We start from the raw sequence: 144,179 nt of genomic DNA, 5'->3' as shown, positions 1-144,179 counted from the left end.
AGGCACCGCTCTGTGGCATGTATGCCAAGCCTGTGGGTTTCCGTCTTCCCCCTTGTTCCCTGGTCCATCCCCTGCACACATCTTGAGCACCTGCTCTGAGCCAGCATTGATGATCAGAGCAGTTACAGACAGTGACTGACCCATGGCCACAGGGAGCATGAGTTTTAGCCCCAGCGTCTGCAAACTGCAGCCCAGAGGCCAGACCCAGCCCCTCCCTGCCAGTTTTTGTATGGCTTATCGGCTAAGAAATGATTTTATATATATTTTTTAATGATTGAAAAATTTCCCAAAGTGAACCACATTTGGTAACATGTGAGAATGACATGACATTCCAATCTAGTGTCCATCAGAAAGGCCTTATTGGAGCAGAGCTCACCTGTCTTCTCTGGCTCCTTCCAACAAGACACCATGTGGCCCACAGGGCCTAAGCTCGTTGCTGTCTGACCCTCACAGAAAACATTTACTAACCTTGGTTTGAATCGATGAGAAAAATAAATGGCAAAATAACTTTATTTAAATGGAGACTGACTCTAAATCCATTCTCTTTATGTCACGTATAAGGTGATCTTCTTCTGATCTGTTAAGACCTACGTGTTCACATGACTTTTTACCTATGCAGACCAAGCAGCAGATGATATTGGCTGTTAGCCATGTAACATGGGGAGGTACCTTTGCACACTGCTGTGGTCCTCTGACATGGAAACCATGAGACTTCTCTTACAGTTCCCCTGGCGGCAGCAGAGGGTGGACAGAGGCAATGGGGGTGAGTGGAGGCGATGGGGGTGATTGGAGGTGGTGGGGGCGAGTGGGGCCGGGGGTGGGGGGGAGGGTGAGTGAAGACAGCAGGCACCAGGTCTGGGCTCTTTCACTGCCACAGAAAACGGATCCTCAACAACTGGACGAGGATAAAGATGAAAGCCCCCCATCCACCCTCCAAATCTCTATTATTTTCCTTCTAAACAATATATCTTGCCTAACATGAAAGGTCACTGTGATGGCGAACTTTTTTCACATTTATTTGCTATCCATTCCTTACAGGATTTAAGGTCGTTTTAAGCCAAAAGACATGTATATTCTCAAATTGTTACAATAGCTAGTTGTTGTTCAGTCGCCAAGTCATGTCTGACTCTTTGCCACCCCATGACTGCAGCATGCCAGGCTTCCCTGTCCCTCACCATCTCTTGGAGTTTTCCCAAGTTCATGTCCATTGAGTCAGTGATGCCATCCAACTATCTCATCCTCTGTCGCCCTCTTCTCCTTCTGCCTTCAATCTTTCCAATCTGCCTTCACTAGCTAAAGAATTATTTAAAACCCCAAATCCCCAAATTCTGAGGCTTTTGTCTGTTTTTAACCATAATTGAGCAATTTCTGATAATGTTTTTACCAGTGTGAAGCAATTTTTCTGTAATTTACCGCATAAGATCCTTAGATGATTCCTCCTCTTGGATAAACACTGACATATTATCCTCAGGATTATATTTCTGTGTTCTTGGTCCTTCTGTGTCCTTCCAAGCCTGAGACTCACTGGGTAGGTGCCGTAGGACTTTAAGTCTCCAAGGATGTGTAAGCTAGCTTCCCCGGAGGAGAACTTTGTTTAAAATGTGGAAAATATCTTATTTTGCTCTACCTCACAATTTAAAAACTCTTCATTTAGGCTCAAATTAACCTATGTCTTGATAAAGCCAAATGTTCTCCCATTTTTTGTCTTTGCTAATTGTTCTGTGTATATCAGAGTCACTGAATCATGACCTTGAGCCTTGAGAGTTTTGATTTCTGTGGCTGATTAATCCCAGTGCAACCTCCTGTGAGTGTTCTGATCTTTGCACGGCTGTCAGTGGAGCTGTGGGTTTGATCACTGAGTCCTGGTAGAACCTGACAGTCTGGCTTATCTGAGCCCAGGGCTGTGGGCTGAGGAAGCATCCGCAGTATCTGCTGATTTCATTCATTTTCTTTGGGGACATGCATCGGTGGGCACCCTCCTCCATGTCAAATCATTGTTATTACAGCCTGCCTTACTGACCCTACAGTCAGCTGTCCCGAGTTCAAAGCCATTAGTACCTGGAGCAAATATTTAATCTTTTTAAAGCTTCAGTCGCCTCATCTGTTTACCCAGGTGATCACAGCATTAAATGTATAACGGATGCAGAAGTGGTGGTTTATCTTCAGAAAGGATGAACCTGCATGCCATGCTGGTCGTCAACAACATCTTTCTCATCATTCTCATTCTCAAAAGAGCAATAAGTGACACCCTCACCCTGATCTTCCAGGGCATTCCACCCAGTTGGTCACATAACTTGGTATGCCTCTCTTTCTAAAATGTATCCTGCTTATTACATTTTTATCTTTCATTCATAGTGGAAAGCAATGTGTCTTTAAATAAAATACTGCCCCTCATCTTCTGTCTCTATTCCCTGCTCTGGGATTCCTATTACATGTTGTTGGACCGATTGGTTCTACTTTCCATGTCACCAAATCTTAACATATTTTCTGTCTGCTTTTCTCTCTGTGCTGACTTCTGGGTAATTTCTTCGTCTCCATCACTAGCCTGTTCATTTTTCCAGATATTTATCTGCTCTCTAACTCATTCACTGATTGGATTCCTAGGATGAATAAATAAATGAAAAGACCAGACATCCCAGGTGTTTCTGTATGAGAACATTCTGTCCCCGTTTGATTGTTCAGTATCACCACCCATCCCTGTATTCAGGCTGTCCACAGGCCCCCCTCCCCAACGTGGAACTTTTGCTCTGTTCTTTCTTCCAGTCCATGAATCTTAAAGACTTGAGCCTCCAAAAGCTCCTCCTCCCCGCCCCACTCACTCAGTCCCACCTCCCCTTCTTCCTTCTTTCCTGAGTCCAACCATACTGGCCAAGGAATCCCTTCCACCTTTGTAAAGTGCTGTTGTTATTGATCATTTCTGTAGCCTGGGGGTAAACAGGCTCTGAAGTCAGAGTGCCCCGTTTCCTTTCTTAGCTTCACCTTTTACCTGAACATGCGACCTTAGCCTTTCCACCTCCAAGCCCTTGCAGCACCATCTCATGGTGCTTCTTGAGGACCAAGTGGCCCCTGGAGAACACCCGGCACCGTGCACCTAACAAACATCCAAAAGCCCAGCTATTATTTTATTTCCTGGTTCTTTCTTCTCTCCCCGACCAGCCTGTAAAATCTGTGTCTCCTAAGCACCCTCCATATGACCCAGCATAAAAATCTATACACGTATTTGTGTGGGTTCTCTCTGTTAAAAACATCAAACATCACACAAAAGAGAATTCCCCTTACATCACAGCTTGGTCTGATCCGTATCCCCATCACTGCTGGTGATTCAGAGGTGTCCTTCCAGACCTTTTCCCACCTGTTTGTACAATAGACCTGTACTTACAGTGGTAGAGAGTCTTCGGTGCGTATTAAACATTGGTGGGATTATGCTAAAAATACAGTTCTGCTTCTCAGGGATTAGATCTCAGGACCCTTCCTGTGTCAGTATGTAGAGTTGGCTTAGTCGTGCTAACAGCTGCTTTGTATTCCATAGTGTAAAAACACAACTATGAGGACAATTGAATTCTCAGCCAATAATCCACTGTTAGTTTGCTGCGGTATAGTTCCATTATAAGCAATGTTGCAAAGAATATCCCTGAAACTGAGAAGCATTCTTCTTGACCAGACTTTAGTCAGGCTCCCCCAAACCGTCTTCCCAGCACAGCCCATCCCCCTACCTCCTTGTGAGATCCAGACTTGCTGAAATCCTGCTGAGGCAATGCATGGAGAACCTCCACACTTATATCTGATCACCCCCAACCCCACTGTCGCCCAGGTGCTGTCTGATCACCCTGGCCTGCCTTCAGCAGGGATCCTATTAGGTAGGTTCACCGAGAATCCCTCTTCCACTTGCTGTGTTCTTTTAGTCACTCCCCCCCACCCCATCCATGTCCGCATCCCCACAGCTTGCTCCTTGGCTATAAATCCCCTCTCCTTCAGGTTGTATTATGAGAATCGAAGCTGGTTCTATGCTGGAGTCTCTTCCCCCATTGCAGGAATCATAGGAATTAAAAACTCCCTTCACTGCTTTAACTTCTGTCTGCTTCTGGTTCCCCTTAACTACACATATACACACATATATATACACAAAGACACACATATATGTAACATCATATAAATTATGTTATATACATTGTATGTACATATTATGTACAAGGCATACACATGGTATAAATTGTACATTATATATAAATTATATATTTATACTTTCTCTGTGTCAATGACTAGATCTTTTTTTAATCTGTCTATAAATGCATCCAAGAGCTTCCCAGGTGGCCCTAGTAGGAAAGAACCCGCCTACCAATGCAGGAGACAAAAAAGACTCAGCTTTGATCCCTGAGTTGGTGAAATTCCCTGGAAGAGACATGGGAACCCATTTCAGTTCTTGCCCAGAGAATCCTGTGGACAGAGGAGCCTACCAGGTTACAGTCCATGGGTGGCAAGAGTCAGACACGACTGAAGTGACTTAGTGCACAAATGAATCCGATCTTCGAAGCAGCCCTTGCACATGGTAGAGTCTCATCTCCTGTGCATTTCTGGCAGATCCAGATTCCACAGGCATTGGCTGAACACTCACTCCACAAGCCTTGTGTCTGGCAGGCTCATCTCTGCTGTGTGCCGACAGTTCTCTGAACACAGCAGCTCTCTGGATTCAGATCTTCCCCTGGGGAGTGGAAGAGGTGATTTCATTTCAGTCCGTGGGTACTTGTCCCTCTGGTGTCCACCCCACTGCTCCTTTCTCACGACTCCCTTTCAAGTCTAGCACCGACACTCTGTCTCTCGGTTCACATTACGCTTCAATTTTTCTTCTGTTCCCTTCCAGCTTCATTTCTTTCTGTGAAAGTAGATTAAAGACATGATCATCTACATATGCATTGTGTTTGCTTCACGTCCCTCAGCCTAATGACTAAACAGGCTTAAGGCGAAACTCTTTCTTGCCAGTGCCACGCCTCCTCACTTGAGCAATTGAGGTTACTTCCTATCACATTAGAGTGGGGTGTGTTTTACAAAGGACCCCGAGATGGAACACACACACACACATGCATGCACACACACACGTGAGGTCTGAAGGCACATGGGTGCACACCCTCCCTTGTGAACACAATAGCAGCAGAAAGGCATTGATCCCCACAGAGATTGAAAGAGCTACCTGGATAGCTAATCTATAAGTGACTAGGTGCTCCTGAGCCCTGTTCCCCATGGCCCTGCCTCCCTCCTCCCCTTCTCCTGTCACCCTTTCCTGCCCAGGGGTCACGCTCGGTGCCTTGTAGAGGCCTACATGACCATGCAGTTACTGAGGGAAAGAGCAGAATGGCATCACAATGAATGCCCATGAATTAACTTACAACCTGAGAAATGCCTTGAATCCATCAGTGCAAAAGCGAAAAAGAGCAATGGAGATAGCTGGCAGTAAATGTGTTCCTACTGGGCTGTGTTTTCCTTAGTTCTTTTGTGTGAGTATGTGTGTCTGGGGGTAGAGCTGGAAAACAGGGTAAGTCCATGATATAAAAATATATCAGAGAAAAAGCTATAAAGAGATTCATCTTTGTTAGTTCAGATCAGAATGCGTTGTGTCTCAATCCAGAACCATTCTTACCAACTTAGTGCAATTCTTCAGATGTATGTAGATTTTTGTATCTCTCCATTTTGTATTTAGCTATCATGGTTGAATACAGTGGTCTGTATTTTGCAACTTGGTTTTGGCAGTTAAACCGTATTTGGAGATTGTTTTATACCAACACACATGGAATTACCTCGTTTTTCCAAGGTTATAGAATATTGCATTGTGCGCATGCACTTTGATTTATTTAAATGGATCCATATTAAACTGCTTTTGATTGTTAGTTATAGTAAACAATGCTGTAAAAATATAGAAACAACAGCTTCCACATGTATCTTTATTTCATGTAAGTATATCTATAGGACAGATTCTAAGAAGTGGAATTCTGGGCTACAGGATATGTGCATTTTTAAAGGAGGATTTTTATTGGAGCATAACAATCATTATAGAAAATGTGTAAATCAGAAGTGTAGGGATCCATGGATTTTCACAAACAGAGGAGCACACTCAGGTAACTGACACCCAGACCAAGAAAAGAATATGACTCACCAGGAGGCCTGGTGCCCCACCCATACACAATGCCCTTCTCTCAGGAGTTCCCACCATCCACTTCCATCCTCAAAGCTGAGTTTCCCTCTCTGTGAACACTCAGCAATGGAAGCCCTCGGTAGTTGATCTTTTTACATTATGTTTGTGACATCTGTTCCCTTACTGTGCGTTTCACAATAATTTGCACATTCTTATTGCTGTGTACTACCTTAAAATGTACATAGAACTGCAGTCTACTTATTCCACTACTGATGGCTATTTGGGTTGTTTTCATGGTTTGTCTGTTGCAAATAACACTGCTATAAGCATGGACACATTTTTAGGGCATATACTTCTGTTGAGTGACTCCCTAAGAGGTGGGTTGTTTGGGCATAGATTATCTGCATGTTCGGGACCCTCACAGAGAGATTTGCAAAGTGTTTGTAATATTTAATCTCCCACCAACAGTGCAAGAGATTTCAAGTTTGCTCCACATGCTCGCCAGGGTTTGGTATTTTCTGTTTAAAATACCCACTCTGGTTAGGTACTTAGCGATGTCATGTTTGGTGTTGAATTTGTGTTTCTATAATTGACATTGCCGATGACCTTGTCATAAGTGGAATGGCCATTTGATTCTTCTTTCCCCCTGCTGGGATGTCTGTCTTTTTCTTACTGACTTGTGAGAGCTCTTCATTATATACTGGGTCAAAGGCCTTTGTGGGCACACACACACACATCTTCTTCCTCATTGTGTCTTGACTGTGCACTATCTTCAGACATCTTCTGTCAATTATAAGGATAAATAATTAATCATTCTTCCTGTGTAGTTAGTGCTACAGGTGTCCTGCTTAAACATATCTGCTACTCCAAGGTAATAAGGTACTCTGTGCGTTCTTCTAAAACAACGACTGGTTTGGCCTTCACTTGTCGACTGCAGTTTTTCTGGCTTTGGTGTCTGTGTGTGGTGTGTGTCAGGGTACAGGTTTTCCCGGGTGGGTATTTGAGTGGCTCTGTGCTCTGTACTGACAGGCTATCCTCCCTCTCTGCACTGTGGTCACCTGCGTGGTGACTCCGGGGATGACATCTGCCTCATTGGTCCAGGTGCTCACCTGAGCTGCAGTGAGTTCTGCCCTCCCCCCAGGGGCCCCATAGGAGAACAGGTGTTTGCCCATGCCCCTTTTTCTTGGCAGCATCTGCACGCATGTGATTTTTCTCCTCTTAGCCCTGGAGATGGCTGAAAGCCCCAGCCTTCTTTTCTATTCTCCTTGTGGCTTACTGGCATTGCCTTGGACAGTTCAATGGCAAGAGTATAGAAAATCAGGTTCAACTCTTAATCCTTCTCTTTTTCCAAAGGGTCTTGGCCCTTCACCTCCGGGAGCCCCACACTTCAGTTTTCATCTTCTCCAGAGATGCGATGGCAGGAAAGTATGCTGGCTGAAGACTCCACCTCGTGACAGATGCTGCTGCCTGCCCCCCACCTCCTCGCTCTCCCCTCCCCTCTGTGAACTGGGAAGAGACCCCAAAGACTCCCAGAATGGGGGCTGGGGCTGGGCTCCACTGGCTGCGGTGCTTTCACGGAGATGTTGGTTGGATTGTTTTCTCCATTTTTCTGCCCTTTCTGTTCTCAGTGGCATTGTTGTCAGCTATAAGCCACTCACTATAGCTCCCAACAGAAACCCAGGTATGGGTATTATACATTTTGAAAAATGTAAGAATATCTCTAATTGCCTTTCAAACAGGCTACCCAATTCATACAGTATATAGGTAGGCCTTAGCTGAAACTTTAAGAAGCTGATATTTAAATCAAAATACAGGGTGATCCCAAGTTGGGGATTGGTACATCTCCAGCTATGCCTTTTGGGTCCATTTATAACGTTTAATCTACCATCATTCTCAGGAAATACACTTACAGCCCACATCAAAGGAACACAAATAAGCCTTTGATGGTTTAATAGGAGCCGGCAGGATAAAGACAGGTGGCCTGACCATCCTTGTGATTTCAAATATGCCGCAAACTTTGTTAATTTTACTCACCTTCAAGTTTCCTTTGAAGCATGATTCTTGGCCTCGGCTGGGAAATGTGACCTGAGGGCTCACCCACAGGGGAGCTGGGCAAGGCTTAGCCTGGGAGCCAAGCTGCAGCTACTGGCAATTTCAGGACCAAGGCGAGCAAGAAAAGTGTTCCATTCCCCCTTCCCCTCCCCCTGCTCAGGTAGGGGAGGGAGGGTATGGGGAAAAGTCTAATCAGTTGAAACTAGAGACATCTGTTACATATGAGTCACATATCCCTGGAGTTCAGCAAGTGAACAGAAGCCTGTTCTCGAGGTGGGCACGTGACGGGCATATCCCAACCCTGCTCTCCACATGGTGATGTGGGTGAAGAGCCCACAGCCACACCTGCTGGCTCTGCCTGCAAACCAGGGGCAGCCTCCGCATCGCTGGGTTTACTCTCCACACAGAAGTTCATGAGGGGGTGAGCAAGACTAGAAAGAAACCTCTGGAGCTGGAGGAGGATTATCAGTGATGAAACAGAAATGACACCTTCTCCAAGGCAACATGATCTCACCCAGCTTCATGCTTTCCTTCTGTCCTTTCTCCACTGACATGTTCTCCGGTCTTCCCTTCCTATGGCATCATCCTCCCAGCTTCTGGGGATTGTCTGGGATTGACACGCAGCATAAGTACATCTCAGAACCTGTGTTCAGTCCCACGTGAGAAGAACTTGATTCTAAACAGGACCTGGCTCAGGTGTGACTGTCTGTACAGAAACACTCATTCAACTACAGTCCACTGACCAGATAAGACCTTCTCAACTCTGGTTGCTAATTAGAAGCAAGTTAAAGTGTGAGTCACTCAGTCGTGTCTGACTCTGCACAATCCCGCGAACTGTAGCCCGCTAGGCTCCTCCGTCCATGGTATTCTCCAAGCAAGAATACTGGAGTGGGTTGTCATTTCCTCCTACTTCTTCGTCATTATCTTTATTTCATTGTCTGTCCCCCTCTTCATTTTTCTTTCTTTTACTCGGCAATACAATGCACTGAGTCTAAGCTACAGTTTGATGAGTTTTGACAAATGCATATAGCTGGGTCACCATTGCCACACTGTTGATGTAGAATATTTCTGTTACCTTAAAAAGTGCTCCTTCGCTCTTTGCAGTTAATCCCTCTGTCAGCCCCCGGCCCTTGCCCACCAGGGATCTGCTCTTATCACTGTAGTTTGACTGTTAGGAGAACTTCAGATAAGTAGAATCAAACGCTATGTCATCTTTTATGGCTGCTTTCACTTAATCTAACATTTTTCAGATTCATCCATGATGCTGTGACCTTAGAAGTTCAGTTTCTTTGTATCACTGAGGAGTATTCACTTGCGAGCTTCCCCGGTGGCTCGGTGGTAAGGAATCCACCTGCCAATGCAGGAGATGAGAGTTCGATCCCTGGGTCGGGAAGATCCCCTGGAGGAGGAAATGGCAACCCAGTCCAGTATTCTTGTCTGGGAAGTCCAGTGGACAGAAGAGCCTGGTGGGCTACAGTCCATGGGGTCACAAACAGCCAGACAGGACAGGATTTGGCAACTCAACAACAACAAGCATTCACTTGTATGGTGGTACCGCAGGGTGTTAATTTGTCCACCAGGATGGACAGCTAGGCTACTACAGACACCGGCTAGAATAAGAAAAGTTCTCTGAATGTTTGGATTCAGGACTTTCTGCCCATGTGTGCTTTCTTTCTTTTAAATACATAATTAGAAGTAGAATGGCTGGGTCATGTGGGTGGTTGTTTATAAGAAACAGTCACAGTGTTTCCCAAGGTGGTTCTACCATTTCACTTCACACTGGCAGCATCTGAGGGTCCCTGTTCCTCCACAGTCCTGCCAACATTCTTCATCTGAGTTCTTCCGGTGGGTGTGCAGGGAGAGCTCATTGTGGTTTTCACTTGCAGTTCCCTAATGATTAATGATGTTACATTTTTTTTCCATATGCTCATTTGCCACCCACATGTTGTCTTCATTGAACTGCATGGTTACATCTCGCCCATTAAAGAAAGTGATTTGCCATCTTACTATTGAAGCGTAAGTGTTTTTTATTAGGGATGTCCCAGGTGGCACTACTGGTAAACAACAACAACAACAAAACACCTGCCAGCGCAGGAGACCACGAGTCACAGGTTCTGTCTGGTTCAGGAAGATGCCCTGGAGGAGGGCGTGGGCATCCACTCCAGTGTTCTTGCCTGGAGACTCCCATGAACAGAGGAGCCTGGATCCTCAGGCTGCATAGAGTTGCAAAGAGTCAGACGCAACTGAAGCACTGTAGCACACGTGGGCACAATTTTTTTTATTAGAGGACTTAATTTCAGAATATATAAAGAATATACAAATATATATATATATATATATATATATATATATATATATATAATTTTTAGTCTCTGGCTTGCATTTTGACTTTCTTCACAATGGCTTTTAAAAACCAAAAGTTTCAAATTTTGTTGAGGTCCAACTTATCAGATGTTTCTTTTAAAATGTGAGTTTGGTATGTGTGTGGCTAATTGAAGATCTTTGCATAAGCTGAGAAAATCCTTATACAAGTAAGAAATCTTTGCATAAGCTATGTTTTCTTTTTCTTTTAAAAGTTTTATAGTTGGAGCTCATCTATTTCAGCCTGTAATCTACTTTGAGTTAATTTTTATATATACTGTGAAGTCAAGTTTAAGATTGTGTTCTTTTTTTAAACCCATGGATCTCCAGTTCTTCCAGCATTATTTGTTAAAAAAAAAAAAAATCATCAATTTTACATTCCATTTTCCTCTTTTCCTGACTTGTTTTGTTTCAACTGAATATTTCTATAATTCAACTTTATCTTCTTAATTAGCTTATGCACTATACCTCCTTTTTAACTATGGTTTCTCTGGGTACTTCTTTACTAATGTACCATAGTCTATGTTTAAATATTATACCATTTCACATACTTATAATGACATCATCATGGTGTGCATCCATTACCACCTTGTCAGCCTTTGTACAATTGTTGTCACCTATTTTCTTTTATAGATATTTTACATCCTATATTATGTTGTTGTTATTTTCAATTAATGAATTATCTTTTCAAGAAAGTAAATGGCATAAGAAGTCTGTTATATTTGCTCACATGTTTACTACCTGAGGAGTGATCCTTTGTGTAGATCAAAATTTCCATCTAGTCTCATTTTACTTCCGCTTGAGAGTTTCTTTAACATTTCTTGTAATGCTGGTATCTGTGCATTGCATTTTCCTACTTCTTACTTGAAAAAGTCTGTTTCATCTTCAATTTTGAATGTTTTTTAATGGTATAGAATTTCTGAGATAAAAGGTTCCCTGCCTCCCTTTTGAATACTTTTAACAATGATGCTCATTTGTCTACTGGATCTGATGGGAAGTCTGTGCTCATTCTTAGTTTTTGTTCTTTGTGTTTTCTTTGTGAATTTTACTTCTTACCTCTGGTTTATGATATGACTCAGTGTGGCTTTCTTCACGTTTCTTCTCCTTGGGGGTCATTCAACTTCTGTGATCTCCATTTTATAGTTTTTATTAAATTTTGCAACATTCTGACCACTATTTCTTCAGGTTAGGAATATATAAAGTTGTATATATATTTCTATGCCTGCCCTTCAGGACTCCATTTATACATAAATTAGGCTGCTTCAAATTTCTGTAACTCACTGGTGTTTGATTTATTGTTCCACCTTTTTTTTTTACTCCTTTTTAAACTCTTGGTTTTAATTTTGGATAGCATCTGTTACTATGACATCAAGTTCACTAATCTTTACTTTCTCACTGTCTAATCTGCTATAATTCCAAGTTATTTTTGTTTAATTCAAATATCTGAATTTTTTAAAAATAGCTTTTATTTTTCTCCTCATCAAGCTTACGCTTTCCTCCAAGTCAATGCAAACATTACAATTCTGTTTACAAGAGTTCTTTAACATCTTTATTGACTAATCCTAACTTTTCTGTCCTTTCAAAATTCATTTCTATTGACACATTTTTTCCCCCTGTTTTCCGTTTTTTTCTTTTTATTGATGGGGTGTGTTTTCTTCCTCTTTAGATGCCTGATAATTTTTTTTTTTTTTTTTATCAAATACCAGATTTTGTGAATTTTACTTTCTTTCTGGTGAAACAGTTTTGTATTTCTTTAAATATTATTGGACTTTGATTTGGCATATAGTTAAGTGGCTTGGGATCAATTTGATCCTTTTGAGGCTTGTTTTAGGTGTTGTTAGGGTGAGTCTAAAACAGCCTGAAGTCTGGGGATAATTCATGCCACTGCTCAAGCAGTATTTTCTAAACACACATGCCAATGTCTCCTGTTATAGATTTCTCCATTCTGTGTGATAAGATCACAGAGTATTTTTGGCCATCAGTAGGCTTCCAGGATTGTCTCACCTGCTGCTTTCTGGTGCTTCTTTCCCTGGAATTGGTAGTTTTCTCACATTTATGCACTGTGCAGCCAAGTCTCCAGGGGTTATCTCTGAAAATCTCAGACTGTGTTCTTGCTCGCTCTCTCTCATACTCCATTCCCTCACTTTCCAGAACTCTGCCATCCTTTTGATCTCTGAAAACTCTGAGATCAGTCTCCTGAATTTAATGAGACCACCAGGCTCTGTCTGGGTGTTCCTTCCCTATGCTATGGCCTGGAACATCTCCCCAGGCAGGGAGGTGGGGCACTCACAAAATTGCATTTGTTTATTCTTCTTCCTGGGAGCTGCTATTCTGCACTTCCTAGTGTACAGGTATGATAAACATTGTCTCATATATCTTATCTTATTTTCTAATTTTTTAAGAAGGAAAGCTAAATCTAGTCCATTTTATTCTGTCATAATCACATGAGAATGTCCTTCCCTTTTTGGTTTTTAAAACTAGAAAAGATTTTTCTATTTCTCTGGAGGCTACCATCTACTTTTGCCCTGATTTTCTAGAAGCATACTGTTGCTTTGGCAAATAACAAAGGGTGAGATTGTTCATCAAGAAAATAATAATTTGTAAATTAGTGAATCAAGTTATACTTTTTTTAATACAGCAACCTTTTCATTTTTTAGTCAAAAATTTTTGTGTTTATGGATTTCATGTCTTCCAAATAAGTTGTCTTTCTGTGAATATGTTGACTGAGCATGAATCTTTGCACTGAAATGTGAGTTAAATTGAATAAATGGATATAGATATACACATGCATATGCATATATAAACACATGCACACACATATATTTCTAGGTTAGCAGGCAGCACTTACAAAACAATTTACTGAAATGTGTACAGTCAATTGGATATATGCAGTTTAAATTATCCCTAAAACACACAATAATTTATTACAATATTAAAATAGAATTGCCCAAGGAAAAGGTACTTTTAAATTTCTAAATAAAAAAGGAACTCTTTTTGAAAAAGCATTCTGTTTTCTGAGACTCTGAAATACAATTATTTTTATGGATTATATGAACTCTCTTTCACTTCAATATTAATTTTTCCCCCAGGATGAGAATTATGAATATAGGTTCAGAATTTCCCTGGTAAAATTTTACAATTAACGATGCCTGTCCTCATTCACCTAGTATATTTGGTTTCCAGATTCCTAACATTAATTTTTTTTCCTATAAATCATATAGTCACTAACTAAAAAGAATTGATCAGCAATTCTAAAGTAAATGTATTAGTGTTCATTTTTATGAGATAGGCTGGAATTTAAAAGGCTAATACAATACCAAAACAAGTAAACTAGACTTTTGACCATTCAACGAATAGCACTTGATAATCTCTTACTTTTCCATTTCTTTCAGTTATCCAGAAGTAAGCCATGAGGAAAACTGTATCTTTAATTTGGAAATATAATTCTCAGGGCAAAAGCAATTCCCCAACAGAGTGAGGAAATGCTACTTACAATTGCTCTCTGTAAATAGTTGAGGTAGAAGAAGGAGTCAGTTGTTGGAGAGTTCCTCCATTTGAAGCAGGTAACTCTTATCTGGCATTTTAAATCCACAGAATAAATGGAGCAAGGTTTGCCAACTTATTTTCTGTCCTGGAAGCAGCTAACACATCCCAGTGGCTCTTGGCTCTGACTGGCACTGCACGCTAAAAGTCATGATTAATATGTTTTCAAATAGATGTAAGCTCCCATTTCTTAGAGAATTTAACTGAAAAGTTTGACTCTGCATTGAGGCACACAAAATGTTGTCATTAAAACAACCAAGACCACTCCTAGCCAGAAGTGTTCTCATCAGCTTTAAGTCACTCTAGAGGTTCTGACCTGCCCAGATACACTTCAGGAACCCAGAGCCGCTCCCTGACCCCCAGCACTGCCTGCCCACTTCTGTTTCAATTGGGCTGTGTATTCCATCCTAAAGGAGATCAGTCCTGGGTGTTCATTGGAAGGACTGATGCTGAAGCTGAAACTCCAATACTTTGGCCACCTCATGTGAAGAGTTGACTCATTGGAAAAGACCCTGATGCTGGGAGTGCTTGGGGGCAGGAGGAGAAGGGGACGACAGAGGATGAGATAGCTGGATGGCATCACCGACTCGATGGACATGAGTTTGGGTAAACTCCGGGAGTTGGTGATGGGCAGGGAGGCCTGGCGTGCTGTGATTCATGGGGTCGCAGCACTCAGTGACTGAACTGAACTGAACTGGGCCAAGAATCTGAGGTTTAACAGATATTCCAGGGTAACCACGAGCATGTTGGAGATCACCATCTTCGGGAGCCACTCCATGGGCAGGAAGCTCATGGAGATTCCGCCTGCCTCCAGGAATATGCAAATGAGCAATCCAGAAGACACCTCAGCCCTTCTGTCAGCAGTTAGGACAATCTCGACTCTAGGCTCAGGGACCTTCTAGATTAACAGGTATTTCTCACTGGACCAAAGCCTACATTTATTGGGAAAAGCAATTTTTATTTTAGCTCTTGTCCTGAATGGATGCTCTGTTCCAAGTCACTAGGCTTAAATATGCTCCCTGAAGGTTAGCTTTTTTCCCGATCAGCCAGTGTGAGTGAGTATCCCCATCTCTGGAGCTGTCGGTTCCTTTTCATTGTGTGATAAGCAGATCTGAAGAGAGAACTGGTTACTCAGGACCTGCAGGGGGTCTGCAGAGGCGTCTGTTTGCTGGAAGGGTCCTCATCGAGAGAGGAAATGTCACATGATTACCATAGCAGTAATCCATTTTCTCTCCCTAACAAGACTTTGGTGGTGGAATATTTTGACTTTACCCCTTGGAAGTTTAGTCAATTTCTTTAGAGGGACACACAATGCAAGAACAGATTAAGAAACATTTTCATGCACTGTAGGTATCACAAGAAAAAGACAAATGAATATTTAGAAAAAGGAGAAAAACTTGCAAAGATTCATTGGTGGAGAGACAAGATTTACTGCTAATAAATAAAAAGTAAATGAGAATTATCAGAGTATCAATTTCCTATTCTGCTCAGAACCCAGCTCAAGGACACAAGAAGACGCCCAAAAATGAGTTTTAATAACTATCTTTTCCTTGTGTTAGTCCGCAGGCAAAATTTTGTAGTTTTAATAATCATCTCCGACAGTAGTAAGTCCCTCCAGTGTTTATACCTTCCTAACAATACATGGCTATAATTACTGCAGCAGGGAATTTAATAAGTCACAGAAAGAAGAATAAATATGACACTGTGTTTTCTGAAAAATATTAATCCCCTTCTCTTTGTGTTTCTATAATTTGAGTTTTCTGATCAGGGATGTTTTTCTCCAGGGAGTTATGTTAGTGTCTCTTTACCACTCGTGACATTTCTGCTGTTTTAGTTCTTCTTTCAATGAAGTTGTTCACTGGCCTCATGGCCCAGAGTCCTCCCAGAGATCATCAGACTAATCTCATGATGCCTCATAACTTGGCATATTGTGCTAAGTAAAATGCATGATTCAAATTAACTTTGCTCTTTTCTTAGTCAGGTCTAGAAGCTAAGGGTCTTCCCTGGTGGCTCAGATGGTAAGGAAACAGCCTGCAATGCAGGAGACCTAGGTTCAAATCCCTGGGTCTGCAAGATCCCCTGGAGAAGGGAACGGCAACCTACTCCAGGATTCTTGCCCGGATAATCCCATGCACAAAGGATCCTGGCAGGCTGAAGCTAAAGCCCCTCTCCTCAGGTTCATATCACCCCTTCCCCTACACGCCATCTACTCTGCACCAGTCCTCCTACTCTTTCATCCATCCTGCCTCACTGGAATCTCTTTCCAACTCCATTATTGGCTTTTTCTCCTCTGTCCAAACTGAAATCACTAAATCAGGGGGAAATGTTTCCCCAGAGGAAATCCAGAGAGGTCTGGGATATTTGGGGGGTTGGCTGTCACACAGTGGAGTGGAGGATGGGGGAGGTGACCGGCGTCTAGTGGGTGGAGGCTGGGGATGGTGCTGAACCATCTGGATACACTGGATGGCCCCGTCACCCTCCAATGCTCAGCCCAAACTTGGCTTACTTAATAGGTACTCTCAATTACCCCACACGGTCTTCTCTTGTGGCCTTGCCATCTGTCACCTTGTTTTCTGCATGCGTGGTCTCAAGCCGTCTATGGGAATGCAGACTTCTTCACTGCTGTGTCTTTAAGAGTCACTGGCATGATAGTCTGCACTTAAAACATTGGTTTATGAAGCCTCTTCCTTGTTAAATTGTACCTGAGTCCTGAAGTTTCAGCAAATCTAGAATTTTTTCAGATAGATGTCTGCCTTAGAATATTTTACACCATCAAGCCTTTCATAACCACGAGTCTGTCTTTTTCCTGATTCTCTCCTCCTCAGGTCTTACTGGCTGTCTCTCCTAACCTGCTTAGCAGTGTCCCAGCTGACCCACTGGGCTGCTGCAGGCTCATCCCTTGCCTCCTGGGATCCTGTTGGTTTGAGCCAGTGTGGGCAATGGGGGTGGGGACTAGCAAGCCAGAGGGTGGGAGGAGGGCTAGGGCATCCATGCCTCTGGTTCTCTGTAGTCCAGGCCCTGGCAGGGCCTATCTTTCTCTGTGAAAGAACAGAGCTCCCAATGGACATTTCTCTCCTCCATCTACCCCTCTTTCTTGGTTCTGGGAGGTGTGCCCTCCGTTTGCAAACTTCAGGATTTTTGGCGGAAATGCCTGCGTCTGCTGCCTCGCCATCCCATGAGGCTTCCCCTTAACTTGCCACATCTCTCTAATTAGTCTCTTCATCAGCTCTCTTCAGCTATGCCCCTTGAGTGTCTGTCACAGCTGGTGTCTCGAGCGATGCTGTCTTCTAGTCTTGTTCCTTTTTCTTCAGTAACCCTTGAAGGTTGACTTTTCCCAGTGTTTCATCTTCTGTCTTTCATACTCCACAGAGTCTCACAAATTGTGACTCTTTCTCTTCCAAAGTTACAGTTACCATGGCTAAGCTGATGAGTTTCAAATGTTTATCCTCAATTCTAAACTCCCTTCTGTCATCTGGTCTCTCATATATAACTGCCAGTTAGAGAGGCTTCCCGGGTGGTTCAGAAGAATCCACCTGCAATGCAGGAGGCCTGGGTCCCACCCCTGTGTCAGGACGATCCCCTGGAGAAGGAAATGGCAACCCACTCCAGTAGTCTTGCCTGCCAGGCTCCTCTGTCCATGGGATTCTCCAGGCAAGAATACTGGGAAGCCCTAAGTCATTGTAAATAGATTGTTAGTGTAAGAGAATTCCTTGGACAGAGGAGACTGGTGGTCTATAGTCCATGGAGTCACAAAGAGTTGGACACAGCTGAGTGACTAACTCACCACTAGAGAGGCTCGCTTATTTAAAGCCTCTTAAAGGCTGGAAACTATAGGATGACAGACATTCTCCCCAAGTAAGGAAGGGATTTCTCATAGAGAGATCTAAAAGTCTAATAGTCTGTCTCAGGAGACAGTGGGCTTCCTATTAAAGAAATAACTCAGGATGCTGGGAAGGATTGAGGGCAGGAGGAGAAGAGGGTGGTGGAGAATGAGATGGTTGGATGGCACCACTGAGTCAATGGATATGAATTAGAGCAAACTCCAGGAGATAGTGAAGGACAGGGAGGCCTGGTGTGCTGCAGTGCATGGGGTCGCAGAGAGTCTGACACAACTGAGCGAATGAACAACACTAGCACTCAGGATCAAATGCAAGAGATGAGGTGACCTCAAAGAGGTCACATGACATCACCTTCTAGATCACACGACAAAAACTTGGAAATATTTATTGGGGAAATTTTCTGGAGAACACATGCTACTGTCAGAAGAATTGGTGTGAGTGTGCGTGTGTGTATTTGTGGAAGTGTATTTAGATGTATCTGGAAGAGTGTAGTACACATATAAATAGAGGGATTATTAATATATACATATTTGACATCTTCCTTAATGCCTGCAACGCAAATAAAAATAAGCTCCATGCAGAATGAACGAGCTGCCGGCAAGTTGTTGGGTTATGTGTCTGGAGCACACACAGGAATTTATTACAAGCAGTAGCCAGGATTTTCTTTGGACATGGGACCATATTTTATTCTGTTTTATTCTGTGAAAGTTAAAAGCTAAAGAATGCCATTTGCAGACCTTCAGCAACTGCTAGCTTGGCTTTAGAGATTCACTGCGAAAGATGGAGAACTTTGATACAGTGTTGCACATCAGCCCCCTGATCTTAATTTCTAAATTGATCCTTCAACTCAGTTCCCCACTCAGCCTGCAGGAACGACAGAAAGAACACCCCAAAGTAGGTTTCAACTCACAGAAGTAGCTGAGAGATGTCAGCTGCAGAAAAAAGTGCACGAACCCCACATTCCACGTACATCATTTATTATAAAGCCACTCCCATCATTTTTTTTTTAGCACGAATCTTCTGCTCTGACAAAAAAATTCACATCAAAAAGAGCATATTTCAAATTAATCTGACTGTTGAGAAATCCCACAGCAGCTTGAAATACTCTGGCAAGGTAAATTCACTAAGATTCCAGGGGCTAGGTCTAACATTTGCGCCATTCATCAGGCAGGAAAAGCCAAGCAAGAGAAGTCTTCCTGAAGAGGTCAGTGGGAGCATCAGTTAGCATAGATGGTAGGGACAGGAAGAGTCAAGAGCACAGTCATACCCTTGGCTGGAGAGAGGAGACTTCTGCACCACCCCAGACTCTCCATGGCAGAACTGATGGGATTCCTAAAGGGGATGCTGGGACAGAGGGACAGAGCTGTGCATCCCCAGGAAGAACACTCACCTCCTGAACCTCCTGGGAGCAGAAGGCATGTCTGAATTGGCTGGAGCTTTGGGGAAAGGACATCAGGGACACCTAAATACCCACAAAGGGAGTGGCTCTTTTGTTAGAGGAGGGAGAGAAGGCAAGTGCTGGGGTTAGTCTAGTGAAAGTATTATTTGCTCATTCATGTCTGACTCATTGCAACCCTATAGATTGCAGCCCTCCAGGCTCTGTCCATGGGATTCTCCAGGAAAGAATGGGTTGCCATGTCCTCCTCTAGGAGATCTTCCCAACCCAGGGACTGAACCCTAGTCTCTTAGGTCTCCTGCATTGGCAGATGGGTTCTTTATCACTAGTGCCACCTGGGAAGCCCTATGGTGGTGGTTTAGCCACTAAGTCATGTCTGACTCTTGCGACCCCATGGATGATAGCCTGCCAGGCTCCTCGTCCATGGGATTCTCCAGGCAAGAATACTGGGAAGCCCTAAGTCATTGTAAATAGATTGTTAATGTAAGCGGGGCCTTACAGGTGCTGCTGATGCAGGCTCGGGAGAAATTGAGCAGCACGTGTCACTGGAGAGCAAAGAGAAGGATGCTGGGGGGACAAGTTCAGGAAACCACCTGGAGATGCAGGGCCTTGAGGGGAGCCTGAGCCAGTGCAGGGCTGTGGCAGCAACCTGCCTGCACTTGAAACAGCTCCTCCCCAGCCTCCTGGGATAGCCTAGCCCCACCTGGATTTACGTCACACAAGACTCTGAGTGGAAATCCCCTCCCCCAGCCACGTAGTGCCCCGACTCTGGATGCTCAGAAGCTGTGTGATGATTAAGGGCTCCTGTTTAAGGAGTTAGGCTTGTGGTGATTTGTTCCTGACTTGGGTTATTGCTCTTGTTGTTCACTCAGTCATGTCTGACTCTTTGCAACCCCATGGACTGCAGCCTACCAGGCTTCCCTGTCCTTCACCATCTCCCCAAGTTTGCTCAAACTCATGTCCATTGAGTCAGTGATGCCATCCAACCATCTCATTCTCTGTCGTCCGCATCTCCTCCTGCCCTCAATCTTTCCCAGGATCAGGGTCTTTTCCAATAAGTTGACTTTGCGTCAGGCAGCCAAAGTATTGGAGCTTCAGCATCGGTCCTTCCAATGAATATTCAGGCTTGATTTCCTTTAGAATTCACTTTTTTGATCTCCTTGCTGTCACTGGGGTTAGGTTATAAGTGAGCTCCAGAATCTCCCGGGAGCCCATTCCTGGGCCTGCTGCCCTCTGCTGGTCACTCAGCTCTGGGGCCTCTGTCCTCTTCTGTGAAAGGGGACATTGTGACAGGTGTTGTTAACAAGACTATAGCTAAGAGCCTGGCACAGATGGAGCCTGAAGCAAATGTGAGCTCTTACCCAGCTAAACTAATGCCAGTCCTTATTTTTTTCTCTCCCCACGGAAGATCAGCCATGAGAGAGTCTACTCTAGATGCTGGTTAATTAAAACTACGTGGCATGTAAGCAAAAACCAAAGGCCACACTTGCTCTGAGGAAGCCCAGCCTGGGCTGTGATGTTTATTACCAAACGATCGCTGTCATTATCATAGTGATTACAGGGCCACAGAATGGATTCCCACATGAAGAATTTTATATTGATTCATTTCCTGTCTTTTTTACTAGACTCAATTTCATGATGTTTCTGTAACTTTCAATCACAGAACCCTAAGGCAAGACTGAAATTCAAATGCAGTAAATTCAGATGAACGATTGACCTAATAACCATCCTTGTAATGTCAACTCTCTTGGGAATATGAGTCTTAGTGTTGCAATTGCCCTGGCCCATTTGAGAAGGGAGATGAGCCTTATCATAGTTGGGTCTATTTCTTACTTCTTCCTTTACAAAAGATTGCTTCTAAGCCTTACACAGGATTGCTTCTACCTCTTGTCCTAACTCCATTTTCCCAGCTTTTAGCAAATCTGCATCACCATCTTCTTCTCCACCCACCTGGCATGTACTTAGGGCGAGTCATCCTGTCCACAGAAAATGCAAGTCCTGGCGTGAGATACTTGAGATGCAAGCTGTCCATTGAATTTTCTGGAGTACTTAGCAGGAGACCCTTTGTTTTGATTCCCCACCCCCTGGAAGTCTAATTACTCCATATGGTTTTTCATATTTTGTCTAATCTACAATTGTATTTCTCATTATCATTTTGTGGGTTGTGGTGCTATTTCCTCCAGTTTCATTCTCCCTCTTTTATGTTTCTCTTGTACAAAATTAATTACATTGTACCTTCAAGCACAATTTTAACACTGTCTCCATTGCGTCCGTCTGCCTTTAATTAATGCTCTTCTAATGTAGATTTTAGAGCCAAATGGTGCAATATTCTGAGCATCAAAGAAACAAAGGATCTAACAAAACTGAAATGAATGAGCAAGACAAAATAGCTGACAATACGCTCTCATCTCCAAACGTCACTTTGACTATGCTTGGGGCAGCAGAATGGATTTCTTGGGGCTTTCTCGTTTTGAAGAAATGACAAGAGAGGTGGAATCCTGAGTCGTGGGTTTTGTTTTGACTTACACTGATCAAATATCTCAAGGGGAATCAACCTATCACGACATTCTCAGGGCTCAAGGAAAGGGGGAGGATCCTATAAATGCATTTCTTATACATTTTCAAAGGGATCCACAAGCAAATCCCTCTGCCTGAACTTCAGTTTTTCTAGACTCAAAGACTCTCTTCGATGCTGGGTCTCTGCGGTGTCCCCACTCCAAAGAAGAAACTCTCTCTTTGGGCTGCTACAAAGAACTTTCACAGCAAAGAAAAGCAGACATAGTGGAACTACAACTAGTGTGGCTCTGTGAGTTAATGAAATGTCCCCATAACAGAACATGGTTGAATGAATGCCTTCTTACCACTCTCTGACACATCGATCGAATAGCATTCCACACAGCAGGAGGGGGTGTTTTAAAAATACATGTGTGAATTTATAGTGGCAAATATGCACACTCTCTAAATAGGTAGTTTTATATTGAATTGGACATATATTGAATTGGACATGAGGTCTATTTATAGACCTCAATTATTCAACATACCTTTTCTTTTTTTCTCTTTTTTAATTTTTAAATTATGAGGTTATAATAACACATTTACAGGAGACTTAGAAATACAGAATGAAGTTATATATAGTTCTACTATATATTGCTATTAGTTTTAAGTGGATAAATTCATATTTTTAGTTGAAGTTTCAATATCAAACTCTCAAAAGTTAATAGAATGAATAATACAGAAAAGTAGAAAGTTATAGTAGACCTGAAAAGCACCATGAACCAATTCAACATAATTAAGATTTTCACACAACAGTAGGATACAGATTCTTTTCAAATTTCTATAGACTATAAACTAGGAGGTACCGGAACATATCCAGGGACATAAAACAAGGTGCAAAAATTTCATGGTTGAAAGGTATTAAAATCGTACAGAATCTATTCTCTTATCACTGAGGAATTATGTCAAAAATCGATATCAAAACATATTTGAAAATAACCCACATATTTTCAAGTGCAATGTGACATTTACCAAGAGAGATCTTTGACTTAGCCATTGAAAGCCTCAATAAAGTTAGAAGACTGAAAAAGCACAGAGGATGATTGCAGAGGAGAAAGAATTTAATGAGAAATTAATATCAAACTGAGAAATTAATATCAAAGATACTTTAAAAACCCCTTGTATTTGGAAATTAAATGTCCACTTTTAATTGATGAGTGTATCTAAGAAGCCATAACAAGGACAAAGTAGAAAACATTTGTAACAGAATAAAAATGAAAAGAGAATTTACCAGAATTTGTTGCATGCAATTGAAGCTGCTCAATGCAACTAAACATAGTGTAGAATCTTGAATAAGGCAACATACCTTTTCTTAATGAATGATTAAAAAAAGTTTCAGGCTGAATGGGTAATAATTTGAGTAACAGAGACTGAGACCATAGTCTCAGTTCATGTGGGGAAACTTGATGTGACTGAGACAATGGAATATCAAACTAAGTGTGTAGGTTTGTGTGTCAGGGGCAAGGGTGGGGGCAAGCAATGTGTGGGTGTGAGACATCTGTCTGACATCTTTTGTCTCCTCTGCCAGCCCTCCCAATTTCTAGAGAACTGTTCTTTCTTCTTTGCACTGATCTTTCCACTAGTAGACTTGGAATAATCAAGGTTTGAAGACAACTGGTCTACCCATGACCAGATAGACCACTGCAGTGAGTTGAATTGCATGCGTCCACACCCTAACCCCCGGGACCTGTGAATGTGAGTTTATTTGGAAAAGTATCCTTGCAGATATAACTGAGTCTTGAGGCTAGATCATCCTAGGTTATCTAGGTGGGCCCTAAATTTGATAGGTGTCCTTACAAAAGGTAGGCAGAGGGGAATTTGACACACTTGTTAGAGGACAGCTGATGTTGGAGACAGAGACCACAGCGATGTGGTCACAAGCCAAGGATGCCTAGAACCCCCAGAAGCCAGAAGAAGGAAGGAAGGACTCTTCCCTGGAAGCTCTAGAGGGAGTACAGCTCAGCGGACACTTTAATTTCAGATTCCTGGCCTCCAGAATGGTGAGGGAATAAATCTATGCTGTTACAAGTCACACAGATAATAGTAACTTTTTACAGGAGCCCCAGGAAATGAATATGGTCCCCGAATGTACTGTGAACCATTCCCTAGACAGTTGAGTTGGGCTAAGGGTTTGTAGCTGTGGTCTCACTGCCTTCTTGACTAGAAGACCTGTGAACTTGGGAACCATTGTCAGTGACCATTTAAGGGCATGTGTGTGGCAAAACAAAAAGTCTATTTGGAGCAAAAGAGAAGAATGAAGCTGATGTTACCAAGAAAGACAGAGATGAGAAAGAATTCTGGCATAAAATATATATGGGGCCAGTCAGGAAAAGAGAAAACACTAGGGCCTTCAGAGAGAATTTAATATGGGGAGCTGGTCATAGGTGGTGGGGAAAAACAACCACTCCTAGTTGAGGAACCAAATAGAAGATAGTGAGGCAACCCAATATTTACAGTAAATTTATTCATAACTAGCAAACACTGGAAGCAATAATATGCTTTTCAAGAGATAAATGGACAAAGAACTATAAGAAAAGACATTAAGGTCATTAGTTTCAAGTGTGTTCAGTTCAGGTCAGTTCAGTTCAGTCACTCAGTCGTGTCCGACTCTTTGTGACCCCATGATTCACAGCACGCCAGGCCTCCCTGTCCATCACCAACTCCCGGAGTTTACTCAAACTCATGCCCATGGAGTCGGTGATGCCATCCAGCCATCTCATCCTCCGTCGTCCCCTCCTCCTCCTGCCCCCAATCCCTCCCAGCATCAGGATATTTTCCAATGAGTCAACTCTTTGCATGAGGTGGCCAAAGTGTTGGAGTTTCAGCTTCAGCATCAGTCCTTCCAATGAACACCCAGGATGGATCTCCTTTAGGATGGACTGGTTGGATCTCCTTGCAGTCCAAGGGACTCTCAAGAGTCTTCTCCAACACAATAGTTCAAAAGCATCAATTTTTAGGTGCTCAGCTTTCCTCACAGTCCAACTCTCACATCCATATTTGACCACTGGAAAAACCATAGCCTTGACGAGATGGACCTTTGTTGGCAAAGTAATGTCTCTGCTTTTTAATGTGCTATCTAGGTTGGTCATAACTTTCCTTCCAAGGAGAAAGCGTCTTTTAATTTCATGGCTGCAATCACCATCTGCAGTGATTTTGGAGCCCCCAAAAATAAAGTCTGCCACTGTTTCCACTGTCTCCCCATCTATTTCCCATGAAGTGATGGGACCAGATGCCATGATCTTAGTTTTCTGAATGTTGAGCTTTAAGTCAACTTTTTTACTCTCTTCTTTCACTTTCATCAAGAGGCTTTTTAGTTCCTCTTCACTTTCTGCCATAAGGGTGGTGTCATCTGCATATCTGAGGTTATTGATATTTCTCCCGGCAATGTGTAGTAATGGTCAAATACATTGTGCGATGGTTACATTGTGATATGATGTGTGGTGTCTGGAGCAGTATTGCATGGGTTTAAAAGTTGGGCTTTTCCACTCAATAAATTTGTGACCTTGCACAAATTAAAATAATGAAACAAAATTAGAACAGCAATATATCCACACAATGGTATTGTATCAGCTATAAAATGAAATACAATTTTAAATGACAAAAAATGACATAGAGGAAACTTAAATTTCTGAGAGAAGCCAGTCTGAAAAGACTATATACTTATGACTCCAGTTATAACACTTCATGGAAAAACATAATTATGGAGACTGTAAAAAAACCAGTGGTCACCAGGAGTTCAAGGTGGAAAGGAAGGATGAATGTGGAAAACACTGGGTATTTTTAAAGCAGTGAAACTCTTCTGTGTCATCCTGTGATGGTGGGTACATGATAGTCTCTGTTGTTGGTCAGTCATTAAGTCATGTGCGACTCTTGTGACCCCATGGACTATACAGCCTGCCAGGCTCCTCTGTCCATGGAATTCTTCAGGCAAGAATACTGGGAATGGGTTACCATTTCCTACTCCAGGGGATCTTCCTGACCCAGGGATTGAAGCTGCATCTCCTGCATTGACAGGAGGATTCTTTACCACTTGAGACACCTGGGAAGCCCACTTTAGAGACACTTGGGAGATGTTCCAACTAGAAGAAACACAGAGTGATCAATGTAAGTTTAGGATCGCAGCTATCTTGGGTTAGAAGAGGAAGGGAACAGTAGTGCGTGGCATCTAAACCTTCAGCACTGACCCACTTCACACTTGGGTGGGGGGTGGGGAACACAGCAATCTGTTTTATTAATATCCTTGTATCTCTCCATAAACATTTTAGAAACTGTTTTATAAACTGCACCCTTCACTTTAAAAAGAAGTTCTCTTTCTTCTGAGCTGCCATTATACATTAGGTTAAACTCGAGTTCTTTAAATCAGTCTACTTTGTACTACAAAAGACACACATTTTTATTTCACATCCTGGAAGTTCTTCCCTGCCTTTGATGGCCTGTTTTCCTCCATGTATGTTGTACATTTTCTTTATAATTCTTTTAAGAGGATGTGACTAGGCTGTGCTGCTTCTTTGGTGCAGGTCTTCTCTGAGTTTTGAAGCATTTGTTGTAGCAGACAAACAGTATCGCAGACAATCTGCAAAGAGACAGTGGGACAACAGTCTGCCGGATCCCCAATCTGTTCTTTTTTTTTTTTTAAAGGAAGGTTGGCTAACTTGTGAGCTTCCCATCCCTCGTGGATGTTGTAGGCACACCTGAGGACTCAGGTGAGCATCTTGTGAGCTGCAGAAATGTCAGGGGAGTATTGTTCCCAAGGCTCTGGGCTCGGCCAGCTGGGTCTTCTGAGGAACATAGTGGACTTTCATTCCAGTCAGAAATAAAATGGAATGTGAGTAATCAAAGAGTTGTTGACAGTCATAGTTTGACTTCCATTATGTCTCAACAGAAAGGAAACCTGTGTGGGGTGTGCAGTCCAGGGGGATATGATGTTTCCACAGTTCTCCCAGTCCAGGGCCTCTCAGGCAGACTGGGTCTGACCCGGGGCCCCACACACTGTAAATCATCTGGAAACAGATGAACAGAAATCTACCGAACAGAATAATGTGGAGGAGACAAATTGGAAGTCTCATATTTGCTTCTGTCACGTGAAAATGATCAAATCCAGAGAAAATAATGTTCCGTTTATATGCTTAGCACCTCTCACACTTCAGCCTTTGAACTGGGCTTTATTTTCTGCCAATATTTGTTCTTTCGACAAGGAATATTCCCTCATAATATGCAGTGTTATATCACTCAAATTCCAGCATACGTTTCCTTGATTTTAATGTCTCCATAATGATCACGTTCACATAGATGGATTTCATGGGTGAGTAGGTTTTATCGTTTATAGAACAGCCGTTAATACAGTCCACAGCAAGAATAATGTTATTTGAATAATACCATCTTCTAGGGCACTCACTAGGTTGGTTTCCAAACAGATCTCAGATGGAATATTTTTATGCTTTCTTATTCCTGAATTATAGGAGAAGTATAATATATTCTTATGTGAGTGTCATGAAAATACCTGTTTTCTCAATTTGGAAAAGAGAATTTAGCAAGCAAGGGCAAGAAGTAAATGTGTACAGTGTATTACCTTTTATTCTCTTTTGTTTTCTCTTGGTTAATAGAAGCTTTGGGACTTCTTAGTTGAGATGATTGCTAAAATCAAAAGATAAAAATAGAAGATAAAAAAGATAAAATAGAAGAAAAGGAACATGCATCCATAAAAGGTGGCATACTGGTTCTGATTAAACCTCACTTCAAAGAAATGCAGCAAAATCTGATGGCTGAGTTTGCTTGGTCTAAGTGTTGGCTGTGAGCTGTTTTGAACAGAAAGATAGGAATATGATGTAAAAACATATGTTATAAAGGTTCAGATTTCTGGAGTTTCACTCAAAATCAATACATTTGGCCAGGTAGTGTTTGAATTTGCATGGAGCATCAGGTTGGCTGGAGGTGAGTCAAGTCGCCTTGGGAATCTTTCCTATTCCTCCACCCTAGTTCCCACCACTCCCTACTACTCACCCATTGGGGGTCCTCACACTGGCCACCGTTCTCATCTCTGCACTGAAGAATTACTCAAGCTCCTTCCTGGTGAATTTTACACCCTTCAGAAACATTTCTTAATTTCACCTCTCTCCACCCATTCCCTTCCTCACAGTTAACACCTTGCCTCCCCTACTTAAAAAAAAAAAGGTATTCCTCCAGCCCCCGATCCTGCCCCCAAGAATCAGCGGGCTTGTCCTTTGTTCCTGTGGGTCACCGCTTTTTCCACACTGCTCTATCCTGTGACCAGAGGTCCCATTCTCAGTTTGATCCGGGGGCAGGCGGAGGGAGGCAAACAGATCCACTTTGGTCAGCTTCAGATATGAAGACTGGGTGTCATATTTGGTTTGAAAATCAGTTCTCTTTCTAGATGTGAGCTCCTCACTGCAGGCAGTAGAGGGTGCCTGGAGGGTCCTCCTGGGGTCCCATGAAAAGTAACCCTGGGGCCCCATTGGCATGGCAGTGGTGGTGGGGTGGGGGGGGGGAGTGTCTAGAGACCTTGCAAAGTGTGATTCAACTACAGCCCAGGGCACAGTGGGTCCGTGGGGATGAAAGAATCCAAACAGTCTTTAACAGGTGGAAACAAGACATGGCACTGAGGCTCTACTGGGACTGGTCTGTGCTTTGGCTGACATATGTGCGTGTGCGTGTGCGTGCGTGTGTGTGTGTGTGTGTGTTCATGCTCATTTATCTAAGTGAAAATGAAAGTGTTAGTTGTTCAGTCATGTCCAACTCTTTGCGACAGCATAGACTGTAGCTTGCCAGGCTCCTCTGTCCATTGGAATTTTCCAGGTAAGAATTCTAGAGTGGGTAACCATTCCCTTCTCCAACGGATCTCTCCGATCCAGGGTTCGAACCCAGGTCTCCTGCATTGCAGGCAGCTTCTTTACCACTGAGCCACCAGGGAAGTCTTCAGAAGACTAGACAGTTTTTTTTCTTTTGACTTGAAAATATATAATTCACAAGTCCTGTAACCTTAAGTCTGTGTCACATTGTATGTATTTCAGTTCTCTGGCTCACTCCCCACTTTGTTCTTTTCTGTTATAAATAATGAAGCAATGGATGTTTTTGTGTATCCATCCTGCCTGGGGGGAGCAGAGATGAGCACAGCTCTTGTCCTGGGCTCCGACTTCTGGAAGGTTTGGTTGTAGGATGCCAGCTCTGCATGGTGAGCCTCACCCCTCTCACCCTACTTGTTACCCTTGCAGAAGTGTGATTCTGAGTCCCTACTCCACAGGTTTTTGTGCAGGTGAAGTGATACAATCCAAGTAAAGAATTTGAATTAGAGCAAATGCAATAAGCATTTACCTATGTGAACAAATGTGCACACAAATAAACCTGTGTTTGATTTCTGGACCAAAAGATGTGCAGTATTTTAAAGTTTCTGATAGACAGACCTACTGCCAAGTTGTCTTCCAGGAGCATTTTGCCAATTCAAACATTCACCAGTAATGCATTCACGTCCTTCCTCTTCTTTCTGTATTTTTACCAACTCTTGAAAATGTTTCTTAAATGCACATATTTTCAGCATGGCAACTTAACTAATGATATTCATGGGTGTTTAAATTTAGATTTCTTTCATCATTACTGTGTTTGAATATTGCTTTATCTATTAACTATTTGTGATTCTTATGATTGTTTATTCTTGTGAATCGCTTATTATTGTTTTTATAAGGATTCAAAAATTATATATGAAGAGATTAACATTTTCTGTCTTATAAGGCATTTTTTTGCCAATTATATGGCATATCATTCAATTTTTTGTAGTATATTTTGTATAGAAAGTATTTTTTTCTGCAATTAAATATGAGGTTAATGGTATCATGATTGCTTTTCTGTTTTCTAAACTTAGGATTTCCTTGAAATGTGCAATAAATGTGGATATATATAATTATTTGCAGTTTCATTTTCACATTACCTGAAATCAAATTAGATATTGGTATTTCCCTCTCGTCTTAGTACTGGTATTGTATTGCTTTGCTTCATTCATGTATGTAAACTGAGAGGTCTGAACATTTCTCAATATTCCAGTAGTAACCAGTACCCTTACTAACAGGTGTTGGGCGGTCTCCACTTTCCCCTCTGAACTGATTCACCACCTTATCATTCACTAACTCACTGCATAGTTTAACATCTTTAATTTTATAATTTTAGAAGCAGTATTCTCAAGTCTTCTTTTTCATACTTTTTATAGCCACTATTATCTACTCATTCTTCAACATAGGATTTTGAATATTTTGTCTAATTGCAAAAGAAAAAAAATTGTTTGTTTTTATTACACTTTGTTAAATTTATAAATCATCATGTTGAAATTGGCATCTTTAGAGTATTGTGAATTCCTTTCCAGAAGTAGAGGAGATAACACCAACCGTTATTAATGTCAATATTAATTTGATGATTACCTTCATATAGAACCTATAAATTTCTCATTAAATGATTTAAAATATTTTACATGTCTGCTATGAATATGATCTTTTTTTAAAAAAATTTTTATTTATTTGGTTGTGCCCAGTCTTAGTTGTGACATATGGATTTAAGATCATAAAAATTTTGGAAGGTGATAGATTGGTTCAGAGAGAGCTGCCCCACCCCATGTCCTTGAATAGAGTAGTGGTTGGCTAATAGTAGCATTTAATAAATATTGGATGGAGGAATGAATAAATGAACATGAGACTTAAATCAGTGAAAGCAATACAGGCTAGATATGATGAATAATTTCCCAGTGCCACTCTAAAAAGAAAGACAGCCCTTCAGAAAAAGCTAGCCTTTCTTTAGGTGAAAGCATTAGGGTTTATACACAGTGCTTGGACTTCCGTAATAGACGGAAAAGGAGAGTATGTGAGTAACTTTGCCTCTGGCCTTAAATCATGAGACTCCCATGAGAACATAGAGTTCAGAGGTCTGCCTACCATCTTGGAATGAGGAATGAGAACCACGGGGAACAAAACACAAAATAATATCTCAGTAAATCACCCTGCCGTGAATAGCTCTCCAAGCCAATTAGGAAACTGTCGGTTTGAGGCCGTGGGGGAAATCACAGCCTCTAAAACTATGAGGCAGCATAGTTTCCGGAGCCGGGCAGTTTTGTCAGGTGCCATCCCTGCTTGGCATGGATTCCAAAGGAGAAAAATGGGCAGAGTTGAGAAATGGCTGTGTGTGTGAGCAGAGTCTTCTGTCCTCGTGATTGACTTTGCTCTTGCCAGTTTTTAGACATAGTCCTTGATGGTGTAAAAGAGTCTTCCTATGAGCACGCATTTTGTAATGCCTGCTCTCCATCCTGAAATGAAATCTGTAGCTAACACACTACCTATTACAAATCATTTTTTAAAAATTCACAATAAACCCCTAACTGTGACATTAGGGAAAATCGAGGAGCATAACGTTAATAAAATAACAGGTGTTCAATATTTACATGCGCTATATGTTGAAACTGGAACCAAAAGGCCCCCACAAATTTCAAAATCACCTCCTGGGGACATCACGTCTGTTGGGAACCTGTGACGTCAGTTAGGGCTAAACAGCGAAGCAGAAACCATCGCATGAGGCAAGAGGGCGCTCCAGAGGGGATTTGGGACGCTGAAGGCCGTGACAGCATTCTCAGCGTCACTCTGAACACCTGTCCTCTCCGACCTACACTTACACATCAGCCTCTCCCGCCGCCGCCCCTGGAGGCAGCCTGTGCCAGCACCGGGTGTGAACAGAGAGGGCCCGGCAACCCCTTCTGGGTCTGGAGACTGAGCCCAGTCCATTCCAGATGGCGAGGCAGGCTGACAGTGAGAGCGCCCATGGGCCGGGCCATGGGAAGACAGGGGGTCTGGATCCTCCCTCAAAGTGTCCCTCCACCCTGCCCAGCCCCCATGGGAGGAGCGTTTTCCCGAATCCTCCAGTTTGCCTTCAACTGTTTGGGTCTTTGTCTTAAACCTTGCCCTGAACGCATCTCCTGTTCTCAGTCAATTCACACATGTTTATTCAGGTTCCGGCGTCGTTTTATTGACTGTGTTCCGCTTGGTAAATGTTTACTGAGCTCTCTTTCTGAAAGGACAGGGTAAGCGAGGATCAAAGGAGTAAGGACCTGTCTTGTCACCCCAGGGGGCCAAGGACTCCCAGGAGGCGGGGCAGGTCGCACACATTTGACAGGAGGTGTGGCCGAGAACGGAGGCGGGGCTGGTTCCCAGATGGACTTGCCTGTCAGAAAGCCGAGGTGCCCCAGGACCCCTGACTTGGGGGATGTTTCCTTGGGCTGGGACTAAGGGAACCTGTTTTGAATGAAGCAGCTTTATCATCCTCTGCCCCTGCCTTCCTTTTTCCTCCATCCCTCCCTTCCTTCATTTTTACCTTAGACCCACAATTGTGTTTATCTGACACTTCAGCTCATAGCACATCATCTTTATCCATTTGTGAAAGCCCTTTTTCTAATTTTATTTTCCCCATTACCCAATAGTCCCACCTCTATCCCTCTCCTCCCTTTTGGGACCCACTGTAGTGTGACGGATGCTGGTCCTTAAAACAGCGGTGTGTCCTTATAAAATACACAGGGTCACTATGATGTGCCATTGTGCTTTAACTCTCATTCTGTTTTCACGTCTTTCAATCATGACAACATTTTAAAACAATGTAACTGTGCCTCTGCATGTACATCTAGTCTATTGCTTCTCACTAGGTCATAGCATCGCACATGTATATCCATAGCATTGCACGTGTGCATCCACAACATCGCACACATATGTATCCACGACATTACAGGGCCCAACATATGGCAGCTACTGTACCCCCAGCCCTGGGGCTGCAGAGGCTGTGCTCAGCACATTTCTGGGCTGTTGTGGACCAGCTCCAGGGCACAGTTCAAGGGACTGATTCTGCCCCACCTGGATCGGAAGAGCAGTAGGCCCAAGCATGGGTGAAGCTGCTTCCTTCAAGGAGAAGAGGCTCTGTCTGTCCTCTGTTGATGGGAAAGTAAAGGCCTCAGACAAGGAGGAAGGTGAGTGTGAAGTAAGTGTGCCTCATGTGCAATGCTGGTGGAGGAGAGGCAGAGCCGAGATGAATTAGGGGACGGCCATGTGGGGTGCCTGGACCCCAAATGTCTGTCTTTGAAGAAATGCATGTGGGACTCTGAGCAACTCTCCTATAAGCAGGGAGGCCGAGAGCACTGTCCACTCCTGAGCTCACGTCCCAGGATGACATTTGAGCAGCTGAACCCGCCCTCCCCTCACATGTCCACGTGTCCACAGGCTCACCCAGTCCGTGTCGTCCTACCTTGGCTGGAAGGACAGCCTCGAAGAGCAGGGCAGGGTCATCGCGTCTCTTTGGCCTCCATCACAGGAGTGGGTCCCTTAACCACCAGACAGCTCTGAGCCTGAGACTGAACTGGTTAATGCCTTGCTGGCTCCACTAAGGAGGCTTTAAATGCGTTGCTCGTTTTCTTGTTTGGGCCGTCAGAGGCAAAGGTGCTAAGGGCAGAGGAACCATTAGGAATGACAGTGCCTACTGGCCTGTTGGGAAAGGAGGGCTGGGCTGCTGGGCCGATCTGAAGGCTGGAGCAGTGCCTTCAAACAAGGTAGGGTCTGTGCGGGGAGTCCTCTGCTGCCCACCCCCACCCCTCCACCACAGACGCAGGTCAGCCTGGGTCCACTGCCCACCTTCCTTCCTGTGAAGTGCTTGGTAAGCCCGTCTCTATGGCTAATAGTTATCAGAACATCAAACTGCCGCCAGGTTAGGCCAGTTCTAGTTCCCTGGGGACCTAAGAGGTGGACCCATCGCTCAGTTCATTCTGTAGGGTTCTTCAGAGAAGGACCAAAAACAAACAAACAAACAAACAAAAAAGCATGCCCTTGGTTATCAAACAGTGTGATTTCAGTGGAGTTTTGAGTACAGGGATGGTCTTTGTTGCCCTGTGACGAGCTGGGAGCCTGCTCAGCCCCTTGGGTGTCTGTGCCTGTGAAGGACAGAGGAAAGCCCATACTCGGAGGGGGGCATCTGTTCACAGTGGAGGGAACATCCCCCAGGGTTTCCTGGAGGACCAGGAAGTTGGCTGTGCTCATAGAAATGTTATTTTCCATAACAGAGAAGAGAGAGAGGACAGGATGACAGGTAGACTGAGCACAAACTAGTGGCAAGAGGTGGAAGACAATGAGAAGGAAAACGTCAGAGAGGACCCGGGGTCTGTGGCCAAGGGTGTCCTGAGCCCCAGAGTCCAACCTGGGAGCAGGTTCATCTCACACCTGCTTCCTCTAAACAAGGATGGGCACAGATGATCAGAACCTTTTGATAGTGGTTTGCCCAAAGGAGGACTTCCCTGGTGACTCAGATGGTAACAAATCTACCTGCAATGCAGGAGACCCTGGTTCGATCCCTGGGTCAGGAAGATCCCCTGGAGAAGGGAATGGCAACCCACCCCAATATTCTTGCCTGGAGAATCCCATGGACAAAGAAGCCTGAGCTGCAGTCCCCAGGGTCGCACAGAGTCGGACATGACTGAGCAACTAACACTTTCACTGTCTAAGGAAGGCACTGACATTGGCTGTCAGTGGAGCCCCCCAAGTGTCATTTGGAAGGCGAGGTGCGAGGGCTCTGTAATCAGCAGAAAGGGCCACGTCCAATTCCAGCACTTAGAATGAGGCCACAGTCGGTGGCGATTGATCAGAGGAGCCAGCAGCAGACCTGCTGGAGCGAATCGCACCTGTCAAGGTGTTCTGCAGGAAAGGAACGATGTGAAGAGTGCCAAGTCAGCAGAGACAATCTGGGAGTCTCCTGGGGTCTGGTCCAGGAAGACACGCTCTAACAAGCTCCCCAGAGGATTTTTGTTCTAGATGAAAGGCCCTTTCCATCTGAAAGACCTCACCTCCTTCCAGGAGAAATGAGATTGTTTTGTTCCCACGTCCCTCCCCTCTTACATTTCCCCCAGCAATGGATTTTTGCCATAATCTGTATACAAGGTACACAGCCCTGTTGAGGATTTAGCCAACTAATGAAACCCCAAATTCCATTCCAAATCTCTCTTATTTATTTGCTTTCAGAAAGCGGGCCCTAATTGGCTATTAGGAAAGCATGCCATCGGTTCCTTTATGGGCTGCTGGATTTATGGAACTGGCTCTGGAGTCAGAGGGAACATGAGGCTCTCATTCAATGTCACAGAGCATTTAACTAACCGTTTCATTTCTTCCCAGGCCTAAAGGGAAGAGCACATTTATTATAGTATTTTGATCCTTTGGAGGCAGATTAATATGAAACTCATGTCAGTTTTGTAGGATAGAGTGAGTCAATAAACAGAAATGCACACTGTCAGGCGATCCTCTGAGCCACAGGTGATACAATACGTGTGTTGTCACAGACAAAACATTACTTAAGAAAAGTAACCCACCATATTGTATTTCTATTACTGAATGCTTACTCTAGATCTCAGATTGTGTGTGTGTATGTGTGTGTGTGGTGTGTTTGGGGCAGGTCTTGTTTTTTTTTTTTTAACTGACTATAGTGAACACATTTGAATGGAGGCTTTGAACTCAGTTCAAGGCTTGAACACAAATTCATGATGCCATGAATTTCTGTTTAGCCCTGCCATGATTTGAGAGGCCATGTGGTTTCCATCCAAACTGCTCATCTGTCGCAGTTATTGTGCCAAAGTGAACACATTGAGTAAGTTGCTCAGTCATGTCTGACTCTTTGCAACCTCACGGACTGTAGCCTGCCAGGCTCATCTGTCCATGGGATTCTTCAAGTAAGAATACTGGAGTGGGTTGCCATGCCCTCCTGCAGAGGATCTTTACCACCCAGGAATCAAACCTGGGTTTCCTGCATTGCGGGCAGATCTTTTACTGCCTGAACCACCAGGGAAGCCAGACATCACATAAACACATGATGTGGCTACATTTCAATAAAACTTTATTTAAAGTAACAGGAGGGGACTCACTGAAGCCTGGAGAAGCCCCCTATCTGTCCATCCTAAGAGGCGATCTGTTTTCATGTCTCATTACCAAAGGATTGTTGATTCATTGGCGATCTATCCTGACCTTGTATTTGAGTGGTCGGTCAACTCTCAGGAGCTAGATCAGGAAGAATATTCTTATAACTAGAGATTCTTCTTAGCAGATGCTTTCTTCTAATTTAAATGGTTTCTCTTTTTGGAATGACAGTTTAATGTGGAAATAGTGTAGATTGTACTTTGCAACCAGCACCTTCAATCTGAGAACAGCCAGTTGCTTTAATTCAGACCCTGACATCTTCCACCGTTAAAAAATATATTAAATTGGAGTAAAATTTAATTGTGTTGAAACAGAGGTTAGCACTATGGTTTAATAATAACTAGGAAAAGGTCTTTCATTTTGACTAGGGGACTCCCGAATTCAATAAATGACAAAGTTAATTAGATAACAAGGACAAAAGTATCTGTTCGTTAATCCTGTAAGCAACATGAGATTTGATGGGAATGCTGGCAAATTGGTGTTTTTGAACTTTTCCCCCAAGCCCCCACTTGTGTTCCCAACTTGGGGGAAAAGAAATTCAGAACAAGTGTTCCTACAGAAACACCAAATCTCTTTCTCGTTTTGCTAATGATGGATTATTACTCATGCTTCAAAGCCAACACTATTAACCTCTAAAATTACATGCCTAGGAAGGAATGACTCCATCTGAAACTGGGAGCAGAATTACTTTCCAGTGATGGTGTCTGTGGCTTCTTCCGATAACCTGTCACCTTCCTAATTAATTAGCCTCTCAGGACCAGGTGTCGCCAAGCAGGAGAGCATGTGGGGAGCTTTCCCAGGAATGTGAGGCAAACAAGATGTTGGCCAATTATGGACTTCCTCCTAGGGAAACACAAGTGTTCACAGCCCCTGTCTGCGTTTACACAGGGAAGGAGAGGTTGGGGGGTGGGGGGAGACAGAGAAAGAGAGAGATTTCCAATAGGGGAAGCCACTTCCGTTTCTAGCTGGGAAGAAACACATATTCTGAAGTTTTCCTCCATCTGTGCAGCAGAAAATTATGACAACAAATATTCTCCATCACAACCTGCTTTTATGTATTACCATCCCGTTTAATGATCACACACCCCTCGTCAAGCAAGTGCTAATAGACTGAAGTCACAGGTGAAGAAATTGAAGAGTTTAGGACTTTTCCTGGGCTCATAAGGGAGATCCTAAAGAGTCTGAATTTTCTGAGTCCAGAGTGACTGGGTGCACTTTCATCACTATTGGTTTTGGCCAACGGTTCTGGAGGAGGAAATGGCAACCGCTCTGGTAATCTTGCCTGGAGAATCCCATGGACAGAGGAGCCTGGCGGGCTGCAGTTGCAAAGAGTTGGACACAGCGAGGCTGCCATCTCCCTTGGTTATTCCCCATGGGATTCATTGGCAAACTAAAAATAAGGTGAAAAGGAGTGATTCCAGCACCCTGCTCTCCATCTGTTCCTCTGTGCTCAGAATATTCCCAGTCTGAGATCTGACTTTGCTCAGAACCCAGTCCAGGGAACATACTACCTGCTATGTCCCCCCTGGGTGAGGCCACCAAGGATGGAGATCTCGGGTTGAGAGATGCATTGCTAAGGGGACAAGGTTGCAGACGCTGCAGGTGAGCCCTGAACCCCTAAGGCACTTCCTTGGGAACAAACATTTGCTGTCTCCCATCTCAGCTTCCCCACAAACCAGACCCAGGCACTGTGCTAACCATGGGGCCAACTTTTATTCTGTCACCACATAAAGACATTTCCTCCATGACTTTTCTTGTTACTTGCTGTGAAAGGACAACTAAGACAACAAAAACACTGATGCTTCCATGGCATTTAATAGTGTGACGACGAAACAGCAGTGATAGTTACATGTTAGTCATGCTCACCATCAACCATCCTCTTTCACCCATCCAGTCATGTCATTGATATTTGCAATGACCTTCTGAGGAACAGGGTGTGTGTGGTTATTATTAGAACGACCATATGGCCTGGTTCTTCTGAAAGAGTCCCCTTTTCTGTTGCATGACCTAGTTGTCCCTCACCCCTTTTATTCCTGAAGTGTCCCAGCTTGGACGACAGGATGCATGGTCACCCTAACTTTCAGGTCCACACTTTATGATTCTGGACATTGAGACTTGGAGAGACCATCTGCGTAGGGATACTTGGGATAAAGGGAAGAATCGGGATCCACATGTGAGGAACAAGATGCTCATGTGAACCTCTCGTGATGGCACATGGCATGCTGGTGACCGAAGCCCTCCTGACTGCCTTTGAGCAACTAAAGGCAGGCCAGAGGGCCTGGGAATCCATGTGTTAACACAACAACGACAACCACAATTTGTGGAAATCGAGCTCATGAGCGAAGCACTTGCAGTGCCTGTCTGCTTTTCCTCATCCTGAGGTTCAGCCTCAGACTCTGGGCTGGCATCTGCTGTGAACAAGCCAGCCCTGCCTGGGCTACCAGCCCGGTCAAGAAGGTGGGGGCAAGGGCTTTAAAAGCTGTTTCTGTTTAATAGAAGCATAAAGTCATATTTATGAGAAAATCAGATTTTTGATGGACCTCCTTCACCTTCGTTGGCAGGTCTGCTGTTTTAATTTTGAATGATGGATGGGGAAGTGAAGGCACCACATTTTTTCCCTAATACTGTGGTTCCACAGGCCTTCCTGGGACTCGACCTCTGTCTCGAAGACAGAACATCCTAGCAAGTGGAATTTAAGGTTGTGTCTGTGTGTCAAGCTGAGGTCAACTAGCAAAGGTCCCTCAGGCATCAGTAGTCAGCAAATTGGTGTGGATGAGTGTCTGTGGCCTGTCTTAACAGAAAGAAGGATTACCTAGCATGTGTGATCTGCAGGACACCTGGTAGATAAAGGATGTTTGGGAGCTCTCAGACTGCGCCTCCGAGAGAAGGGCTCTTAGGACCAGACATACAAAGAAATGGGGCTGTGGGGCCTCTCTGCCCCTGCCTTTGCATCCATATGTTTGCATTCAGAACTGGCCTCTTGACAACACTGGGCTTCCTGCTCTTGACCTGAGCTGCATCATTCAAGGCTCATCCCTCCAGGAGGTGTTGGGACCTCCTATTTCCTTAAGGTTAGGAGGCCCTATTCACCAGGTTCTACAGGTGGTGATAGTGGTAAAGAACCCTCCTGCCAACACAGGAGGCATAAGAGACACGGGTTTGATCTCTTGTTAGGAAGATCCCCTGGAGGAGAGCATGGCAACCCACTCCAGTTTTCTTGCCTGGAGAATCCCATGGACAGAGGAGCTTGGTGGACTGCAGTACATAGGGTCGAAAAGAGTCAGATATGACTGAAATGACAGCATGCACACACAACTTTAAAACTATGTGATTCTTAACTGGTTTTTACCTGGGAGCAATTACCAACATTTTGAACTTTGTGCCTAAATCAAGACCTTACTGATTAATGTATTATTTTAATATTGCATAATTCAAATGCCAGTAAAACATGACCCCATGAAGATGGCATGAAGACACCATTTACATGGTCTTAAGGTGGTCTGAACTGATAGTGCCCACAGACATAGATTTTTCTCTGGGTAATTAGTGAATTACCATGACTATCACTAGCGAAGAAAAACAAACAATAGGAAAAGAGCAGATAGAAACACTTCTTTTCAGGGAAACATTGGGAAGCCTGGAAAAGAACTCTGTGTGAATTCCTTTATCTATTCATCCACAGATATACACTTAGATTTGAGTCCGTATCTTAGTGATTGTAAATAGTGCTGAGATGAACATATGCGTGCCTATATCTTTTCCAATTAGTGTTCTCATGTTCTTTGGAAAACTACCCAGAAGTGGAATAGCTAGACCATGAGGCAGTTTTATTTTTAACTTTTTTGAGGGCTCTCCATAGTATTTTCCATGGTGGCTGCATCAATTTACATTCCCACCAGCAGTGTGTGATGGGTAGAAACTAAATTTTTGGCAGTGAACATACTGTCATGTATACAAAAGTAGAGATACAATGTGCACATGAAACATATAATGTTATTAAGCAGTGTCATATCTATAATTTTTTTAAAAAAAGGAATGCCCCTATCGATTTAGGGCAGGGTTCCACTGGCACACACAAAGCCTCCCTTCAGAGGCTTACCTCCCCGAATCTGGAAGACTGAGCTCTCTGCCCCGCTCTGCGTTCATGAACTCTCATGAGGACATTTCTCTGAAAGAGTGACAGAACTGAATGCAGGTGTCCAGACAAAATGTTCACACAAACGTTCACAGCAACAGTGCTCACAACGGCCAAAAGGTGGACACAGCATAGATTTTCATCACTGGATGAATGGATAAACCAAGTGTGGTCCCTTCATACAATGAAATGTTATTCAGCCATAAGATGGAAGAGAGTCATGTTACAACACAGATGAATCTCAAAGTCGTGCTAAGGAAAATAAGTCAGGCACAAAGGAAGACCTATGGTATGATGCCTTTTATATGAAATGTCCAGATGGGCAAATCCCTAGAGACAGAAAGTAGATCTGTGGTTGCCAAGGGCTGGGATGAGGGCTTGAGGATGGCTGCTTGGTGGGTGCAGGGTTGCCTTTTAGAATGATGAGAACATTCTGGAACTGGGTAGAAATGATGGATACATAGCAATGGGAATGCACCAAATATCATTAGTAGTCAATTTTAAGTTATGTGTGTTTTACCACAGTGGGACAAAAAGGAGCATTGGCAACCCCAAATATTCAAAGCTATTTTTCATGTCCCTCTAAACTGGGTGGCTCTTTCACTTTAATTTTTATTTTATTTGTTTACATTAAAAGCCCATCTGTGAGCCCCTGGCTTATTTTCCTTTGAAAATGACTAATTTCATATTTCATAAGTACAGAGTGAATGCCAATGAGTCTTCATCTGTCACAGGGTGCCTGTGATTGGAGCAATCATCCCCCTAATATGTCTTGCTAAAGAGCCAGTGGATCCATTGTTGGTGATAGTTGCATGTAAAGCAGGCCTTGTCCTGCCTTGTCCCCTTCCATCTGGCTCAGTGACCTCCCTGGTACCGCAGGTGTGTCAGCATGATTTACGCTCCTACTTCGTGTGGTCCTTTGCCTATCTAATTGACTGGCCGTTAAAGAGGAGGAGGAGAGAATTATGTGGGCATCTATACACATCCATTTCAGGATATACAGCCCATCAGCTTCTGGTGGCTAAAATAATACAGATGCCTAATACCATTTTGAATATTAATATTCATCCCCAACTTTCAACAACATTATAATTTGGCAGTGCTCAGTGGTGCTTCTGTCTTTCTAGCCAAATGACATTTGTCACACTCAAGTAGGAACAATTATTAATAATTTTCATTTCATTAGAAGCACTACAATGAAATGTCAACAGCCTTAAAAGTGCATCAGAAGTGTACAAATTAATTTTGATTTTCTGAAGTGTAATTACTTTTGTAAGTGCTAGACTGTGTAATCACTTTGGGCGTTGTTACTTGCCCAATCAATTATGCTTAAATGCACTTATCTGTTTTCAAACATGATTTTCAGAGGTCACCTGTTGGTGCTTTTTGCTATCATAACAGGAAGTTCCTACAGTTCATAGTGGACATGCAGTAACAAAGGCCTGGTAAAGGTAGTGATGAGATGAACAGAAATACAAGAGTAAAAATTGTCTCAGCAAGAGACCAGCCCAAGCCACATAAGACTTTGGGGCTCAGTTTTTATTAAATTCTGGCTGGGGGACATGTATAGTGACATATATAGTGACTAAAAAGACATTTTTACAGTGGAAAACTAAAGGTGGAAGTTCCCATCTATTTTAGAATATGGATGTTGAAAAACTGGCTTCTGAGAGCTGACTTTCCAGCTCGCTAACTGTGTGCCTCGAGTACATCCTGGCACCCCTGTTTGCTGTTTTGTTGTTGTTGTTCAGTCGTTCAGTCCTGCTGGACTCTGAGACTCCATGGATCACAGCACACCAGGCTCCTCTGTCCCTGCCATCTCCCGCAGTTTGTACAGATACACCTCCATTGAGCTCGTGATGCTATCTAACCGTCTCATCATCTGCTGCCTGCTTTCCCTTTTGCTTTCATTTTTTTCCCAGCATCAGGATCGTTTCCAAAGAGTCAGCTCTTCGCCTCAGGTGGCGAAAGTTTTGGAGCTTCAGCTTTAGCATCAGTCCTTCCAATGAATATTCAGGGTTGATTTCCTTTAGGGTTGACTGGTTTGATCTCCCTGTCGTCCAAGGGGACTCTCAAGGTCTTCTCCAGCACCACAACCCAAAAGCATCAATTCTTCAGTGCTCAGTCTTCCCTATGGTCCAACTCTCACATCTGTACATGACCAGTGGAAGAACCATAGCTTTGACTAAACGGACCTTTGTCAGCAAAGTGATGTCTCTGATTTTTAATATGCTGTCTAGGTTTGTCATAGCTTTCCTTCCAGGGAGCAAGTATCTTTTAATTTCATGACTGCAGCCACTGTCTGCAGTGAATCTGGAGCTCAAGAACATAAAATCTGCCACTGCTTCCACTTTTCCCCCATCTATTTGGTATGAAGTGATGAGACTGGATGCCATGATCTTAGTTTTTTGAATGCCTAATTTGCTGTTGACTCGCTCATAACATGAAGGGTATGAAGCAACTCCTCGCATGAAGCACTGTGCCTGCTTCTATCATTTCATCTTTACCACACAGCCTGGTGCAGTAGTAGATGTTACCCAGTGAGTAGATGCTAAATAGTCACTGAATCACGTCTGACTCTTGTGACCCCATGGACTGTAGCTATCAGGCTCCTTTGTCCATGAGATTCTCCAGGCAAGAATACTGGAGTAGATTGCCATTTCCCTCTCCAGGGGATCTTCCTGACCCAGGGATCTAACCCAGGTCTCCTGCATTATAGGCAGCCTCCTGCATTGCCAGTGGATTCTTTACCAACTGAGCCACTAGGGAAAACTTAATAGTTACTAATTAAGTTATTTAATAGTTATTAAACTGTTAAAAGTTACTGAAGAAGTAAATGAAGATGCATTAATAAAAATTCAGTAATAAAACATAGGACATGCTGATTTGCCGTTAGCCAGTATTGTTAATCATGATAATCAATATAGCATTAATAATGATTATTTCAATCTTGGAAAAATCTATTGATCCCACTCATTTTGACCAGGAAACAGAGCCAAACTCAATACACCCTTGGAGAGATTTTATACATCACTAATAATTACATAAATGCAATATGAAACATCAGTTGAAAACATTTATTGCTTACAGAACATCCAAACTAGAGGTGGTGGAGTGGCAGAGATGTGGGTGCTTCCATATACTGTTGACAGGAACATAAATTGGGTAAACCTTCCTGAAGCACTGACTTGGCTAAATATATCACAATTAAACATGTACATAAACCATTTACAGAGGAATTCTTATTTTTGGTATCTAAGTTATAGAAATAATATTTAAGTAAACAAAGATGTATACAAAAATGATTTTTGCAGTATTAAATGCATAAAATGGATGCATCATAAATATCCATCAATAACATATAGGTAAATAAGTTATGGTTTGCCTAAGATGGTGCAGTGCTAAAGAACTCTCTTGCCAATACAGGAGACGTGGGTTCGATCCCTTGATCAGGAAGATCCCCTGGAGGAGGAAATGGCAACCCACTCCAGTATTCTTGCTTGAAGAATCCCATGGACAGAGGAGCCTGGCGGGTTACAGTCCATGGGGTTGCAAAGAGTTGGACTCCACTGAGTGACCGAGCACACACAGCACACTTGTCCAAGAACAAAATTCTATATATACATTGTTCTTTGCAGCATTGAACTTTACTTTTGCCACCAGACACATCCACAACCGAGCATTGTTTCCGCTTTGGTCCAGCTCTCTTTCTGGAACTATTTCTCTGATCTTCCTCATAGGTGTTCCTTTGGACACCTATGAACCAGGGGGGCTTATCTTCCAGTGTCATATCTTTTTGCCTTTTTATATTGTTCGTGGGGTTCTCAAAGCAAGAATGCTTTGTGAATTGACATATAAATTTCTCTAAGAGGTTTAAGTGATAAAAGCAAGTGGCAATCCAACATTAATATGCTTATCTATGTTTTAGAGTGTGGGCTAGATTGCATAAAATCTAATAAGAAACTAGAAAGTGAGTTATGATCAAATATAAAGAATTATTACCTTTGGGGGAATGGATTGAATGTGTGTGGTTTTAACTTTTATTTATTATTTCACATATTTTAAGTAGAGGCATTATGTGTGGTTTTAATTTATTTTGTGTTGGTAAGATAAAGTAAATGCATTGCATTTATTTAAAAATAGTTTTAAGGCTGTGAGCACGCTCCTGGTAAGTAACCAACTGAATCCATAAAGGATGGATAACCAAATCAAACCCATCTGAATCAACCCAACCTGGTCCATGTGGGCTGTGTTCCCAGGCTTGTGCCTCAATTTGCTGCCAGCTAGAACTGATTAGCAAGTGTACCAATATAAATGAAAGCCTCGTGAGAAGGGGTTGGTAGATCCCTGTAATTTATACGGAGAACCATTCACTCAAACTTCAACACTCTCAGGACCTTCCAGTAACATACTTCTGAAAGCAGGACCACTCTCAGTACTTTCCAAAAATATGGATAAACTCTCCAAATTGTGTCTTTGTCCTAAATGATTTCCTTAGCTGTTAGCTAAATTTCTGCCAAAACGTCATTATACTAAAATGGTGAGGTCCCGCCTCCATGGAAATGAAAATAATGACTCTAACACTGTGAATAGGAACTGAAGTGGTGGTTTCTTGTCTTTGTTAGGATCCATTTCCTTTGAGGTCCATGAATGGGGTGTCCGCCTCACTTTTACCATGTTGATTTTTAAGAAAGAATCACATTTTAAAACATCGTAGTAGTAAGTACAATCGTAATTGCAAGAAAAATGATGAAATCATAAAATAAGAAAGCAAGCCTTATTTAAAAAAAAAAAATCTCCTGCTTTAAATAAAATAAAACCTTGCATTGACCTGAGAACTTGGTTAATGAGGCATTTGCCAAGTTGTTTAGTTTTTATGGCTTGCCAAGTGTGTAATTACTTTGCTTGGCACTTTTAGAAAATGTTATTATAAACCCTTCTTCCAAAGAAAATTATGCAACATAATTATTAACTCTAAAATTACACACACATTTATCTGCTAGTATTCGCTTTCATGCTTCAGCTGTCACTTAAACATTGCCTGCTTGAATCACGCACCTGTTCACAATGATGTTTTCAATGTGTTTCTACTAATTTCCCATTATATGGTAGAAAGCCAAACACTGGGAAAGAGAAAGTAGCAGAAACTGGGCTTTAATAGAAAATCACTTCCCGTAACATCTGAGACCCCAGTAGCCTTCACATGGAAAGAGTACCATTGAACCCTTGTCCGCAGTGATCACATTACTCATCTCCTCTTCTGTGTATTTTCACCCATTTTGAATATTTCATCCAGAAACAACAGCTCTTCTGACTCAGATGCACAAAGGCAGGCTGGATCATGTCAGGGCTAGATTCTGTTTTTGCTTTCTCTCTAAATATACTTCTGAAAAGAAAGAAAAGAATGCCCCCCCCCTCCCCCCGCCTTTTAAAGGGCAGAAGAGAAAATGTCCAAGGACAAAGTCTCATGAATAATACTTCCATTTCAAGGTGGTCTTTACCCAGATTTCATCTTTGAATTTCCTTTGTGTGAGGCATCTGCTGTCTGCTAACAGGAAGCTCCCCAAGGACAGGACTGAGTGACATTACTGCCCAGTCTCAGCACCTGCTCAAGTTTGGGGGTCCCCCCCATGATTGTTTATTAATTAACTGTTTTCCTTTTGCTTAAATCCATCAGTGATCAGAGCATAAGGACATTTGGACTGTGTGCACCACCAAGTTGTATGTTGACATCAGAACCCCCAGGACCTCAAAATGTGATGGTATTTGGAGAAGGGACATTTAAAGAAGTGTTTAAGTCAAACGAGATCATAGAGATGGGTCCTCATCCAATGTGGCTGATGTCTTTATCGGATGAGGAGATTAGAAGACAGCCTCATACCCCGGAGGAAGACATGAGGAGAAGACAGCCATCTGCAAGATGAGGAGAGTGAACTCATAAGGAAACAATGCTACTGACACCAGGATCTTGAACTTTCAGCCTCCAGACGGTGAGAAAACAAATTTCTTTTGTTTAAGCCCCCTCCCCCAGCCTGGGATCTGTTTTCATGGCAGCCTTTGCAAGCTGATACCTTGCTCGGCTTAGGAGAGATCTCTACATGAGTAGCTATAGAATGTGTTCACTTGTGTGCTCAGACGTGCAATCGTGTCTGACTCTTTGCAGCCTCACGGAATGTAGCCTGCCAGGCTCCTGTGTCCATGGCATTCTTCAGGCAAGAATACTGGGGTGGGTTGCCATGCCTTCCTCCAGGGGGTCTTCCTGACCCAGAGATCTAACTTAAACTCATTCCATTGAAGCTTCCCTTTGAATTTCAAGACAGAAGAGGAATGGCTCAACAGTGGCAGTATGGTAGGGTCTGCCCTAGGGAAGTGCCAGCCCCAGAAGCCGGGGGAGCTCCAGAGTCCTGTTTTGCTGGGTGACCACATCCAGGGAGACTGGAAACAGCAAGAGTTATTCTATCTGGGCAACTGTGGCTTTCTTTGTAAGAGGTTGTGCCAGTGTTTGCCTGGACAACAGTGGACAGTTTTACTGTCCTATTTTAATCCATTTCCATTTATAAACTTCCTAAATTGTCAGATTAAAGATTCACTATAAATTGCTGGAAATGTCATGATTACAGCACACATGGATGCTGGCCTTCCACGACCTGAGGGGCAGCTGTCATCATCTTCTTGTGAAGTCATCACGCTCCAGATGTTGAGTAGTTGCCCCTTGCTCTGTAGAAACAGGATAGTGGCTCGAACCCCAGCTAATCTTCAGGGGTCCCCATGTCAGCAGAAGGTCTGATGCTGAACACTCTGCTATTTGCATGGAAACAGCCTTTATTGAAGCTTTACATGTTGAACTAGGATGTATATCATTTGAATAAAAATAAATAAAAATAGCATATGTTTAGCATCTTGAGGCACAGTGCTGAGTTATTCCCACCTTTACTGACCCTTTGTTGTTGAGTCTCTAAGTCATGTCCACCTCTTTTGTGACCTCATAGACTGTGGCCCACCAGGCTCCTCTGTCCACGGGATTCTCCAGGCAAGAATAATGGAGTGGATTGGGTTGCCATTTCCTCCTTCAGGGGATCTTCCTGACCCAGAGATTTAACTGGCATCTCCTGCATTGGCAGAAAGATTTTTTTTTTTACCACTACACCACCTGGAAAGCCCTTTACTGACCCTACACTTCCTAAATTGATTGCTTCTTTTGCTTCTGGTTTAGCAAGAGAGATTCATATTTATTTCTCTGTGGGAAAAGGACACAAATACAAAGCTCTGAGAACATACAATGTTTTTTCTCCCTATGATCACTGAGAGTTTATCTATTAATATAGACCCATGTGACCATACCCTCGGGGTTTTATCAGATGTTATTTCACATTTTGCTGGATGCCTCCTTAGAAAATCCAAGAGAAAAACCCCATGCAAATCTGCATGCTGCATTCTTAGAAAACATTTTTAGGTCCCATTTTAAAGAAAGAGTGAAGCATATTTTCACTTTTACACCTTCTGTTCCCAAAGGAAAACATTGACTTCAAAGCCAGGCTTGCAAACAGCTTCCCACTTAAACAATAAAAATGCACTGAAATCTTTCCAGCGAGACCAGAAGTTGTGTGTAAGACATAGAATTCAGGTGTCTATAAGCATATAGAATATATGGAAATTCACCAAATGAAACCAATGAAACATATTCCTTTTCAATTCAAAATGATATATGAAAGAATAGCAACAGTTTGCCTTGGAATGTTCACTTAGCCCTCATGGAAATACCAGATTAAACCACAGAGAAAAAGATGGTTCTGCTTATCATCCATTGGATATAAGAGAAGAATAAAACTGTCTACATTGTATTCATGGGAGGACCTCTGTGTGTTTCCGGAAAGTGACCCTCCAAATTGAGGGCAATGTTTATCATCACAGAGTTAGCTCATGTGAACAATGAAATGTTCAAATAGAGACCCCCTAGAGCCTTAAAAAAACCTAAGACATCACTTTGTCAAGAAAGGTCTATGTAGTCAAAGCTATGGTTTTTCCAGTAGTTATGTACAGATGTGACAGCTGGACCATAAGGAAGACTGAGTGCCAAAGAATTGACGCTTTTGAATTGTGGTGCTAAAGAAGAGTCTTGAGAGTCCTTTGGACTGCAAAGAGATCAAAGCAGTCAGTTCTAAAGGAAATAAACCCTGAATATTCAGTGAAAGGACTGATACTGAAGCTGAAGCTCCAATATTTTGGCCATCTAATGTGAAGAGCCGACTCATTGGAAAAGACCCTAATGCTGGGAAAGATTGAAAACAAAAGGAGAAAGGGGTGGCAGAGGATGAGATGGTTACATAGAATCACTGACTCAATGGGCATGAATTGAGCAAACTCCAAGAGACAGTGGAGGATAGAGGGACCTGGTGTGTTGCAGTCCATGGGGTTGTAAAGAGTTGGACAGGACTTAGAAATTGAACAACAACAGAGTCTTAACTACACAGATTTCATAGTGATTACAATTATAAACCGGCACTGTGCATTTCCCTTTGCCAAATGTATTATTTTTTCCCTAGTGATTATCGGGAGGAAAAAGGTAAAGTCAGGCACATATTAACTTCCAAGTTCAAATAAAGTGGTGTGACACTGTACCTGGCCAGGCTCATTTTAATTTCCACTTGGTAAGAGGACATTCCCTTAGATTCATATCTCACTGTTCTTTTTTATCATTTCTCAAAAGCTTGCCATGTGGGGAAAAAAAATCCTGCTGCTTACCAGATAGACTTGCTCTAATATATCAGCCCTGGAAACATCTTGCATTGATGCTTCATAAAGCTCATCAGGTTTTAACTGATTTGAGTTTCACTCAAATCAGGAACAAAAAGATAGACTTCTTCCTTGAGTCTATATGGAGTTAGCAAATTTACCTTAAAACCCACTGTCTACAATAAGCAATGCATACATTATATAGTGAAAGTGAAAGTGTCAGTCACTCAATCTTGTAGCCCACTAGGCTCCTCTGTCCATGTGATTTCCCAAGCAAGAATACTGGATGGGTTGCCATTCCCTTCTCCAAGGGATCTTCCCAACCTAGAGATAGAACCCGGGTCTCCCTCATTGTAGGCAGATTCTTTACTGTCTGAGGCACCAGGGAAGCCTGTACATTAGTAGTAATGTGCTTATAATCCTGGGAAAGCTTCTTTGTTTAATTAGCATAATATCGTTCAAAGTGTTTCTGAACGTTAAACGGTGTTTCAGGTGCAGAAAGAGAATTTGAAGCTAACTCTTTCTCAAAAGTCGCATTTGCTGAAATTTTTCTGATTTCCCAAACCATGTCGAGATCACAGGATTTTCAGATAACACACACAAACTTTCTTTTTACCAGAGCTCTTTGTTTGGAAGACACAATTCTGAACATCAATAGTTTGGTGATAAATTGATGTTTAGCTGTGGCCGCCATGATTTTTCACCTTCTCAGAGGAGTGTGAGGATGAGAGGATTGCTTGTGGAGGTGGGGTCAGTGTCTGGGCTTGAAAGCGGTGCTTTAACCCAGAGATGGAGACAAGATGTGTGGGGAGGGTGTGAGTACGTGATGATGGGCATCTTAAGGTCAGAACTCTGCATCAGAGGGTCCCTCACCGCGTCCTCCTGGGGGATCCTCCCTATAATGTCATCACCGGACCCGCTGAGTGAGGACCTGTGGGACATTCAGCTGCCAGCCCTTTTCGTTATGTCCATGAATTCCTTGTCCCTCATCTGCTTCACAGCATCCTTGGGAGCAGCAAGCAGGACCGCCCCAGGTGGCAGGTCAGCCATGCATGCACTAGACCTTGGAGTGTGAATGGAGTGCAGATGGTCAAGTTTGCACAGAAGTGATTTAATCTTGCTCATCAACCCCCCCACCCCACCCCACCCCACCCCACCCCCACTCAGCAGGATGCAGGCTTCCCGTGATCACTCCCTAGCTGTCCCTGCTTTAACTAGCTGCCCTTCGCTCAGCCCTGCCCCTTCTGTGTGACACTCAGTTTCTCAGATTCAGTTTCTTCCTTCTTCCTATCCTCTAGAGGGTGCCAGGTCAGTGGGGTGATGAAGAAGTGGGTAGAAGAGTCTTCTGAGGTGCCCCCTTGGGTCTTGGTTGGCTTTTGTGAAGGTGCTGCCCCTGGTGCTTGGCCAGGCCACTGTCCAGTGCCAACCATCCTGTGGTCCATCTTGGGTCTCACTGGCCCTTTGGGATCTGGCTCATACTCCATCCTTGACCGAATGGCTCATACGTCTCTCTGTCATATTATCACTTCTGAACACCTTTGAGGGGAGCCCAGGCCCTCCTCCACCTCACCCTACCACTCTGATGGCTCACCCTGGATGTGGGCATCTCTGTGAGGCAGAAGGGAGCCACCCCTGCAAAGAGTTGTCCTCCCAGAAGCTCATGGGATGTCAGCTCCCCAACATGAGACAAGCTAGTTTGGTTAAAAAAAAAAAAAAGAAAAAGATCTCGAATTCAGATTCCTAATTGCCTGTGTTGGCCTCTTGGCCACTTTGGACCTGTGGGAGCTCAACCCAGTTATTTACATTTCTGCACTTCATCTACAAAGTGCAGATGACAAGAATAGCAGCCTTGTGTATTCAGAGCAGCGAACACCATGTCATTAAGCTTCAAGAATTACTGGCATTACTGCTAATATACCTGAGTTTATGGAGGTAGATGAGGTGGAGGAGACTCAGTGCTTTACTATTGGGTCAGGATGGGGCTGAAGATACTTCACACACACACCTCTACTGCTGGTAACACGTGGCTGCCTGCTCGGTGCCAAGTATCGCGATTAGCGAATTGTAATGCCTGGAGAGTGGCTCTAATTTAGGCCAATTTTACAGGCAAACCAGATCAGAGAAATTATGTTACCTGCCCTAGGTAAAGAAATCTATCTTAATTTTAATTTGTAGTTTGACTTATTATCTTCAAATTAAGGTATAACTAATTCAGTGCACATGTGTGTACTCATGTATTAAATATATACATATATCTAGGCATTCAAATTGGCTTTCTGCATTCATTATGCTGAGGTGTTGAATACAGACGGGATTTTAAAAATAGCCATATTTCCAGGAAATAATAAAGTATAGCCTATCATCTTAAAAGGACAACATTATGTTAGCATCCGTATTAGTTCTGTCTTGCTGTGTAGCCCCAGACTTAGAAGGTTAAAGCAACAAACGTTTATTAACTCCCCTGGTTTCTGAAAGTCAAGAATCCAGGAGCGGTTTAGCCAGTGGATTCTGGCGACGGGTCTCCCAAGGTCGCAGCCCAACTGTCAGTACTGTGTTCCATGAAGGCTCTACTGGGGCTGGAGAAGCCTCACCTGGGCGTGGGCGGACGCCTGGGCGGCCTCACCACCTGGACTGTGCTCAGAGCTGCCTGACAGCCTCCCGGGATGGCAGCTTGCGCCCCCTATGGGCTGATCCATGAACTGCACAGCAAACAGGAAGCGACCCTTCTTACCTGGTCCCCGCCATCACCTCTGCGTCATCCTGTTCACTTCTGTGCATCAGTAAGTCCTGCCGTTCTCAAAGGGAGGAGAATCAGGCCCCGCCTTTTCAAGAGGGGATTATCAAAGGACCCATGAGTGTTTTAAAGCCATCGCCACCTCCGTTCATACTGCTTTACACCCTGGTGCGCCGCTGTGGTTTGTCCGTGGCTTCTGCGGGCGTGCACATTATTATTGTCTAGAGCCACCACAGACAGGGCACCTCCTGGTCGGCTGCTGTGACAGGGGTACCTGGCTTTCCACCTCTAGCCAAGGACCCACAGCCTCCTATTTCTAGATTGTAAGTGCTACGGAGGTCGCTTTGCTTCAAATTTTGCATCCAAAATCGCTTTTACCACATAGTAATTGCTCAGTAAATAATAGTCTATTGAATGAATGAGAGAGTGAATCAGTGACCATGCGTGTGAATGCCTGTGTGTGTGTAGGCTAAGTCGCTTCAGTCTGACTCTGTGCAACCCCATGGACTGTAGCCCACCAGGCTTCTCTGTCCATGGGACTCTCTAGGCAAGAATATTGGAGTGAGTTGCCATGCCCTCATCTAGGGGATCTTCCCGACTCAGGAACCGAACCCATGTCTCATGTCTCCTGCATTGACAGGTGACCACTAGTGCCAGCTGGGAAGCCCTATGAACGCCTGTGGACATTCAAAGAGCTACATGTTAATCTCAAAGAAGGAAGAACCTCTGAAGAGGAAGGATGCCATGAACACCAGTGGGAATGAGAACATCCAAAACAGTGTGTGTGTGTGTGTGTGTGTGTGTGTGTGTGTGTTCAGGCATCTACACAGATTATAGCTAAGAAAATTGGGAGACATCTATGCACAACTTGTCAGCTTCAATCACATTTCCCTGAACTTGTAGCTGAAAGATAAGAGCATCCCGCATCTCTGTTAGCACTCAAAATTATTAATTCACAGGCAGGCACTCTGGATGAATTCTAGATGAGAAGCTGAATTTTCAGGAGTACAGCAGGAAAACCATCACTTAGCAGGACTGAGAATAGTTATCAGTGATTAGTGTCTCTATGTTTGATGTGGCAGCTTTCATACCACATGCAGCGTGGGGTGAAGTGGCCGACTCTCCAGACAAGACTCTCAAGGCACTGAGACCAGCCGTGCATACGAGGGAGCCTCGAGCAAGCTGGTGTCGAGGGCAGATGCAAGAGGTGTCTTTGCCTGGGAAAGATGAGGGCACTGCTGGCGGGGCTCCGTCCATCTGGGAATCGCATGGTCATGGGAAGGAGACCATGGACAGAGCACATTTCATACCCAGCTTAGTCTGTGAACAGATGGACATTTTTCTAGGCTGAGATGATTCGCTGCATGGAGCCAAGATATGCAGCTGAAAATTGAGACGCGTTGCCTCTCAGAATGGAGGTCGGTGTCCATGAACTGGAACCACGGGTAACTGGCATTTGGCCTCAGAATTGGCTGTCGGCTGGAGTGTTCAGCTTTGTGCCACTAGGGTGTCTGTGAGGCCCTCTCGCTCCAGGTGCCTGTAGCCCTGGAACTCAGCAGGTCAACTGCAGCCTCTGCCATCATGGGGATTTCTCTACAAAGATGCCATGGTTGGTGCTTGATTTCATCTAAAGATTGAAGCACAGGAGTTGCTCCCTACTTGTGCATGCCTCACAGATTTCAGAGAGTCCATGAGTGGACATATGGATCCCTGTATAGGATCCCAGGCTCTCAAAGTTGATAGTAACCCAGTTTAGAGACTTGGGACAATGCATTGACTCTTTCCTTGGAGCACAGATGTGGGGGATGATCTGCAGAAAAGACAGGCCAGGGTCCCTGGGGGTGGACTATTAAGGAGGGGAGTAGGCATTTGTGACTCACTGGCAGTTGGGTGTGAGGATTGTAGCTAAGCTTTGCTCCGTGCTTGCTGGAGGCCTTCAGATCATTTATCAGACAACAAACCCACATGGCTTCTTAAAATGCCTCCTAATCTCCCATAAATGGTTTTTAAAATTATTATGTTTCATAAGCACAGTCAACTCGGTTGCCTCTAAAAATACATACACCACAGAAATTTATTTGGACAATTGACAGTTTCTCTCAAGCTGATTCCATTTTAATATTTACTGGGGTCTGTAACCAAGTTATAAATAATTATATTCCCTGTAAATTTATTTGCCTCAGTGAAATACAAAATTTAGTTTAAATATCTCGAATCTGTGATTGCTTTTAGGATATAAATATTCTCTCTGCTATGAAATACGTATGAACCATCAGGTACCAGTAGAATATATTACACAGTCATAATGCATACTGCAAAGGAGACTGATGACTGCTTATCACAACTTCTTTGGCGAGGTATTAGGGATCAAATGATTCATTAGTCATCTTACAGGAATCTGACTAACAGGAGTAGTATCATCTGAGCATCACAGCCCACTCACATTGCTTCCAGTGAAGCTGCTCCTGTCTCTTCTGCGTGCACCCGATGAAGTCTGCCATCTTTCCCACCTGCAACATTGGACATGCTCAAATGACAGCAAATAATACAGATGCCAACACTGCGTGTGGTATTTCTTCTCTTGCTCATAAATATTTTACAGATTTTGAGAGCATCAAACTTAAAATACCAATCAGCTGAATTAACAATCCAGATAATTGAAGAACAGTATCCTTAGAGTTCTGGGTGTTTAATTTTCATTTTTGATAGTCGTTGGATTTGAATTCTCTAAAATTAAGCACTGTAGAGAAATCTGTATCTGCAGGGTGTGTTTAGCCTTCTCAATAACTTCTTTAAAATGGCCCAAACTTGGTTGCCCAGAAGTATCAGAAAAATGAATTATTAAGAATGCATCACTCAGTATAAATGGTAAAGACATTATGGAAGCTGCCTTTCATATTCTCTCCCTGCATCTCTGTGGTCGCTGGCCATTCCCTCTTCTGAAAGCACCTTTCCACACATAACCACTTAATATACTTGCTTGTCTTCACCAAGTACTTGCAGTGACATTCACCTTTTCACTGTGCTCTACAGACTCCATGCTGTTTAAACTGGTAACTCTTCCCATCCCTCTGTTAGACCTCCTGCTTCTCCTTGCCCTGGTTTGCCTTTCATGGCCCTTCTCACTTGCTAACATGTCGTGTTACTATTGACTGGCCATCTTTTCACACAGGCAGGGAAGCTCCGTGTGGGTGCCGGGTTTGGTCATCACTGTCCCCTTGACTGCTAAGAAGGTGTTTCTCCCCTCTGGACTCTCAGTTAAAGCCAGCCATCTGGGGTGACCTTTATCTTCCAGTTCATCCGAGTACCTGGCCAGCTGACTGGAATCTCCACCTCTAGTGATCCTTCTTTTTCTGGATTGTGTGGATGTCTTACATTTTTCGATTGAGAACAGAAACGTGGAAGCTTAGTATCTGGGCTTCCCTGATATCTCAGTTGGTAAAGAATCTGCCTTCAATGCAAGAGACCCCAGTTCGATTCCTAGATTGGGAAGATCCCTGGAGAAGGGATAGGCTACGCACACCAATATTGGGCTTCCCTCCTGGCTCACCTGGTAAAGAATCAGCATACAATGTGGGAAACCTGGGTTCCATCCCTGGGTTGGGGAAGATCCCCAGAGAAGGGAAAGGCTACCCACTCCAGTATTCTGGCCTGGAGAATTCCATGGACTGTCTAATTCATGGAGTCGCAAAGTGTCAGACACGACTGAGTGAATGACTTTCACTTTCAGTATCTGGTGAGGAGTATCCACTTCTATGTACTTCCCAGGTGGCTCAGCTATTAAAAAAAATCTGCCTTCCAGTGCAGGAGACACAGGTTTGATCCCTAGATTGGGACAATCCACTGGAGAAGGAAATGATAACCCTCCCCAGTATTCTTGCCTGGAGAATCCCATAGACAGAGGAACCTGGCGGGCTACAGTCCACGGGGTTGCAAAGAATGACTTAGTGACTAAACAACAACATTCACTTCTACATTCTCCATCCTCAGAGTGCACAGCTGTCTCAAAAATACTGCTGTAACCTTTCTGTAAACAAATTCCTACCCAATGCCAGACACTGTTTAGTTATGCTAAAATAGTAGATGTGAGTCAAATGGATTTATATCTCAGGTTATAAAAATGGAATTTTGGCATGATCGCAGCCTTTTCACAAAAGAGAACATTTTTTTCCCTCTTGTTATTGTGGACAGATTTGGGTCTAGAACTAATCATTTTGAGACTATTATCATGGCCCTGGAATCAGATTGTCCTTTCCACACCTGCTTCTGTTGTGAGCATCCGGAGAAAGACACTTCCCCCCGTGCCTTTCCTCCTGCATTTTCATCTATAGCCTCACCTCTTAAAACGTGTGAATTAACACCAGGCTGTATGCTTAACAGAAGGTCAAGATAAACTCTGTATAGGATGGCTACCTTTAGAAATGTTTTAAATACGTTATTATAGAATAATCCACTTTGTGAGGATTTTTCCATTTATAGATAAATTGCTCTATTTGAGGAACCTAAAATTATGCTTTTACTTCCCCATAACACTCTCTCTAATCCTGGCATGACTGGACTGACCTGTAAAGATAATATCCTAAATCTACCTTAAACTTCTTCCATTGTGGTTTAATTCTGATTCCTTTTCCTGAAAGGCAAATTGGTAGTTTCTAGGGGCTTCCCTGGTAAAAAGGAGACCACTTGCAATGCAGGAGATGTGGGTTTGATCCCTGGGTCAGAAAGATCCCTTGGAGAAGGGAATGGCAACCCACTCGAGTATTCTTGCCGGGAGAATTCCATGGACAGAGGATCCTGGTGAGTTACCATCCATGGGGTGGCAAAGAGTCAGATATGACTGAATGACTAAGCATGCATGGGGACTCTTTAGAACCTTAGATGCAGTACTCAGCCCTCTGTGTCTTGTTCTACCCACTTCCTGCAGGACCCTGGGCCCCCTGCTTTGTAAGGTGCTCCTTAGCTCCCATCCTTTCCCTCCCTGTCTCTTCTCACCAATCTACTCCACAACTTCTCCCCAAGACTCCTTCGTTTGTTGTGTTTCTAGATAAATCTTATTTACAGTTCCTTCTGAACTCTGAACTCATAAGCTAAGTCTAAATATTGAAAACTGGACTTCCCTGCTAGTCAAGTAGTTGAGAATCTGCCTGCCAATGCAAAGGACACAGGTTCGATCCCTGGGTTGGGAGGATCCCCTGGAGAAGGGAATGCAACACACTGTAGTCTTCTTGCCTGGAGAATTCCATGGACAGAAGAGCCTGGTGGGCTACAGTCCATGGGTCTCAAAGAGACAGACACGACTGAGTGCCTGAGTACGTCCAGGGCCTCCCGTCGTAACACTGTTGACATTTGGGGCTGGAGAATTCTCTGCAGGGGGGCTGTCCTGGGTGTGCTTACCACAGTGTTGAGCAGCATCCATCCTCAAGATACCAATAGTTTCCCTTTGGCTGTGACCCTGAAATGTTTCAGATGGACAGGACTGCCTCTGGGAGGCAAAATTACCCCCAAGGTGAGTCTCTGGGCTGGCCCACCTCCGATGTTTGGGCTCTCAGCTCCAGAACCACTCAAGGTCACTCTGAAGATGATCCCACGACCCTGGTTTTAGCGGCAGGGGGTGAACTAAATGTCTTTAAACTGACATCTAGCTCTGACACTCACAAACCTTTAATCAAGAAGCTATGACCTTGTGGAAGAGGCAGGGTGAATGCAGAATTAGCCTAAGCACCTTCCTGCCTTGTTTTCAAGTTTTCCCTCCTGGGAGACACTGAATCGAGAGTTTTGCAGGTCCTCTTTGTCCTGGAGAAGCAAGGACACACTTTTAAGGGTCCAGTTACCTCTGACTTTCATGAGGACAGCCCGTGAAAGCTCTAGCTAGTTCCATGCCAAACCTCCTTGGAACAGCCTTGCCCTTGTAGGGCTTACAGGATCCCTCAGCCCTGGGCAGGACTAGGTGATGACTTCAAGGAAGGAAGGCCTTTAAACAGTGGCCTGTCCTGGCCACACACCTGCCTGTCCGGTCGAGGGACCACCTGCTGGCTCTCTGCCTGACGGGAGGCCCTCTGCAACCACCTACATATTCAGAAGATGAAACCAAACACTTGAGGACTAAGTACTTTGGTGAAATTGAAATCACAATTATAATATATTTTTTCCACAGAAGTGAACAGGTGGTGTTTTAAATCTATCCAAGATTAACCCATATTCAACATTTTAAGCACCCAGGCTGCTGTCATAAACATTGTCTAATTATGGATTCTTGGGAGTGCACTTTATGTTGGGTTTTCAAATTGGAATTTGGATCTGACTGGAGTTATCTACACAGTGCAATTTTTGCGTATAATAAAGTAGGGATTCAAAATAGTCAATCTTTTTTGAGAAACTCCACTTTGGGGTCTCCTTGTAGCTTCTCCCTAGAAAGGAATGCAGTTGGCCTGTCTAGCCAAAGCTATGGTTATTCCAGTAGATATGTACGGATGTGAGAGTTGGACCATAAAGAAGGCTGAGCACCGAAGAATTGATGCTTTCGAACCGTGGTGCTGAAGAAGACTCTTGAGAGTCCCTTGGACAGCAAGGAAATCAAACCAGTCAATCCCAAAGGAAATCAACCCTGAATCTTCATTGCAAGGACTGATGCTGAAGTTGTAGCTCCAATCCTTTGGCCACCTGATGTGAAGAGTAGAGTCATTGGAAAAGAGAAAGACTGGGAAAAGACTGGGAGAGACTGAGGGAAAGAGGAGAAGAAGGCAGTAGAGGATGAGATGGTTTGTTGGCATCACTGACTCAATGGACATGAATTTGAGCAAACTCTGGGAGATGGTAAAGCACAGGGAAACCTGGCATGTTGCAGTCATCGGGGTTGCAAAGAGTTGGACATGACTGAGCAACTTAACAATGACAACATAGAGTGGTGCTGTAATTTGCCATCCTCGGTTTTCCTCCAAATTCAGCTGCTTCTCCATGTTTGGTGATATTATTAGAGGCTCATCATGACAGTGGGATTCTGCCAGTTTTGATTTTAAAACAGAAGCAATGCACTTACATCTCTTAAGCAAAGGGCATGGTCCTTCCTAATTTCTGCTTCAACTAAAGCCGGTGGCAGTAGGTGGTTCCCAGGTGATAATCATAGAAATGCCTTATTTGGGAGAGGAGGATAAGGTGATGCCTTGATGGCTCCCACTCTTTTAGGAGACTTCTTAGCTCCATCATGGGCTGAGCAATGTTGTGAGCCCAGCTCATAAACAGAATAGTTTGAAAACTATTTTTTAACCCTTTCCATGACCACACTTTTGGGGCTTGCCTGGTGGCCCAGCGGTAAAGAATCTGCCTGCAATGCAGAAGATGCACATTCGATCCTTGGGTCAGGAATATTCCCTGGAGAAGGAAACAGCAACCCACTCCAGTGTTCTTGCCTGGAAAATTCCTTGGACAGAGGAGCCTGGTGGGCTACATTCCAAAGGGTTGCAAAGAGTTGGACACAATTGAGCAAGTAAACAACAAACACAGCATTTTAATGGTCCCCTCCTGTCTTCCCAACAACGCATTTTCTACCAGGAGCATCCATTGGGGATGGGAGACGGAACCGGTTGCGATCACCTTTAAGGTCTGATTCACTGCCCACCCCACCCTACCCACTCCTGCCTTTGAAGTTTAATCACTTGGATTCAACTTCTGTTCTGTACCTGGTGAGAGTTGAAAGCTCTCCCAGGACTTTTGCGGTTGCCCTGGGACTGAGTCTATGGAAATCGTGTCTAGATGGGGGAAACTCGATTCTTTGAGGATAAGTTGCCTTACCATTCTGCACGGGTTTTCTTTAAACAGCTGACCCAAAGCCCAAACCAGTCCCTTCCTTGGCATCCTGCCCTCCCCCCAGAGGAAGCCACTCAAGGTGCTTTGTGTCTCAGTACATTTTCCTTGGGTTTGGAGTGACTGAGCCCAGGCAGAACTAAAGCTGCAGGATCGCACACTCTGGTTTTCTTACGCAGATTAATCTAGATTGTCTCCCCAGTTTAACTCTGGCCTGCTCTCAGTACAACTAATCCCATCACAGAGCTCAGAGCATACACACTTTCTCCTATGAGAAGGGAGGCCACCGAGAAAGTCAGGGAACCCTCCTTCCCTTGTTGGCACCAGCCTTCTATCCTGCCTCCCCATGGGTTCTTGTCTTATAGGACCTACCCAGTCCCCATGGGAGAACCAGAGCTCTTTCAGATGTCACAGGAGCTGTTTAGAAAACAGCCTCACTGGGGGGGGGGGGGGTGGGGCGGGGGAGCCAAGGGCAGTTCTCAAACTCTTATCACCTAGGACAGCTCCCATGCTTAGCCGCAGAAACAAGAAAGGTTCCCACGTTGTATACGACTTGCATATTAACCAAGGAATGTCACAGGCAATGCTGTTAGCTTCATATGCAGCCATACATTGTTTTATTGTGCTGCTCAGATACTGATTTTGTTTTTTTTCTACAAATTGAAACTTGTGACAACTCTCGCTGTGTTGGCAGATGATGATTAGTATTCATAGCAATGAAGTTTTTTGTTTGATGAAGGCATGTACATTACTTTTAGACATAATGCTATCACACACGTAATGGACTACAGTCTAATGTAATCTAATGTTTTGGACTACAGTCTAATGTAAACTAAATGTTTCTAGGTACTGGGAAACCAAAAACATTCTGTGACTTGCTTTCTTATGATACTTTATTGCAGTGGTCTAGAATGGAACTGGTGGTAACTCCAAGGTATAACTGTCTAAGGAAGCAAAGGATATTACAAGACTATTATGGTCCTGAATTTGATGAAAAAAGCAGAGCAATGTGGACTGGGTTATAAGTTTTTACTTTCAGCGACCTTGGGGAGGTGCTGGAATTTTCCCTCCCACTGTATTTGAAGTGTCTCCATGCCCTGAACCACCCCCCAAAAGGTCTCTACCTCACCAATTGACTCCTCTGAGATGATAAAGCCTTTCCTAGTGTGGAACCCTTAGACTGATATTTGTGATTCATAAAAAAATCATGAACAAATACATTTGGTAAATTATGCATTACGTGAGGTTATGTAACTTTTTTTTTTTTTTAAGGGCAGGATTGCCAGGAGTCTTTAGCATAACAATTGCAATTGGATTATTCAAGGGAAGTGTGAATATGTATGTCTCAAATGTTTTAAACAGAGAATCCTTTTTTGGGATGGGGAAGGATGGTGTCCTTTACTCAAGACCAGAGCTGTAAGGTCACAACTGTGGAGATTCTGGGTTTGGGGAGAAACACATGTTCTAGGAGGTGAGACTCTGGCTTCTCCAAACCGAGCAAGAGAACTTGGTCTAATCATGTCCACCTGGCTCCACCCGCACCAGCAAGTGTACCATGTCCTTCTGCCTCATGGCCCTAGACGTCCTTTCCCGCCCTCCCGCCCTGTGTCTGCTCCACTCCAGGTCTTTCCTCCTGTGTCCCACCCATCCGCCACTGTCCCTGCCTCCTTGATCTCAACCTTGGCTTCCTTCTCTCTCTGGTCTTCAGCTCCTTCTCAAGGCCACCAGCTTGCATTCTCCGAGGCCCTTTGTTCTTTACTCTGCATCCTCACTTGGGGTGTGTGGTAAACGAGCTCGTGCAAAGAGAACAGATGTTCTCAACAAGGGAAGCAGCTCACATCATCCTGCTCCCTTAATAAGCTGAAGTTCAGCAATAAGAAAATGTTCTGTGGATGGAAGTTTCTTGGAATCCTGGTTGTCAGTGTGGAATCTCCTTCATAATGTTGTTGAAAGTGTTACTCAGTCATGTCTGAGTCTTTGTGACCCCATGAACTGTAGCCCAGCCAGGCTCCTTTCTCAGTGGGTTTCTCTAGGCAAGAATATTGAAGTGAGTAGCCATTCCTTTCTCCAGGGGATCTTTCTGACCCAGGGATCAAACCTGGGTCTCCAGCATTGCAGGTAGATTCTTTACTGTCTGAGGCACCAGACTCCCAGTGTCATTAAGAACATAGATGTGATGCCCTCAGGTTTGTATTCATTAGAGTGTCCACCCTCCCAGGTACTAAGGGTCTTTGGGTAAATCACACAACCTCTCTGGGCCTCAATACTTCTTCTGGAAACTAGCAATGAGTCTAATAAAACCTGCGAGTCTTTCCTGAGATAGTACACATGAGATTCTTAATCTCAGTGTTGGGCAGGTAGGAAATGAGGATTGCAGATTATCTGATACTGTTATCATTATTATCATCCTCAATTGATTCCAACACCAAAACCCAGAGGACCATCCAGAAACCCAGAGCCTTCACCCTCAGGGCCCCCCTCCTCAGTCCAGGCAGCAGAAGGGAATGGACTCCTTCCCTTTGAGTCAGAACCTGCTCTCCCTGGGGGCCTCTTGCAGTGAGCTGAACCTCTCCAGATTAAACACTGCCAGAGCTTCGAAGTACACAGATTTATTAGGCTGACACATTTGTTGGGTTGCTCTGCAACAGAATGATTGCTCCTAATTAACATATCAACACGAATCATTTCTGGAGTCCTAGCAGCACACACTGCCCAGCTGCCGGTCATTTCTTCCAGGAGACAATCAGGGAAACATAACAAGCCTGCAGTTCTCACCCCAGCTCTGCACTCCTCTGCTGCCGCCCCTGTCTCCCCCGCTGTTCCCGTGAACATGACAGGCGCTGTGGGATGGGAAGTGTCACCTGAGAGTGGCTGGGGGCTGCAAGAGTGACTTGGTCCTTCTGATGACAAGTGTTCTCAGCTGGTTGCAGGACTCTGGGGGGGCAGGGGAAGAATTTTACAAGAACATTCTGTCTTGAGGACAGAGTTGAGTCTTTTATTATTGAGGAAGCGTTTCTATGTATCTGAATGGGAGTGTTGGTTCAAGTCTCTCCCTCTCTTCCTAAGCTCGTGAACCAAGTCCTCATCTTGGCCTATGAAATGTGTCTCCATGGGCATCAGACCCAATCAGCATGGAGGGGTTGCCCAAGACAGAAACAGACTCCTGGAAGGGGTTGGGAAAGAATGCCTTCACACTGAGCAAGGTGGTCCGCAGGGCAGTTGTGCATCCACCTGGCTCTCAAAATGTGGGTCTCTGTGTTGGATGGTGATTAGAAAAGGAAGATGTGTTTGGGTGTCCATTCTTACATTTAAATTCCTCTGGGACAGTGGTCCCCAGCCTTTCCAGCACCAGAAATTGGTTTCGTGGAAAATAATTTTTCCATGAACCAGGGGTGGGAGTGGGGAATGGTTTTGGGTTGACTCAAGCACGTTATACTTACTGTGCACCTTATTTCTAATCTAACACTGCCCCTGGTCTGACAGTAGGTACCGGTCTTCATCCTGGAAGTTGTGGACCCTTGATCTTCTATTATGAGAGACACATTTCCAGCCAAAAATCTCATTTAGTTGCACTTGTCATCCAAGTACAACTCCTATATTGATCATCACAATTACGTTTGTGAAGAGAATCGCAAACCAGGCAGCACAATGGTTGTTCCCAAGTCTGCATGTTCACCTGTTTGCTAATCATATGCCCAGTATTTCCATCCCTAGATTCTGCAACAGGTTATCCCTTATTTAAGCGAGTTCTTAGTACATTCAGCCCATGAAGACTTCTCCATCTGTAAATGACAATAGATATGCCAGAAAATTGGAAGGACTGATGTTGAAGCTGAAGCCCCAATACTTTGGCCACCTTATATGAAGAGCTGACTCATTGGAAAAGACCCTGGTGCTGGGGAAGATTGAATGCAGGAAGAGAAGGGGACCACAGAGGATGAGGTGGTTAGATAGCATCACTGACTCAGTAGACATGAATTTGAGCAAACTGCGGGAGATAGTGAAGGACAAGGGAGCCTGGTGTGCTACAGTCCATGGAGTCACACACTATTTAGTGACTGAACAACAACAGAAGTCAGAACAATGATGAGTAATGCAGAATTTGGATGATGTCTTTGTTAACTGCAACTAGTGAATCAAAAAGCCTATTGTAACTTTTAAACTATGTATTGGCCAGTGTATTTTGATTTATGTTGATTTCCTATGGAAATTGCATGTTTCACCAGAATATCTGGCTTAATGATTCTGTTATTGTAAACTCCAAGAGATCCTGAGGGTTTCTCTAATGACTCAGTGTTAAAGAATCCACCTGTATTGCAGGAGATGTGGGTTAGATCCCTGGGTTGGGAAAATCCCCTGGAGAAGGAAATGGCAATCCACTCCAATATTCTTGCCTGGGAAATCCCATGGGCAGAGAGGCCTGGCAGAGCTATAGTCTAAGGGGTTGCAAAGAGTCAGACATGACTGAGTGACTAAACAACAAAAAAACAAACAGGTCCTGAACCACAGGTGTTTTTGTTTCTTATTGAGTTGCTGAGTGGTTAGTACTTAGTGGATGGCCAATATATATTAATTAGTCAAATATTATTTAATGAATGTAAGGAGAGACAGATGGATGTGGCGACATAGGGGCTTCGAGACAGACATTGGGTTTTAGTAGTTTACAAGGGACCTTTTATCCAGGAGTTTGGAACACAATCATGTGGCATCTACTAGACCTTAGTTAGTGACTGCCATACCAGCAGTGTTTGATTTGAACATTCTTAGTGCATGACTTTTTACTGCCAATCTCTGCCCTGGCTGCACACTGCAATCACCCAGGAAACTTTTGAGATGATGACAATGTAATTATGATGATGGTTGCTCTATAAATATCCCAAAGGCCCCTCAATTGTACACTTAGAACAGTTTAGCTATAGGAGATGTAAATTATATCTCAGAAAAGCTGTTGAAGAATAGTGAATCCCTTAAACAAAGGTTCACTTTCAACTGATCTAGAGCGCAGCTGGTAATATGTCCCCAGGGGATTCTAATATGAAGCTAAGATTGAGAATTACTGGTTCCAGTCTAGCTAGGACCCTGTAACAAATCCATTTCCATAGACACCTGGGAGCCCACCACTGGTCGTTGCATTTGCATAGATCTGGCTACCCAGGGGCCCACAACAAATATATTGTATTGTCAATAGTGTCTTAACTCCATTGTCCCCAAACCTGGCCAAGGAGTCTTACATCTCATAAACAGGGAGATTTTGTAGAAGATAGCTCCCCTCAACATGCATGCCAGCTTCCTAGATCACTGTCCCCAAGTCAGTACCTGGAAACCTGGGTCTTTAAGAGCTTCTCCACAGGCCATGAGACCCTGATCAACATTCACGGGGCTCCTGCATGCACCAGGGATGTTAAAATCAGTTACCCAAGACACCAGCTAAACAGCATGTGTTCCCAGAAAGGTCCTGTGCGTCACCTTGCCAGAAACTATTTGCACTCATGGTCACAGGCTGGAGAAGAGTGAGAATGCAAGCCCATGGCCTTGAGAAGGGGTCTGAGGACCAAGGAGTTTCAGGACATCTGCATGAGGCCAACCAGAGAGAGACTTGTGCCTGCCACGTGTGGACTGTCTGACCTCGGGCTGTGTCTTTTCACCCCCAGCCCTGTTCCTCCTTGTCTCTCATATGGTGAAGACACCAACTCTTCTTACACTGAGGTCTGCTCTCTTGTCTCTGGTCTGAATCCTGTGCTTCCATGAGATGTATAGATTCTCAGCAGCCCTTCTTCCATCCCAGAACCTTAACTGCTCAGTAGCCATTCTCTCCTCCAGCTTGAAAACCTGCTTCTCTCCCATCTTAACAACTATCAAACCAAACCTCTCCCCCTCCCCGCAAGACCCCTCCCCACCAGCTCTACCCCAATCCTGCCTCCATTCTACATCCAGACTGGAGCTGCCGTCACTCACACTCAATGTCTGTGACTCAGAGACCACTTTCTGTCTGTGCCTCCTGGGTCAACACCCCCCACTGTTCCCCACCCACCCCGCCCCACCAGCGTGAACCCAACTCTCTGACCCACCTTCCTCCTCCTGGCCTACCTGACTCTCTGTTTCAGCCACTGGAGGCTCTGGCCTCATTCTTGATTCTTTATTTATCTTACTCTTCATCTTTACTTTTATTTTTGTCTCTTAGTCTTTATTCTTCTCTAGAGGTTCTCATCCACTTTAGTGCTTCAAATCAGTCTATAAACTGAAGACACCCAGATGATTACTCAACCCCATTGAAAACTTCCCAACAGTGCTTTGCAAATGCTTCTCAAATTCTGTATCACCTGCAGTTTTCCCTGCAGATCTCTGTGGCCCCAGCCTCAGTGCCAAGCATCACGCTGCATCCAGTTGGTTAGCTCACACTGGCACCTTAGTGTCCTCCTTCTTTATCCTCCTTGATCAGTGTTGCCTAAGTGCTAAAGGTTTTACGTCCAAGTGTGTCTCAAATCTCTTTGGTGTTCTTCATCTCTGCAAACTCGCATTATACCAAATTGTTCTTTCAAAATGCAAGACTCATCAAGCTCTTTTTCCTTAAAAAAAAAAATCCATTAATGACTCTCTGTGGCTCATTGGATAAATAGCACAATTTTCAAGCACTTCATTTAAGGCCCTGGAGAGGTTCACCCTGCCTCTCTCTCCAGCTCCTGAAGGAATGTGCTTCCTGCTCCCTATCCATGCCAGCCTCTACCCTCCGTGGGGAGAGAGAGTGAGTGTTGGGCTTTCTGATACTGATTTGTCAGTTCTTAGCACAGTTTCATCCTTTGATGGGCGCCAGAAGAATGTCTGTGGATCAAATAAATACTGAATTACCTAAGCCTCAGCCTGCTGGTACATAAACTGGAGCTGAGGATTGTAGCTAACACTTAGGATAATTTAACAGAGATGCCATATAATAACCCAGGTGAGATACTCACACGGTGTCCAGCACATCATTAGGGCCCTGACCCTGAACACTCATGGTGATGATGATGATGGTGATAATTGATCAGGGGCATCACATGGACCAAACTCAGCTCATGCTAGATGATCAATTACAGTCATTGTCATGGAAGCAGAATCTTAGACAGTGTGTGGATGATACACAATGTGGGCTTCCACGTCCTCTAATGTGAAATGGGTGTATGGGTCTTCTACTTTGATCCTGGAGACTTTGGGTGTGGTCATGTGCCCTGCTGGGACAAGCTGAGGCTGGGGATTGGGGGGCATCAGGGGCAGCCCAGCTGCTTGATTCAGAGCCTCACTCATGTCTAGGCTTCCATGTTGTCCGTTGGTGATGCTTAACTGTGGGGTGGGGAGGTTTGAGGCAGTCAGATGCTTCTCTGTGCTATAAGCAAACAAAACCCAACACAAGCCAGCCTTGCCATGAAAATATTGACAGCTGGGGTGCTCTCAGATTCAGGTCCCCATCTAGGGTCCTTGCTCTGCCTTCTTCTGAGATCGTCTTGTCCCAGCCAGTCTCTCCCATCTCCTCCCAGGAAGTGCTGAGGGGGTCAACTGATGCCTCAGCTCAAAGCTTCCACCAGGTGAAGGGTACATCTCTGAGGAGTCCTGAGGTCCATTCTGATGGGCTGACCTGGGTCACATGCCCATCCTGATCTCCACCCTTGGAACTCAAGGGTGCTGATGACACCCCAGCCATGTTGGGGTTTGGCACCCCACTTTTTTGGGTAATCATTAAACCTCCTGTGAACATGTAAGCGAGGGTGTGAGAGGCTTCTCTGAGGGAAGTCACAAAGTGGTTTCTGGAAGGATAAAGAAATGCTGGAGCAAAATGCAAAGCTCAACATCCTGACGCTTAGATGATTTTAAATCCTCAGAAGAATCTAAATTCACTCAATCCATTTCGGCAAAAATTGCTGCTTCAGCTCCAGCTGCCAAATAAAACTCCTCGCTGACCCCCCAGCACCTCTGGACTATCTCTCGGACGAAAGAATTTAAACTACAGTCTCGAGGCCCTTGGAAAAAGCCAACTGGCCTTCTCTTAACTCCAGCATCGCTAACAGAATAGTCAGGAAATGAACAAAGCTTGCCAGAGTGCTGGTGTCGGCAGAATTCCAGTTGTCACATCTTCCTTCCCCGAGCTATTTGCTCGGCTCTTATCCTCTCTATCTTGAAGATCTTGACAAGTTCCTTACCCATTCAGGCAGCTCCCTCGCCATCACATCCTTGCTGACCTAGAATATTAGTCTTTTGTGTGCTACTATATCAAACGCTTACTTGAAGTCCAAGTAAATTACAGCCGGGCTTTCTCCTGTTGACTCTTTGTACTGTTCCTTGAAAAATTCTATCAGATCGACCAAGCGTGATTTTCCTTTGGTTTCTTCATGCTGACTACCTGTAATTAAGCCAAGGCAAGCATGGCTCCTGCTTGCCAGGTGGGATTGTGTTCCTTGCTGGCTTCCTCTGAAGCTAGAGTGGCACCCAGCAAGGTCCTGCAGAAGACAGATGCTGTGACTCTTTCCCAAAGAACCAACCCAGGGCTCTACTTCTCCTTTCCTGTGGATATTCCATCATGCCTGAGAAGAAGCATCCCAACGGTTGCTCATCCCATCCAGGAAGCAAAAGGCACCTGAAATTTGGAGGCTGATGATTACCATGTCCCTCCTGACTCTTCCTTCCTTTTCAACACCCACCTGAGACCTCGGGCGGTTAATCTGACTACTTTCCCATCTTAATTTTATAGATTGAGTAACCAGTAACTGGCCAATGTAGGATTTGAACCCTGGCATTTGACTCAAGCACCTATGTCTTATCCGCTCTGCCATCCTACATGCAAGGACACTGTGTCCTGGAACAATGGGTGTTTGTGGGGGCAAGCGGAGGGGACTGTGCCAACCAGGATAAGGGAGGTTACTTCTGTGCTGGCAGGGATGGGAGGTTGGTAGTGGAGAGCCTGTGATGACCAAGTTTGAGTGTGCCTGCCAGGAGGGAGAGGGTGGTGCAGAGTGGCTGAAGTTGCTATGAAGACTAAACTTGAGGTTGATCTTTCTTTTAAAAAAAAAAAATTGCTTATTTATTTATTTTTGGCTGTGCTGGTTCTTTGTTGCTGAATGTGGCCTTTCCCTAGGGCTTCTCTCATAGCTCAATGGGTAAAGAATCCACCTGCAATGCAGGAGACTCTGGTTCAATTCCTGGGTCAGGAAGATCCGCTGGAGAAGGGATAGGCTACCCACTCCAGTATTCTTGGGCTTCCCTTGTGGCTCAGCTGGTAAAGAATCCACCTGTGATGTGGGAGACCTGGGTTCAATCCCTGGGTTGGGAAGATCCCCTGGAGAAGGGAAAGGTTGCCCACTCCAGTATTCTGACCTGGAGAATCCCATGGATAGTCCATAGGGTCGCAAAGAGTCAGACATGACTGAGTGACTTTCACTTTCACGTTCACTTGGCCTTTCTCTAGTTGTGGCAAGTGGGCACTGGTTGCAGTGTTCTTGCTTCTCATTGTGGTAGCTTCTCTTGTTATAGAACATGGCTTCAGTAGTTGTGGCACACGGGCTTAGCTGCCCCTCAACATGTGGAATCTTCTTGGATCAGGGACTGAACCTGTATCCCCTGCACTGGTGGGTGGATTCTCAACCCTGGACCACCAGGGAAGTCCTAGGGATTCATCTTTCTTGCATGGAATTCATGGGCTAACATCCTCACCGATGCGTCTTCTGTCCGTTAGCCACTTGAGTTCCGATTTGTGAGTGTGGCTGCTCCAGCTGCCTCAAAGTCTGGCTGGAATGTGCCCAGTGTCTATCTCTGCAACCTTGAAAAGATTTGTTAATTGCACCCAAAACTGAAAAATATTGGTATCCTAAACTGAAAAATGGAGTATCCTGTTGCAAGGAATTATTTGTAAATGATCCTCACAGTGATAATTTTGGAAAGTGATAAATGCAATTGTTATGAAAATGCACACCTTATAATATATAAAATGCAGGTTCATAAATACATGTGGAAAGTGCTTAGTAAGTTACTTGCTGAACAAACAAAAGAAGACATGGATGCTTTGAATTTTTCACTCAACCCCCTCATCTTGCTTCTCCACATACACCAAGATTTTCATATATATATATTTCAAATCTAATGAAAGTCCTTTGTTATGTTTTAAGTAACTGTGTCTTTGCTAAAGTGGGATGTGCTGTGTCTTATAAAGAAACATGTACACTTCTTTGAAACAAAATGAATCTCTGTACTCACTCTGAACAGCAAGTATTAATTCACTGCAGCCTAAGAAGGGGAAAAAAGAAAAGAAAATATATATCTTACTAAAATCAATACTAAGGACACTTCAGTAAATATGAATTCTGCTGCGTGTGGCTTCATCCTTACCTCATGAATCGGCAGTCAGACCTTGGCCGTGGAACAGAAACATAGATTACCCATTGATTGCCAGCACTGTTTATTGTCATAAGAGGAATTCTTTCTACATAGTGGGATTACGACACTTCTTGAAGATTAAAGGTCTAAGACATCATCTCAGAATTATAATGCCATCAGTCAGGCTAAGCTGAATTCATATAGAAATCCAGTCACCATCAGATTTGCAATTGTAAATATTTTGAGAAAGAATTGGAAGAAACAAGGGACCCTATTTTTCATCATCTGCATGAACTAATGTGCCCTGTGTTGCAGAACAAAGTGTGTGGTAAGAGGATGCTAAATGAAGCACTAAGAAAGTTGTGTGTTTCATCCTCCACAAGCATAGCGCAGGAGGTGTTCTGACATGGTGTTCCCACAGCAGAGTTCAGTTTTGGGCCACTTCAACTGACAGCTGCCTTCTGAGCCCACAGCACGGCAGTGTCTCTGAACCCAGCCCTGGGTTTCTCAGCACTGGCAGGGCCGACATTTAGGGTCAGAGACGTCTCTGCTGCAGGAGGCTGTCCTCAGCTCTGCGGGATGTGTATCAGTGTCCCTGGCCTGGCCTCTAGCATCACTAGGTGCCAGGAGTACCTACCTGGCTGTTGCAACAACCAGAAATGCCCCCAGATGTGGCCACATCCCCCTGGAGCAGAATGGTCCCTGCTGGAGAACGGTCTAGCCCCGTGTCCTCTATCTCCTGTCTGGTGTCACTGGCCATCAGGCCACAGCACTGAGTGTCCCCGAGTCCATGTAGAGTGAGCCTGCAAGAGCAGCCTGTACATGGACGTTCCTGCTCAGCACAGGGATTGCCTCTCCTCCATGAGCTTCGTATCCTGCTCCAAAGAAGAAGGAGCTTGTGTCAACTCCCTCCCCCATCACCTGTCTCTGAAACAGGGCTGTCCTCCCATCACACATTCAGTCAGAGCTGGCCAGCAGTGCTACAGCTGACACAGCTTTCAGTGCGGCCAGATGGGATTCCTCACTGTGATGCTGGATCCCAGTGCAGAATTCAGACCCTCTATGAATATCCTCTGAACCAATGTGGTTCCTGCAGGTGGTCAGGGAACTTTGGGTGCCCCTCTATTTCCCTTCAACCCTGGCCATTGGACAAGCATGCCACACTATTAAAAAGTATGTCATATATACACAGTCTTATATAAGCTAAGGGCTTCCCTAGTGGCTCAGAGGTAAAGATTTTGCTGGCAATGCAGGAGACATGGGTTTGATCCCTTGGTCAGGAAGATCCCCTGGAGGAGGAAATGGCAATCCATTCCAGTATTCTTGCCTGAAAAATCCCATGGACAGAGGAGGCTGGCGGGCTAGAGTTCAAAGGGTCTCAGAGACGTGACTGAGCGACTGAACACACACACATTCACACATATAACTTAGCAATTATTTGTGAAAATTTAACTTGGTACAACATTCCTGCTGAACCACCGAGAAATACAAATTAAAATCTATAAAAACGGTCATATCTTCTGACCCAGAGATTTGGTTTTGAAGATTAAATTCTAAAAATCAACTGCAGAAATATAACATATGTATAAGAATTTATATTAAAAGATGTTCACTGCATCATTATTTATGATATAAACAAATGGAAATGGCATTTACATATTCTTTACTAAGAAGTTAGTTAACTACAGTATGACATCATATTGTGATAAAATACACATGAATCATTAGAAATAACATTATGTAAAAAAAGTATTACATTGACAATGCATGTGGTGTTTTGCTTAAAAAAATAAAGATAAGGAACTGTGTTTATAGGATGGTCCATTCCAGTCTCAAGGTTCATAGAAATCTATATAGATTATGAGTGGATTTTAATTTTACTTTTGGTGTCTGTGTATATTCAAGTATTTGTATTCTTAAGGAAAAAATATTTCAAAACAAATATGGAAGCATTCATGTCAGGCAAGAATCAGCTTTTCAAAACAAACATGGAAACATTCATGTCAGGCAAGAATCAACCTTTTTCTTCATTAAACCTCTCCTGGAGAAGTGACACTTCGACTGTTTGCCCCAGGAGCTGAGCTGTGGGAGTGGGATGTGGAGGAGGCAGAGGTTCTGTGGACACCTCGAGGAGGTGACTCAGGTTTCTGACTCAGCTTCTGAGTCACCTGGAGTCAGCAGCATCTTCTTTTGTGGTGTGTATGGGGGTGTTTGGAAATGGAAACTATAGGTGGGTTCAAAGTCTGATGTGTTGAATAAGTTTGATGTGTTCAAAGCAGATCAGTGAATGAGTCAAGGGTTGGAGGACAAGGAAGTCAAGCTTCTCATTCTGTGGGGCTTCAAGGATGCAAGAAAGTAAGGATGACCTGGAGTAAGGGGTGAGGGCAGAGGACCTCCTGAAGGATTCAAGGTCAACAAGTTTCCTTGATGGCCTTGGGCACTTGGGATTACCCTCCCTGAGACCGTTGGCAAGTTCCTTCTGGCCCAAGGATCTTTTCATCTTCCCAGAAGGTACATAGGGGGTCTCAAGTCTGCCCTCAACCTCTGGCCCACCTCTGCCCCCAACTGTAACAAACTCTTCTTTGATGTTACTCTAACAGATGACACCACCCTTATGGCAGAAAGTGAAGATGAACGAAAAAGCCTCTTGATGAAAGTGAAAGAGGAGAATGAAAAAATTGACTTAAAGCTCAACATTCAGAAAACTAAGATCATGGTATATGGTCCCATCACTTCATGGGAAATAGATGGGGAGACAGTGGAAACAGTGTCAGACTTTATTTTTTTGGGCTCCAAAATCACTGCAGATGGTGACTGCAGCCATGAAATTAAAAGACGCTTACTCCTTGGAAGGAAAGTTATGACCAACCTAGATAGCATATTAAAAAGCAGAGACATTACTTTGCCAACAAAGGTCCATCTCGTCAAGGCTATGGTTTTTCCAGTGGTCATGTATGGATGTGAGAGTTGGACTGTAAGGAAAGCTGAGTGCTGAAAAATTGATGCTTTTGAACTATGGTATTGGAGAAGACTCTTGAGAGTCCCTTGGACTGCAAGGAAATCCAACCAGTCCATCCTAAAGGAGATCAGTCCTGGGTGTTCATTGAAAGGACTGATGCTGAAGCTGAAACTCCAACACTTTGGCCACCTCATGCAAAGAGTTGGCTCATTGGAAAAGACCCTGATGCTGGGAGGGATTGGGGGCAGGAGGAGAAGGGGATGACAGAGGATGAGATGGCTGGATGGCATCACCGACTCGATGGGCATGAGTTTGAGTAAACTCTTGGAGTTGGTGATGGACGGGGAGGCCTGGCGTGCTGTGGTTCATGGAGTCGCAAAGAGTCGGACACGACTAAGCAATTGAACTGAACTGAACTGAACAACATCCTTGTTCTCTTCAAATGACCATCTTTCCTGTCTATATTTCTTCTTAGTGTGCCTTGTGCTTTGTTGTTTATGCTCAGAGATAGTGGTGGCAAAGTTCCCCTCTGGTATTAATTAGCACAGGACTACCTGGGCTCTTCCAGGCTCACCACTCCCTATCTCCATGGTATCAGGGCAAGTCAATCAATGTCTCTGCTACATGTTTTCCTCTCCTAGAGAAGGCAGATGTGATAACTGCTTTGTAAGAGTGATTTAGGAATTAGAAGTGAAGCACATGACATACTAGCATACTATCTGGATTGAACATGTTCAATGATGATTCTTATTACCATCAGTATTTCCAGATAAATGTCCAGCTCAATCTGGTATGCAACGCTAGAAAAAAGTCTGGCTATATCAACTACTTCAAGATATTTCTTCAAATGTGATCCATGGAATATATTTATGGATGTTGCTTTGGGAGCAGTGGGAGGATTTATTGGGTTGACAAAAAGGCTCTTTCTGGCTTTTTCATAAGACATTAGAGAAAAAACCCAAATGAATATTTTGGCCAACCCAATACTTTCAATCTTTATTTTGAAAAAATACTTTTTAGATATTTGTAAAAAGACAGCAAACAGTTGTCTATTACTATGTGATATCCTAAGAAAAATAATCTAATAATTCATGAATGGCATACTATGTGTAGGTACTATTCTAAGGCTCCGTACTTCACCGTTAATCCTGTAAGATTCTTATTGTTCCCATTTTGCTGAGGTTCAGCGATGTTAAAACATTTGTCCCAGCACTCAGCTGCTAAGGTGCAGAACCAACATCTGGATCCAGTACAGAGTCACCACACTCCATCCTTTGCCAAGTATCCAAGGCCAAGCCTCCCAGTGCAAAGGCAGCATTTATTCACTGCCCTTCAAGTGAATATTGTCCACTGATTGGCCACTGCTCTGTGCTGTAGACTTTGCCTGAATATTTCAGCATCTATCTGTGACATTATTCAACATTTATGGTGCCTGAAATATTTATACTGCCCAAATCACTTCCCCATAGACCTGTGGCTGAAGGAAGGCAGTTTTATCAAAACGGCAATGATGACAAAACCACACAAATTCACAAGGTTCTCAAACTATCTAGTATGTCTAAGGTGAAAACTTTGAAGGGAAGAGAAAAATGTGCAGATTCAGTTTCTAAAATATCAAGAGCAGACCATGAATACACACATCAAGGTGAATGATTTGTGTAGTAACCTAATTCAGTTGCTCCCGAATATAGTGAAAATGTCATTTACACGTGTCTTCCTTTGCCACATAATTTGTGGAGAAGCAGAATAGTCACATTCCACTCGAATTAAAAGAAAAGTGAAAATGGATGTGATCCTGTACCTCATATGTGATGAAGCTCAGCAACATCTTCACAAATTTTAAGTAGCTGCATGTTTTAGAATAGATCCCCCAAAGCACTATTTAATAAAACATTTTTTGGAGTATGTCTTCTTTTGTTAGAAAATGCACATGCAAAAAATTACTTTATGTTGACATACTTTATTCTTATTAACTTATGCCTAAGCAGATTTCTCTAATTTGTTTTTTGTTCTGTATTAAAGCAAAGTGAATGTGAATCAAATTTTTATTATTTCTTTAAGCGATTAACTCACCTTTGAGAACTTTTTTTTGGTGCTGTCTACTTCAATCTAACTTTACATTTATATTTCATGAACTCCTCTTGGTGTCCCATCAATATATTATAATTTTAAAATGTTTTGTGGTCAGGTAAGCATAGAAAATGCTGATCTAGAACTATCTAAAAGTATTTTCTTGTCACATAGAAAAGAGATAGGATTTTTGTACCTGGGAACAGTTTCGCCATCTGTTTTGATAATCTCTGATTAACAGTGGCATGAAATAGGTTATAGATATAAAAATGATTAATAAAAGGTACCTAGAAAGAAAATGGTGCATTTGTGTTTTACCCTTGGTAAAGTCAGAAGCCACTGGGTCACACCTTTAGCAGAGAATGGACGGGAACTGACTCATGCTTTGAAAAACCCATTCTGGCATTTTTTTTTTTTAATTGGAAGATAATTGCTTTAGAATGCTGTGTTGGTTTCTGCCGTACAACAAGTGAATCAGCTAGAAGATACATATATTCCATCCCTCTTGAGCCGCCCTCCCACTCCGCATCCCACTCCTCTAGGTCATCACAGAGCACCACGCTAAGCTGCCGGTGCTTAAAGCAGCTTCCCACTAGCTACCTATTTTATACATACAATTCTACTCTCAATTCATCCCACCCTCTCCTTCCCCTGCTGTGTCCACACATTCATTCTCTACACCTGCATCTCTATTTCTCTATTACTGCCCTGCAAATGGTTTAAAGAGAAAGTGAAGAGAGGACAATGGAAGCCCGTAGAGGGCGGAGGGTGGTGGTCACTGTAATAATCAGGCAGGAGAGGATGGTGGCTTGGTCCAGGGAGGTGGTGGTGGAGATGGTGAGAAATGGTCAGATTCTGGAATTGCTCTGAAGGGCAGAATTTGCTGCAGATTGGACACAGGGCACAAGAGGAAGAAGGGTGCTGAGGCCACCTCAAAAGATGTGGCCTGAGAACCTGAAAAGATGGAGTTTCCATTTGCTGAGATGGAGATGACTGGCTGAATTTTAGAGTGATGGGCCAAAAGTCCAGTTGGAACATTTTAAGTGTGAGTCACATCTCATTGCACACGCTGGATGGGAGTCTGGATCGTCAGGGAGAAAGACTGGCCAGAACTCTAAGATCAGGGTCATTAGCATATAGATGATTTGGCAATAAACTGGATCAGGTCCCCTAGGAAAGTGGTTTTCAAACTTGACTGCACATAGCAATCACCTGGGAAACCTCGAAAACATACTGATATTTCTGTTCCACCCAAGAGACTCTGATTGACTTGATCTCAGGTGCATTGAGAGTTTTCAAAGTGCCCCAGGTGGCTTTGGTGCACAGCCAAGATTGAGAACCACTACTTAGGGACCTAACAGAAATCAGGAAGTAGCAGAATGGCACCCTGCACCCTGGGTATCCAAACATTTTGATGTTAGAGAAATGAGGAATCAGTGACGGGATCTAAAAAGGAGTATTGATGAAGAAAGCAGGGATTCAAGCAGAAGGCAAGTGAAGACAGGAGACCATGCTCCACTGTGTCAAGTGCTGCAGACAAATGAGAAACAAGAGAACTGAAGACCACTGGGCTTAGAAATGAGCATGTAGAGTCCTTCTCAGGGGCAGCTTTGGTGAGTGATGGGGATACAGACTCAAAGGGTGGGTTCAGCAAAGCAAAGAAAGAGAGTAACTTGGTTCAAGTATAGACAGCTCTTTGCAAATAATTAACATAAAGGGAAAGTTCAGTGGACTGGAAATAGATAGGATCGGGAAAGTTCAGATGTTTGTCTGTTTCTTGGATTCAGACAGGAATCACACTACAAATAGATTTGCATTATGAAGATGACCAAGGGCATGATAAAAACTGAAGGCTTGCTGAATCTATGTCCTGGGGCACTTCAGAGGCCAGAAATCCAGTGCCAGAATAGAGGGGATGGCAGTGGATGAGGGCACAGGTGGTTCCCCAGATGCTCTGCACTCATGCTTGTGGGTGAGATGGTGGCAGAAAGTGGAAGGCCTCTCCTGAGTGCATCTATGTTTTTCATGAGAAAGTACGGTCTTCTGCTGTGAATGAGGAGGGAGGAGGGGGATCTCTGTTTCAAAGAGAAGAAAGGAGATGCTCAGTGACTCTCTACAGGGAATGAAGGGGAGCATGAGCCCCAGACTTGAGCACATATCAGGTGAACACTGAGAACGCCGGGCCTCCATCCCTGGTTCTGATTCAGGAGGTGGCACTGATGCTGCTGGCTAGGTACCACATGCTGAGGATCAGTGGGTTAGAAACCTATCGGGCTGCCTAGAGCTCTCTGGAGGTGAGCTCATGATTTCTGAGAAGAGAGGCACTTCTTAGATGAAAAGTGTGTGTGTGTGTGTGTGTGTGTGTGTGTGAGTGCATACTTAAAATTTTAATATATTTGGAAATCATACATATTTACATAATCTGGCATGATTTGCATATATGTAAATTATGTCAACATCTCTCATGGTCACAGACTCTTCTCAGCTTTTAGATGAGAAAATGGGTATTACATTGTACTACAAACATGCAGTCTCTGGTAAGTAAAAAATCTTTGAGTGAGTTTGGTTTTGAAGCCCTCGGCTCTCCCGGTTAATACCATAAATTATCAGATGGGATGGAGTGCAGTCACTGCCTGACTCGTTAATGAGTTTCCCATAAATCTGGGCCGTTCCGTAGAGGTCAAATTGATAACCCTGAAAAGCGAATACCAACGCTTCCTAGTTTTACACGGAGTGCTGCAGCTGTAACCACCGGATGGCTTCTTTATCACACTTTCAGGAAGATTGGTACTTCACTCCTAACAGCTAACTTGAAAATCAGAGATCATTATTATGTTCATTGTCAATGAATCTAGACATGAAATCCTCTAATGACACACTTTAGATACTGGAGGACCAATTCTTGATTATTCATTGCTTTGGGCTTACAAATGAATTATTTCTCCCGAAGCCTTTGTGGTGACTTTTAGTCTTGGGTCTGAACTTTTCAGACTTTAAATACTCAGGAATCCTCTCGATTCCCCTCGGGTTATTTCCTGTTAAAAACTGAAGGGCAATGTGCTTAAATTTCTGGTCTTTGTATTGGATGACGTTTCTAGCTTTTCAGGAGCGTGCCTTGGAGCTAGGATGTAAGAAAGTCTGGGATTCTCTCTGAGCAAAAAGTGATTTGAAGCCCTGGAGACTTTGGAACTTTTATGTTTGATTCTTCTTTAACTGTATGAAACAGGTTTGAGAAAACAGTCAGGCGAAGGAGCACCTTTGTCTCCACACTACTGTTTCTCTTCAGAGGCAAATGCCGTGAAACCTTGCCTTGAAACTGTCTTCTCTAACATTTTGTCTCAGTGATATGGACCTCTTAGAAAGCAATTCTAAAACGTTGTGTGTCTTTTCTACCAATGGGATGGAGAAATGCGTGCAGGAGAGGAATCCTATTTTCAATCTGACTTGTGATCCTACACAAATTGCAAGTTCTACTAGTAAGTATTAAAGGAGAGGAACTGTTGTTATTGTTGAGTTGCTAAGTTGTGTGGCTCTTTGAGACCCTGTAGACTGCAGCACACCAGGCTTTCCTGTCTTTCACTATCTCCCTGAGTTTTCTCAGATTTATGTGCATTGAGTCGGTGATGCCATCCAACCATCTCATCCTTCATTGCCCTCTTCTCCTTTTGCCTTCAATCTTTCCCAGCATCAGGGTCTTTTCCAAGCAGTCAGCTCTTCGCATCAGGTGGCCAAAGTATTGGAACTTCAGCTTCAGTATCATCCTTCCAGTGAATATTCAGGGTTGGCTTCCTTTAGGATTGACTAGTTTAATCTCCTTGCAGTCCAAGGGACTCTCAAAAAAAAAAAAAAAAAAAAAAAACTGGCTTAAGGAAGAGGAGGGCCCTTTATAAAGAAAAGTGAAAGGAGAATGACCCATGTTAGATATTGGAGAACCAATTCTTGATTTTTTTCCTTTGGATTTACAATTAAACTACTTCTTCTGAAGCCTTTCTTGTGGCTTTTGGCCTTGGTTCTGCAGTCCTCAGGATTGCACTAAGTATAATAATGATAATTTGTGATCATAACGGTTGTGATAGGTTGTGTATGGCTCCCGATTATTCACTGCCCTCCCTGTAAAAGGATTGCAGGACTTCACCCCATTAACACCAGGCTTGTCCATTGGACTTGCTTTGGCCAATAAAATGGTGTGAAAACGGTAAATGTCATACTCCTCATCATGGTGTCAAGTCCACAGTGATGCCTGAATCCCATGGGAGGCTCTGAGTCCCATTGTGCACTTCCTCAACCACTAGCATTAGAAAGGGAACCCAGGTGGTGAGATCAGGGAGCAGAGTCTAAGAGGCCCTTGTCACCACCAGGGCCTGAGATGTGGGAGGCATCTGTCACCACGGCACATCCAAGATAAAACTAATCCAGTACTGTACATGCATGCTAAGTCACTTCAGTCATGTCTGACTATATGCAACCCAAGGAACCATAGCCCTCTAGGCTTCTCTGTCCAGGGGATTCTCTGGACGAGAATACTGGAGTGGGTTGCCATGCCCTCCTCCAGGGGGTCTTCCTGACCCAGGGATTGAGCCTGTGTCTCTTAGATCTCATGTATTGGCAGGTGGGTTCTTTACTACTGGGAGCCACCTGGGAAGCCAAATCCAGTAATAAAGGCCGTCTTTACTGAAGCATGCATTATTCTAAGTGCATTTCTTATATCAACTCTTTCAATTATCACAACAAAGCTATTATTTTTCCTGTTTTGGAGATGAAGGGAAAGGTTAAGTAACTCACCCCAGGTGAGCAGGTGGTAAGCAGGCACTGTCACCATGATGCAGGCAGGTTGGACAGTCAGCGTCCAGGTTGGTCATTTGCTTTGCAGCCTCAGTTCTCTGATGGGTTAGAGAGCAAGCAAGAACTTTCCCAGCTTTTCTTCTTGTAAGTGTGGGGATGGTACTCTGTCCAGCTCTCCACACCTCCAAATTGGAGCTGTCTTTTCAAAAGAAAGCACATCTTTGTTCCAGAAACATCAGGAAAAGGGACCTCATTTTAATAGGCATGTGGACAAATGGTAAAGATCATGCAGAAGGTTGTCCATCAAATGTGATAACGGTGAGGCTCTGGAAACGACGTGGATGGTCACAGATAAGAGGAGGAGAGACATGTTACAGTACAATGATGGATTTGAATCTCCCTGCCACTCACAGTGGTGTGCAGCTGTGACCATCAACATGGACACGCACCTCAGACAGATTATTAAGTGAAAATTCAGACCCCAAATTGCCACCTATTCCCCATTCCCCATTACTGTCGCTGGAGTCGGTTCCCACTTGAATGTGCATGCACAGCTGCCCCTGGCAATTATTTGCAGAAACTGAAAGCACTTCCCAGAAATGCTAAGAGCAATTGCCCACTGATGGTGGGCTTCTAGAGAAAAATCTTACTTTATGCTTCTTTTCACCGTTCAGAATTTTTTAGAGTATGTATTTAGAAATGAGGGCTTCCCTGGTCACTCAGTGGTAAAGATTCCTCCTGCCGATGTAGGAGGCACAAGTTCTATCGCTGGGTCAGGAAGATTCCCTGGAGAAGGAAATGGAATCCCACTGGTATTCTTGCCTGGAAAATCCTATGGACAGAGGAGCCTGGTGGGCTGCAGTCCATGGGGTTGAAAAAGATTTGGACATGATATAGTGACTAAACAACAATATTTGGAAATGATCTTGGTTTAGAATGAATGTAGTTAGAGAAAAGCCATTTTTGTTTTCAAGAGGCAAGAAGGCAAAGCTGGAGACTATTTTCATTTTGGGCAAAGGACCCAGGAATGGACCTCATGTTTATAGAGCAGTTGTGGCAAGTGCATCCTAGTTGTGATGACAGAACCTATGATGACTTCCACAGCCTCTTGGGGTGAAGTTTCCAGAATCTCATTACAGATGGGGAGGCCATGCCACATCTTCACTGGGGGTGTAGGCCCTGGAGTCCCCCAGACCATGGTCCTCAGAGCTTCGATTTCTCATCCTTAACTACTTAGAATCAGATATCTTCTCAAAGTTGCTGGGAGGGTGTAAGAAAACGGCCCATGTTCATCCCTTGGCACACTACCTGCACAGAGTAAGCGCGCGGTAAACCAAGGTTAGATTCCAGGTTAAGCCTGCGTGTGGTAAATATGGTTCTTGAGGTAACAGGGTGTGGTCCGCCAAAGGGTGGATTTCCTAGTCAGATACCAGCTCATTCACTTCTGAAGGTTTCTGAAGACCCTCCATTGGACCCTGGCCTGTGCTTATGAAGGAAGTTTCACCCTATCCTGAGGCTGATGGGTCGGCCATGCATCCTCCCACTACTGGCTCTGGTTGGGGGTGTGGGTTCAGTCTCCCTCTTGGCCTGGAGGCCATAAAGAATGTCATTTCTTCCCTTTAGGAGAGAAAGGGACAGACTCATGTCCCCTCCTGTTCCCAGAAAGAAAGAAAGAAAAAGTGATGTCGCTCAGTCGTGTCTGACTCTTTGTGACCCCATGGACTGTAGCCTGCCAGGCTCTTCCATCCAAGGTATTTTCCAGGCAAGAATACTGGTGTGGGTTGCCATTTCCTTCTCCAGGGGGATCTTCTGACCCAGGGATCAAACTTGGGTCTCCTGCATTGTAGGCAGACTCTTTATGGCCTGAACCACCAGGGGCTCCAATCCTGTCCCCAACAAGACATCAGTTAAACCCCACAAAACCACTTCAGGAAGCCAAGAGATCATTGACAGCATTCAGGCCTGGACCCCTCCACAAAGGCCACTGTCCACAGCAACTTTCTCAGCCACACAAACATGGCTGAAAGATGTGTACAAAGGAGAGTCATGGGGAAATGAGGCATGAATTCAGAACTGCAGAGGCTACAGCATAGCCTCTTGACACCCACCCCCCCACCTTACCCCCACATCTTCCATGCATGGCTTGACCCAGAAACCACGTTCAAGAAAACAAATCAGACAAGTCCAGTTTGCAGGTGTTGCCCAAATATGGTCATTTGATTCCTTTTCCTTTGAAATCTAAGCAGCTCGGGGAGACAGCAGCACATGTGGACGGCTAATTTCTACATTGTGCTGTACTGAAATGTTCAGTCGTGTCCAACTCTGTGCTACCCCATGGACTGCAGCCCACTAAGCTCCTCTGTCCACGGGATTCTCTAGGCAAGAATACTAGTGAGTTGCCATGTCCTTTTCCAGGGGATCATCCCAACCCAGGAATCGAACCCAGGTTTCCCACATTGCAGGCAGATTCTTTATCATCTGAGCCACCAAGGAAGCTCAAGGATATTAGAGTGGGTAGCCTATTCCTTCTCCAGAGGATCTTCCTGACCCAGGAATCGAACTGGGGTCTCCCATATTGCACGTGGATTCTTTACCAGCTGGCCTACCAAGGAAGCCCAATTTCTACATGAGGCATTCCCTAGTGGATTTTTTAAAAAACCATTAATTTTTTTTATACAGGTATAATTGACATGTGAAAAGCTGTCATACTAAATGTGCATGTGTACTCAGTCGCTCAGTCCTGTCCAGGAAGCAGCCTCGTGTTTCCAACCTCTCTAGGTGACGTCCCTGTCATGTCCCCCTAATGAAGCGGGGATGGAAGCACGAGGCTGCTTCCTGGACTCCAACTGGGAGGTTGGGATGGGGCTGGATCAGAGGACTGGACAACAACAGGATGAAGCCTCTGAATGCAGGATGGTGAGTCTGGCTTCTGTCTTTCACTCCAGGAAACGAGGCCAGGCAAGGGTCAGAGAGCCTGGGCACAGGACAGCGAGGGAAGAGGAGAGGAAGATTGAAGAGGACAGGCAGATGGGGAAGAAGGGAAAGCGTGAACCATGACTCAAAAGTCACCCTAATTACCTGTGTGTGGGAACACACAAGAGCTGAGCAAAGAGTATTTCTCATATTTTGTTTGTCCTAAAAACAGACACATGCAAGAGCCCTGTGCCTGCCACAAAATAGAGTATCAGTGAGGAAATGCATGTTGACTGAAGAAGGGATTTGGGGAGAATACTCTCAAGACAGTTGTGTATGCTTAGAATCTTACAACACTGAACTGGAGTAGAGCACAAAACTCAGGCAAAATGAAATTATGCAAGATTTCATTTTCCATTAGTTTTTTTTTTTTTCAATTCATTTGATCTTAGAAGTAAAACTTCAAATATTTTAAAATGCTAAGTAATTTTTTCTTTAGTTTTCTTCCATTAGTCCCTTCTAAAAAGTCTAGTTTGTAAAAGTATTTCAGCCTCAAAAAATAGGCTTATATTTTTAATGTAGAATAAGAATTGGCTTCAGAAGTTTCTGCAGCTAAATGGCAGCAATGTCATATCTGGAAAAAAAAAAAAAAAAAAAAAGAAGAAGAAGCTGATGTATTGCAGACTGCTCCAAGCACCCAGCAATTTTGATGCTAAGTCCCTCTTTCTGTACTGATGAGCCCTCTTGACTAATAGTATAGTAACTGTGCGTGTGTTTTAAGAGAACATCTTGCACCAGCTCCTTAAAATCGTTAGGAAAAATGGGAGAAAAATGTTCATTAAAGGTGATGAGGAAATTTAGATAAGACCTGAAACAGCCAGAATGAGAAAACAGCAAATCAAAGAGATCAAAGTTATGGCTGGCTGCTCTCGGCAGTGATGCCAGTGGAGGCGTCTGCTCAGGTAAGGGCTTAATTAGTGCTGTCAGTCACTCTAATTGCCTGCGATTAAAGGCCTGAGTCAGCAGGGCTATGAGCTTGCCCAGTGATGGGCGTCACCCATGAACTTGGAAGGGGAATCGGGGATCACACCTCCTCGAGGGGCAAGTGGCATAGTCGTCTGTTCGAGGATATTTTCCATCAGCACCTATGTGGCTCGTCTGCTGGTCTGCTTTCTCCAACAACAAGCACTTTGTTAAATCAGTATCAATTCACAAGCTGGAGGAAACGTCCAAGTAGCCTTTATTTGATTTCTGTGCTTCTGAGTCGGGGCCAAGGGTGACAATTACCAGTGAACAAAGCTCCAGGCATTGACTGCAAGTGTTGCGCCTTATAGCGCCACCAGCTCCTCGTGTCTCCCTTGAACATCTTCAGCATCCTGTCTTCACAGCCCAGGTCCACTTGTGCTTCTCAGATGGTTTCTGGGGAGGGCTTCTATCTGGGTCCCCCTACATTCATTCTACATTTGGGCCATGGTTGTTCCTTGGCCAGGAAACCCTGCCCCCCACCGCCCCCCCCCCCCACTCCTCTTATCCCTACCCATTTCCTCTTTTCCAAGTCTAACCTCCTGATACAAAGAGCTGACTCATTGTAAAAGACTCTGATGCTGGGAAAGATTGAGGGCAGGAGGAGAAGTAGATGACAGAGGACGAGATGGTTGGATGGCATCATTGACTCAACGGACATAAGTTTGAGCAAACTCCAGGAGAAAGAGAAGGACAGGGAGGTCTGGTGTGCTACATACCACGGGGTCACAAAGAGTCAAACACAACTGAGCGACTGAACAACAGCAAAACCAAACTTGGTGGTGGGGGAGGGGTGTCTATCCTCAAATCCTTTCAGGGGACGACCCCTCCTTCTCCCCACCCCAAGGAGACCCTCCACTTCTCTGGGTTCCAGTACACTCTCTCCAGCCCTAATGCCCTCTACCTGGGGACAGTCTGCATCCAGTGGACTGAGGTGCCCTCCCCCCAAATGCAACTATTGCTGCTTGTATCCTCTCTGGGGTGGCCATGCTATTTTTAAAACACTCTGTGATTTCAAAAGTAGATTAAAATACAGAGTAGATGCTCAGGAAATGTTTATCTGCTCGAAGGATCCAAGGAAGGAGGCTGCAGAGGAGCCCGCTGAAGGGCCGCGGGGCAGTTTTCATTGTGATGGCTTGGCTAGGATACCAAATAAAGCAATAAAAATGCTAATCTTCCCAGCCCCGCCTTCTGCTTCACAAGAGCCTCGGAGGCTGTGACAGCAATAAAGTAGGTGGAGAAGTTAAAGGGGAAAACATAAATTAGGTCATGAGAGGATAAAGAGACGGATTTTCAATAGGCTTCAACCTTCAGAATTGGGAGGGCCTAAATTAAGTGGATCATACGAAATTCAATAAACAAGGATTGTAGACGGCAGATGATTTATCCCATTATAATTTGAATTAAATTCAAGCATCAATAACACCCCTGACCCAAAGGTTATTAAGAGATGGCTAATAACATGAACCAAACCAGCACATCTGTGTATTATTGCTGGAAATTCAGGGTCAGGGAATTGATTGCCTGAGAGATGAATTTCATCCCTGGTGCTGTGGAGCAGGGCTCAGGAGGACAGGGCACAGTGGTGCCCCCCAGCCACCAGCCTGCAGCCCAGGACCCCTCGTCTGTGACCAAGACAACCTGGATGTTACCCCTCAGCATGAAGAAAATCTAGACACATTTCTTCCTAGCTAGAGGTTTCTCACCTCCCTTTGCTGACAGCATTTACTTTAGAAAACTTGCAAATATAAATTCTTTCTCTGCCCCTTTGCAAATTTCCCCCCAGTTCCTTACCTGTGCGACAACCCAGATCCTATCTTTCTCGAGGAGGTGGGAGCTACCTCCTTGAAGTGCAGACAAAGGAGAGAGCACTGTATCCTCAGACTCCACAGGACAGAAGTAGCCTGACTCCCACATCACAGAGAGAAACAATCCATGTGCCACACACCCCACTGGCTACCACCCAGATGGTGGTCCCCTGCACTTTCCACTGGCCCACCCAGGCTTAAAACCCTCCCACTTTCCATGTCAGTGGAGTTGAGCTCAGCCTCGACTGCACTAGTCTTGAGTAACACCTAGCTTCTCTGTTTAACTTTTGGTGCCATTTGGACTTTGACATGTGTCTGTGGGCATCAGAGAAACCATTTGCTCCAAGACCAGACCGTGGCTCTCAGAAGCATTCTTCCTTCCGCCCTGTGTATAAATGCATGAGTGCTGGCCAGTTAACCCAGGTCTGTTGCTTCTATTTGTGTCAGATGATTCAGACTGTGTTCAGACATGGAAAACACACCAAATCAATCACAGAACTGGGCCCAGCAAATCTCTGAGAACTGCTTGACAGCCACTGGTGTCCCTGAACACTCCCTTCCCCACTCCAGTCTAATTGAGTTCCCTGACAGTGGTTGGGTATCTGTCACCTTCCTCATGGGTTCTGATGGGGTTTTGCCTTTCAGCACCGCTCAGGTGCAGTTTCTCAGATCCAGGTACTTCACACCAGTGTGCACTTGAATGCCTTCAAGCCCTTCATCCTTTCATCTTATAGGACTCCCAGGAAACACTGCTGTCCCTTCTTCACTGGTAAGGAGGCCAGGCTCAGACAGACTGAGGGCTTTGCCCAAGGTCACAGGCACGGACAGTGTCAGACCTGAGATGTGAACCCAGGCAGCCTTGCTCCCCAGACTGCAGGATTTCACAATGAAATGTTGTTGCTGTTGTTGTTGTTCAGTTGTTCAGTCATGTCCGACTCTTTGAGACCCCATGGACTGCAGCATGTCAAGCTTCCCTGTCCTTCACCATCTTTTGGAGCTTACTCAAACTCATTTCCATTGAGTCAGTGATGCCACCTAACCATCATGTCTTCTGTCGTCCTCTTCTTTTCTCTCCAATCTTTCCCAGCATTGGGGTCTTTTCCAACAAGTTGGCTCTTCACATCAGGTGGCCAAAGTATTGGAGCTTCATCTTCAGCACCAGTCCTTCCAATAAATATCAGGGTTGATTTCCTGTAGGATTGACTGGTTTGATCTCCTTGCAGTCCAAGGGACTCTCAAGAGTCTTCTCCAACACCACAGTTCAAAAGCATCAATTTTTCGGCATTCAGCCTTCTTTCTGGTCCAACTCTCACATCCATATATGACTACTGGAAAAACCATAGCTTTGACTAGATAGACCTTTGTCAGCAAAGAGATACCTCTGGTGTTTTTGTTTTGTTTTGTTTTGAATATATACACTATGTTTGTCATAGCTTTTCTACCGAAGAATAAGTGTCTTTTAATTTCATGGCTGCAGTCACCATCTGCAGTGATTTTGGAGCCCAAGAAAATAAAGTCTGTCACTGTTTCTATTGTTTCCCCATTTGCCAAGACATGATGGGACCAAATTCCATGATGTTAATTTTTTGAATGTTGAGTTTTAAGCCAGCTTTTTCACTCTTCTCTTTCACTCTCATCAAGAGGCTCTTTAGTTCCTTTTCACTTTCTGCCGTAAGGGTGTTGGAATCTGCATATCTGAGGTTATTGAGATTTCCCCTGGCAATCTTGATTCTAGCTTGTGCTTCATCCAGCCAGGCATTTTGAATGGGCTTCCCTCTGGCTTAGACAAGGAATTTAATTGTTTGGAGTAAGAATCCTGGAGGGAATGTAAAGCCAGGGGGGATATATCTAGCTTGCTAGCAGGGCAGCTGGATCAGAAACCAACTTCCTGAGGGACTAAAGGGCACTCCTGCTGGAGGGAGACCCCTCCTGGCAGAAGCACTGGGGGAAGGGGCTAGGCACCAAGTGTCCAGGACAGGCAACGTGTTGTCTGGGAAGTAAGGACGGGATGGGTTATGGCAGGACAAATGAACTAAGGTGTCTCGTTGAATTCTGCAGGACTTCACGTCCCTGCTCTACTTGTGCAACACCAGGGGGAAAGGGCCACTCCCTTCCAATGGAAGGACATCAGTGAACCTTGGAACATCAAAGGGCTCAGAGCTTCAGCAGACAGGAGAGAACCAGGGCTGCGAAAATATGGTGGTGCCATTGGTCAATAGATACGCGGATGGAGCAGCAGCGACACCTGCAGAAGGAGTCTTGTTCGTGAGCACAGATGAGTGCCCACCACCTGTGGACATCCAGGTATTCTGGCCGAAGGGTGTTTGGGGAATAAGAGAGTAGAGAAGCCACTGAGTATGGCTTTGCTGTTGTCCTGGTCTCTCCTCCACTCAGTAGCCATTAAGGGCTGACAATGCAACTCTGCTGTCTCTTTACCTCTACCTGCTGAGAGTGGGATGCAGCCACAGGAATTTTGGCTATGCCTCCCACAGGTCAAATCAAAACCACTGCCTCTCTTGTGCTGCCTTTATAGGTGCTGGGCGTGTGGGATCTGCCAATGGAAGTCGAAATCTATTGGGAGAATTGCACATCAGTCAGTGAAACTATTACCTGTTCATTTGATAAGAGAAAATTAAATTATTAAGCTCCCAATAACACAGGCAGCATCCCAGCCATAATAGTGGAGTAATTGTTTTACAATTAAGGCGTGCCCAGAATGTACATTACCAAGTCGTTTTAATAATGTGTGCATTGAGTTGCTTATTTTTTTCCCAAAGAGAGGCAATTCAAATAAGTAATTTAGTGGTAGAAGTAAACTATGAATTTAATTTATATGTTCATTAATTGTACAATTAAACAGAATGCTAATTGACTGTAGAATTATAGCTAAATGGAACACTGCACCCGGGTAATTAGTTCTCATCCTGTTTTTCATCGTGAACATAATTTTTGGTGGTCTCATCCTACCCAATTAGGTTTTGTTTGGCTTTATTGGAGCATAAATCATTCTGCTAGCACAAGATTTAATCCCCCCGATATGGCTGGTGTGTTACTCCCAAAGGTTATCTCTTAAAGAAAGGACATCAGGTTTCAGTGATCAGGATAGGGAGGAGATAAGCTGGGCTTCGATTTCCAGTGTGTTCTCCACAGAAGGACTGATGGAGGCAAAGCTATGGGTCAGAGGTGGTAGCATCTTGATTCTGCCACCTGTATCTGGGAGGGGCTGGGAGTCTGGACAACCTGCTCACCATGACTAAGGTTTTTACCTGGAATGGACATTTTTAAGCCACGGTCCCTTGGAGCACACATAGGCTACTGGCTCCAACAGGAGAGAGCCTGACAGGTAGGAAAAATGTGTATGCAGGAAACGTGGTGTCTTTTCATGGACATGAAAGGTCTGTGATAAACTCAGGGCCACTTCCCTTTCTGGACTGTACCATTGGGAGTTCTCACCTGGAGCTGGTGTCAAGAGCCAGAGGGTCTGGTTGTGATCCTTGGTTCATCCTGAGATTCATGCGGGCCGGCTGTGCTTTCCCCAGCTGCTCAGAAAGAGAAATGGAAAAGGGAGGATGGGAGGCCAGGGCAGAGCCCCATGCACACACCTCTGGAGGCACCAGGATTTCTAGTTGTTTTGGGCAGCAGAGGGGCCCTCCCAGAGCTGCTTAAACTTCAGGGCTTCTCTCCAGCACAGTCCCCAAATGTGGCAGAAAGTCAGACATGAAGCAGGCTGTTGCTAACATGTCTTCTTTACATAGAGCATCTGTGGGACCAAGTTTGCTCAGGTCATTCCACAAACATCAGGTGCATCTCGGATACTGTGATAGGTAATAGGGTACAGCATCAGACAAAGCAGACCCAAATACCTGCCCATTGGCCCCATGGCTGAGGCAACGGCCACAGGGGATGTGACCCAGGGTCATCTGGTGAGTATCCTTGGCCATCCTGACCCAGTTTCAAGGGAATCCAAATAGCAGTCCTCGTATTAGCCTCCTGTGGCTACTGTAATGAACTAGCACCAGCTTGGCAGCTAAGACAACACAAGCTAATTATCTGACAGCTCTGGGAGTTAGATGTAGTCTGGTCTAAAGTAGGTCTCCTGGGATAGGACAAGACCAACGTGTTGGCAGCACTGGTTCCCTCTGGAGGTGCCTGGGGAGGCTTCCTTGGCTTCTGCTGCTTTGAGAGGTGCCTTTGTTTCTTGGCTTGTGGCCTCCTCCTGTATCTTCAGAGTCAGCAGTGGTGTCATTCCCACCTCTTCTCTGTCCTCACATCTCCTGTTCTGACCCTCCAGCCTCCTTTTTTTCACTTAAAGACCCTTGTGAGGACTATGGGTGCATCCAGGACACACTTTCAGCTCAAGATCTTTAACTGAATCAAGTCTGTGAAATCACTGTGGCCGTGTTGTGTAGCCTGGTTCTGGGAATTAGGGTGAGGACGTTTTAGGCGGAGCACTGTTCTTCCTACCACTCTCCCCATGGGTAAAAGGAGTGCTTGGGGCCAGGTCTCAGTTTCTGGAGGAAATAGGCGTTCCTTCTAAGAGGGTTTAGAAATACCTGGTGTTAACTGTTCATCTCACTCTCCAGTATGCTCCCAGTGACACCAAGGCAAGATATGTGACATCCAGAAGTGATTGGAACACTCAAAGGTAGAAATCCTTCCTGCCAATTGAGAGGACTCAGGTGGAACCCGATTTTGCTTTATGTTTTTGTTGCATCATTTAAACCATTGAAATGCAAATCCCCACAGAAACAAATTGGTACAGGGATGGAAGTAAGAAGGGTGGTCTCCCAGCTGATTCCATTGTCCAGAGAAAGAGAAATGGCTCAGACAGAACCTTATGCACTTTGGGGCTTCCCTGATGCCACAGAGGGTAAAGAATCTGCCTGCAATGCAGGAGACACAGGATATGTGGGTTTGATCCCTGAGTCAGAAAGATCCCCTGGAGAAGGGAATGGCAAATTCTCTCCAGTATTCTTGCCTAGAGAATTCCATGGACAGAGGAGCCTGCAGGCTACAGTCCATTGGGTCACAAAGAGTCAGACATGACTGAGCAACTAAGCATGGCATGGCATGGCCTTATGCACTTTACCTTGAAAGTGTTGAGGTAACAGGAACTTAAACTAGAAAACTTCTGTTGTTACTAGTTTACATGGAATGAATAATTGTACACGAGACATACATAATCAGAGAGCGGCTGGTGTTGGTTCCTAAGCATCAGAAACTGAACATTTAATACAGGAGAAAGCAAGCTTACACCTTAGGAGTCTTTGTCATATATACACACTCCCCGAACCTTACTTTCTCCTCCTCTTTGTTTTGTTCCTAAGTACTTTGCACCTTCTGATTCTCTCCATAATTTACTTACTTGTTTGGCTTATCATCTGTGGCCCCCATGAGATCAGGGACTTTGTGTTCTGTTCTCACTTTCAAGAACTAGAAAAGTGACTGCTCTGTCAAAGGAAACCAATAAATATTTATAGAATGAATGAGTGATTTATACCATATGATTAGCATGCTGTATTTTGCATAAGGAAAATGATTTCTCTATTATAGAATTAAGCCTGAGTTTTAACTGCTGTTTGGGAGATAAGATTTTTCTTAAGCGTTAAGTTAAGTCAAGATGCTTCAGGACTTTTCCAGGTTCCCAAATCAGGTCATGCTGTGGGGACGGTCAGCATCCTTATCTGACCCAGGCTGTCTTAGGTCCCCACTAAGAGATTCATAAAGGCAGTAAGAAAAATGGAGAATTTTAGACACTCTTGCACAACGCTAATGAAGAAGTTGAAGAGATAACATGAGATGGTTTATTATACATAAGAAAACCAATGCAAGGAATCATAGCTATTTCTAAGGAAAATACCAGAATGACTGAAACAGAGTCAATTATCAATGTCACAATCACAGAAAAATTTCTGGAAACGTGATAAATATCTCAGAGTACAGGAGGCAAATGTCCTCCATTTTCCAAGGAAAAATCAGTCAAAATGGACCAAAGTTAGACACATTTCAGCAAACATTTAAAATGATAAAGACAAACCCAAAGACCGGTCTTAGAAGGTAAAGACATGGCTGCGTGAAAACAAGCACAGATGTGTGTGGTCTCAGATCAATGCCACACTCCTGCCAGAAGGAAGTGCAGCTGAGCTGGCGTTTATGTAAAAAAGTGGAAAATCTAAGAACCTTACACCCAGGCTGGGACTTTCCAGGTGTGGTGTTGACACCTAGACAGCGTCTACATCCATCTGCTCATGAAATACACACCCAGATACATTTCCTTGAAAGTGTGACAGAGATTGTCTACTTCAGCGACTGTAAGAGATGATTTAACAATGGAAGATCCCCTGAGAACCTTTTTGAAGAAATCCATGATATAAGCACTCCCAGCGACTCAGATGTGCTATGGAGTCCAGTCGGATGGTTCTCATGCTAAGGTGTTAGGCAGCTTCTCCACCCCCACAGATTCAGGCTCTGTTCTGCAGTCTGGCCAGAGAACTACTCTTAACAGCCAATGAACCCTAATTTAAATTAAATAACCTTATCATAAATTACTATCTCTCATCTGGAGAGTTGAGCAAAATGCACCAAAATATGAAGCTGATTGCCTCTGCCTACAGAAAGCTGGATAAACCTTCCAGGCTCTGTTCTCTTGCATTTTCTAGGTTTTTAAAAGAAAATGTCTTCCAAGTGAAAACAACCAAAAAAAAAAAAAAAAAACTTCACAGAAAGAGAAGAGCCAAGTTTTATGGGTCACAGTGACCTGATACTACTAAATTCTAACATTCAGTTCTAATTGGAACAGAAAATCCTGTATTTTTATCTGGCTTTTACAAACCTCTTCAAATGTGAACTTCCAGATCTTCTCTGAAATTTCCCTTCTGTGTCACATTTGGTCAAATACATCTTTAATAAAAAGACTGAAAATGAGTTTTCAATCCAAGAGACTCCTGGAAACTTTGGAAGTTAATTCATAGTTGAGAAAACAAACAAATAGATCAGGTTTGGGCTTGCCTGGCTCTGCTGCCAGCTGACCTTGAAATTCAGTGTGGGTTGCTTACCTGCTCTGAGCCCTCCTTTCCTCATCTTTGAAATGGAGATGATTGTATCTGCTTCAAAACAGCTAAGACAGAAATAGCACAATGTGAGGAAAGGTCAGAGACCCTCCCTCTTGCTTGTAGACTCCGGTGATGGTGGAAGAATTGTGGCGGATCTTCACGTGGGCGTCTGTGAAAGAGGTAACTCTTCATGCTCTGTTAACCTCACATTTCAGCAAAACCAGTAAGCCAGCAGTCTTTTGCGGGTCAGGAGATCTCACCCTCAAGTTCAGGGATCCACTGGAAGCAGTGGATATGCATGGGAAAGCAGTCAGGAAAGCAGTAATATGCACAGTTATGGTTTATCACAATGTAGGGATGCAGGTAAAGATGAGTGGATGGAAGACAATCACAGGGAAGCCTAGGAGAGGCTGGGTGTCAGTGGCCAGGTGTCAGCACCCAGGTGTGTTCCCCTAAATAGAGTCACTGAGAGCATTTACTTTTCCCAGCAGTGATGTCTGCTAGAGCTTCCCTAGTGGCTCAGCTGGGAAAGAACCTGCCTGCCAGTGTAAGAGACACAGATTCAGTCCCTGGGTTGGGAAGATCCTTTGGAGAAGGAAATGGTAACCCACTCCAGTATTCTTGCCTGGGGAATCCTATGGATAGGAACCTGGTGGGCTACAGTTCATAGGGCTGCAGAGTCAGACACGACTGAGTGACTTAACACTTTAAAAGAAAATTACTTCAATGAGCTGTAAATATTTGTGGCTTTGCAGGTCTCGTGGTCTCAACTCAGGAAGAACAAGAGCAGCTTTTGGCAATGTGGAAACAAAAGAAGGAGGCTGGGGTCCCATACAACTTTCTTTATTTGCAGACACTGGAATGTGAATTGCAGAGCATTTTCACATGTCATGAAATATTACGATCCTTTTGGTTTCTTGACTGTGTTGATGCACAGGGTATATTAGAGAGTTTATGATACTATTCTGTATGAAACTATAATGGTGGATACAGGTCATTGTGTATTATATTTGTCAAAACATATAGAACTATACAACTCAAAGACTGAACCTTAACATAAATGGTGGACTTGGGTTAATGACAGTGCATCAGTCACTGCTCACAGCTGTAGAAAATGTACCACTAGTATGAGCTGTTAACAGGGAGAAGAAGAGTGTCCCTGGGCTTAGTGGGGAGGGAGCAGGCATATGGAACTCTATATACTAGCTTCTCAGTGATTCTGGAAATCTAAAGTGAAAGTGAAAGTGTTAGTCACTTAGTCCTGTCTGACTCTTTGTAACCCCACGGACTGTAGCCCAGACTCCTCTGTCCATGAAATTCTCCAGGCAAGAACAATGTAGTGGGTTTCCATTTTCTTCTCCAGGGGATCGTTCCAACCCAGGAATCAAACCTGGGTCTCCCGCATTGTGAACAGATTCTTTACCATTTGAGCCACCAGAGAAGCCTCAGAACTATATGAAAAAATAAGGTCGAAAATGTTAAAAGCATTCTTAGTTCATTGGTCATAGGATACCAGAGGGAGGTGGGGTTTGGCCCATGACACGTCATCGCCAACCCACAGGCAAGCAGGGGGATAAAGCTCACACATATTCACATGCGACTCTTTGAAAATACCAGGACGTGGGCATGTAAACAACCTGAGATTCATGCAGTGCGCACGAATGATTTTAGCTTCCGCTGAGCTGGGAGCAGCCACCATACGTACTTGTTGGCTTAAATAGCTGTATTATTTGTAGTGAAAACTTTGAAAAGCAGGCCTAAAGGGAGATAGAGATTTCTTCAGATATTGTGCTGCCTTTAATAAGCTGCTCACCCTCCTTTCTTCTTGAAGATGGAACAATCAATACAGCATCCCTTTGAAGAGAATAATAAGCACAATTCATTTGGTAAACGAGTATTGAGCGCCCACTGTGTGCTCGCTGTCTGCCCGGGCTGCTGGAGCTGGTGGTAATTATGGCATGATGTCGAAAATGGCTGGATGGCATGTCCAAGTAAGAGAAAGAGCAAGTGGAGTCAGATTGATTTCATGAAATATTTGCTAATAAATGCAACCTGATGCTCCCCCTGTGTGGCCGTCCCGTGCCCACTGGACTTCCATCTGTTCCATCTCTTGTTGCTGTTCAGTTAGTAAGTCATGTCTGACTCTTTATGACCCCATGGACTACACCATATCAGACTCCTCTGTACTCCACTGTCTCCCAGAGTTTGTTCAAATTCATGTCCATTGAGTCAGTGATGCTGTCTAACCATTTTGTCTTCTGCTGCCCCCTTCTTCTCCTGCCCTCACTCTTTCCCAGCATAAAGGTCTTTTCCAATGAGTCCAGCTCTTTGCATCAGGTGGTATTGGAGCTTCAGCTTCAGCATCAGTCTTTCCAACGAATATTCAGGACTGATTTCCTTTAGGATTGACTGGTTTGATCTCCTTGCAGTGCAAGTCTTCTCCAGCACCACAATTTGAAGGCATCAATTCATTGGCGCTCAGTTTTCTTTGTGATCCAACTTTCACATCCATACATCACTACTGGAAAAACCAAAGCTTTTAGTATACGGACCTTGGTCAGCAAAGTGATCTCTCCATACATCAAATGATGAGAATGCATTTATCATCCTCCGCTCGACAGGATATTCATTTACTGCCTCTAATATTCCTGTTACATCCTCTGAGGGCATGACCTAGTTCCTTCCTTAAAGGCAGCAATGAAGCAAGTTGCCCACAGGAGGGATAAGGACTGAGGCTCCCAACTCCCCACTTGGAGACAGTCAGCAGAAACCCAGTCCCATCCTGAAATCTCTATTTTGGCATTCACATGATTCTCTCACTGGGATTCAGAGGAATCAGAGACCTAATTACAATTTCTACTCCCGTGTTGAGCATTTACTCCAATTACATGGTCAATAACTCACTGTATATGGAAGTAAATACTACTCGGGGACTCTCCATTTTTCTCCATTTCTGAGGCAGTGAGAATGGTGGTTTTGTCCACAGAGGCCCCTTCCCTAGAGGCTTCTAACCGCTGGCTTAGTCCTTCTGTGAAAGCCAGGCCTTCAAGGGAAGAATAAGACAGCTTTAGCAGACGGCTGAGAGCAGAGGGTCTCTGGTGGCTCAGATGGTAAAGAATCTGCCTGCAGTGCAGGAGACCCAGGTTCTATCCCTGGGTTGGGAAGATCCCCTGGAGAAGGGAATGGCAACCCACTCCAGTATTCTTGCCTGGAGAATTCCACAGACAGAGGAGCATGGCAGGCTACAGTCTATGGGGTTGCAAGGAGTTGGACACAACTGAGCAACTAACATTCTGAGAGCAGGGCCTCCAGGTGAGACTGTGGGTTCCACCAGCATCCCCAGCTCCATGAACACACTTCCCATGCCTCGGTCTCCCCCTCTGCAAAATGGGAATAACATCGATGCCTATCTGAAAAGTCCTTAGGGTGATGTCCGACATGAAGTGTGCAATAAAGGAACAATCCGTAAAGAGAACACAGAAGTGAAAGCTGTGCGTCTCTAGAGCAAGTTTGGGGAAGGAAAAAAGAGAAAAGATGAGAGGCAGCTGCTCTCAGTGCCAAAAGCAAGACTCTCAGAGCTGAAAGCAAAGCCAGGACTCTGGTCCTGTGTTTAATCACCACAGGTGCAGAAATGATCCTGCCTTCTGTGTACCCATCTCCTCAGGCCACAGTACTTTCAATGTAGAGACTCACTGCCTCCTGGAACATGAAGAAAATCCCCACCAAAGGGGTGTTGACTTAAAAAAAAAAATAATCACAACATAAAAGTTGAGGGTAATGTTTTATTTGGTGGGAATTTTTAGGACTCTAAGTCCGGGAGACAGCATCTCAAGTGACCTTGAGATAACTGCTCCAAAGAGGTGAGGGGGAGGAGCCAGGTTGAATAGAAGCTATGTAACAAAGGGCAGGTAGTTTGAACATCAAAAAGTTATTGTTAAAGAAAATCAGATAACCCAAGTTAAGGAATTTAGCTCTTTTCTATGTATGGGAAGATACAAGAGCCTAGACTCACTGAAATCATTCCTTTCATGTGCATCTCAGCTCTCTGGGGCCATTGTCTTGTGTTTTTTCACATCCTGAGATCCCTTGGGCTCACCATAGGGAGTGGCTACAGTCTGATGGCTGTTAGATAACAGATATTCTTCTCCTTCCTGAGTGCCCTTAGAGCTCAGAAATTCATATTTGGAGGGCCAGAATCCCTGATGACTGTGACATTCTTGCTTACTGATATAGCAGGAAATATTTCCTTTCTCAGGGGCAGGGGGGTTCTGCTTCCTACATACTCAGAAACACACATTCATTAAGAACCAGGCCACATGGCTGTGACAACAGGTTGGGGCACGTGGGCACATGGGAGCTCTCTGTCTTGGGGAGGGTGTTTTCTCTCTGGGTGACCTGGAGCTCCAGGCCTGCAGCCTCCTCCCACCCCACTGAGTGGACATCACACCAGGGCACCACAGCTGTGAACACAGCCTCTCTGAGACCCAGTCTAGCCCCAGCACTGTTCAGCAGCCTCTCACCTGCTATAAGTGAGATGTGAGATGTGTTCACATCTCAGGAGAGTGTGACAGACAGCCTGTAACTCCACCTCGGGATGAGCTGGGAGGATCCCCTCCCACTTCCCTCTTTACGTTCATCTACTTCAGACTGAAGAGATTCCAAGGAGGGTCACACATTGCCCTCAGAGGCTCCTCTGGGTGCCTGGTGTGGTTGGTGGGGTTCTCATTGGGTATAGGGAAGACGAGCCTGAAACAGGTCTCCAAACAGATGGATGCAGTGGACCATCAGTGGGTGCAGAGTGAGTCCCTGCTCTTTGAAGATTGTAACCGATTCAGCCAACATGTTGTTATCCAAGTCCATGTCCTAAATGAGGGTGGGCTTAGGCTGCCCTTCAGGGTTGCAGAGACACGAGGTCCCTGCGAGCATGGGACAGAGCATGCACAGAGGTCAGGGAACCTTCTCTGTTTCTCATCTTTGCTCAGACTGGCCATCACAGCCTCACCCGCCACTCAGCAGAAGGCAAAAAAAAAAAAAAAAAAAAAAAAAAGATGGGGTTTGTTCCTACCTTTGAAAACATCACAGAAAGTCAAAGGAAATGTTTCCAGGCTGAACTACACATCACTGAGTAACACAAGCAATATGAAAACACATCAAGACCGTCAGCCACGGCGTTTGAAGAGCAAATGTGGTCCATGTAGTGGATGAATGCCAGCAAGTCCCCATCATTGAAAATAGGTGCCCCTTTTAACTGGAGGTCTAGTGAGGGTCAGGCGTGTGGAGATCTTGGAGAAGGGATATCCTCAGGGAAAAAAGGCAGAGAAATAATGATTTGAATTCTGACACTGATTCAGTGTCTGCGGACCAGTTAGCAGCCAGTGGGAGTGATAGCTTTATCCATCCTCTCAGTCAGCAGTGGGAACTCTAGTTCAGACACCCATGTTGACCTCTACAATGGTTCAATGAGGTTTGAGAAAGCAGCTGTGACAGGGAACCAAGAGAGGACAGCAGAGATCAATGACGTCCTATTGAGGAATGGCATGGAATCGGTTGATTTCTCTTCCTCCCACCCTCCAGGTAATGACCACCAGTGGGCAGGATGAAACAGAGCTGGTGCTTCCATATCACTCCCAACAGGACTCAATCCTTGCTGTCCTATCTTGGCACTCTTTGTATTTTGAGGGTTTGCATTGCTAAGTCAGTCTAAACTGAGGAGGAGAGATGTGCTGCAAAAGGATAATAATACTATTGAAAGGGAGAGTCAAGCAGTTAGCCATAATGATAATGTGAGGGCAGTGGGGGGTCGGTCTCAGTTTTCTTACTTCTGTGATCTCCTACACATGAATGGAGGGCTCTCTTGGGTGTGACTGGATGCTGACAGAGCCCCGGATCCTTTTGCAAGGACTCGGGTGCCCCATAGTTTGCCATAATCACAGTGATCCATGGAGCATCTGTTCAGAGCTGCCCCCAGACAGTGCTGTAGTAGGTGCTTTGTGAGGAACTCTTAAATGAGCGAATGTTTCTGTTCCAGAAACACATTGTCAGGCATTGGCTACAAATCTGCTCTTTTCTTTTACAAACAATAAATCGAATGTCCTCTCCTCCTATAAGCTGCTTCTGTCAAGTCTGATTCTTTACAACCCTATGGACTGTAGCCCATCAGGCTCCTCTGTCCATGGAATTCTCCAGGCAAGAGTACTGGAGTGGATTGCCATGACCTTCTCCAGGGATCTTCCCCACCCAGGGATCGAACTCCCATCTCTTATCTCTCCTGCATTGGCAGGCAGGTTCTTTACCACTAGCGACACCTGTGTGTGTGCTTGGTCACTCAGTCATGTCCGACTCTTTGCGACCACATGAACTGCAGCCTGCCAGGCTCCTCTGTCCATGAGGATTTGCCAGACAAGAATACTGGAGTGGGTTGACATGTCTTCCTCCAGGGGATCTTCCCAACCCAGGGATTGATCCCAGGTCTCCTGCATTGCAGGTGGATTCTTTACCATCTGAGCCACCAGGAAAGCCCATGAATATTGGAGTGGTTAGCCTATCCCTTCTCCAGGGATCTTCCCAATCCAGGAATAGAACCGGGGTCTCCTGCATTGCAGGTGTATTTTTTACCAGCTGAGCTACCAGGGAAGCACCATCTTGGAAGCTCCAAGTCAAATGTAGGTGATGCCATTGATTTACCTGTAACTTCAGTCCTTAGAAGTGTCATTTGCAATCTTGCTGCTCTGTCACTGGTGCCCACTTTTCCCTACAAGCCTCACTAATTGTGTGACCATCCCCTGGGTGAAAACTTGTGATCTAAGTTAAAACGTTCCTCTGCCAGACCTCATTTCTGTATAGATTTAGAGAACTTCCACTTCAGGGCTTCACTCCTGGGAGTGGGACCCCAGTGCCAGCAGACTCCGTGTCCCAGGGGAGCTTGTTAAGAGTGCGGAATCTCAGGTCCCACTGGACCTGCTAACCCTCAGACCCCTGGGTGGTTTGTGTGTTCCTTAAAATTGGAGCTGCCCTGCTGTCATGCAGAGAAGCCCATTTGAGCCATGCATGGCTTCTGGCTCGAATCATATCACTTCCAATCAAATGACCTCCGTTTCAGCAATGAGACACCCAATCTCAATAGCCCATGAGCCAACCAGTTAGAAATCCATGGAAGCCAGTGACTCAATGAATGGCAAATTGTTGTCTGCAATCTGTCACTTCAGGGCTCACCTTACAACATGTTCCCTCATTCTCTAATCCATGAACTGAAATGCCTCGCAAAAAACCCTCTAAGAAAATTTCAGGCTTCCCTAGTAGCCCAGTGGTAAAGAACCCACCTGCTGAAGTAGGAGATGCAATGAGGGTCTGATCCCTGGGTCAGGAAAATCACCTGATGGAGGGGATGGCAACCCACTCCAGTATTCTTGCCTGGAGAATTCCATAGATAGAGGAGCCTGGCGGGCTACAGTCCACGGGGCTGCCAAGAGTCAGACACAACTGAGCGACTAAACAATAAGAAGAAAGCTCCATCTTAACAGGGAGGAGATCAGAAAACCTGGGGAGAACGTAGCCTAGCTGTACATTGCTCTCCTGCTATCTCCTCCCCTGGCCTCCGTGCTGTCACTCTGACGTGAGCAGTGTTTTATTTAACATTTTGTAATCGCAAAATGCACTTATAGTTTATTTATTGAGCGTCTCTCCTCCCATGCTCTCTGCCTGCTAAAGAATGATGAGGGTGATACAATAGGGAAGCTGTTGCTGCTGTTGCTGCTTCTGAATCGCTTCAGTCGTGTCCGACTCTGTGCGACCCTCTGGACAGGAGCCCACCAGGCTCCTCTGTCCACGGGATTTTCTAGGCAAGAATACTGGAGTGGGTTGCCATTCCTTCTCCCAATAGAGAAGCAGAGGAAATGAATTAGGGGTAATGAGTTTTCACTTGACATCAGATGCATGGTTTTGTTTTACTCTCCTGACGTGTGCTTGGTTAGGTGGCCATTTAGAATTACCAGTAATATCATTACTTCCTCCTAGACCATTCCGGGTGTGGAGCAACTTTGTGGTGATGGGTATGCTTCCGCATTTTATAATCAAAAGTGATAGAGGAGTGCAGCTCAGCTGTTTGCTTTGCACTGATGTTTATTCCACCTACAGTCAAAACAAGAGAGATCTTTTTGAGAAAGAAAGGCACATTTTTATTCTTTATTGAAACATGTAATCGAGTTCTTTATATATCAGAGGGGCCTATTCATATGTATTGAATGGTCATTGAGATGTTCTCTGTATTCAGAATTCACACAGCTCACTGCAAATGCAGGATGGACTCTGGTGATACCCAAGAAAACATAATGCTTTTTGGAACAGCAGTTTCAACTGATTATAAAGTTGCAGGTTGTTTGGACATATTCATTTCTGAAAAGATGATTGACACAAAGTCCAAAGGATTCCTTTGGATTGACATGAGTGTTTTAGATGTAACTGGAGGTTCAGACAGCATGAAGAGAGGGTCCGGAGCTGTCAATCACCTTTTAAAGACAGACATACACTTACTTTGAAGTAGGAAACTGTATTCAATGTAAATTAACTTTAACATTCCAAGATGATGGTTCATGATTTATTTTCAAAATAGTGTTATCTGTGAAAAATTAAGAGCCACAAGGATCCAATTATCTCAATGGCAGTCTCATTTACGTGGCACGAGGCACTTAAAAAAAGTCGGGAGGGATGTTTAGTAAGGCTAAATTGGTGTTGCCTTGCTGGATCACAGCTTGAAGTCTATCTGAACGACGTGGATCTCATTAAACATCATCAACTTAAAATCGCTCAGATAATAAGAAAGATGAAGATGAAGATCAGCCCGATAGAAGTTTCCCTTTTGTTCATAAACGTACTTCCTCTTGGGAACATCTCCGACATCCGCAAGCAAACTGCACTTTGCAAGACGAACTGGGAAGGTGGGTGGGCTGGGAGCATCTTTCTGCCAAGATGCCCAGGTCTCTGGTGGCCCGATTGTGAGAGGGGAGTTCAGACCATCAACTCCCTCAATCCCAGAGCCTGAAGTCCTGCCCGCTCGCTGGTATTGATTTTGGAAAGGAGCTTTGAAATCGATCAATATCTGTTGGCAGCCGAAACCTTCAGATATTTCTTAAAGAAGCAGGTCGTCATGTTTCTGTGGGCAGAGAGGGTGGCCAGCGTTCAGGGTTACATGATTAAATAACGCCTGGTTTAGCTGCTGTCGGTAAGTGACAGGTCGACACAGAAGCGGGCACTTCCTGTGATTAATCTAAGCAGGAACAACCCACATTGACCTGTTCCTTTGGCACCCGCGTAAGGGAAGAATATTTGTCATTTGCTACTTTAGAAGCACTTTCTCCCTTCTAATGAGCTCTACAGACAGATGGGGCCGGTGGGGGAGCTCCAGTAAAATCCCGCAAATCCCGCCACAGAAGTGTAGGACCCTTGGAGCAAAGCAGAGCACAGCTCTCTCCCCAAGTGTTCTTCCTACACTCTGGAAGGAGCGCAGGAAACAAAATATCAAAGCCATTAGGCAACCATGGGCTGCAGCCTTTCACAGCAACCCAGAGAGACACAAAGACCATCGGTTCCCCACAAGCCTATGTCTGGGGGTACATATGTCTCTACAAATTTATTTAACTAGCTTCATCACCTAGTGGCACAAGAGATGCTGAATTCAGAGTAGGCATTAAAATGTATTTCTCTTATAAGGAAGAATTCCTAAACAGGCCATTGTTTACCATTTCGTCTTCTATGGAACACTTCAGAATACACTGATAAAATATTGATACTCTATAGTTGGCCCTTCTGCAGCATCTAGGTTTGTCAACCCATTCTGGGGTGATTTATAGTTGGGGAGGGGGTATTCACAGATGCAAGGGAGGTAATTTAAGATACCTAAATGCAACCAAGTGAAAATACATCTGGGTTCAGACAAAAAAAAAAAATGGTTAAGATTCAAGAGAATCAAGATAAGATACTCTAAAGACATGGGGGTAAAAGAACACTCAGATTTCATGTATAGTTTTCTGTTGTTTGTTAAGACTTCTGGGCTCTCTGAAACACAGCCTAATGGAGAAAAGGGGGTTTGAATCATCTCCCATGTTTGATCTCTGTTCAGCCATGTCTCAGGTAACAGTGTGCCCTGAGTCTTAAATGACTTATCTCAAGAGAGAAATGATAACCCCCAACTTCAAGGACCTGTGTGTGGAGTTCATGAGATAGTAATGTGGTACCAGAGAGCGGTTGTGTATCAGATAGTATCTGGAATGGTGTATTCCCCCAACAAGTATCTGTTTATTTACCACCTGGGTGTGCTACACATGGGGCTTCCCAAGTTGTGCTAGTGGTAAAGAGCCTGCCTGCCAATACAGCAGACACAAGGGACATGGGCTCAATCTCTGGGTTGGGAAGATCTCCTGGAGCAGGACATGGTACCCCACTCCAGTTTTTTTGCCTAGAGAATCTCCTGAACAGAGGAGCCTGGTGGGCTATAGTCTAGAGGGTCACAGAGAATTGGACATGACTGAAGCAACGTAACACACACATCTGCTACACACACACACAATGAATACACCGGTGCCTTCATCTCATTGTGTGTGCGTGTATTCGCTCTCAGAAACTGAGCATCAGACGAGGCGCCCAACAGACTGGTGGAGAACTTATCTTTCTTCTTGATCTTCTGATCCGGCATTGACTTTCTCCATCCAGGATGCCACATGGCCTTATCTGGTTCTTGGGATGCATTCATCTGGAGTCAAGTCTGGATAATACATCCTCGGGGAAGCCCCTAAGCAGATGCAGGGTGGTTGTTATTCCTGGCATTCAGCAAATGCATCCAGCTTATCATTTTAAGGGCAGCCTCCCCTTTGAAGGGGTAGGCTCTCCCTGGCAAAGGCGATCCCTCCCAGGTTGGGAGCAGATAGCACAGTTTGAGCTGAACAATTTACAAAGGGCTTTCACATGTGTAACTCAGATCAATTGCTTTCTGCCTGGGGGTCAATGACAAACCGCATCAGGCATTTCAAAGCTTACCCTCATGATCAGCAAGATGTCTTCCTTCTCATATGACGAGGACGGAAGTCACGTGGGTCAGATTTTCATTTCTCACTAGGCCAGTGTCAGAGAATTAACCAATAGCTTTAGCGGAGGACAAGTAGGACACCTTGTAGGGGACACGGGAAAGGCTGGGTCTCCAGGCATCAGTAGAAGGCAACACCCTGAGAAGGATCCTTTCCCTGTGGTTGCCACGTGAAAGGACTGTGTATACCCTGTGACCTACTGAAGGACCTGTGAATGAAGTATCTTTTTTCACATGAAAGAGACCCATTATCATCAGATGTCAGCCTCCCAGGTGGCTCAGTAGTAAATAACCTGTCTGCCAATGCAGGAGATGTAAGAGAGAGACATGGGTTCGATCTCTGAGTTGGGAAGACCCCCCTGGGGGAGGAAATAGCAACCCACTCAGTATTCTTGCCTGGGGAATCCCATGGTCAGAAGAGCCTTGTGGGCTACAGTCCATAGGGTGGCAAAGAGTCAGAAGCCACTAAGCACGTATGTATGCACACACCATCAGGTGTCAGGACAAGGTATAGATCAGTGCCAGAAAAAAATCCACTCATAGTTACTCTGCTTTCACTCTCAAAAACCTTTTTGAAAACATCCATTTTTAGCCATGATAAAGATTTCCATTTTCTGTGCAAGTTTCTCAAGCTCAACACCAGTGGTGCTGTAGATCAGATGTGTGTATATGTATGTGTGCATCTATATTTGTGTATATGTGTCTGTGTGTATATGTCTGTGTGTGTGTCTGTGTGTCTATGTCTGTGTGTGTCTATATTTGTGTGTGTGTCTGTGTGTGTATGTCTATGAAAGTGAAAGTCACTCAGTTGTGTCCGACTCTTTGAGACCCCATGGACTATGGAATTCTCCAGGCCAGAATGCTGGAGTGGGTAGCCTTTCCCTTCTCCAGGGGATCTTCCCAACCCAGGAATCAAACCCAGGTCTCCCAGATTGCAGGCATACTCTTTACCAGCTGAGCCACAAGGGAAGCCCCGTGTATGTCTGTGTCTATATATTATTTTTATTTTTTTTTATTAGTTGAAGGCTAAGTACTTCACAACATTTCAGTGGGTTTTGTCATACATTGATATGAATCAGCCATAGAGTTACACGTATTCCCCATCCCGATTCCCCCTCCCACCTCCCTCTCCACCCGATTCCTCTGGGTCTTCCTAGTGCACCAGGTCCGAGCACTTGTCTCATGCATCAAACCTGGGCTGGTGATCTGTTTCACCATAGATAATATACATGCTATTCTTTTGAAGCATCCCACCCTCACCTTCTCCCACAGAGTTCAAAAGTCTTCTGTACTTCTGTGTCTCTTTTTCTGTTTTTCATATAGGGTTATCGTTACCATCTTTCTAAATTCCATATATATGTGTTAGTATGCTGTAATGTTCTTTATCTTTCTGGCTTACTTCACTCTGTATAATGGGCTCCAGTTTCATCCATCTCAAAAGAACTGATTCAAATGAATTCTTTTTAATGGCTGAGTAATATTCCATGGTGTATATGTACCACAGCTTCCTTATCCATTCATCTGCTGATGGGCATCTAGGTTGCTTCCATGTCCTGGCTATTATAAACAGTGCTGCGATGAACATTGGGGTGCACATGTCTCTTTCAGATCTGGTTTCTTCAGTGTGTATGCCCAGAAGTGGGATTGCTGGGTCATATGGCAGTTCCATTTCCAGTTTTTTAAGAAATCTCCACACTGTTTTCCATAGTGGCTGTACTAGTTTGCATTCCCACCAACAGTGTAAGAGGGTTCCCTTTTCTCCACACCCTCTCCAGCATTTATTGCTTGTAGATTTTTGGATAGCAGCCATTCTGACTAGCCACCATTCATTGTGGTTTTGATTTGCATTTCTCTGATTATGAGTGATGTTGAGCACCTTTTCATGTGTTTGTTAGCCATCTGTATGTCTTCTTTGGAGAAACGTCTGTTTAGTTCTTTGGTCCAATTTTTGATTGGGTCATTTATTTTTCTGGAATTGAGCTGAAGGAGTTGCTTGTATATTTTTGAGATTAGTCCTTTGTCTGTTGCTTCATTTGCTATTATTTTCTCCCAATCTGAGGGCTGTCTTTTCACCTTGCTTATAGTTTCCTTTGTAGTGCAAAAGCTTTTAAGTTTCATTAGGTCCCATTTGTTTAGTTTTGCTTTTACTTCCAATATTCTGGGAGGTGGGTCATAGAGGATCTTGCTGTGATTTACGTCGTAGAGTGTTTTGCCTATGTTTTCCTCTAGGAGTTTTATAGTTTCTGGTCTTACATTTAGATCTTTAATCCATTTTGAGTGTATTTTTGTGTATGGTGTTATAAAGTGTTCTAGTTTCATTCTTTTACAAGTGGTTGACCAGTTTTCCCAGCAGCACTTGGTAAAGAGGTTGTCTTTTTTCCGTTGTATATCCTTGCCTCCTTTGTCAAAGATAAGGTGTCCATAGGTTCGTGGATTTATCTCTGGGCTTTCTATTCTGTTCCATTGATCTATATTTCTGTCTTTGTGCCAGTACCATACTGTCTTGATGACTGTGGCTTTGTAGTAGAGTCTGAAGTCAGGCAGGTTGATTCCTCTGGATCCATTCTTCTTTCTCAAGATTACTTAGGCTATTCGAGGTTTTTTGTATTTCCATATAAACTGTGAAATTATTTGTTCTAGTTCTGTGAAAAAATGCCATTGGTAGCTTGATAGGGATTGCATTGAATCTATAGATTGCTTTGGGTAGAATAGCCATTTTGACAATATTGATTCTTCCAATCCATGAACACGGTATGTTTCTCCATCTGTTTCTGTCCTCTTTGATTTCTTTCATCAGTATTTTATAGTTTTCTATGTATAGGTCTTTTGTTTCTTTAGGTAGATATACTCCTAAGTATTTTATTCTTTTTGTTGCAATGGTGAGTGGTATTGTTTCCTTAATTTCTCTTTCTGTTTTTTCATTGTTAGTATATAGGAATGCAAGGGATTTCTGTGTGTTAATTTTATATCTTGCAACTTTACTATATTCATTGATTAGCTCTAGTAATTTTCTAGAAGAGTCTTTAGGGTTTTCTATGTAGAGGATCATGTCATCTGCAAACAGCGAGAGTTTCACTTCTTCTTTTCCTATCTGGATTCCTTTTACTTCTTTTTCTGCTCTGATTGCTGTTGTGTGTCTATATTTGTGTGTGTGTGTGTGTGTGTGTGTGTGTGTGTGTGTCTGTGTGTGTGTGTGTCTGTGTGTGTCTATATTTGTGTTTATCTGTGTCTGTGTGTTTCTCCCAGCTCTTTGCTCTCTCAACCTGCCTTGCTCTCACCTGTCAAGTCTCTACTGAAATGTTCTCCACTGAGATATCTTACTCCGTCCACTCTCTATAGGAGCCCCAGAGCTACACTGACCCTGCCCTGGTTTTCTCACATCCCATAGCCTCCTTCATAGCACTTTTCACAATTAGACTCCCCTCTGGCCCCAGGAGAAGGCAATGGCAACCCACTCCAGTACTCTTGCCTGGAAAATCCCATGGATGGAGGAGCCTGTTAGGCTGCAGTCCATGGGGTCGCGAAGAGTCGGACATGACTGAGCAACTTCACTTTCACTTTTCACTTTCATGCATTGGAGAAGGAAATGGCAACCCACTCCAGTGTTCTTGCCTGGAGAATCCCAGGGACAGGGGAGCCTGGTGGACTGCCGTCTATGGTGTCGCACAGAGTCGGACACAACCGAAGCGACTTAGCAGCAGCAGCAGCTGCTGCCTCCCTCAAAAGCAGACATCCCATCATAGGTAGGAATCCCAGGAATTATCTCAGCATCAGACCCCAGGCCCTGAACAGCATGCCTGGTACTGCAGACGTATGCCTGCCTCTGAAAGGACGGGACGCAGGCAGAGAGGGAAGAGAGAACAGCCGTGCCCGTCTCTCATTCCTTCTGTTCCTGTCCTGAGGGGAAGAGAGGTCAGATAAGCAGAGAAAATGCTGAAGGAACGGGAGTCAGGGTCACTGAGCAGCTGCCACATGGCTGGCACACCCGTCAGGAGCCCCAAGGCCTGAGCAGCAGGCATCATCCCCCCAAGTTCAGGGGTGGATTCCCACTCGACTGTTAAGCTGTTGTAAGTGGTAAAGTCAGGATTCATTCAGCCTCTTGGCTTTGCCCAAGCTGACCACTTAGAGGGATCTGTGTCCTCTGGGAGGAAAAGAACACCCAGGTGTGGAGCATGAGTCTGAACAGGCACACAGGCTCCTGGAAGCATCCTCCAGTTTCAGCTTCCTTCCAGTGTCCTCCAAACCTGGATACTGTGTTGTCAAAGGCTGCAGAGAATGAGGGCTCGTCTTGCCAGGGTTCCTGACCCCCCTCCCGCCCAGGGCCCACCTCATCTTCCCTGATCACCCCAGAACCTCCTTGCGTGGAACCTGTCTCCCAGACCATGAGCAGGGAAGGGTCTTTGTAAGGACCACGGTAGTTAAAATGGAGACACATTGCCATCCTCGGACACAGTATTTCTGCCTATTCTTTAATGAAAGAGACTCCAGTCTCTGTCCGTTTCTTGTTACCACAGTCATAATTACTTCTATGACTTTGTGGAGAGTTTTCTGGAAGCATAGAGGCAGAAAATCTGTTTTCATGAGAGCTCTTCCTTTTAAATGAGGCTGTTGTTTCTTGTGGCCCTAATGCCACCCTAATTGCCCTTTCTGGATCGAATGGCTCCCTCTTAATTGCTTCACTTGTGGCTCTGCAGAAGGTGCTTTCTTGGACTGCCCACAAAGTGGCTGGTGCACTGTCGTTGGGCTCAGCTGGCTTTTAGCTCCATCCTGACCAGTGCCTGTGGAGCAGGGACTAAAAGAGCAGTTTACGTGCCTCATCTTGTATCTGATGAGACAGATACCATTGTTGCCCTCCTTGCACAGATGCAAAAACCAAGGCCTAGAGACTGAACAACCAACCCAAAGACAGACAAGTCATCGGTACAACCAAGAAGTATCTGAAAAAGGACTTGAGTGTGTGTGGTGTGTAGGTAAACCAGCTTGCCAGGGAAACAAAACAGGGAGGGGTGTGTTTCTGCACTTGCTAGCTTCCATATTGTAAATAATCCCATCATTTATGGTTGTGGGTGGTTTAACAGCTCACTTGCTGAATTCCTGAATACTTAACAACCTGCTCTTGCCAGACTGGGTGTGTGGGCTTCACTCACCCTCTTTACTGGACCTGGGACACAGGCCACTGTGTCCAACCAGGGCTGGGGCCACGGGTTGGGTGATCTTTAGAACAGCTGGGAACAGCATCCACTTAGATATCTCTACATTCAGGGTGTAGGGAGAGAGGGCGGTGCCTCTCTGGATATCATCAGCAATACTACGCAGCTTGTGAAATTTTCCAAAGCTCCTGAAAGGAAGCAAAGTCTAATTTTAAATCTAAAGGAATCTGTAGGAGAGTCTCAAGAGTCAAGCCTCTCACAAGGAAGTTCTGCAACTTTCCAACGGTAGGAAACGCCTGACCCGAATCACCTTCTTAGCGGGACCCTTTTGTTTTCTCTTTCTATCATTTCTGATTTGAACTGGGGCTTTGCCACAGTGTCTGTCTGCTTGGTTCCATGAGGTCAGGGCAGGGCCCATTTTGGAGGCCCTGGCTTATCAGCAGGCCCCTTCTCCAACCAGCCCCATGTTCCCCAACATCGCTTCCCAGAGGTTACTTAAATCCAAGTAATGCAATGCAGAATGGCCTCAGACCCCAACAGCATAGAGTGGCTCTATGCTCTAGTTTCCATGGAGAAATTCTAAACAAAAACTGGAATTTCTTTTCCATCTCAAACACAGATTCCAATGTTTTAGTTTTTGTTTTTGTTTTTCCTTTCTAGGTTGGTATAGAATGGGAACCTTCCAGACAACATTATCCTGTCCAGAGGAGGGGGATTCATTAGCTCAGTCTAATCTAGTCACGGCAGGTCAGGCCCAGGCCCCAAGTCTTGGCTCAAGGAAAAGCATCACTTTTGGGAGAGGATGGTGCAGAAAATCTGGAAGTACCCACATGTCCTCCTGGGGGATGAGACAGGTCAGAGGTCATCCCTAAAAGCAATGGTCTCAGACCCAGTTGTTGGGATGTTTGCACATCTCTGTGAATTCACTAAATATCATTTAGGTGTTCACTTCAGTAGGTGAATTTCTTGGTATGTAAATGATATCTCAATAAATATGTCTCAAAAGGTGCATGGCTGGGAAGGCCACTTCCCATATAGTGGTTGTATGCTAGTTAAACTTGGGTTAAATGTTTAAAAAAAATCAGAGCAAAACATATTCTTATAAGAAGGGATAGAATTACCTGAGAACTTGAAACATCAGACTTGGAACCTTCAGGTCCAGGTGGATCCAGGTGTTATTAGGGTTCCCCTCCTCCCCACTGTGGCACTCAGCTTTATCTACACTGGCCTCATCCTGTGGCCAGGGAGCCAGGGAAGTGGACCACTGCCTAAGACAGTGCTTCTCCCTGGGCAGCCATCCAGCCCCCTTAGGGTGCCCTCCTCAGAGCTCACCACTGTGGCCAGGGCAAAATGTACTGATGGCTAGTCAGAAGGCCTCCCCCATCCCACAGACAGGCCAAGATAGAGTGCCACGGGCAATGAAGCCCAGCAGGACTGTGCGGGTGGGCAGGGGGCGTTTCCTCAGATGAAAGCAAGGAGGGTGTAATTGTCATAAGACAGACAGACAGACTGAAAAGCTGCAGTGAAAAAGCAGAGCTACCTGAGGTCATCTACACCACAGACCCCTGACCACATTGTCTGGTAGTCTCAGAAGGATGGTCTGTACATGCATCAGGTTTGGGCTGAACTCATAGCCTGGACCTGCCTCTAGTCTGGGTCAGCTAAACTGAGGTTGACTCATAGACACACAAGTGAGAAATGAAGGCTGGCTGCTGTGAAACATCTGGGGCCCCTTCCTCTGTCTTCAGAGCCAGCAGCAGTGGATAGAGTCCTTCCCATGGCTTATTACCCTGAGCTCTCACAGCCACCGCCTTCTACTTTTCAGGACTCGGCAATCTGTTTCCTCTAGAGATGCTGGGGATAAGGATGGGGTCGTTTGTTACACAGCATCAGTGTGGCAATAATTGACCAATACACTCCCTTATTTTGTAGCACCAGGAATCAGTGTTTTCTCCCAACCAGGGAGCCCCACCACCAACAGTGAAAATTAGGGTGAAATCCTTCACACGGCAGAACTAGGAAGACCTCCATTCATGGAGCCATGTCTCACCTTTTAAGAACAGGCCTTGAAGAGGCTGTGACAAAGACAGTTTATGCATTTAAGTCACCTTTCCTGTCTCTACAACAGGCCTCTGAGCCCACCTGAACAGCAGAGCAGAACTGTTGTCCTTGGAATGACCTGGGTCCATACCCACCTCTTATCTGTGGGAACCGCACAGTGGTCTATCTCCCTTTGCCATTCAGATCTTCACCTTCTCCAAGGTCAGCATTTATAGTGAATGGGATGCAGAAATCCCCAAGTCATGTCCCCCACCCCCCACATCTGTTTGGTAATTTATTTATGAGATTTCAGCTGTGCCCGGTGTCATATGTCCTTGGGGCCCTAGTGACTTCATCATGTGTGATTAAAACAGGACGAAGGAATCAAAGAGAAAGGTCAGGCGTCTTCATGGGTGGGTGTAAGTTATCCTACCTCCTTGGATGTCCTGTGCGGACACTTCTGGATGGTGTTTCTTTTTTTTTTTTTTTCCCGAGTTATTCTCTCCATTTTGAGAGACTTTTAGAGCTAAGAAAAGCTGCAAAGATAATTCAAGGAGTACCCATATACCTTCACTCAGCTTTCCGTTAGATTAACATATTACACAGTTTTAATCCAAATTAAAAAAGCATTCTCACTGTTTTCCTACTAACTATTCTAACTCATGAACTTCATAGTTTTTTCATTAACCCTCTTCCATTCCAGGATTCCACATTGTGCTTGGCAATCATGTCTCCTTAGTTTCTTCCAATTTGGTGCCACTTATGTCTTTCCTCATCTTTAGCGACCTGGTACTTTCTCTATCTTTCCTCATATTTTTTGACCTTGACACTTTGGAAAATAATGCTCAGTAATTGTGTAGAAAATACTGTATTTGGGGTTTGCTGATGTTTGCTCATAGTGAGACTGAGGTTGTGTGTTATTGGGAGAAACACCCCGAAGCCGCGCCCTCCCCACCCCCCGCCGTGCATCCTGTTGGGACGCGTGGTGTCAATGTGTCATCCCTGTGATGTTGCCCTTGACCTGAGCCTGACGCGCCTGAGCCAGGTTCCCCCTGAAAACCCACTGCTTTTCCTTTTGATTGAATATTTGGGAGGGTGGCAATGCATATATCCTGTTTCTGCCTAGACTTTGAATAGCACACGCAGTACATGAAGGTAAGTGGATAACTCTTCTGCTCCAGTCTGTAAATTCAATTGACTGTGGTTTAAGCCAAGGAAACTGAAGTCTGTCCCATGTCACTCCATCTCTTTCCATCTCCTCCTAGCCCTCCTGTCCGACGTCTCCTGGTTTACACGTCCAGCCTCCAGCCCACCATTCTCCCTGCCAACCCTTTCCTTTCACCTCCCAAGAGCATTCTCGGGCACCTGCGCCTTGGGTCAGCACCAGCCATAGCCTGACCAGGCTCATAGCAGGAAGGCATCAGTGCAGAAGCTGAATTCCAGCTTCAGGAAAACAGCTCCCAGAACAGAGTGGTGTCCCGGCTTGGCATTTCAGGTCTCTAGTTCTGTCTTGTGCCCCACTCAGCGCGCAGGGTCTTCAGACCCTTGACCTGGCAGCAACCCTTCCCTACCCTCCACCCAAGACGTCCTTAGGTTCCTGCCGCTGCTCAGCACCACCTCGCCCTGTGAGGAGGAGGGTGAGTGTGCAGGGAGGCCATCAGTGGAGAGAAGAGAGCACACTGGATTCTTCCCAAAGCCCCCAAACAGAGCCCTGGGCACCCCTGGTTTCCTGGTAAATGTCATACACCCAGCGTTGGCTTCCTTGGCTGATCTGCCGTGACAAGCACAGTTGGCTGCTTAAATTTCTCTCCTTCCTTTTTTCAGCTGAACATGAGTTAAGGTCTCCAAACGGAGACATTGATCCAGGATTTCATTTTCCTCCTCTGCTGTTTCGGCTTTATGAGGACCCAAGTGGTTACTGCGGAAACTTTCGATGGGCCCAGCAGTCTGGCAAATTAAATCTTGCAGCCCCGGCAAATCCTGCGCTTGCGTCTCCGCACAGTCCCTAGCCTTTTCTGTGGATTCATCTTTCTCTTCTGGGACGGGTATTCGTTTCCCCCCATGGGTGCAGGTTAAATAATAAAAAGGCTGAAAATAAAGCCAGCTCATATTATAGGCAACCTACTGCTGCTATTGCTTTTTCATTACAGTCCAGAGAAAAGAGACCACTAAGGGAAAAAAAAAAAAGCATTCTGGAGGAAGGGGAAAAATAAAGGTGAAGAAGGAGAAGGGGGCTTGCAGGTGGGCAGCACTGATCCCTGATCTACTGGGAAATGGGTGTTGGTTGACCTGCCATGAGATCACTCAGGGTGGGAAGAACATTGTAGACTTTCCATCATGGATGGGGGGCCGGCCCAGATAAAGCACAGATCCCCATGACCCCGAGGACTGACGGAGCAGGCGGCCAGCTAGCCGGCAGAGTTGATGTCCTGCAGGGGGGACACATCCTCTTTCATTCACGTCGGCCTCACCGTCCTCAGTAGGGAAACAGAGCAGCAGCCTAAAAATAGCTGCTTGGGCTGGCCTCATGGCCCCAGTCAAAGCCAGAGGCGTCTCTCCTGTGACACAATCCCGCCACCTTTGGCCCTGGGTGGAGCGGGGCTGGCCTCTTGCCAGGCTTGATGCGAGAAGGTGAAGCCGAAGGTCCAGCCGGAGCAGCTGGGTCAAAGACAGCCGCAAATCTGGATTTCCAGGTTATGTGGGGTCAGGCCAGCCACGTTTTTATTTGTATTGTTTAAATATATATATTTCATGTACAAATCTGGATTTCCAGTGAATCTAGAAACACTAGGCCCCCCGCTGCGTGGGGCATCAAGGGGCTGAGCCGGCAGGGGAGTGGCGTTGGCCAGTGGGCCACCTGCCTCACGCCGCCTGCTGCTCCGCAGTCCACTGTTGTGGGTCATCTTAAGGTGTGTCTGCTCTGTCCCCGCAGATGCAACTGAGAAAGCTGGTGACAGCTTGGTGGTGGCGTGACCCTCAGGGTGCAAAGCCCAGCCCCCAACTCCAATGGCTGCCCCCCGGGGGGCCCTGGTGGGGGAGCACAGGGGAGGACCGCTTCATCCAGGGCTAAGGGCAGTGCCTTCACGGAGCGATCAGGGGCCTGCCAGTCCTTCCCCTGCTCAGAATGTGGGTGCCTGCGAGATCTCTGGGAGACCTGTTTGTGGCACTCCCACCTCCCTAGCAAGACGCTCACACACATTATTGTGTTACTGTAACTCACTGGATGGCCTGTCCTCCCCACCACCCACCAGTCCCAAGAGACCAAGGCCAGTCTGTCCATACCCTTCCCAGGCTGAGCCCACGGCCTGGTGCACATCAGACACTCAGGACCGTTAGTTTAATGAAGGAGGCAGAGCTAGGCCACGCCTCCACCAGCCCCCAGCCCTGGGCATTTGATGGCAGCTTCTTGATAAAATCAGAACAAAATTTCAATGGCACCTAAGCCTTGCTGGCCCGTCTGTACTTTAGCAAGGGATATCAGGGTCACATGGAAAAGTCACAGGTGCACCTGGGCCCCGGAGACGGCTGTGAGCCCACGGCCTGGTGCACATCAGACACTCAGGACCGTTAGTTTAATGAAGGAGGCAGAGCTAGGCCACGCCTCCACCAGCCCCCAGCCCTGGGCATTTGATGGCAGCTTCTTGATAAAATCAGAACAAAATTTCAATGGCACCTAAGCCTTGCTGGCCCGTCTGTACTTTAGCAAGGGATATCAGGGTCACATGGAAAAGTCACAGGTGCACCTGGGCCCCGGAGACGGCTGTGAGCGCTGGGCGAGCGGGTCTGTGTCCTGAACAGTCGTTCTGAACTTGGTGGGTGCAGTCAGAGCCTGTTTTCTTGGATATCTTTTCATTCCTGCTCCACCAGTCAGAACCAAGCCAGCCCATCATGTTTCAGTCTTGAAAGTAAGAGAAGAAACACTCACATTCCCTTTCTTCAAAATTAGGACTTGGCCTTATTCAAGGAGAAGGCCCTGATTATGGAAAAACCATTCATAAGTTTTTTGTTTGTTTTTTAATTAACAAAAGAAGCAATTGTCTGAGATTTGCAGTCCTTCCTGCTCCACTAAGAGGAGGAATAGGGGGACATCTTTTCTGAAATAACCATTTCAGATGGGAGTTAACCATTTTCACTTACAAGCGGGAAGCAAAGTGACTTTAAGCCAGAAATACTTGGAAAATATTAGATGTTTGTGTTTGACCAAGTGATGATGAGTTTATAGATGGGGAGGGGCTGGGGAGCCTGTTGGAAGGTGAATGATGCTAAGTCTGCAGAGAAAAACAGAAAACTATAAACTGAAGGAATCCTACACTCAGATGCATCTTTCTCTGTGCTCTGAGATCCCCACAAGTGCCCCTCAGATGTCACTTCTTAGCGATCCAGATTCAAATGTGTAAAACAGTAAAATGTCAGCAACATCAGGAAAACAGCAAAGACTCAGGAGAAACAGGGCCTCAGTGACATCATGAAAGCACCTGGATTCAGCCATGCCTGAAGCATGTTTGTCTAGTCACCAAGCTAAGATATAGAATTGGCTTTCTGTCCCTAAAAGTGCCAAGAGACAACAGATATCAGTACCTTGAAGTGGAGTGTGGCAAGTGGCAGAGTATAAAAGAGACTGAGGTGAGGCAGAGAGGGAGACAGAGATGTCTAAGAGTTGGGCCCTCGGTTATGCAGCCGTGAAGAACTGAACACCCTGGGAAGCGGATGCCAACTCCACAGCAGCTCATTGGCCATAGCCTTGGAAAACCCTGAACGGAGAACACGGCGAGGCCTGCTCAGACCCTGACACTTGGAAGCTGTGTTGTAATAAGTGCATTTTGTTTCAAAGAGCTGTGTTCATGGTACTTTGTTAGATGACAGTAGGAAACTAATACAGGTCTCCTTAGTGGCTCAGTCAGTAAAGAAACTGCCTGGAACGCAGGAGACCACCTGGGTTCGATCCCTGGGTTGGGAAGATCCCCTAAAGGAGGGAATGGCAACCCACTCCAGTATTCTTGTCTGGAGAATTCCGTGGGCAGAGGAGCATGGTAGGCTACAGTCCTTGGGGTCTCAAAGAGCTGGACATGACTTAATGACCAAACCACCACCACCACAGGAAACTAATGCAGAGCGGGAAGGATCTGATGGAGGCAGGATGGCAGAATCCTCCCTGATCCTAACGTAATCAGTCTTATTGTACTGTTCAGACCTGAGGCCGTGGGCTGGGAGGTGCTTGGAGAACCGCTGGCCCCAGGGTAGACCTCTCCAGGGAAACTGCCTGGACTACTTTCCACATCCGCCAATCTCATTCCTGCTCTGAGCACCAGAGGGTCCTTCACACGAGCTGCTCAGCCCGTGTCTGGTGGAATTTATGAAATGTTCCCCAACCGAATCCCTTCTCCCCAACCTTGGCTCGTGTCTGTTTCCCCACTTGGTTCTTGGGGAACCTCAGCTCGCCTCTACCACGAAGCCTCAACGCTCTCCGAAACAGTTATTAACTAGAGTGGATGCAACGTTCTAATTCCTGCACTCAATTATGTTAAATTATACATCCCCACAAAATCTCTCCCTCACTGCATTATTTAAGGAGAAAGAGCTAAATAAAGAAGACCTATATTTTTCATTCCTAATTCTCAGATAATTATAAATATACTGACTTTTTTCCCCTTTAATCATGGACTTTTATGGAGATGGTTGATTTTCTTTTTATGGAGACTTGATTTTGATGGAAGCCCACAACTTATAATAAGGCTCAGGGCTAATACACTTCTCTGTGTACTCACAAGAGTATCTCACCTGGGCATTTCTATAGCAATTATCACAGCCGAGGAGGAGGGGTTTGCTGCAAGAAACCCATTTTTATTCTTGATCCAGCATGTCATCATGTGACCCCAACAAATCTGAATAAGGGTGGCACCCGAGTGGGAAACCCCCTCATCATTTCACGCAGGGATTTGCAAGTGCTCGCGAACGGAATTGTAGCAAATTGAATTCAGTTTTCCCATTACTTGCATTGTGCTTTCCCAAATGACTGTCCAGTAGGGGTTGAATGAGTGACTTTCCCCATCTCTTCCCATCCTAATTGTGATAAACCAACAAGAGGAATGTTCACTATTCAAAACTCCTAATCAATTGTTTGCATGAAATGCAGACCCCTTTAATAATGCAAACTATCAGACAATATAGGGAAATAGAGTGACTTGCCTGAGAGTGCAGACTCAGGCACCCAGCACCATCACGGACAAGCTATGTGACCTCAGACAAGTGACTCAATCTCTCTGTGCCTCAATTTTCCCATCTTCAAAATGGGATCAGAACAGTACTTATGCTTTGTGTTTTACTAATATGTAAAGCACTTAGAGTGGTGCTCAGCCTGTGATGAGTGTTACATTTAGTATGGTTATTGTCATTTGTTTTAACGAGATGGATTTCTTTGAACACCACAGGAGATTTACTGATGACCTCATCCACTCATTCTTTCATTGATTCATTCATGCTGCAAGCATTTCTTCTGTGCTCCCAGGTCGGTGAGCTTTTGTGACTTAGAGATTCATTTTCTGATCACTCTTCTCATCAGTGGGGAAGAGCTCAGACTCACCCCTCTAGGTTGAGCTGACTTATGTCTGCCAACACTGAGCTTCTCCAGCCTGTTCCTACCAGTGACCAGAGACTACCATTGTCATTCCCAGGCTCTGGATGCATCTGTAGAGAAAAAGTCACACAAATGAGGCCAGGGGGGAGAAAATAAGCTAGATGCACTGGTGTAGGCATCTTCCCATCCACCAGCTTTCTTGGTACTTTGGAATCCTGGCAATTCCTGGGTTTTGTGAATCAGATGAGCAACAGATTCAGGATTGTATGTTTCCTTCTGAGATCTTATTTCTGAGCATAGGTAAGTTTTCAGTGGCCACTAGCCGGCATGTAGAGGGCATCCTGCATCTTCATCTCATCAGTTGTGCTAAACCTGCTTTAGCGGGGCAGAGATGAAGACAGACTGCCTCTAGGGTCATGCAGGTTAGCACAGATGCATGGTTAAGACGACATTAAAGCCAGAAAAGATGTAACCAACCATCCACCCAGGCAGCATCATTAATTTCTATCACACCACACTGCCTTTAGCCAGACACTGCTTCTTCTTCTTACTTGTGGCAACAATTCTTCCATTTGAGAGGAAGGGATTATCTACGCCACAGCCACTCCATGAAGATAATCAAATTACATGTTTTCTTTCTTCTTCAAATATAATCAGGGGCAGCATCTGTCTATCCAAGATGAGACAAACATGCCTGGCACCAGCCTCGAAGTAGAGGTGACCTTAGTCAGCAAGTACTTGAAGACATCCATTAATTACCCCATCCATCCTGACCCGGCATCCCCACACTCCAGAGAAATCACATTCAAAGGACACAGACTGAATGAGAGGAAGGCAAAAGTTTTAAAGAAATCACTTTTAGACATATCAATAATATCTCTTTGTTGGGAAAAAAAAAAAAACTTTTTAATTAAAAAACAAAGGAAAAAAACCCTAAAATCTATCATAGCATTTAGACCCCACTCCTAAATTTGTGATAACTGATGCAAGGCAGTGGTTCTCAGTCAGGTCAATTTACCCAGCTGGGGGATATCTGACTGTTGGGAGAGTCTGGCTGTTGCTATTGGGTGGGTGGAGGTCAGGGACCCCTCACAACAGAGAATTGTTTACCTGTCTGCAGTACTGAAGTCTGGAAACCCTGTTACCACAATGGATGCTCGATACAATAAGCTTATTTTTATGCAACATGAAAACATCACCTGCTAGATTAACTCATGATACATATGTTGAAGGTAGATGTGTGCTCAGTCAGGTCTGACTCTTTGCAACCCCTTGGACTGTAGCCTGCCAGGCTTCCCATTCATGGGATTCTCAGGCAAGAATACTGGAGTGGGTTGCCATTTGCTCCTCCAGGGAATCTTCCTGATCCAGGGATCGAACCCATGTCTCCTGCTTAATAGGCAGATTCTTTACCACTGAGCCATCTGGGAAGCCCTGGAAGTTGAAGAGGAGCATTTAACAAAGTGACGGTCTGCTGGTGAGGACTTGAGTTATCACCTATCTCACTAAAAACCACTAAACATTTTTCTCTAAGCAATAAAGCTGCCCGAAATCCTCATTTTGTGCCATAAAAGTAATTATCACTATTGTAAATATAGACGTAAATATTTATTGAGCAGTTGTTACTGTCCACAAAATGGGGGTGTCTGCATCACCATGGGGACTAATGCCAGAACGCATGCAAAGGGCTTGGTTCGGGAGGCATCCAGGCAACGGGTGCTGCCGGCCAACAGCAAGTGCCCGATAAACACCAGGTGGCACTGGGTGCTTGTGATGTGACCAAAACAGCTCGTCAGGGCTCCGGGACTTGGAAGGTCATCTGGCCGGATGGTTGCAAAGCGGAGGCTTGAGCCATGATTCTTCCCACCTCAACTCTGATCCACAGACAGACGGATCAGCAGTCAGCATGGACCCTGGGGGATCCAGAGTGAAGATGGAGCAGGCCTGGCGGTGGTGCCCGTTATGTCAGCCTGTTTGGGGTGATCCTGGTTTCCCAGCCATGTGGTTGCTCCTCCATGGGGGCACAGACCATGCTTACTCACCCAGTGGCAAGCTCCTCTCTGGCTCGAAGGTCCCGGGGGCCATGGGGAAGGGCAGCCCTTCTGCTGTTTTGAGAGACTGTCCTACTTTACTTCCTGGCTCTTCCTTGGAAGGTCGGCATGCCTTTGTACCCTCTTGGTCCAGACTCCTGCAGGGAAGTGGGGTCAGGGTACAGAGGTGGAACTAGGGTCACGCCATGACCAACTTCAGGGTCCCCATTCCCCGTCTGTGAGGCTGTGCTTCATCTCTCCCAAGCCTTCACATCCTGCCCCTTTGAGCAATCAAATCCCACAGCTAGAAGCCCTTGCTTCTCCCCAGTTTCCTGAAGGGGCTGAGAGACGAGGGATGAGATGACTCAGGGAGAGAGGTGGCAGTTAGTGATGTCACACCATTCCCTGGTCTGGACAGCACCCCTTGAGGGTGGTGGTTTTCCCCACTGCAGGCAGGAGAGTTAAGCTGCAGAGAGGTTAAGTAGGTATCAAGGGTCCTTGAACACCTTAGTGAGAAACCAGAAATTGATCCAGACTATTTGACAACAGAACCCAAATCCCAAGTTGCTGGTCAGTGCTGGTCAAGGACACTGGATTCAGGCAAACCCTCAGCTACTTTCTAGACCGTGTGGGATCGACAGGCAGCCTATGATCTTTCCAGATGACAATAGTCCATGAGGGTCACATGGAACAACTCAGGGACAGGGTTCAGCGCAGGGCCGGGCACGCAGCGAGCGTGGAGAGAGTGGCCCTGTGACCACGACTGCTGGTCCAGGCATCCAGTGACATCGGCCATCCAGAACCTCGACGTGCAGAGGACAACCCCAGTCCAGCTGTGAAAGCAGCTCTCCCTGGAAATGGGCAGAACCGAGCCATTTTTCAGTACAGGAGAGACACTCCTCTGTAAATGTCACCCCACTTCCAGGAGATCGTACAAACATGCCCCAAATTGCCTGCCCTAATGCATTTATGCAGTTTTCCCCGGGATGGTGTTAAACAACACAACCTCCATTTCACACCTGAAGTGCGATTCTTCAGCCTTTTAGCTCGACCACAGTTGTGAAAATTGGAGCATGTTATCTGGCTGCCCATAGAAAGAGCCCAAATATCCTTTTCCACATGTGGTGAATTCCTGTTTAATGTAATAACAGGGTGACCTAAAGCAGCCTCATTTCTTTAATCATTCTAATTAACTAGCATATAGAGTTTTATCTAAATACGCCAGAAAAAAAACGCAGTAATGACAGATATGGTAGGCAATTAACAACACCGAGGTCTCAGAAAGCTGATTGGAAAACTAAGCGCTTTTGTTATTTCTCCTTTCTTAAAATAGACTCTGGCCACATAGAGGGAAGATGAACGTGTAAACCAAAGTCAAGGCTGCCTGGCTTTCTGCATTCTTGTTAGTCAGTCTCTCACTCTGATATTTATGATCTTCAATCCCACAAATGAGATGAAGACTTTAGGTACAATACAAAGTGTGTGCATGCTAAGTTGCTTCAATCGAGCCCAACTCTTCGCTACCCAATAGACTATAGCCTACCAGGCTCCTCTGTCCATGGGATTCTCCAGGCAAGAATATTGGAGTGGGTTGCCATGCCCTCCTCCAGGGGATCTTCCCAACCCAATCTCTTATGTCTCCTGCATTGGCAGGCAGGTTCTTTACCGCTAGCACCACCTGGGGAGCCCTAATGAAATGTGTTATGGGTATATAAACCCTCTGGTTCCCAGCACAAAGTCCATCACATGGTTGAGGCGTCCTGGGTCAGAGTCAAATGAATGAAGTTCTGACCTCATCATCCACTTGGGTGTAGGTGACTTGAACAGGGCACTCAGTCTGTCTCCATTCTGGTTCCCCGTCTGTGAAGTGGGGACAATGGAATGGACCCTTCAGTGCCCTTGAGAGAATTACTCTAGTGAATGGCTCCAGTACGTCACCATACATGCCGGCTAAACACAGGCGGCTTCCCCTCTTTGTTAAAGGTAATGTCCCTTCTCTGTCCCAGGGTAGAAAGGGGAGGGAGAAGATGAAGAAATCCTAAAATATATTTTTAAAGATTTATTTTATTTATTTATTTTTGGTTGTGCGGGGTCTTCATTACTGCACATGGGCTTCATGTAGTTGCTGGGAGTGTGGGCTACTCTAGCGTGGCTCACAGGCTCCAGAGTACAGACTCAATTGTTGTGGCTTAGTTGCTCCTCGAGCTGTGGGATCCTCCCAGACCAGGGATTGAACCCACATCTCTAGCACCAGCAGGTGGATTCTTTACCACTGAGCCACCAGGGAAGCCCAAATCCTAATATTTTCACCCAGCGACTGGGGCTCCTGGCTTCCTGATTTCTGTTTCTGGGTGAGGCTTTAAGGAAGAATTTTCCCTTTCAGAGGTAAATGCCCATTCTCATTTTCACTCGGTCCTCTTTTCCCTCTTTACTACTGAAAATATTAATTCTAGCTTTTACTTCCCAAGAAGAAAGGCTATTGCCGTTACAATGATTTAAATGGCAACTCCCTTCTCTAACTTGTATGCTTCTCTAGCTTTGATATGAAGGATGGAAACATTCATAGGGTTTGATTACAGCCCTGGGCAGGCTCCTGAGCGATTCTTCTTTGCTCTGATTTCAATTGCTTTGCAGTAGCAGCAGGTGAAATGGGAGAACGGATAAGGAAAAACAAATATGGGTAAATAAAGGCAGGATAAAAACACCCAGGGGAGAATAAAGGTTATTTACACTGTGCCTTTTTTATTTTAGTATGCCATAAGGAAAAAAAAAAAAGCTGCACTTGAAAAAATGGATTTGGAGGCTCAAACATCTATGGTGAAATAGAAAGTATATGAAATATTAAAAACTAACATCATCCCTTGATTGTGTTTGCCATGTCCGTGTGTACCATGCTCTCATGATTGTGTTCTTAATTTTCGTCTAAATGTTTCCGTGTGGTCAGTATCATTAACTCTGACAAATCTGAAACTTAAAGAGATGAAAGAATTTTCTCTCTACAGTCAGGTAGCAGTGCTGGCTGGAAACTAGATATTTTCACCTAAAGCCAGTGTCTTTTTTAAGACCCATGGCTGCTCTGCAAATGACAGACCAATCATTCACACTCTGCAAGATTTTAAGACATGCCTTAGGTCAGGAGACTGTCTTAGAGGGACATGTAAGATCGAAAAGGTGTGTACCTTTTCCTGGAGGAAGGATAACATAGCTTCTCTGGGATTACATAAATATGGCATCTCTGAAAACCTGGTCAGATCAGCTTTTCCTTATTCTTGGTTCCTCAGCCTTGACACTGTTCATAACTGGCTGATTTGGGGCTAGATGGCTCTGCTGTGCCCTGTGGAATTCTGGTGGCATCTCTGGTCTTTGCACAAGAGATGACAGTAGTGTCCCCCTGTTGTGACGATTGAGAATGTCTCCAGACCTCACCACCTGCCCCCTCGGTGGTAAAACGGTTCCAGTTTGGAAACCCTCCCCTTATCTCTATTCAAGATACAACCTGTGATTACATGTTACTCCTTTTACTATTTAATTGTTTTTTAATGAAAATTTGAGAACCTCCTTGCAATCTCTTGAGTCTTCACTCCAAATCTGAAGGAAAAGGAAAACACAAAACTTGCAAAATTGGCATGCCAAAAGCAAATAACCATGATGCCATATGGGTTTATGTCTGGGTGCAGAATTTTTACAAACATATTTCTGATTCAAATGTTCAAAAATATCTGCTTAATGATATGTAGTTTCAGAGTAAACACTTCATTTTTCTTCTAAATGAGCATTCAGTTTATAGAAATGGAAAACTAATGTATTTTTCTGCTGCCAGAAACAATCTCCATGGTATTGGGAGACCTTTGCTGATTACTTCTGAGCTACATGATGTTTACATTATTCAAACCAGAAGTACCAAAATGATGGGCAGAAGGATTATCTTGGATTTGATTCCTCGTCTGGATTTAAAATCCAGTTTCACATCTAATCATAAAATGAAAGAGAGGCATCTTGATAAAATGGAGAAATGATTGTAGATATTTTGTGCCATGAACCAAGTTTTTGCTGAAAGGAACAAAGGGAAATCTACAACAGCATTGAAAAGGAAAACCTAGGGCCACACTGATTAGGACTTTCTGCTGCATACAGGGCTAGGGACCATAAAGAGAGCTGGACCATAAAGAAGACTGAGCACTGAAGAATTGATGCTTTTGGACTGTGGTGCTGGAGAAGACTTCTGAGAGTCCCTTGGACTGCAAGGAGACCAAACCAGTCAATCCTAAAGGAAATCAACTCTGAGTATTCTTTGGAAGGACTGATGCTGAAGCTGAAGCTCCAAAACTTTGGCCACCTGATGTGAAGAGTCAACTCATTGGAGAAGACCCTGATGCTGGGAAAGGTTGAAGGCAAAAGGAGAAGAGGGCTGCAGAAGTTGAGATGGTTAGGTAGATGGTTAGATAGCATCATCAACTCAAGGGGTATGAGTTGAGCAAGCTCTGGGAGAGAGTAGAGGACAGAGGAGCCTGGCATGCTGCAGTCTATGTGGTTGTAAAGAGTCAGACTCGACTAAGCGACTGGACAACATCAAAAGTGCACAGGGAACCATGTAAGTAAAACTGAGAGCTGGACTACAGCCCAGAGCCTGGGCAGTGAAAAGAGGTGTGTGCGCCTGATGAAATTACATGAGATCCAGCGGTTTACTACTGCTTGAGCTGAAGCACAGCGTTGCCTCAGAAAGATTGGCCATTCCATAGGGAGGTTCTGTGGGGTCCGAAGATGTTCAGGACAGGCTGTCTAGATGGTTGGAGGTCAGCCTCCAAATTGAAGGAGAGGAGAGCTGGGTCCTCGCCTGACTCCAGAGCAGTCTCCAAGGAGCCTGAATCAGTGTTCATGGACCAGGAGTGAAGCCCCAGCTCACAGAAACCAGGAAGTGAAAAGCTGCCTCTGAAAGAACATCATCTGTAAAACTACAGAGGCCGTGGTAGACAGTTTTCTCGTTCAGCGGCCTCTCAACCTTCTGGATATTTTAGCAAGAGATCAGGAAGCAAAACCCAACAGAATCCAGGATGAGAGTAAAAAAATGAGAAATTTCAACTCTCAACACTGTTAGAGGGAAAATGCCCAAGGTGGGCAAAGACCATCCCTTACTGCACAGCATCCTGATACATAAAATGAGGGCCCTGTGTCTGAGTTTTGAACACTGTTCTCAACTCTGTTATGGAAACTAATTCATGCAATAGTTGACTGGCTGATAGATTTGCCTATTCTGAAAAGTCAAGAAAGGTGACTAAAAACAGAGAAATAAGGAAGATCTATAAGTTGAGGCCATTTACAAATAATATTTACAACACAATAATAGTCATTTAACCTTACATGTCAAGCTTTGTGCTAAATATTTTATCTCTTTTTAAAAATAATTTTGTTTATTCATTTATTTTTGGCTGGTCATGTCATTTATTTTTGCAGGCTTTTCTTTAAGTTGCAGAGAGCAGGGACTACTTCCTAATTGTGGTGTGTGGGCTTCTCATTGCTGTGGCTTCTCTTTTTGCAGACAGAGCACAGGCTCTAGGGCACACAGGCTTCAGTAGTTGTGGTGCATGGGCTCAGTTGCCCCACAGTATGTGGGATCTTCCAAGATTAGGGGTCGAACCCATGTCTTCTGCATTGGCAGGTGGATTCTTTAGCACTGAGGTACCAGAGAAGCCCTATCTCTTTTAGTTGAATTCTACCTCATGCTAGCTGTGAAAACTCAACTCTCTGGGGTGCACTAAGTTGATTTTTTTGGTATATATGAGGACTTTCTCTGTGACTTAGAATATACACAGGGTGTTTGGAAAGAAAGTATTTAATTGTTGGGTTCATGGATCTAATTTCCACTAATTGACACCTGTCTATACCCTTTCCATTTATTATTTTGTCTATCATTTATTGAAACCTGCATTGCTTTTCTCATCATCACTGCTGATTTGGCATCCTCTTGGTTTTCTGTCTATATCAGTTTTTAATTCACTTTGAAGTTATGCTGTCTGGTGCATACAAGTTCATGATTGTGTGTATATGGTGTTTCTGGTGAATCATCACATTTCTCATGATGTTATAACCTTTTCATCTCTAATAACCTCTTTTACCCCAAAGCCCATTGTGTCAGATTCATATAACTACCTTAGTTTTTTTTTCTTTTGGATAGTGTTTGTATGGTATATTTTTAAATCCTTTTACTTTGAATTTGGGGAGACCTTACATTTTAAATTTATCTTTGTAAAAAATAATTGGTTGGATATTTAATGCAGTCTGAAAATTGCTTGCTTTTGACTAAACAATATAATCTATATTTACTTATTGTGGTTTTTGAAATATTTGGATAAGTTTATATGATCATAATGTTTTGATGACTTTTCTCCTTCCTATGCTGTTTGATGGACTAATTTTCATTTTCCTTTTGATTTTTTAACCTTTCATCAGATTTGCCTTCTATTTCTATTCTTTTATTAGTAACCCTTAAAAATTGAACATTAGATATTTAACCTTCAAAGTCTAAAATTAATCAATGTGTATATTGTCCTTTCAAAGAGCATATAGACCTCAGAACTCTTTAACTCTGATCATATCTTCCTAAATCTCCAATGTTCTTGTTATTGGCATTTAATTTCCACCTTTTTCATAAGCCACCCAAATTAGACAATTTCCCAGGATGCACTACAGGGATTTATAGAGATGAAAAAAGAAGAGGCAGACGTTATGAGACCAGTAGGGTAAATTGAGTAGGTTCAAAAATACATCCGGTAGGATTTTCAGCTATGACAATAAAGAGATTGCAGGAGAAGCAATAATCAGAGCGTCTGCTTCAGAAGTTTCCAGAGCCGAAGAACAAGAATCTACACACTGACAGGCTCATAAATAATATAAATCTCAATTAATCTTATTGTGCGGAGATAGCAGGATGCCAAAGAAACTAAGGGAATCTCAAAAGCAATCATAGAGAAAACATTTTAAAAGAAACAGCAATTAGGTACTACATCTTTTTCATCAAGCACATGGTAAGCTGGGAGACAATGAAAGCTTCCAATTGTGAAGTGTAAGTTTCTATCAATGTGTACCCAGATACACCGTTGTTTGAGGATGAGGGTAGATAAAGAACTTTTCAGACATAAAGAAGCTACAAGTTTTACATTTGCAGATCCTCACTGAAGGAATGATGGAAGGATTAAATCCTTTAGCATAATCTCTGTATCACTATGGTTACAAATTACCCCTGACATCTCAACACCTTAAAAAAATGTTTCTTTTTCTTGCCCTGATTGCAGTGGCTGGTATAAAACCAATGATATTCATTTTTCTGCTCACATGCCATCTACTGTGGATAGAGCTGCTCTCACAGTTCATGGAGGGGAAAGTCAAACAAACAATTTCCAGATAAATACCTTCCACCTCTTTATACTTGCACAAGAAGACAGTGTATTCATAGGTTTAGTGATGCATTTTTTAATAATATAAAATATTGAGGATGATTTTTAAAAAATAATAAGGAAATGTATACAAATTCTGGTCTGCAATGGAACACTGCAGAGCAGACATCAGCAAACTCCCTGTGGCCACAAAGCCTGCCAGACCTACCTTCTATCCTTTAACAGAAAGTTTGCCAAACTCTGTTTTAGAGACTGAAGTGAATTGGTGTAAATATTGATCCATCTAAAAAACATCAAAAGCATAAGGTGGCATGGGAGAAAAAGCAAGTTTCAAACGGTTGTAAACAATCTGATGCACTTTATTTTAGTTACGAATAAAACATACAAACTACATGTCACAGATACATACATATATAAAAAATAGAAAAAGAAGCATGGGGAGGAAACTGTCTTTAAACATCAGGACCCTGGTTACTCATGGAAAGAGAGGGAAAAGAAATGAAGGGGGGAGAGTGGGCTTGTTAGTAACATCTTATCAACATTTCTTGTCCTCTCAAATCTGAATGAGCAGGGAGGTTAAAACTCTAGGTCTTAGTACATTGGAGCTACTCTACAATAGAGAATTTTAAAACTACAAAATAAAACAGCAATGAAAAAGGAAATGCCCCAGTGGGAAAGCAGGCAATAAAATCATAGGGATGTGGGAGAAAAGCATAGCCTGATTAATAATCAATGACAAATTAATTTTTAAGAGGAGTATCATTTGCCTGGATGAAGGGACCCTTCACGTTAATACCTCTATGTGTCAAGGACATGGGAACATGGAAACCACAATACTCACGTGCTGCAGTGTGTGCCATGTCGTTCATCTTTGGGACCCTCACCACCCACCCGCCCCACCACACATCCAGACTGTAAACCCTTCGTGGGCAAGAGCCATGTCTCTTTCTGTCTTTGAATCTCTAGCACTTGTCACTGTATCTATGCAGATTGGCTATTTTTCATACCTGTTTTGAAATAAAGACAAGATTCTATGTTCTCTGTGTTGGGCTTAAAATATTGATTTTGAAAAATGTCAGCTGTGCAAAAAAAAAAAATACCAACCATCTGGTGCTTTTCATCCCCAAAGTTTAGAACTCTGGTGAACTCTCAAAGCAGTCAGGCTTGAGCAGAAGAATAGAAATAAGATCTTCACTTCCCAACATGGGAGCAAGTGTTAGGAGACATTTGAATGGCAAACGGGTCAATCAGGGTATAATTGCCTCTGATAGACACTCCAGAAATCAGAAACATTCTTTACCTAGAGCTGAGTGCCACTTGAAAAGATGACAGCCTTTCCTGCCTTTGAAAACATCAAAGACAATCAAAGTATCAACTTCCAACCTGATCCTCAAGATCGAACGCCCAGCAGACACGAGGCAGGAATGAAGACAGCAGCCTCGCCAGGAGAAAAACTCTGTTACAGACTTAAATGTGAGTCACAGAGGAAGCAGATCCCACTGCACCTCAGCAAGACCCTTGGCAAGGCAGCCAGCTGGTCCAACCTTACCTGGTCGTCAGCAATCCTGAGTTCAGACAGGACAGTGTCAGATGGGGGCAGGTTGGTAGCCAAGGGTGTCATCTCTGTGGGCTGGAGGGGCATCAAAGGAACGTCCTCACCTGTCTGTGCTTCCCCTAAAACTCTCCTTTGGGTTAACTTTAAACTTCACAATGAAATGCAAAGAGTAGCTAGGAGAAGTAACACCTGACTTCAGATCAAACATTAACACCTAATCTGAATTAACTTCAGCGGTTACTTGGCCCAGAGCAGAGTTGAAAAGAAGAGGAACTATCAAGAAAGAACTTTTTTTTATCTCTAGTTACAACTTGTCATCACTTTTAAGGGCAGGTTTTGGAAGTTTCTTTTGTAGATGAATGCCTATTTAATTCTCAGAAATTAAGCTGTTGGACTTAGTCTTACAGTTTGGCTTTTTTAACTGCTGTCTGGTAGGAAAATTGGACATTTCCCTTTAGATAAAAATTTGCCAATGTGTTTGTAATTTTATTTTAAGGTAATTGTGGATCCACATACAATTGTAGGAAATTGTCAGATAAGAGATTCCGCATACGCTTTGTCCAGTTATCCCTAGTTGTAACTAGGAGAAAAACACCTTTTCCCTCTACCTATCTTGGGTTCCTTGGCTGGGATGCTGCAAATTAGAACAATAAAAGACAGATTAACAAGAGAAAAACAAACAGAAGCTTATCAACATGTGCATAGCACATACCCAAGGGAGTTATCAGTGCAAAGTAACTCTAAAAGGTGGTTAGAATTGGGCTTCTATAACATCTTAACAACAGAATACACTTTGTAAAGAAGTGTCAAGACAAAGGAAAAAGGAATTTGAATTTCTAGGAGCAGAAAATTGTAGGAAAGTACTAATAAATATATGGCTTCCCAGGTGGCGCTAGTGGTAAAGAGCCAAGTAGACAACATAAGAGACACGGGTTCAATCCCTGGGTCAGGAAGAGATCCTGGAGGAGGGCATGGCAACCCATTCCAGTATTCTTGCCTGAGAATCCCATGGACAGAGGGGCCTAGAGGGCTACAGTCCAAAGGGTCACAAAGAGTTGGACATTACTGTAATGACTTAGCATGCATGCATGCATTAACAAATATATAAGACAACTAGTGGAAGAAAACACATGTATGTTAATGTTGGTTATGTACATTCCCCTGCTGCCGTCTCTGGGCTGATAAAAGTCTTGAGTGGCCTCTGGTCGTTGTTTTCTGTCCTTCGTAGATGATGGGAGGAGGCATCTTTATAAATGTATGTCCTGGTTTTAGGGAAATAAAAAAGGACAGAGAGCCTTTATTGTATCTGCTGCTTCTCAGCTCCTGCAGTTCAAAATAATGTTTTTACCAAAGTGGCATGTTTTGGAGTGCCGTATTCTGCTACCCTTCAGTAACATCTTGCAAAATATAGTAAAGTCACTGTCGTAACATAGGCATTGACACAGTCAAAATTCAGAACAATTCCATCAGCACAAAATTCTCTCCTTTGTCCTTTCAAACCTCCTCCCCTTCTTTCTACCCCCAGAAACAATCAGTTCCATTTCCATTTCTAAACGCTGTTGTCTCAAGAACCTTGTATAAATAGAATATGGAGTCTTATCTTTTGGCATTGACTTTTTTTCACTTAATACCCTCGAGCTTCCTCTTAATTCTTGTGTGCACATCCATGTGGATGGACCACATTTATTTAATCATTTATCCACTGAAAGACATCTCAATTATTTCCACTTTGGGGATGATATATGTAAAGCTGTTATGAACATTCATGCACAGGATTTTGTATGCATACAAGTGTTCATTTTCCTGGGGAAAATATCCAAGATTGCAGTTGCTGGGGTGTATGGTAGTTGCATAGTCAGTTTTGTGAGAAATTACCAAATATTTTTCCTAAGTGGCTGTACCATTTTACATTCCCACAAACAATATTTGTGTGCCAAGCTATTTTAAAGGATTGTAAGCATCATGCTCATTAGCCTAGGGGGACCTATCCTTAGGTGACAGGTCATAATATGGAAAACAAAAAAAATTTATATGGTTTACTCTTTTGATTCTGAAAGTGCATCAGGCAAGCTAGATGGTTATTTTGTGTTTAAGCCTAGGAGAAAACCAAGTTAAAATTATATTTATGGAAAAGTATAATTGAGTGGAAAAACATATCAGCCTGTGTTTCTCAGGCAACAATGCTTCTAATAAGCTATTTCTTTTGAACATATGGTCATAGCATTAGTACCACTGTGCCTACACGCTCTCTAGGGAGGAAAGTAAATCTGGAATGTTGGGTGAGAAAAACTTAACCAATAAAAGGTTAATTGAGCGATGAGAAGTAGGCAGCTATTAAAGCCTGGAAAGTTCCTTAGACAGTCAGACTGAAGTGAAGGGTCACCACGAGGCTCCTATGTGTCTGTCAGGGAAGGGCACCATGAGTGGGTGGGAAGGGAATGGAGGCGGAAGGAACTTTAACCCTGGCACAGGGGATAGGAGGATAGACGGGGTGGAGAATTAGCACCTCCATGTCCCTCGAGGCAAAAACTAAACCAAAACAAAAACCTTTCTCAAAAATCACATTTTTTCAAATTCCGTTTGAAATAACGAGTTGTTGCCTTTCTGTTTGTTTTTTTTAAAAGAGAAAATAATAACCTAACTAACTAGCATGAAGAGGAAAGAATTTAGGAATATTTCCCATATTTTTAGAGTCTTTGAAGTGTGTTGCTAAGAAAACCCAACATACAAAGAGATCAGAAGCACGAACCCCTGGGTTTTGTGTGATGGATCTGGGAACTGTGTTGCAGAAATGTGAATCCAGTCAAATCTCAGTGCAGACTTCAGTCCACTGTTTAAAAGCACTGATACGGAACGATGCCCCTGTTAAACCCATTTCCTATGGAAATAGCACCTCCAGTGGAGTCCGGTGTTCTTGGGTAGCTGCTGTTTCAAATGCTGGTGGAGAGAGGCAGGGGGTGTCCTCCGGAGATCCCTGGGGGCTGTCCCCAGAACCTGAGGACACCTGGAACCCTGAGGTCTTTGTACAGGAAGGGATGGAGACACAAAATCAACTAGATCTGTGGAAACCATTCTACTGTGTTTCAGGCATGCTATGTGGACTCTTTGTTTGTTTAGAGGGCATCAGACTGTCTCTCCAGGAACTTTGGGTGTGGTTTCTCCCTGGGGATCATTTAAGTGCCTGGGCATCTGGTCTCCAAGGCCCACACCAGTCCACAGGCAAGCTCCACATCACCACTGGTCCTTGTCTACCCATCTGTCTCCTCCAAGAAGACCGCAGGCTGCACCATGGGTGGTGTACCCATTGTTTTTCCTGAAACGTCTAGTGTAGCATTTATTTCAGGGGAGAACCTTTCTCAACCAAAGTTAAGAGTATCACTGAGGTAAAAAGAAAACTATTTAGAAAGGAATAATTCGAGTTCAACTTCAAAAATGCATATACTGAAATTTTTAGGCAGCATATTCACAATAATAGACTTTTTTCTAAGACTGTTGAGCTAGTCAAGACAGAATTCCACCCTAACTAGCTCAGGAAAAGGGAGGAAGATTGTCTAAAGATCAGACAGTCTCCAGTCAGGCCACATGGACTGGCAGTGGAAGATCAGGAAGTCCCCACCACACAACCCATGTTCCCAGGGGCCCCCTCTCTTCTTCCTTCTTGACTTCTCCCTCTGCCGTAAGATCTTATAGGTGTGTGGTACTGGCTGGCCAGGGCAGTGGCCCAAGCCCTGAAGCTCTGTGACCAGCCACTTTAAGCCTCCAGGGTCTCAGCTTCCCAATTTTCTGACCAGGAGGCAGACTTTGGCTGGTGCAAAATCTGGTGTCTTCCCTGGGCCCCTCAGTTAGAGACACAGGGTGGAGTCTGCAGGCCCTAGGTTTGCATTTATCCATATCAGCAGCAGATTTTTTTTTTTTTTTTTTTTTTTTTTTTTTTAAATATTATTTTATTAGTTGGAGGCCAATCACTTTACAACATTTCAGTGGGTTTTGTCATACATTGACATGAATCAGCCATATAGTTACACGTATTCCCCATCCCGATCCCCCCTCCCACCTCCCCCCCCACCCGACTCCTCAGGGTCCTCCCAGTGCACCAGGCCCGAGCACCTGACTCATGTATCCCACCTGGGCTGGTGGTCCGTTTCACCATAGATAATATACATGCTGTTCTTTCAAAACATCCCACCCTCACGTTCTCCCCCAGAGTTCAAAAGTCTGTTCTGTACTTCTGTGTCTCTTTTTCTGTTTTGCATATAGGGTTATCGCCACCATCTATCTAAATTCCGTATATATGTGTTAGTATACTGTAATGTTCTTTATCTTTCTGGCTTACTTCACTCTGTATAATGGGCTCCAGTTTCATCCATCTCATTAGAACTGATTCAAATGAATTCTTTTTAACGGCTGAGTAATATTCCATGGTGTATATGTACCACAGCTTCCTTATCCATTCATCTGCTGATGGGCATCTGGGTTGCTTCCATGTCCTGGCTATTATAAACAGTGAGCAGCAGATTTTTTTATGTGCTGCTTCTACCAGTGAGTTCTGTGCTGGCAGGGTTGATGCTAAAAGCAGAGTTACCCACCATGCCTCTTGTTGCTGTTGAGTCCCTAAGCCATGTTCAACTCTGCAACCCCTTGGACTGCAGCACACCAGGCTTCCCTGTCCTTCATTATCTCCCAGAGTTTGTGCAAACTCATGTCCTTTGAGTTGGTGATGCCATCCAACCATCTCATCCACGGTCACCCCCTTCTCCTCCTGCCTTCAATCTTTCCCAGCATCAGGGTCCTTTCCAATGAGTCAGCTCTGAGCATCAGATGGCCAAAGTGCCTCGAGGGTAAAGGCTTGATATGCATTCCTTAAATGTTAATTTAATATTGAGTATGTGCGAGAAATGATGGTTAGTGTGTCTTCTATAAATGGGAATTTTTAGGAGAAATTTAAAGCATGTTTTTGTTTCCTTAACAAAGGCCCATTCTGCAATTAACTACCTCCACACTGGCCTGATCCTTCTTTCCCCTCTGGATTTCTGCAAAACAACTAACCCTAATCAGTTTCCCCACTTCTGGATGTGTACTGGGTGTATCCATTCACCGAGCCTACTTTTCTTATCCATTTAATGGGGGTATTAATTACTATGACTACTAACAGTGGTAATAATAGGAAGATTTACTTCATATGGCTCTTGTGAGGATTAAGGGAAATATGTGAACAGAGTGATCAGCAGGGTACCTAGAAAAGCATTAAACCCCGAATATGCAGATACTGCAGGTTTTATAAACACTAATCAGTATCACCATCATTGTCATTCTCATCTTCATGAACTTCACCATCACCATCACCAACAGCAGAAGCTGTGACACCAGCACAACCGTTGTCCCCATCGTCACTCCCACCAGTTGATAGATGGGTGCAGGGCCATCATTTGTGGCTTTCTGATATAGACAAAAGGATTCCACACACTCTATTTCTATTATTTGAGAGGCAATATGAGGAAAGAACAAGCTGAACACAAATCTTTGGGGGAAAAAAGTTTGATTTATGCCTGCAGCGACATACAGTCACTTTTCAACTCTGTTCATTAGCTTGTGGATTCTCTTGTACCCTCAACTCTTAAGACACAGTTCTGAGCTCAGGGAAGGTTTCAGCTCACCTTGGAAATGAAATGTGAGGCATGATCAAGATGAAAGACAGTTTGCAAGACACCTGAGCATGGAAATTGTCTGCAATTTAACCATTTTTCATTCTCTGTGATTGGAGGCACTGGCCCACTTACAAATGACAATCGAATAAGGAGTTTTAAACAAGCATTTTCTAGAATGTTGATTTACTGGTGGCAGAAAAAAAATGTTGTATGCTGCCAAATGATTGCAGCACCTATAAAATGGTAAGGTCATTTTTTTTTCTGCAGAAATGTCACAGTGAGATTTTTTAAATAGATTCCTGGTGCAGTTTTAATAATGGTGAGGTTAAAGATAAAGGGGGGTGGGAAGCACTTAACAGTGAAAGGGAAGCAAAAATATTGATGTTTACTCTGGATTTGGAGGATAGCTTTTTATTTAATCAGTGTAATAACATATCACCTTGTATCCTGTGAATATTTTTGTATTTGATTTATTTGTAATTAATAACCGTCAGCTCTACGGCTCCAGGCTGATGATCCCGGCTCTCTCCTGTTGAAAGTCACAAAATCAGTCCCTGGAGAGACTGGAAGGAGGGAAAACGGGGAGGATGTGGGACCTGGCAAGTTCTCAGAGTAAGCATCTCAGAGTCAGGTCTGCAGTGAACACTTCTCAGAGGGTTCATTCAAGACCCCCTCTCTTGGACTGATGCCCACAATTCAAAGCCTGCCACGGTCAGGGTTGTTCTAACTAACCCAGACCCAGCCATTCATTTGTCCCTAGAATTAGTGCTGGGAAAAGGGCCAGAGAGATGGCCACAGACTATATTATGAGTGTAGTGTCCAGTGGGCTTTCCATGTGGTGCTACTGGTAAAGAATGTTCCTTCCAATGCAGCAGACAGAAGAGACATGGGTTTGACCCCCGGGTTGGGAAGATTCCCTGGAGAAGGAAATGGCAACCCACTCCAGCATTCTTGTCTGGAGAATTCCAAGGACAGAGGAGCCTGGTGGGCTATGGTCCATAGTGTTACAAAGAGTTGGATACAACCGAAGCAACTTAACACAGACACAGTGTCCGGTACTCATTCCTCAGTGGAGAACTCCAGTTGTTCACTGTTACTTAGATTCCACAGGTATCTTAGTTACTTTCTGACAAATGACCCCTCCCTAAACAAAATGCCTTAATTGGATGACTTATCATAATGAAAACAGTCAACAGAGAGATTTAATTCTCCTACTGAAGATATATGGAAGGAAGGGCCCCCAAGGTCAGCTGAGGAACTCATTGCAGTCTCTAATTCTCTTGGCCTTCTCTTCTGTGTCACAGAATGGCTGCCGAAGCTCTGCAATCACATCCAGAGTTTAGCCAAGGAAGCAGAAGAAATGCTTCCTCCTTTCCTCCTGCTCTCTCTCCTGCTACTCTCCTGGATGTGCCCAGCAGCTTTCCTCTGTGGCCAATTCTGAATCCTCCAGAGATCTCTAGTTGCACAGAAGGCTGGGGACCCTTTTTTTGGCCTTCCTAACAGAAAGTGTAAAAAGAGGGGATTGGGTGGCTATTGGATTAGGGCTGAGAGTGTGGGGCCCTCTGCCTTGATTGACTTTATGTTGACAACTGAAGAGCCCAAATATGAGGGATGGGGGGCCTTCAGACTCCAGGCTCATATCCCAGTATTTTGTCTATGAAGTTACAGGGAGCAGGGATGTGTCCAGCCTTTACTCCACCTAACCTCTCATACCACGTGGGCAGCTCCACTGGCTAAGATCCCACACAACTTTGTGCACCTAGGACACAGGATCTTTACTTAGTTCTGTATTTGGAACCATTATCCCACCCTTTCTCCCCCTCTGTCTCCTCAGAGGTCCTGGTTGTCAGGGATCGAACTATCACATTCACTGTCGTTTTTAAATCTATTCTCCATAAACGTAAGTGTCAATAGCAATATATAGCATCACATTTTAGAGGATTCTGAAATATTACACAAATGCTAGGGTACTGTTTATTTGATCCAGTAGCATTCTCCCTTTCTTCACTCAGTGTTAAATTTCTGAGATTTACCCATGTTGGCATATGTAGCTCCAGTTCACATTAGCTACCATGTTCTCTTCTACTGTGTGAATAAATCATCATTTATTTATCTCCCTGCGTGCGTGCATGCTCAGTCACTTCAGTCGTGTCTGACTCTCTGTGACCTCATGGACCATGGCCCTCCAGGCTCCTCTGTCCATGGGATTCTCCAAGCAAGAATACTGGAGTGGGTTGCCATTTCCTCCTCCAGTGATAAAGTATGAAGTGAGTGAAGTGAAGTTGCTCAGTCATGCCCGACTCTTTGTGACCCCATGGACTGTAGCCTACCAGGCTCCCCCATCTATGGGATTTTCCAGGCAAGAGTACTGGAGTGGGTTGCCAGTTCTTTCTCCAATTTATTTCCCTACTCATGAACTATTAGATTGTTTCCACTTTATTGTCATTACAAGCAATGCCTGAAGGTACACATGTCTTTTTGAGTTTAGGAACAATCCCTGCTCAAGCTATGTGCCTAGGAGTTGAATTTATGAAATACTTGGATGATGGAGTATCCCTTACAGATGTCACCAGATGGTTCTCCGCCTCCAGCCACCCCCCTCCCCCAGCAGAGGACAGAAGTTCCGTTTCTGATGGATGAGTGAGAAAGAGCATCTCTGTGGTCTTAATCTGTACATGCTTAGTTACTAGTGAGTCTGCACCTTGTTCTGTGCCTACTGCTCATCTAGATTTCCTCTTCTGTGGATCCTCTGTTTCCCATCGGTTGTTTGGTTTGTTCTTCTTCTGACTCTTAGTACCTTTCTCTTCATACTCAGATATTCCTCCCTCATCAGTTAACAAGCTATGAGCACATAATTCCAGAATGTGTCTGTCTTTGTTTTACTTAAGGTATCCTGCAAATGACAGATACTTTAAATTTAAATGTAATGAAAAGTGGAGGCATTTGTTTTGGTGGTGGTCTATGCCTTTTTAGTCCAAATCAAGAAATTTGTCTCCATTCGAAATCATAAAATAGTCTGCAATCATTTACCTAAAGGGATTTGCTTTGTTTTGCTTGAAATGGTTTCACTTTTTCACATTTAAGTTTATAGTCAACTTTGAATTGACATTTGGGTATGATGAAAAGTAAGGATGTAATTGTCCACTTTGTCAGCCAGGAAGGTGAAAATACTGGCACCATTTGTGTTAATAGAATGCCCATCACTTCTCCCTAACTTATAGAGGACATTTCATCTCACTCCACTACCTCTATGCCTGTTTTTATACCTGGACTTCCTATTTTGTTCCAGTGGCTAGTTTGTTTGACCCTGAACTAATTCCTCCATGGGTTTTTATTTTTACTTATAAATAATGAGGAGGGCATTTGCCTTGACATTGGCTGTAATCATTTCAAAACAGTCTGTATTTGCTTGGTGTTTTATTGTGTTAAGGGTATTCTCTTTTATTCCTAATTTGCCTGTTTTTTAAAAACTCATCTTTGGATATTGAATTATATTACCTAATTTTGTGTATCTATTGATATGACTGTTTTTTAAAAATATGCTATTAAGTTGAATTGAATTCATATGTTCCTTTATATTAAAACAACAAATGGTAAATGAACACCTGTCTTCTGATTTAATAGTGTGTATGTGTGGGGATATGTGTGTGTCCATGCACTTATGTACCAGCATTTAGTTTGCTGGTATCTGATCTTGGATTCTGTATCTATGCTCAGAACGGGGGAATATATTTCTAGTTAATGCTGTAAATAATTCCATCCTCTCCTTTCAATTCCATTGTGTTTGGAAGTTGATTGTGGAGTGGGGATGATTGACTGAATATGAAACTTTTTGTCTTTTCACAGAGGTTATGATGTTTCAATAGGAATACAGTGAGGTTTCCTGAGACTTGTTTCTACCCTTATTTTTGCACTTAGTTTTCCATTACCACGCATGACCAGTTTGTGGGGGAGCTGGGGTGTGTCACTCAGAGTGGTGCCCACTGCAGTCACAGTGGGTAGCTCACCTTGATGCAGGAGCCAGTCTGTGCCCAGGGCCTTTCTGCTAAGAATGCTCGCATGTGTTTCTGTAAATGTCCATCAAACACTAGGACTGACCAGCAGCTTAAAAAGGAGGCAGGTGTCCTCTTGAAGCTCAGGATGAAATTTACACACTCCAAGTTGAGCAGATGGTAAATATATTGCAGACTCAGATTTTCAGGCAAGATTTTCAAACACTGTACAAAGGAAAAAAATAAATCACCAACAAAACCTATTAAAATTCCTTTAGAAAACACAGCTAAAGTGAAGTCAAATATCTAAAAGAAAAGATGGTTTCAGTAACTCTTATCTCAACACTGAATAGACTTCTGGCAATCATAAAAGTTCTTAGCAATTCCCCAACCTTGATCAGTTAGTAGTGGGAGGCTTATTGTGGCAATATCCTTCAATCAGGGCTTTAATTTTATTTTATTTAAAGTTCAGTCCTAGGAGATACATAAGAGGCATGGTGAAGTTAGGTGTGGAAAAAGAAGTTCAGGGTCTGGACACTTTAAGCAAAAGATGTGCTCTAAAATAAGAACTCTGGTTTGTCTAATGTAATTTTTTAAAAGGCTCTAAGGATAAAAAAAAAATTGGTCTAGTTGGAAAACATTCCAAGTAACACATTTTAGGCCAACATTATTCATTTTTATGTGCATTTTGGCAGGATCGTTTTTTACAAAAAAATTATTCCATTTCTTCATAATCACATCCTATAACTACAAGCCAACTGAGAAAATGATCAAAGGGGAATTAAGATATTTCCAGGGAGAATCAAGTTTCACTGAAGTCTTAACAGTAGCACCTAACTTTACAGTGCATACTCTGATAAGAATGCTGATCTTGTCTTGGGACTTACAGATGGCTGAATGATGTCCCCCCAAAGACAGATCCACAGTGTGACCCCTGGGACCTGTGGACATTGCCTTATTTGGAAAAGGGGGATGGGGAGGAGCTAAAATGGCAAAGGGGAGACCACTTTCTCCCCCACAAATTCATTGAAAGATCATTTGAACGCTTAACAGACTCCAGAAAACAACTTCTGATAGCTAGCAGAGGCTATCAGGCACCCGGAAAAGCAGCCCGTTGTCTTCAAAAGGAGGTAGGACAAAATATAAAAGATAAAAAGAGAGACAAAAGAGTTAGGGATGGAGATCCCTCCCAGGAAGGGAGTCTTAACAGAGAAAGTTTCCAAACACCAGGAAATCCTCACACCTGCGGGTCTGGGGGAAGTTTTCAAATCTTGGAGGGCAACCTAACCAGGAGGAGAAATAAATAAAACCCACAGATTACATGCCTAAAAGCAGAGAGAGAGAGAGAGAGAGAGAGAGAGAATTAACCTGCGAAAAGCCCTAACTGAAGGCACTGCCTGCCGTTTGCAGAACAAAGGAAGGACTGAGTAATTCCAGAGAAGAGCTAGCCTGTTGCGGATTGACCCATCCCCCGCCGGAGGCAGGAGGCAGGGGGGAGGGGAAAGGGGAAAACTCGGCCCCGGAGACAGCATCCCCTACCAAACTGCAAACAGGCTTCCAGTTTCTAACCAAAGACTTCCTGAGATTCTGGATGGTTGACATCTGCTGGGAGGGTTGCAGCCAGAGATCAGCTCCCCAGAAGAGACACAAGCCGCACCTGACCGGCACACCCGGAAACTGAGGCGGGGACGGGGAGGGGAGAAGTCGCGCTGCACCGGGGAGAGTGCGCTCGTCAAGCTCCTGGCTGCCTGAGCATCTCCGAATGAGAAGGCACAGAATGCAGGCCCAACCGAGTCTGCACCTTTGTGGATAACCCGAGACCCTGAACCCGAGCGGTTTAGGCCTGGGAAGTGCACGCAACTCAGGGCCCGCTCCCTGTAGAGCAACCTGGAGTCTGAGCAGTGTAGACTGGGAAAGCACACACACCTTGAGCGGGGGCAAACCCAGTGTGGCCGGAGCACTGCGAGTGCTCCCCACACACGCCAGTGATATTTGTTAGCAGTGCCCCTCCCTCCCTACAGCACGACTGAACAAGCGAACCTAAACAAGAGACCACCTCCGCCCACTTGTGTCAGGGCAGAAATTAGACACTGTAGAGGCCTGCAAACAGAAGCCAAATAAACAAAGGGAACCACTTTAGAAGTGACAGATGCAACAGATTAAAATCCCTGTAGTTAACACCGACTACACTGGAAGGGGCCTATAGATACTGAGAAGTGTAAGCTGGAACAAGGAGCTATCTGAAACAACCAAATCCACACTGCCCACAACAGCTCCAGAGAAATTCCTAGATATATTTTTACTCTTATTTTTTTAATTAAATATGTTTTCTTTCTTTTTTTAAAAAAGTCTTCAATTACTCCTCTATTATGCCTTAATTTTCATTTTTTATAACCTTGCAAAAAAAGGGGGGGGGAACCCTATTTTTAAAGTGAACTTCATATATATTTCTTAAACTTTTTGTGTTTTTGGTTTTTTTAATATTATATTTTTAAGAGTCTAACCTCTACTCTAGATTTTTAATCTTTGTTTTTCAATATTTGATATCAACTTTGGCTATTTAAGAATCCAACCTTCAGTACCCATTTTTACTCAGGAGTGTGATTACTGGTTTGACTCTCTTTTGACCTGCTTTTGACTCTCCTTTTTCTCCACCAGATCACCTCTATTTCCTCCCTCCTCCCTCTCTTCTCAATCCAATTCTGTGAATCTCTGTGGGTGTTCTGGGCTGTGGAGAACACTTAGGGAACAGACTACTGCCTAGATCTGTCTCTCTTCTATTGAATCCCCCTTTTTCTCCTCCTGCTCACCTCTGTCTCCTTGCTCCCTCTCCCCTTCTTCATGTAACTCTGTGAGCCTCTCTGGGTGTCCCTCACTGTGGAGAATCCTTTCACCAGTAACCTAGAAGTTTTATTATCAGTGCTGTATGGATGGAGAAGTGTTGAGGCTACTGGAAGAATAAGACTGAAATCCAGAGGCAAAAGGCTTAAGCCCCAAACCTGAGAACACCAGAGAACTCCTGACTACAGGGAACATTAATTAATAGGAGCTCATCCAAAAGCCTCCATACCTACACTGAAACCAACCACCATCCAAGAGGCAGTAAGTTCCAGAGCAAGATATACCACACAAATTATCCAGTAACACAGGAACATAGCGCTGAGCGTCAACATACAGGCTGCCCAAAGTCATACCAAACCCATAGACGCAACTCAAAAGTCAGTACTGGACACTCCATTGCACTCCAGAGAGAAGAAATCCAGCTCCACCCACCAGAACACCGATGCAAACTTCCCTAATCAGGAAACCTTGACAAGTCAATCGTCCAACCTCACCCACCAGGAGAAACCTCCACAACGAAAAGGAACCACATACTACCAGAATAAAGAAAGGCCACCCCAAACACAGCAATCTAAATAAGATGAAAAGGCAGAGAAATATCCAGCAGGTAAAGGAACATGAAAAATGCCCACCAAGCCAAACAAAAGAGAAGGAGATAAGGAATCTACCTGGAAAATAATTTAGAATAATGATAATAAAAATGATCCAAAATCTTGAAAACAAAATGGAGTTACAGATAAATAGCCTGGAGACAAGGTTTGAGAAGATACAAGAAATGTTTAACAAGGACCTAGAAGAAATAAAAAAGAGTCAATTAAAAATGAATAATGCAATAAATGAGATCAAAAACACTCTTGAGGGAACCAACAGTAGAATAACGGAGGCAGAAGATAGGATAAGTGAGGTAGAAGATAAAATGGTGGAAATAAATGAAGCAGAGAGGAAAAAAGAAAAAAGAATCAAAAGAAATGAGGACAGCCTCAAGGACCTCTGGGACAATGTGAAACACCCCAACATTCGAATCATAGGAGTCCCAGAAAAAGAAGACAAAAAGAAAGGCCAAGAGAAAATACTCGAGGAGATAATAACTGAAAACTTCCCTAAATGGGGAAGGAAATAGTCACACAAGTCTAAGAAACCCAGAGAGTCCCAAACAGGATAAACCCAAGGCAAAACACCCCAAGACACATATTAATCAAATTAACAAAGATCAAACACAAAGAACAAATATTAAAAGCAGCAAGGGAGAAACAACATATAACATACAAGGGGATTCGCATAAGGATAATAGCTGATCTTTCAATAGAAACTCTTCAGGCCAGAAGGGAATAGCAGCAATGAAAGAGAATAACCTACAACCCAGATTACTGTACCCAGCAAGGATCTCATTCAGATATGAAGGAAAATCCAAAAGCTTTACAGACAAGCAAAAGCTGTGAGAATTCAGCGCCACCAAACCAGCTCTTCAACAAATGCTAAAGGATCTTCTCTAGACAGGAAACACAGAAAGGTTGTATGAATGTGAACCCAAGACAACAAAGCAAATGGCAACAGGACCATACTTATCAATAACTACTTTAAATGTAAATGGGTTGAATGCCCCAATCAAAAGACAAAGACTGGTTGAATGGATACAAAAGCAAGACCCCTATATATGCTGTCTAGAAGAGACCCACCTCAAAACAAGGGACACATACAGACTGAAAGTGAAGGGCTGGAAAAAATATTTCAGGCAAACAGAGACCAAAAGAAAGCAGGAGTTGCAATACTCATATCGGATAAAATAGACTTTAAAATAAAGGCTGTGAAAAGAGAAAAAGAAGGACACTACATAATGATCAAAGGTTCAATCCAAGAAGAAGATATAACAATTATAAATATATACATACCCAACATAGGAGCACCGCAATATGTAAGGCAATTGCTAACAAGTATGAAAGGGGAAATTAACAATAACACAATAATAGTGGGTGACTTTAATACCCCACTCACATCTATGGATAGGTAAACTAAACAGAAAATTAACAAGGAAACAAACTTTAAATGACACAATGGACCAGCTAGACCTAATTGATATCTATAGGACATTTCACCCCCAAAACAATCAATTTCACCTTTTTCTTAAGTGCACACAGAACATTCTCCAGAATAGATCACATCCTGGCCCATAAATCTAGCCTTGGTAAATTAAAAAAAAATTGAAATCATTCCAGTCATCTTTTCTGACCACAGTGCAGTAAGATTAGATCTCAATTACAGGAAAAAAACTATTAAAAATTCAAACATATGGAGGCTAAGTAACATGCTTCTGAATAACCAACAAATCATAGAAGAAATCAAAAAAGAAATCAAAATATGCATAGAAACGAATGAAAATGAAAACACAACAACCCAAAGCCCATGGGGCACTGTAAAAGCAGTGCTAAGGGGAAGGTTCAAAGCATTACAGGCTTACCTCAAGAAACAAGAAAAAAGTCAAATAAATAACCTAACTCTACACCTAAAGCAGCTAGAGGAGGAAGAAATGAAGAATCCCAGGGTTAGTAGAAGGAAAGAAATCTTAAAAATTAGGGCAGAAATAAATGCAAAAGAAACCAAAGAGACCATAGCAAAAATCAGCAAAATTGAAAGCTGGTTTTTTGAAAATGTAAATAAAATTGACACACCGTTAGCCAGACTCATGAAGAAACAAAGGGAGAAGAACCAAATCAGCAAAATTAGAAATGAAAATGGAGAGATCACAACAGACAACTCTGAAATACAAATGATCATAAGAGACTACTACCAGCAGCTCTATACCAATAAAATGAACAACTTGGAAGAAGTGGACAAATTCTTAGAAAAGTATAACTTTCCAAAACTGAACCAGGAAGAAATAGAAGATCTTAACAGACCCATCACAAGCAAGGAAATCGAAACTATAATCAAAAATCTTCCAGGAAACAAAAGCCCAGGACCAGATGGCTTCACAACTGAATTCTACCAAAAATTTAGAGAAGAGCTAACACCTATCTTACTCAAACTCTTCCAGAAAATTGCAGAGGAAGGTAAACTTCCAAACTCATTTTATGAGGCCACCATCACTGTAATATCAAAACCAGACAAAGATGCCACAAAAAAAGAAAACTACAGGCCAATATCACTGATGAACATAGACGCAATAATCCTTAACAAAATTCTAGCAAACAGAATCTCACATCATATTTAAAAGATCATACATCATAATCAAGTGAACTTTATCCCAGGAATGCAAGGATTCTTTAATATCCACAAATCAATCAATATAATACACCACATTAACAAATTGAAAGATAAAAATCATGCGATTATCTCAATAGATGCAGAAAAAGCATTTGACAAAATTCAACATCCATTTATGATAAAAACTCTCCACAAAGCAGGCATAGAAGGAACATACCTTAACATAATAAAAACTATATATGACAAACTCACAGCAAACATTATCCTCAATGGAGAAAAATTGAAAGCATTTCCCCTAAAGTCAGGAACAAGACAAGGGTGTCCACTCTCACCACTCCTATTCAACATAGTTTTGGAAATGTTGGCCACAGGAATCAGAGCAGAAAAAGAAATAAGAGGAATCCAGATAGGAAACGAAGAAGTAAAACTCTCACTGCAGACGACATGATCCTCTACATAGAAAACCCTAAAGACTCTACCAGAAAATTACTA

Source organism: Muntiacus reevesi, chromosome 2 (assembly GCF_963930625.1).
Source record: "Muntiacus reevesi chromosome 2, mMunRee1.1, whole genome shotgun sequence".
Lineage (NCBI taxonomy): Eukaryota > Metazoa > Chordata > Mammalia > Artiodactyla > Cervidae > Muntiacus > Muntiacus reevesi.
This window is presented reverse-complemented; position numbering follows the sequence as displayed.